The 144,179-nt window shown below is 39.4% G+C and overlaps 5 protein-coding genes and 1 long non-coding RNA gene across 10 annotated transcripts; 5 read left to right on the plus strand and 1 right to left on the minus strand.

Moving 5' to 3' along the window:
- Positions 1-6,137: 6,137 nt before the first annotated feature.
- ddr2l (discoidin domain receptor family, member 2, like) lies at positions 6,138-44,354 on the plus strand. Of its 2 annotated transcripts, none has more exons than XM_026186852.2 (19): positions 6,138-6,509; positions 28,121-28,219; positions 28,398-28,500; positions 28,759-28,828; positions 29,913-30,065; positions 32,267-32,414; positions 32,781-32,886; positions 32,966-33,146; positions 34,137-34,377; positions 34,460-34,537; positions 34,775-34,917; positions 35,407-35,518; positions 35,668-35,784; positions 36,839-37,083; positions 37,168-37,295; positions 37,790-37,987; positions 38,114-38,348; positions 39,745-39,894; positions 40,169-44,354. In XM_026186852.2, the coding sequence occupies exons 2-19, from the start codon at positions 28,159-28,161 to the stop codon at positions 40,301-40,303; spliced, it is 2,604 nt and encodes an 867-aa protein (XP_026042637.1). In that variant the 5' UTR covers positions 6,138-6,509; positions 28,121-28,158; the 3' UTR covers positions 40,304-44,354. The 2 variants fall into 2 exon arrangements, with proteins under 2 accessions (XP_026042637.1, XP_080165580.1); XM_080309454.1 differs by lacking the exon at positions 6,138-6,509 and adding an exon at positions 18,859-19,124.
- Positions 44,355-53,807: 9,453 nt separating this feature from the next.
- lox (lysyl oxidase) lies at positions 53,808-60,517 on the plus strand. Its single transcript, XM_026187607.2, has 7 exons — positions 53,808-54,418; positions 55,034-55,142; positions 56,452-56,583; positions 56,728-56,884; positions 57,788-57,883; positions 58,060-58,175; positions 59,447-60,517. The coding sequence occupies exons 1-7, from the start codon at positions 53,917-53,919 to the stop codon at positions 59,451-59,453; spliced, it is 1,119 nt and encodes a 372-aa protein (XP_026043392.1). The 5' UTR covers positions 53,808-53,916; the 3' UTR covers positions 59,454-60,517.
- A 323-nt stretch (positions 60,518-60,840) lies between these two features.
- Positions 60,841-63,248, plus strand: LOC145432478 (uncharacterized). The gene is made up of 4 exons (XR_013912776.1): positions 60,841-60,927; positions 61,804-61,875; positions 62,451-62,552; positions 62,726-63,248. It is a non-coding gene; the product is annotated as an uncharacterized LOC145432478 (long non-coding RNA).
- Positions 63,249-70,266: 7,018 nt separating this feature from the next.
- sncaip (synuclein, alpha interacting protein) lies at positions 70,267-87,161 on the plus strand. The gene is made up of 12 exons (XM_026188260.2): positions 70,267-70,408; positions 77,336-77,423; positions 78,788-78,860; positions 78,939-79,492; positions 81,205-81,370; positions 81,457-81,728; positions 81,830-82,009; positions 83,210-83,323; positions 83,894-84,019; positions 84,707-84,876; positions 85,498-85,587; positions 86,029-87,161. Exons 2-12 carry the CDS (start codon positions 77,367-77,369, stop codon positions 87,017-87,019), a joined length of 2,793 nt encoding a protein of 930 aa, XP_026044045.1. The 5' UTR covers positions 70,267-70,408; positions 77,336-77,366; the 3' UTR covers positions 87,020-87,161.
- Positions 87,162-101,479: 14,318 nt separating this feature from the next.
- rnf214 (ring finger protein 214) lies at positions 101,480-107,329 on the minus strand. Its single transcript, XM_026188671.2, has 7 exons — positions 107,192-107,329; positions 106,966-107,096; positions 106,267-106,496; positions 105,612-105,745; positions 103,307-103,535; positions 103,005-103,214; positions 101,480-102,672 (listed from the first exon to the last, which is right to left on the minus strand). Exons 2-7 carry the CDS (start codon positions 107,093-107,095, stop codon positions 101,848-101,850), a joined length of 1,758 nt encoding a protein of 585 aa, XP_026044456.2. The 5' UTR covers position 107,096; positions 107,192-107,329; the 3' UTR covers positions 101,480-101,847.
- An 835-nt stretch (positions 107,330-108,164) lies between these two features.
- On the plus strand, positions 108,165-133,401 carry snx2 (sorting nexin 2). Of its 4 annotated transcripts, XM_026187729.2 has the most exons (16): positions 108,165-108,431; positions 112,826-112,925; positions 113,215-113,375; positions 115,175-115,241; positions 115,914-115,957; positions 116,306-116,447; positions 117,510-117,588; positions 120,483-120,558; positions 123,571-123,684; positions 124,379-124,472; positions 124,710-124,915; positions 125,341-125,484; positions 130,311-130,322; positions 132,133-132,213; positions 132,307-132,378; positions 132,975-133,401. In XM_026187729.2, exons 1-16 carry the CDS (start codon positions 108,333-108,335, stop codon positions 133,023-133,025), a joined length of 1,542 nt encoding a protein of 513 aa, XP_026043514.2. In that variant the 5' UTR covers positions 108,165-108,332; the 3' UTR covers positions 133,026-133,401. The 4 variants fall into 4 exon arrangements, with proteins under 4 accessions (XP_026043514.2, XP_026043515.2, XP_080165586.1 ...); XM_026187730.2 differs by lacking the exon at positions 130,311-130,322; XM_080309460.1 differs by lacking the exons at positions 132,133-132,213; positions 132,307-132,378; positions 132,975-133,401 and having other exon boundaries at positions 130,311-130,662.
- Positions 133,402-144,179: the final 10,778 nt, after the last annotated feature.

The raw sequence follows: 144,179 nt of genomic DNA on the forward strand, positions 1-144,179 counted from the left end.
ATTGGGAACTTAAAGACTGGGTTAATGCATTGGCCTCTTAAAGCATTAGACGATGCAAACTTCACTACTGGGATAGCTGCTGCCATCAGGATGTTTCTGGGAAAGTTTATGTGGTTGGTGCATGTCAAAGTTCAGTTCAAATGTATTTATATAACACAGCAATCACTTTAAGGCGCTTTATATTTTAAGGTAGCGACCCTACAATAGTAAAAAGTACACGTAAGTACCATCAACATTTCTCTCATTTAGTGTTTTAATGATATAGATGACCAATTTAAATCGCTGTGTTTGCGCTGATGTGACTGAATTAAAGGAGCAGGGTCTACTTGAGTCCAAATAATTTGAATTTTATCATTAGCGTGAACATATCCACATACACAAATTTGTTCCAGGACTTACAGACAGACAACATTTAGCATAGATTTGTATTTCAAGCTGCTATGATTGGTGGTCTTTTTTATGTAGAAAAAGTACAAAGAGTGAAAACAAAACAAATCGGTGCATTTAAGAAAAAGCAGATTTAGACAAAACATCTTGTATTCCTCCTCTGACGGTGTCTATTTATTCAAACACTTTTAGGTTCATACACCGTTTTACTGAGAAACTGGATTTTTTTACTGTACATTTAACGAGAACATTTGTTCCTCTCAGCATGAATTCTGCCTTTGTGCGAGGACCAGAAACAAGGACAAGAACTGTGTCAGTCGACAGCGAGCTGGACTGTGACCATCTGTTAGATAACCTGACGAGCATGACACCAGCATGTGGTCATACTTAACAAGTTTCTAATGTTGTTGTTAAACAGAGCTCAACTAACTTTGTTTCCTTTTCTTTCTTGTAATGTATTTTTATTCATTGTAGTTCATGTATGAGCAAAAGAACGTTTAAAAAGCGCAAAACTAATTTTGTTCTGTGAAAAATTACCTTCTAATTAAAACTTTTTGTTTTAATTAATTTAATTAATAATTGTTTTATTTCTGATTCTGACCTTTAATGAAGTGATTTGCCTATATAAACTTAACTTTCCCAAGCTGTCGCAATTATAAAGGGACTCATACATTAAAAATAGCTGCTGGAATTTTTTTTGGGCTAACAAGATGGTGATAAGAATAAGATACACAACAAGCCAAAGAGCCAAAATGCAGCAAATATGAATTTGCTTTAGAAAGTACAGGAAACATGCCCATCAGTCTTATCTGTGGAAACTGTGAGTGTTTCCTGTCTGCAGCTGTGTGACCGAGCTGAGGCCATTAGCATGACTTGCACTGGATGGACTCTTAAATTTGAGGGGGAGGAGTAAACTCATGATGAAACAAACAAGTAATGACGATAATGTTTTACTGCATGGAGGACCGAGTTGCTCCTACAGCCAGATTTGGGAAAGTTTACATGCATGAGTCAGAGCAAGTAAATGTTTAGACAGTAAGATGAAGGCGGCTCTGCTAAGTTGTGGTTATTAACAGCTGTTTGGCATTTCCTGCTTGCTGTGGATGACTTACAGGAGTTTCTGTCATCACCTGGACTCCGGTTTCAGTCTGTCTCTTGCCTATGGGTCCAAGAAAATATGAGGAAGCTGTTATTTTGTAACTGTTTTAAAGGGGTAGAGCAGACCAACTACTGATTGGAAGGTTGGTGGTTCGATCCTTGAGTACTCCAGGAGAGTAGAAAAGCTCTATACAAGAATCAGTCCATTTACCACTCTTACAAGTAGATATATGGTAGTGCAAGACAAAACACAATATCAAAATTGCAATATTTTATATGCATATAACATTGCAACAGCAACAAATGTTGGAATTGTAGTTAAACATAAATTCCCATAAAAGAAGCTGCAGAAGCATTGAAATACTGGAAGCTGTTGCCTCACACATCAAATCATGAGAGCATGTCCAAAACAAAATAACAACTTTCTATCAAAAACACAACTGAATGTTTTCCTAATCAAATGTACATTTTTGGACTAGCCCCTGAGAGACCCATTCATTATATATCGGCTTGCATTGAGACAAGAAGTCATAGAAAGACCCTCCATAAATCACACCCTGCTTTAATCTCCTGCACATCATCAGGAAAGTGTTTGCTGGGGTTGTAGATCAAGTGAGCAGTAAAGCCCTTTTCTCATACACTTCTATCTTGTACAGCCGGAAGAGTCATCGATCAGTTGTTGCACCCAAGTCACAAAATCAGTGATTTTTAGTGATATGTTGGATTGAAATTTTTTTTTACTCATAAATAAGAACAAGCAGATTTATGTTGGAAATGAAACATAATTCACATAGACTAGGAAGCTCATGAATGTGAGACTAAGAGGTCCCTCCTTACTCTGCGTGTCATCAGGATGAGCTTCACTATGAGGAAACTGTGAATAATGTGGGGTTTTTGTCACTCATAACAGTGAATACTTCCTCTGAATAAGAATTTACATAGTTACATGGTTTGTTTTGGGTTTTAAGCATTTAAATATGTATTACCTTGTTATTATGAACTGGGTGGAAATATAATCAATTTAATGGTAAAGACCAAAAGAGGGGAGAATTTAGTTTCTAGTTTATTAAGCATTTGATCAGAAAAAAAAAATTCACAGTCATTGTCACACATTGTGACATATTACAGAGACAAAACCATGTCTACATAACAAACTTTTGTTACGTAGACATTACATTTAATATTTAATATATTATATTATAAATGCATGACTGTAAGGTTTAGGTATAAGGTTAAGAGAATTCACCTTAATGTAAGCGAACGTCCCCTGAAGTGACAGAAACAGGATAATGAGTAGGGATGGGTACTGGTGTCGGTTCTGACATAAACGGTAGTAACCAGACCGAAAAGCAGCGCACATTTCGGTGCTTTATTTCGGTGCTTTTTTTTCCTGAGCTGTGATACACTTCTAGCCAATCATTTTACGTTTCCGAGGATAGTAGGCGGGGCCAGGTACGTGCGTTCTTTTAGAGCAGAGCTACAGATTAAAAATGCCCAAGGCGAAGCGGTCAAAAGTCTGGCTGTACTTCACAGCAAAATATGCAAACTCAGCAGCCTGCAACAAGTGCTTTAAGCTGATACTGTGATACTGTCAAAGGAGGTAACACCAAGAATCCGATTAAACAGCTGGCGACGCAGAGTGTTTTTTTTAAAAGCCGAGAAATGCGCCGTATTTGATAGCTTGCTGCGAGACCTCACACCGTGCACGTCGGGTGGGTTGCCAGTTATCGGACCCGGAGCAACATCCCCCAAAAACCCGAAGAATAGAGTGCTGGCCCCTAGCTCTGCCAGTGTAGCAGAAATGATGACGGATGATGATGCAGCAGCAGCCGTTCTTCTCTGCATGAGTAGCTTCATGTTGTTCGTGTGTAATTTACGTTGAGTAGGCTAACCACGTTATTACATTAATGCATGTAAGGTGAACTAGCAAACATCATCATAGCTACATGCAGCTGTCTTCTTGTTTGATGGCAGATACTCCCTTCACCCTGGCCAAAAAGGCTAAAATGACCAAAGAAAAAGTGGGAAACAGTTAAACATGAGAGGTTTTTGGACAAAGTTTGTGTTTTTTTTTAAGCACTGCTTCCAGCCAAGAATCATACCATATATGCCCCATAGCTGCAGAAAAGGCTAACATTGTTATCTTTTTACAAAAAAAACCCAGCTGAACATGAGAGGTTTTTGTACAAAGTTTGTGTTCTCCATTCTTTAAGCACCGGTTCGAGCACCGTTTAAGCACCGGCACCGTTTCAAAAGTACCGATTTGGCACCGGTATCGGATAAAACCTAAACGATACCCATCCCTAATAATGAGTGTGTGGCGGATTCCCCTCTAATTGCCATCTTTGTTGTAGTGTACACAGCTCTTGCGTCACGCCACACTGAGGGAACTCTTGTCAACACCGGGTGACCCACAGGGAGGAAGTGATGTGTGAAGTAATGCAAAACACGAGTTTAAGGAAAATAATGAAAAACAAGCAGCAGCTCCCCCAGCTGGATGTGCTGCTTAAAGAAAGACAAGCAGAGAATAAAACATAACCTACAGAAGATTTTTGTATCCATAAGTTATAAAGACCTAAAAAAAAAAGTTGTATTCTTGAATAAATTACTCAACAAAAAAGCTCAGAATAACATTAAACTATTTGCTGACAATTAAATGTTTATATGGAAGTTTTTTTATGCAAAGATGATGAAAAAACATAATGTCCTAGCTCCCCAGTGTGCTGGATTTAGTGTAAATGATGTCATTTTTTTATGGAAACATGCATCATATACCTGCGAGCACATGATACACAGATTTTTACCAATTATATATTTATTTTCTTTAAGAAACATTTCAACAAAAATCTTTCTAACTGTATTTTTAACTCATTTTTTCCATTGTGTGTTTCTCTTTCCTGCTTCATGATATGTGTGCACATTTGACCTTTTCTGTGTGTATTGTTCAAGATTGAATAGAATATTTGCCAGTGAGAGGCTTCCACTTGTAACAGAGAATTTTAAAAGTTCAGTACGTTTGCTGATGCTGATAAGCAGGTCTCTGCTTCCACCTGCTGGCTAAAAGACACACACACACACACACACACACACACACACACACACACACACACACACACACACACACACACACACACACACACACACACACACACACACACACACAGTGGTTTTAGAATAACTGCATATGTTTGTTAAAATACAGTCCTTATGTAGGATAACAACTTACTATGCAAAGTATGTTTAACATAAAAAAAGATTCAACTTTGTTTTTTAAGTGCTACAAAGTTGTGAGGCACAGGTGGGTCACAGAGTCCACTCAGATATAAAATGCTTCTGTGAACAGAGATGGGGGGCAAGAACGGTCAAGATTCTCACAGCTTCACAGCTTGAGGTATGAACCTGTTGAGGAACCGCAAGGTTTTTGGTTTTGGTTCGTCTTCTATATCTTATCCCTGATGGTAGGAAAACAGGCTTTAATAAGGGTGCGAGGGTGTCCTGGATGATGATGGAAGCCCTGCAGATGTAGTGGTGGTTAAAGATCTCCAGCATGGGAGAGAGGGTGGCAACAATGATCTTTGCTGTTCTCACGAGACTGTCTAGATATTTCTTTTCAGACATTTTAATGCTTTCAAACCACACAGCATTTGAGTTGAGAGTAACAACCTTTCTCATTAAACTGGGAACAGGATCCATGATGATCAAAGTCGATGGTCTTCTGGGCTATGTCATCATCAGCACAGCACAGAAGGTCCTCGGCTGTGCACTCCTGTCCTTACAGGAGCTCTGTAACAGCAAAGCCCACAGTATCCTGAAGGGAACATCCCACGCAGCACATCCCCTGTTTCAGCTCATGAAGGCAGTACAAGACCATAAAAGCCAAAACAGTCAGACTGAAAAAAAGCACACATTCCACGGTTGGTGCAACTATAAATAAAATTATAAAACAACTGAATACAATAAGTAAACAATGGTATGTCCCCTTTCACTAAACCGTTCAATATCGGGCTAATAGCTTATATTAACTTCAAAAATCCAGGTGCATTAGTAAAATGCTCCTGATTAAGAACGACTTCCAAGAATATTAGAGCATATTTGAGACTTTTGAAAGTTTAAAATTGGGGCGTTTATCAGCAAAAGTCTTGCAACTACCAGTCTTAATATTAAATCCAAATGAACAGAAAAGTAAACGTTTTTAAGGTAAAAATTGTTAAATTATTAATTATCCTTTATTTAGTGTAAACTAAAATGTTTTCTTCAAACAGTAAGTCCAGCAATGTTCAAGTAAATGTAACTAGGGGAGAAAACCATGAAGTACTTATAATCTAATGCATGTCATGTGGTAATTTAAGGCAGTTTTTTAACTGGTTGCTGAACTTCATTTGTTTTCAAGCGTTTAAAAACCAATAAATCGAATGAATGGATCTGTAAGGTTTTTAATGTGCGATTGAACAGTGAACTAAGCGTAATTCGGATATTTAGCGACATTTAGTAGCCATTGTGCCGCTAAATATGGCGCTATTCAACAGCAACTAGCTGAAAGTGCAGCTCTGTGTAAGTACTATGATAATAACACGTTGCACTTTACATCACGTTGATGTAAAAGCCCTATCTTCCCTCCGTAGTCCCTTTCATAGGGCTCTTGTGCGCATGTCCTCCAGGCTCAGATGTCAGACACTCAGGGGGCTCATTGCCTTCCTCCTCCTCCTCCTCCTCCTCCGCCTCTTCGGAAACGGGATGTGATGTAAATACACAGAAACTTTTTTTTCTGTCCCTCTCTCCTTGGTGTATGTCTTCTTCTTTCAACAAACTGCTGCGTTAAAAGTAGAATAAGAGCAAAAGAAGTAAAGTAAAAAGTCGCGTAAGTGAAGCATCCGGGAGGTAGTTTTGTTCACCATGATCCTGTGAGCTCCTACGTCTGTCTCCGACAACAAACTCAAGAGAAGCCGGACTGCACTCTGAGAAAAACGAATCGAAGCGGAGAGAGGCTCGCTGCTGGTGTGGACCCGGAGGGAAACTGCGGACAGGTAAAACAGCTGACACTTTCTGTGGGTTTGAAAGGACTGAGAGCGGAGGATCCACGCTGCGGGAAAACTCGTGATGATGAAAGTGCATGATGGTAACAGGGCAGAAATCAGATTCTTTATATTGAGGCCTAGATGAGATGGGACATCATATCTCTTCTTTGTTGTATTGAGAAAGATGCAGGAAAAATAATCAAGACATGATGCAACCAGCTGCAAATAGATATTTACTAATTGACCTACTAATCCTACCGTCCGAACAACAGACATGTCAGAAAACAAAGGTGTGATTAGGTTTACAGAGAGGAGGAGTTTGAAAATTCTGGGAATACTGTAGAAAAATGTGCAGGAAATAAAATAGTCAGTGAATTACTATTAATCTTTTAGGACAAAGGCAAAACTAAACTGTTTAACGTAAAACTTGAAGATGAAAAGTATGATATTGAAAAAGCCCACAAGGTTAGATGTTCAGTTTGTCATGATGTGTTTCAAGTTTCAAGGTATAGAAATGTTTTTTTCCCTAAAAGAGAAGGTGATAGAAGTATAGTTCTGTCCTGTTTCACAATCATCCCTCTTCCAGATTATGTTTAACACCATGCGCTGTAGGGGTGCTCGATTGTTGTCTTCTGATGTGGTTAGATTCATTACATCTTTTTGTGTTGTTGCGATTTCAAATATTCACAATGATTTGACAATAGGTTGCTTCACACAGACTGAAGGAGTTTTAACCTGGATGATGACTGATGACTTCTTTGTGATAGCTTTTTTTAAACAAACTGACCAACTTCATGGCTCACTTGTAGATTCGTGTTTGGACCTCATCTGGTTCTAGATGTTTATAAATTGTACTAGCACACTCTATAGGGGTGAGGGGACCCCAGGGTTAAAATATGTTACTGGTCTAATGCAAAATACCAACCAGTGGTGCAAACAACTTGATGATAGTGAAAAAAATACTAAAAACCTTCTGGCACCAGCCTCCCTGCAGCACCAGTTAACGACTCCTTACCCTTCAGTGAAGTAAATGGTAAAGTTCTATAGGCTGTTGATGGGGATGCACGATTTGTGTTGAATGAAATAAAGTATTGCAGGATGCAGACAAGTGCAGAACAGCTCGCTGTGCATTAGTTTGTGTTTGTATTTCTGTTGATAATATATATGCAGATGCATTACTGAGCTAGAAAAGTCCTTTAATGGCAGAAGCTGTGAAGCCTTTTTTAAAGGAACAATGTGTAACAGGTTTAGCACCAAAGTGAAAAGTTAATCAAAGCCAGGTATTTACACCAAAGTGAGCATAAATCACAGAGCTTAAATACAGGAGTAAATGAGGTCTTCTGTATATTTTACTGTGAACTGCTGTGGTTATGTTGTTATCGTGTAAAGAGAGAGCTCATTATCATGTTTGTGTGCAAAGACATTGCATGTGTTTGCAGTTTACAGTAAGTTAATGTCACCAGTCAGACAGCAGACAGGTACTGTTGCCGTTTAATTTAGAACAGCTTGTTAACTGCTTCAAGTGAGCACACATAGGATTTGCCAATCAGAGAGCAGGACTTTCGGTTGCATTGTGAGAGTCCTGCATGCAGAGGTGCGTCTACAGAACTTTGGTGTAAAAGTTTGTAGTCTGCTGTGTTATTATAAGCTTTGCATGTACAGTGTATTTGCATGCAGGTCCATGTGTGCGTGCTGCTGCTGACCTCTTCACCTGCAGTGGGATCATGTTTGGTTTATTTTCATGTTCAGCACTGAGTCAGCTCACGTTACAAGGATGAACTTATGGCTCACAGCAGCAGACCTTGAAGTGCAAACCCCAGTACGTTTGTTTTCCGTATCGCTATGATCATCATCAAACCTTAATTTCATCTGTGGCTCAAAAGTAAATATATGCAAAAGCAGAATGCAAACACAAATGGACAAATATGACCAAAAACATGCAGGTTGTGGACAAAAATGATGATGATACTACATTTACCAAGTATTTTTGCCACTTAATGTTGAAAATTAATAAATCAAGGTCATGGTGTTCTTATTTACTGCGCTGTTATCTTATTCCTTTAACCAGGAAGAGGTTTTAATATTAAGAATCATGTTTTGTGGGTGTGTTACTGGATCACACAGGCAGCATTAACCCAACATGTTTTTCAATGGCAGTAGGGCAGGAGAAACTGGCGCTTCCAGAGAAAACCACAGGAAGAACATGCATACTGCCCACTCAAAGGCCCTGCCCAGGTTGGTTTGAACCCAGGACCCTGTTGCTGTCAGGCGACAGTCTTAAACACTGAGCCAGTGGTGCCAGGCTCAGCACAGTGGTCAAAAGTCTTCTTGAACAATATTGACACAGTTGTAATGGAAAAAACATGGTTTCCACATCAGTTATGGCTGTAACTTTTTTCCTTACAAATTTTTAAGTTGTTAACAGCTCTCTTTTAGTCATCTGACACATATTTTATATGTTCCCTGCCTGTAAATAATTCCAGGCTTTCATAATATCTAAGCTGTGTTATTGCCGGGGATGTGTTAGTATCTAAACTTAAGAAAGAGACATTTGAGGGTTTAGCAAAAGAACATCTGTTGACAGTTTAGTTTGATGTAGATTTAGAAATTCGATAAGCGTGAGCTTTAGATGCATTTCCCCAGCAGCCGATGTTTGGAATAATAAGAGAGTACAGAATACAAGAAAGAGGAGAGCGGTGCAAGGCTGAAAATCCCCTCCACACCATGCATGAACCGAGTCCAGAAGGATCTGGAGGTAGTTTATGAGATTTTCTTGAGCTCATCAAGATGATGTGTCCCAGTTTTTTGTTTTTGTTTTTTCAGTTTGATTTGTCCCGTTATTAAATTTGCTTTATCTCTCAGTAGTAAAGGAACCTTTCAAAAATGTGTAGATCTGGAACAAGTCCAAAAGTTAATCTGCCCTAAGCTGGGCCAAACCCCACCTCTGAAGAAGAAGAAAGAAATCCATCCATGACTTTTTGAGTAATCCTTCTAACAAACAGGCAAGTAAAAACCTATAGCACCAACCTACTTTGTAGTGGAAAAATATAGCTGTTCAGCTCACAGACACATTGCACAAGTTTCCAAAATTAGTGTCAAAATATTAATGAAGCAACTTTTTCTTTGCATTTTTTTAGGTACACTGATGCTAAAGTCCTAAAATACAGACTATTTATCGATGCCTTCATTTACTGATACTAACTAAACTTTCTATTGTCTGAAATATTCTGCTGAAAAGCTCTCGAAGGGGAGGAAAGTCATAGAATCGGACTCCCTTTAAAAGTCCCCAAATCAGTGTAATGATCAGCAAACCAACAAATAACCAGCAAACTGCAAAGAAGGTGACCACAAACGTTTGACACTAACGTTTAATACACAGCTTGGTTAGTTATGGTACTTAAAGCAAAACTCACTTCATCAGCCTGACTTACAACAAATGTTATAAATTATACAGGCTTAAGTTGAGCCCACTGTGAGAAAGGGATTTAAATACTGCCAGTTTGTGAATATCTATGACTAACAGTAAATAATACAAGTGGTTTATTTGGAAACTACTTATCGACCAACAATGTGACGCAGTCTCTGCTTCCAGCTTCTCTAATGAGAGAACGTGCTGTTTAGATTACAGTGAACTGATATTTTAGGACACTTAGACACAAATGGAGGCACTGTTTTCTGACATTTTGTAGATAAAGCGATTTCTCTAAAAAGTAATTAACAGTGAGAAGTACCCCACCCCCAAACAAAGAACAAGGTTATTTCTATCAGCCTGGAGTTGAGTCAGTGACTATCCGACCCCTGCAGGTATTTAAGTGGCTTCATGTTTATGACGTGAGATGGTAAAAATTTCATTTGTTGTTTCTTGAAGAGACTCTGAGAGCAGCCTGGAGCTACATGGAGAGAGTGATTGCACAAGAGCAGGAGCTCAGTGTTTGGCTCACACTGTGAGAGCTGACACCTCAGCTCACTCACAAAGAAAAGCAATGAAAGACGCTTCACTCTGCTCAACTTGATGATTCTTATACCAACTGTGCAGTATATTACTCTTATTAAAGAAGTATAGGTCATGTTTGAGTGTAGCAGCAGCCGAGAATATAGCAAGCAGGATCCGATCTTGCGCTGCTACTGCTGTCATCATAAGCTCATGATGCCTAAACCTTCACCTTAAATCACATGATACTGAGGTGATTCTTGGGGAGGTGGAAAAAAAGTCAACTGAGACAAAGACCTGCAAAAGTTTTGTAGTCTCCACATGTAAAACTTTATTAACTCTGTTAACTGGGAAAATATTTGGCGAGAGCCAAATTTCTCAAGAAATATTGATGTTGCGGCGTTCTTCACCGATTTAGATTTCTTTTCTAGCAGAAAGGACTCTGCAAATGTTACACTGGCCACGTTCTTTGTGACAGTGAAGTAACAGATAGCAATGTAACCTGGTGCCTCTCCAGTGAGTCTCTCCAACTCCTCCGTCTTGTACTACAGCTGGCGACAGTCTCGGTTTTGCTCTGCAATCTTGGTGAGCTTGGCATAGAGGCATGTCTGTGCAGTGAGACCGTGGCTAGTTGTTTACCAGCAGCTGAACTTTCAAACTTATTTGTTCTCCCTTTGTATACAAAGAAACTGCTTAAATTAGTTGCCAAGTATACTTGGGTGGCTGTTAATATAGTGAAGTGTGGGAAAACACCGAGGGAGCATTGATGCAGAAGTCTGTACCTTAGCTCTGTGTAAAACTGTGACAAACGTCAAATCTAATTGTTTACAGGAAGAAACTGTTTCTTGGGTGTCAAAAAACCCCACCAAAGACAAGCTCATCTTATGAGCGCAATAGTAAACTAACCTTCATTATTCTTTGCTCCATTGTGAGTCAACAAAGGGCACCAAAAAAGAGGAAAAAAGGTACGAAAATGCAGATATTTCCCATGTACAGAGCCTTGTTACAAAGTAAAGATCTTACATCGGTTTGCATTGTTTGAGTGATGAAACCTTGTGTTTTCAGTCAAACGTGAGAAGTTGTTAAGAACATTTAAATAGCAAGTCTGGGTATCTGTTTTGGTCTATCTGTTGGTAATGACCATTTCCCTCTCTTTTCAATTTTTATTTCCCTTTTTTAAAGAAGATATTGGTGCTCAGCCAAAGCGATTCACATTCATGCTAAAAGATGTAGCATGTTTGCTTTTACAGTTTTGCTACAGAGAAAGAATTGATACTGTCTGAGAGTCCCCAGATGGGAAGTGTGTAATTGGACTCTGAGTGGCAACAAGCCACTGGCGGAAAGTGCTAAAGAGAAAGCAGAGAGATGCTGCTCAGACTTTCTTTTATCTGCATATGCACTGATGTCTGTAAACCTTGGCGTGGTAACCTACACCGTCGATGTGTTGATAGAAAGCAGGGGATAGTCACTTTACAGCCAAATAGTCTTTGTTTTAATGCTTTGGCCTCTCTGCACTCTGAGTCTGGCTTTGAGCTGAACGTTAACAAGATGACGTCAAACCATCTTCAAGAATCTCGATGAACGCTCTGGCTTTCCCATAAAGGATCATCAGACTTACAATATGCACGGCATTGGAGTTGCATCTCTTCTAAAATCTATCCAGCTCAATCTGGAGCCAATAAAGCCATCTATCTGTGGGAATCTAGGAAAAAGTAGACCTTTTTTTAGATTGTCTCTCGCATGTTATATATTATATAATGCTATAATATATAATATGATATATCATCCTTCGCCCAACTAAATCTTTCACAAGTTTAGAAAAAGTTATCCAAAGTAATTTAACTTCAGGTCATTAAGTTACCACATAAATTCTTCGACCTTCTCGTCAGGTATTATTACGACATTCACGTAAAGCCTTTTTATAGAAATCCCACCACAGACGCACTGAAAAACACAAACACTTACAGGAAACTTCCACAATAGTTTTTGGAGAAACGTGTGCAGATAGTAGCTGCGGTTGGAGCCGAAGGAACAGATTACAGATAAGTTTAAAGGAGCCCATGTTTAAGTGTATTGAGTTTCCACCAGCCAGGCTGCAGCCAGCAGCTCATTAAACCCTTAAGAAACCACAAGGAGGATCTGTTAGAGTGGATCTGTGCAAGGCACATGAAGAGCAGAAGAAGAACGGCCAACATGGCAGCTGCTGAGAGAAGATGATATTGACTGAAATCGTCCGTGCCTATCACAACTTTATTAAAATTACATTTCTGTAAATTGCCAAAGGGATGCTCTGGTGGTTTGTGCACTGTCTGCTCTGAGATTGAGTCTTATCTGGTTTTAAAATAAGAAAAACAACTTGTCACTGCACTCTCAAATACTCTGTGTAGCTACTCTGCATTATTAGAAGTCTTATAGAAGGACTTTTCAACCGCCGACACTCCCATTCACAGCTTTTGTTCATATTTCTTGCAGTGTGGGATCCATTTCTTGCTCAATCATTTTCAAGTAACTCTCTCATAACAGCCCTTAATGGCTGGTTTAACTGTTGCTGCAAAGTACCCACATAAAAACATTGTTATTTTACAAGCTTCAATTTCCAAATGAACGACTTGCCACTGAAAAGTTTGCTGGAGAATCATGTGAAGTCACTAGTTACTGAATGTGTTTTGCTTCAGCTGTGGTTAATGTAGCGGTCATATTCCCACCCGTTTACTTCCAGTAAGATCATTGACACCTTTGTTAGTCCTGCGGGGTGAGGAAAGGGTGAACAATCCTCAGTGATGTATCACACCCTCCTTATGGTGACTATGAGACTGATTACGATCCGGACAGACCTTTCCTGACTTCCCCTCTTTAGTGATCTTTTAAACTTTCCTGTGTAGCTTTGTTAATTAAATCCAGATAATATGAGGTAAGTGTCCCTTGCATTTTGTCGAGCACACTGATTTTAATTATTTGTAGCATCTTGATTTTTGTAGTTGCATCTATCTGACTGTTGCCACAAACTTGATGAGAATTCTTTCTAAAGTCGCTACAATGTGGCTACAATGTAGCTTGCTATCGCCAGTGTGTGAATGTGTGTGTGTGAATGGGTGAATGACTGAATGTAGTGTAAAGCGCTTTGGGGTCCTATGGACTAGAAAAGCGCTATACAAATGCAGGCCATTTACCATTTACCATTTAATCAATTAGACCAATTGTTGACGACCCACCCTGAGACACCTTTTTGGATTTTGGTTTGGATTCTTGCAGCCGATTTGTGACAAGTGGGTTGGTAATGGTTGATCTAATCTATTAGTCCAATTGATTACCATGCCATAGGCTCCTGTATTGCTCCTTAGTATCAGACAGGTAAATTAGTAGTTTGTTAGTACACTCCATTTTGGTGTATTACATCTTCTGGTAATCAAATTAAAGAATCAATACCTATACTTATGTATAAAAAAATAACTTGTTTTTGTGCATTTTTTTACAATGTACTAAATCAGTGCTGCTGTACTTTTGCTAAAAGTCTATAAGATGAGTTGAACTGCACATTTATGAGTCTGCTGAGTGGATTTGACTAGTTGATTTGCAGAAGGGTTTGGTTTGAATCCAAAGATGCCCTGAATGCACTTTGGGATGTTAGCTGTTGGTTTATAGCTTTTTGGCTCATTAAGAAATTTCTCTCCTGCCCATGCATGCAAGTCAGGCTGGTAAATATGCAGATAAGTATATTCAACAGTTAAGTCACTCTTTTTCAGTTCTCCTGAGTTCTCCTGAGTTTTTATTCAAGTCTTACTAGGGTTTATCCCCATAATAACCACCACCTGCTGACCCATCACTTCTCCAGAAAACAGCATCAACCATTTCTGAAAATCCCCGTCCTGTGTAGTGAGAGATTACGTAGTTTTTAAAGAATGTCTGAAGTCTCTTACGTTCCGTGATAATCATCCATAAGGAGTATAGATTCTCATGAACAACTTGACTCATTGCAGTTTTCCCCTGTTGACTGAACAGTTAAAATGAGTAAGTAAACCTACAGACTTTTTCAAATTGTTTTTTTTTTTTTTGTACTTGCTCACAGCTGGTTTAAAACCTCGGGAACTGGAGCTTGAAGAACACAAGGGAACATTGTCTTGCACTCCATGAGAATAGCTACCTTAATACAAGCAATGTGTCAGTTAAACTGAAGTCAGATCTTAGATAGGCTGCGTTTTTCTTTCTTGTGACACCTTACTTTCTTGGCTTTAAATGCCGTGCTGCTACACATGGATCTCTACAAGTTTGTGACTGGTTATGTGCTGACAACACGGCCTCTTTCTTTTGAAGGGTTAAGTTTGACTTGAATGGTTTATCTGTATTTATCTGAGTTCCTAACCACTTTCATGTGACTGCTAAACCTGGTTTTTAGTGTTAGGGTCAGTAAAAGCAACCGAGGAAGGGCTGTACTGGGTATGTTGAATTTGCTTGTTAGCACAGGCCCCTGGTGAGTTTTTATCACCAGTAATGGATGAAATAAAGCAAATGAATGCCAGATTTACTTCAGCCCTTGAATATGCCAGTTGATCTTTAGCTCATGCAACTCTGTGGTCTGTGTAATCATCTGGTGACAGACTGGGTTTACTCTGCATCTCACCAAGTGCATCCTGGGATGTCTGTAGTCCACGTGTGCTAAACGAGACCTAGTTCTGCCATCCGCCTGGACCGTCACATTAAAGTTAATGTACTCTGTGCTGTAGAAATTTGTGCAAACAGTAAACTGTTGGGTATCAAAAACCAAACAGTGGCCGTTTTTAAAGTGACAGGAGTCGTGAATAATGCTGTTTGATGTCAGAAACAGATTTTAGTTTACAGTTCTTCAGCGTCAACTTGTGTCTGCTCAGTGATAACTTCACTGAGCCTCCTGAGAGAGAGGAGTCGTCTGCTCCCTCCACCTCCAACCACTCCTGACAGAATTATGATACCCTGCATACCTGTGTGTGTATATCTGTGTGTGTACTGCTTGCATGTAGGTGCATGCATGTGTATAAACCTGCAGTGCTTTAAGGATGTATGGTCCTGAGTGTGTTTTAAATGGCTCCAGGTGTGTGCTTGCTTGCATGTGTTTTGTCGTGTCTCCAGGGTTTGTATTCAGACTTAAGCAACAGAGTCTTGAGTGACATTTTGATATCAGAGTAGTTACAAATTCTCCATCTGATTTCCAGAAGAGCAGCACTGAATCAATTAAAAAGAAGATGTGAATGAAGCAACACTTGCAAAACAAAACATTGAAGAGTTTTATGTAATCTTTTACTCAGAACTGCTTCAAGGCCAGTTCTGAGTAATTGTTTGAAAACTGTGATGGTTTACTCACTGAAAGTTTTAGCAGTTACTCAGCCATGCTAGACGAAACAGTTAAAAAGGAAGATGTACTACAAATATTGTCAATAAAATGCGTCTTGCAGAAGGTTTGACTATTTGCCAATCATAGGGCTGCATCTATCGTCAATTTCTTGGTGGATACTACATGTGTTTAAAATACAGTTGGGCTTATTCCCAATACCAGTAAAAGTAACTGTACAGTGTTTTCTATTAGTGGTAAAATAGTTTATCTGTTATTGCAGGTTGTGAGGATTTTGTCTTGCGAGGAGATCTCGAGGCTTGCATGCATGGGCCTTTCTTTTTGGGACTCGTTACCTCTTTGGTTCTCAACCCAGAAGTTAGAAGGAAAATGCCAGATGTCACAAGATGAGTAAAGATAAGAAAAAAGACCCAATTTTGGTCTTTGCTTTCATTTCCTGGCATCAGCTGCACATTTCACACACCTTTTAGCTCTAATTAAAACTATGTGACTCTTGAATGCAAACATTTCCAGAGGTGATGTTAGCAAATCAGTTAAGATCGGGTAAAATATGTCTTTGAAATTTGGAGTTAGCAGGAATTTCCCAGTTTTAGGCTTAGCATGTCCCCCATTCATACTTTTCGGTGTATTTAATTGTGTTTAACTTGGCTTTGGTCTTTGCTGTCAGTTCAAAGCTTTACATGTTAAATCAAGCGCTCCTCACATTCTTCAAATGCCAGCAGCTTTTTCTAAACCAGCTGCTTCTCGGCTCGAGTTCAGACCTCGCAACCATCACCTGCTCCAGGGTTACATTTGCATCTTAAACGTTTTTCTGACTCCCAAGAGCAGTTTCACTCCGTGAGAAAAGTTAATAAAAGAACATAAACATGGACCTCAAAGCGCTGAACAGAGACAGCAGTCTATAGCAGACAACAATAAATGACCACAAAGTTTTGCACAGACTGAACAGGCACTGTTTCTGCTCATAGCTGTGCTTGTGTATGAAATGAACTTAAGAAAGGACTCCACAGATTTTACAGTTGATTTGCACAGCATGGTCAGCACTGTGAAAGCTGTGTATAGCTTCTTTTGTGTGTGTGTGTGTTTTAGCCCAGTTTGAACTTGAAGTCTAGACATCTTGTGACCTGAGTATCACCAAACTTAACTCACACTGCTGTGGATAGAAAATAAAAGCGGCAGATTTTCTGTGAATGTAGCCTAAAGCGAGGGTTTTATGGATGGCCATGAGTCTATGTTTATCACAACCCACAAACAGATGAAAAAACCCTCTTTTGGCTTTCGATATGTCTACAGCGCTATTTGAAGGAAAACACTGGGAAGAAGGATGGCGCAAAATGTTTTGACGGTGAGCACACATCTGAATTTGGCTGCTCTCGGTCGTGTGGTACGGTTTTGATAAGAGAATCTCTTCATGAGTCTAATTATGGAAGTTTTATTTCTCGTCCAATTGCTCTGTTGTTTCTGTTGATAAGCAGCTGGGAGTCTTTACCGTCTAACAACTTGATGGTGTGTTCCATTACAATCTGGACCCAACAGGCCTCTATGATTGTGTGAGCGCAGCCTCATTTATTGTGTTGCATAATCAGGCAGACATTGCTGCAGTGACAGAAAGGCTTTACAGCAGATTTTGATTCATATTGACTTGATAGCATCGCACAGCTGCTACAGATTTGTCAGTTGCACATACATGATGCAAAGCTCCCATTCCAATACATCCCAAAGGTGCTCTGCTGGAGATCTGGTGACTGTGGAGGCCATTTGATTACCAGCTACTACAAATCACTGGTTTATTTCAAGAAACCAGTTTGAGATGATTTAAGCTTTGTGACATGGCACATTATCCTGGCTGAAGCAGCCATCAGAAGAATACTCAGACTGTGGTGTTCATACCATGCTAAAGTGGTACTAAGGGACCCAAAGGATGCTAAAAAATGGAAAGTATCACTCAAACCATTATACTGTTGATGCAGGAGAAGATGAATTCATGCTTTCATGTTGTTTACACCAAATTTTGACCATGTCAGAATGTCGCAGCAAAAATTGAGAAACATCAGACCAGGCAACATTTTTTCCAAACTTCTGTTTAGACCCTGACTGCTATATCAACATGGTATTGGCATTTTAATGGCCAATTAAAAGCTAAAGGAGAAATGCCCTTCAGACATGTCATGAGTTTTAATGTTCCACAGGTAACTTTCCTACTGGCAACTTGTGTTTTGAACGACATGTCAGATTTTTGAATCACCAAGTATCGGTATGAGTATTGGTCTTAAAATCCTATATCAGTATATACATCAGTCTCTACTTCCATTGTTTCTGTTTTTGTGAACCCGTGTGTGCCAAGTGGCACACAGTGTGGTCTTCTGCTAATGTAGCCCATCTGCTTTAAGGTTCAATGTGTTGCACATTCAGAGATACTTTCTTGCATACCTTAGAGATGGTTGTGTGGGAAAATCCCAGTAGATCAGAAGTTTTTGAAATATGCAGCACCAACCAACAACCATGCTGCGTTCAGAGTCTTGCCAAACGTTTTTTTCCTCGGTCTGATACTTGGTTTGAGCTTCAGCAGATCTTAAATGCATTGACTTGGTTCCATGTAATTGGCAAATTAGAAATGTGCATAAGCAAGCAGTTGAACATGGGTACATAATATAGTGCTAGTGAGAATACACAGAAAGATGTTTTTGTTCATTAGAATGGTGATTCGATGGAGAGTGATACAGACCAGCTAACATGGCTCTGGGATTCATAGAAGCAATCACAATTGAAAAAATCATTTTTAATTAACACATTTATGCATTTAAAGGCTTTAAACTACAGAAACTCATCATAAAGACAATTAAAACATTGTGTCCATAGTCCTTGACAAAAGAGTGGGATTGTGGTATCACCTAGAATATGTGTGTGTGTGTGTGTGTGTGTGTTTGATTGGTTTATAATAAAGTCTTGCTCAAAGATCCCTTTTCCCTAAAGTGAAGTCAGGCATAACGACAGATAATTTTAGGTCAGTGTTTGTTACTAATGGTTTCTATTGTGTTCTCGGCGGGTCTGTTCAGTTTTGCTCTCAGTGAACTCTGTCTCATTCACCCCATCAACCAGAGAGAGAGAGAGAGAGAGAGATGTAGATTCCTGTGTGTAGCTGTAAGCGAGAGAGAGAGCCTTGGAGAAAGGCATGTGGATTCCTGTGTGTTTGTGTGAGCGAGAGACACAGAAGGAGAGAAAGACAGAAAGAGAGCGAGAGAGAGAGGTCTGGGTTGCGTTGAATGTTTGGAATGTTGAGGCTTTTGGCTTCAGTTTGTTCTGACGGGAGGAGGGAGGAGAGAGAAATGAGGGACAGAGGGAGAGGAAAAGAAAAATAGGGAGAGAGGAGGTAAGTAAGGGGAATTAGAGAAGGACAATGACGGTTTACTCTGTATAATAAGGAAAATGTACTTGAAGTAAAAGTAAAGGTATGAATGCGTTCTAATGGCCATGCCCATTTATGAACATAATTGTAGTTTGTTAGTATTTTGTGACTATTTTTGGCGGCAGTCAACTTTTTCATACTGGTTTAAACTGATGATCGTTTCTTTTTCCTTTGGGTGGTTCCAGTTACTTTATAAAATCCCATTCCCACGTGGCTGACATTCTAACCTTTTTAAACACCTGTTGGTCACGTTTGCATTAAAAATGTTTACTACTTTTCTGAACTGTGGCTTTAGCAATCATGGTGTAGTGTGTGAACTGTAAATGCCAATGCCCAAAACCACTGGAAATGAGGATAATATTTTTACTTTAGTTACCGTATTTTTTGGACCATAAGGCGCACTGTCGATGAACGGGTCTCTTTTCATACATAAGGATTATATGGATTATAAGGTGCATTAACCCTTTAAAAACGGTCAGAGCGGGCATGCTCCGTTTTGCGTAACTATTTTTAAATCCCGGTAGCACTGCAACCACGTGAGCTAGCGCAATAATTTTTTTTGCATATGAAACCAGAGAAGTTGTACTTACATCTTATGCCATCAGCTTGTCCTAGGTCACAGTTTCCTTCCACATATAGCTTTGCAAAAACTGCATAAAAAGCACTTGCAGCAACAAAAGCATAATATTCCAGAAACACACTTTGCCGATCCGATCAGCTGTTCATAACACTTCCTACGTTGGAACAGACGTCAGCGCGAACTATCGCATGTCCGCCATGACCTGCCCGAAACCGGAAGTGATATCATTTTTGCGGAAATGTAGTTTTTTACCATCAGGGCCTCATGAGCTTATACTGGTGTTTTTAAAAGTTATGTTTGACTTTATGACTTTCTGTGTCGTTTCTGGGATGCTTAGAACTAAAATTGCACTGCTGGAAATAGTTTATTTTGATGCATATGCTGCTTTTTTGCAAATTTGCACTATAATATTTATTTTCGTTTTTCCTGCAGTGTATAAAAATTGGTGTATTTCAAAAATAAAACTATGAAGGCACTCAAAATAAATTTCCTGTGGTGGGAAACTATTTTGTGCAACTTTTTTCTATTTACAGTTTTGAGGGATAAGCCTCTTAAATTTCTCTAACTAGAAATATATGTTAAAAAAACAAAAACGATTTTCAATTTTTTTGTAGTTTATTGCACTTTTTTGCAATTTATGTAATTACTATGCACTTGATGCATTCATATTATTAAAATTTAGGCTGTAATGGTTGTATTGATGTATAGCAACTTGAAATGCTCCCAAAAATGGCACTACAGCATGTAAAAATATAATATAAGTTCTGGCGGACTTGGTTCTATGGTAGATCTTAAAGGGTTAAGCGAAACAAAACAGTCAGTCAAACTCCCACCTCCACTTCTGTACCATTGATTCATTAATGTTGAATTCTCTTGCAGCTGCTCTATTCCCATGTTGTTGCAGTATATTATTGACTAACCTCGTATTGTGGATGGATTATCTCAGTTGTTCTCCTGACTGAAGTTTGGTCCGTTTACAACATCCTGCCATGCAATTGCATTTGTCCCTAAACATCGGGAACCCTCATGTAGGGCTGGGTCATATCATACCATTCACAGTAATACCGGTATAATATTAGGCAATGATAAAAAAATTTAAATATCGCAATAGAATATGGGTAAAAAGTGCATATGCAGTGCCTTTGTTTTCATACGCACATGGCAGAAGAAGCATGGCGACGACGGAGAATGAGAAGGGCGAAAGCGGATCGTTGAATGACAGATGAACCAAAATTGGTTTGTAAAAATGCTGCAACTTCAGTGGTGTGGAACTGATTTGGCTTTCGTCTGTTAACTTTTATCGAGTGGAAAAAAGTTACTATTCATCCTCTAGCTTCACTGTGTTTAACATAGCTGTTTAACATTTTAATTTTTTCAGAAATCTCTGTCAGAACATGCTATATCATGTTTAGGTAGAAACTAGCGAGCTAACTAACTTCTAACTCCGTTAAATTTAATAAATTCTGTTTTCATGGATCCATGGATGTTAAACGTAACTGTTACACCTGGTAAAGCAGCAACGCTGAACATTTTATTACAGATGAAAGTTTTTAACTCTCAGTGATGCCGCAATGTTCGTTTGACTTTGGAACCTGAAGCGCTAGCCGTAATGCTCTGACTATCCATCAAGCGGTGCGGCTTCGTAGCTTACCAAAGTTGTACTAAAACATTTTTTGACAGATTTTTGAGTGCCGTGTACCACATAAGATCGGTTCATGGTCAGTAAGCACAACCAGAATTCATACATAAGGCGCACGGGATTGTAAGGTGCACTGTCGATTTTTGGGAAAATTAAAGGATTTTAACTGCACCTTATAGTGCGAAAAATGCAGTACTTTAAATTAGGGCTGCCACGATTAGTCGACCAGTCACGATTACGTCGACTATCAAAATCGTCGACAACTAATTTAATAGTCGACGCGTCATTTGAAGCTTTGTAAGATCCCAAAAGACGCAGGAATAAGTAGTAGGATTTAAGAGTGTAATAACGGACAGAAATAGAAGATGGCAGCACAGCATGTACAAGGATACCAGCTGCCGTTAAATCCCGAAGAAGAAACTGTGTCCCAGAATTCATAGCGCGGCCCAGCTCAGTTTCCAACAATGGCGGCAGCTAGTTAGTTTTAGTATTACTTGTATTATTCTTTCTCGGTCACAAAATAAATGTTTAACATATTTTCAGGCGAGAATGTAGCTGTGTAAACCTCAAATATCTGCTCAGTTTATCGAGACACCACATATTTTAAAAAGCGCTCCGACGTTTTCGGAGACGTCTGTTACCCACTAGCTCGATAGCCAGCCGGCGTTCAAGGCTAACTAGAGCCCGTGAGAACACCGGACTCCCGGCAAATCGTTTTCAAACCCACCGCCGTCTTTCGCTACTCAGGTTAAACATGATATATAAGTCACTTAGATAACTTACAAATGTTATTGTTTGGCTTTTTTTTGTATTTTATTTGTTCCTGAGTAAATCGGTTTGAGATTAAAGTTATAGTTTCTACGCAGCTGAATAAACGTCAAGCAGACAACTGATTATCAGAAGTGTGAGATGGTCGAGAATATACTCCGGTGTCCTGTTATATTTTAGATAGCAGGGAGCAGACGGCTGAGTTTATTAAACTCCACCGAAACAATCTGCAAATTTCATTAAAATTTAATAAACTATCGTCTTGTCTTTGTGTTTAGTTAGCACATACCTTAAACACTTAAAGCTGTAAGCTAATGGTAGTTATATAAGAGCAGATGCTGCTGGTGCAATAAGCTGTACGTTTTACGTCCAATGGACGCATGATCTGATTAGTCGACTAATTGCAAAAATAATCGGTGACTAGTCGATTATCAAAATAATCGTTTGTGGCAGCCCTACTTTAAATATATTTTTATGCTGAACTTTTGTACTAACAGCAAATAGTCTGAGTACATAGCTATTCTTCTATATATCTATAGTTTATCTGTTACAAAATAACATTGTCTTTTTTCATGTAATGCAAAAGTGCACATAAGCTGGACATGAGCCTGGGCATCCTGCACAATGGTTTCTACACTGGAAACACCCATGTTCAAACAATGGTTTGTCAGAGTGACTGTGACTAAGCAGTGATGTAATCATTTAAAGCACACATAGCTGGGCTAGGCAAAGAATCTCAAAGTGCAAGTTCTGCATAATTGAAACAAAGACAGTTTTGTATGCTTCCATATAATGTGACTCTGATTTTAATAAGATTTAAAGTTATTGATTAAATGCCCCACAGACCAGAGTGCGCTGAACAAAACTAGTCTTTCTGTACTTTTCTTTTATGATAACATACTTGTTTGATGCAAACTATCTTCAGCTATATTGTGTGTTAATTTATTACACAATAATCTCTGTATTGATGCAGAACGGAAATGCCTTTAAAAAATATCAAACTATTTAATGAATCCAGTTTTTTAAATGCGTAAATTTCCTTTCACTAGTTTCGATCATGTTCTTTTTAGGCTTTGTGATGGTGTCAGTTTTGATCTCTGACACTGTTTTCTATTACACTCAGGTGGGTACACAGACCTGCTAAACCCATTTGTGCTTTCTGTCAGTGCTGCAGATTTACAGTTCGGAGGTTTTTGGTCAAAAGAAGGTTGTTATTTCCATCTGCAATAATTTATATTTGGCAGTAAGGCTCTGCTCTGGAAAAGCAGCAGCAAGACCCCTCTACAGAACAGGTCAGGCATCAATAACTTGTGGCTCCTAGAGTTTCCAAAAGAAGAATGGGAAGCAGAATCCAGCCCCTCTCCTGTGGAACCAGCTCCCAGTGTGCACTCAGAGACGCACACCCTCTCTAATGTTAAGAGCGGTTTAAATGTTCTTTTTGGATAATGCTTATAGTTAGGACTGGATCAGGTTACCTTGAGCCATCACTTAGTTGTGCTGCTGTCGGCTCAGACTGCTGGGGGACTTTCCCAGGTTGCACTGAACATTTCTTCTCCTCTCACCTCTTTTCACTGGCATTGCATTTATTGTACAGCTATTGCATGTTACTAACTTTTGCCTGCTCTTTCCTGCAGTGTTTTTCTTTTTTCATTTTGTTTGTTGTGTGTGATCTCTCTATGCTCCTGTTTTTTTCCCGTCTCTTTCCCCTCAAACCCCAGCGGGTCGAGACAGATGGCTGCCCCTCCCCGAGCCTCGTTCTGCCAGAGGTTTCTTCCTCTTTAAAAGGATGTTCATCCACATAGATGATTGTTGTCGGCTCTGCACTCAAATATTATTTGAAATTGAACTGAATCAAACTGAATTTATTTTTTTAAGTCTCTTATCTGTGTAAATTGCTGGACCCACATGTCTTCGTTCACTCAGGTCAGCAGACCAGATACTTTTGCTGATTCTGAAGAGAAAACTCAGACGTGACAGTTGCTTTTTCATTTGTGGCACAATTTGCCACTGCACACCAGGCAGACTTAAATCTCATTTAAAAATACACCTTTGCTCCCTAGCCTTTGTCCCATTGTGAGATACTGACTGTGATTTTAAGTCATCTTTTAATTGTGATGGTTCTTTTGTGTCTCCCTGTTGCTGCTTTAAAAGTAAAAGTGGCGAAAGTATTTTATAGATAGTGAATGTGGTTTGGTATGAATTGAACAGATCATGACATTGAAAGCAGGATGCAGATCTGCATCAACTGTGGACATGCTAGAGCGATTTAGATGAGATTTGCCAATTGGATCCATAGAGCAGTATCAGTAAAGCGATCGGGTAATGTAGGCTGATCCCAGCTGATCTGCTGCGATTTTCTGGACTTTGTAGCCTGCTTGAGCTAACCCTAAACTTGATTTATGCTGCTCTCAGCAGCAGAGAAGTTTGAAAAAAACACAAAAGGCCCTTTGCCAAGTCCACAATTGACCCATTTACTGTATCGCTCTCATGTTGCACACTCATCTAGAACAGTGGTCTAAAGCGAACACAGACCTTTAAAGTAGTTCAGATCTAAACAAAGACGTGGATGATGCATAGACACTGACAAACAATCTCCTGTGTTGTTTAGAGAGCAGGACCTAGTTACATAATGTGCACACTTTGGTAAGGCATGTAATTGCAAGGCTTGATGCCCCAAAGTTGTTTTACGGCGATTTAATTTCCAGAAATCTGGTTTATTTATAGCAAGCCTGAAAAAACTAAATGGTCTGTTTGTCATGGTGGCTCGAGAGGTCAAGAAATACTCCAGGAAGTTATTTATAATTTGCTTATAATGAAGCAGATTTTTTTCATCACTTATTTGTTACAAAAACAGTTCAGTATCAGTCTTCATTAGATTCTTCCAAGGGTTACTTTTTTGTTTCTCTTTGACTTCTCTTTGTCTCTTTTACTGTCTTTTTCTCTCTGTTATTTTCTCTCCCCCCCTCTCTCTCACTCTCTTGTCATGTGATTTTGCTGTAGAGATGAGCAACAGAGCAGGAATCTGAGGTTCAGCCAACGCATTACATAAAGCTCCCTCCTTCTCCCCCAGTCGTTGCTAGAAAACAAACGTGAACCACTTCTTCTTCAGCTCGGCTAAAGTGAATGAACTCACTTCCTGAAGGCAGAGCAGGGAGTTTTTCATTAGGGAAAAAAAGAGAGAGAGAGAGAGAGAGAGGGAGAACGATTGTTTCAGGAACAGACTGGATTCTCTGGTATTTAAGAACAGTCAGTATGTGCAGAAAAACATGCAAGTCTGTCTGAAGCGGGCTGCAATCAGCTGCTGCAGCCTGTTGTGTCTACAGACCGAAACATTCACATCCATGTCAAGATGGCAAGGCTTCCCGTCTTTAACTCCTGTTAGCGCTGGGCTGGATGTTTGCCACAAGGACAGACAGCAAAGGTTTTGATTCATGGTCACTTTCAGATTTTGCCTGTTGAAGTCATCACGACATAAACTGGACGCATCAGACGTGATTCTTCTTTGTGTTTTTCATTTCATTGTAGAGCAGAGGGTCTTGAATCTGAAGCTCCCTGTGGCTTTGACAAAAAAAGGAGAAACTAAACTTAACTACAGTAACTTTTCTATATTTTATAAGTGAGGTCTGGTACCAGAACTGTGCTGCAACCCCATCAAGAGAAGTTTGTGTCTCCCCCTGGTCTCAAGTCAGACAGAGCCACTGTGATTGTTCTGCAGATGGAGTTTACTTTCTTTTTTACTTTTAACCTCCTAAGACCTGAACTCTTTCATGGCATGCATTTTCAGTTTCTCTTGGGACCTGATGAATGTAAAAACAAAGAATTACGAGATTTTTTTTTTTCTTTTTACCTGATTTTTGTTTCTGAGAGAAATTAGACTGACATATGAGGACATTCGCTTTACATTTCGATAGAACAGTGGCAGTATAGTGTCCTCGGAAGTGGATATCAGGCCCTTGTAGAGCAAAATTTAGTATTTTGGTCTAGACCAGCGGTCCCCAACCCCCTGCCCACGGACCGGTACCAGTCCGTGAGTTGTTTGGTACTGGGCCCGCGAGTTCAGGCACAGGTGTAAAATTTAGGGTTTTTATTGGTTTTTAGTGTTCTTTTTTTAATTGTTTTTATAGTTAACTCTGTTTCCCTGGGTCTTTTCCTGTGTGTTATGAATTAATCTTCTTTTTTGGTACCAGTACTGGTTTTATTTTGCTGTATTTATCTGCGACACCTTAAAGGCCGGTGTGTGAAAATAGTGTCGGACATAAACTGGTCCGTGGTGCACCTTTACTGGGTTAGCATCAGGGTCAAATTCCGCTCTGATCCCAAAAGAGTTTAAAAAACCTGGAAGTTCGTGTTTGACTTTAACGCTGTCCTCTCTCTCTTTGCTTCTCCCTTCCACCCATTGTTGTCCTCCCCACCTTGCTCACCTCCCTCCCTCCTCCTCCTCTCTTTGTGTTTCTCTCCTTTTCTTCATTTTCTTATCGGCCCTCGGCCTCAAACCGCTGTCTGCGTTCTTTCTTCCTCTCTTTGTCTTTTTTCCTGTCTATTTTCTTTTTCTGTCCTCCTGTCTCTCTATCACCCCGTCTTTCTCGCCTGCCCAGCTGTTCTGACCCCGAGAACTTTACACAGAGTGAATGTAGAGAACAAGACAATACGAGTAGACAGCGGTTGTAGTTTTTCTATATGTGTCTATGTATTTATGCTTGAAATGCTTTGTGTGCAACAATAGGGGTGTGTTCGTGTGCGTGTGTATGTATGTGTGTGTTCTTTAGTGTTGCGTAACCTCTGTGAGTGGGATGCTGTTTGCGTCCAGTGTTTATAAACTACTCCGCTCCAACAGCAATAACGTTGCGAAATCAAACACACACACACACACACACACACACACACACACACACACAGTCCTCTCGTAAATGACGGTAGGAGTCATTCAGACTCCTCCTCGTCCATCCATCCTGCTGCAGTTGTGTAAAACAGTGACCGCTGGAGACAGTCGACTTCCTACAGCGAAAACAAAGATTTTCTTTGTTTTGTTTGGAGGAAATTGCAGTTTTCAATGTTTTAATGTCAGATAATCAGTTAAATTACTCTTAATGTGCACAATGGAACACCTAAATCTCCAGAGTTCTGCTTGAATGAGGGATTCACGTCTATTCAAGCCTCAAATGAGGGATATGATAGCTGAAAGACTCTTTAGATTTTATAGTAAACCGTAGAATGATTCTTTAAACGTAGATAAATTAGAAACAGATGAAAATATGTTGCTGGATAAAATGGGATTAGAGGGAATAAATCATTTTAAGGAGGGAATAAGGATAGGAGCAGCAAAAATCAACAAAAGTAGAATTCTTCAAATATTCATCATCACACAGGAGACGTAAAAAATTCGTTCATGTACTATGATTGTCAACTGTGGGTGACGATGGCGGGCAAAATCAAAGACTTAAACATCTATTCTAGTTATGTGTTTATAGGACCTTTTTTATTTTACAATGGCAGTAATGGTCTTTGCATATGTGCAAATTGGCATGTCAACTTAAAGACAAAATAATGCTGTATTTTATGGGTCAGTTTACTGAAACTTTCCTCATAATTTTCCTAAAAACATGCAAAAATTGCAAAGATATTTCCCAAAAGAAGTCAACGTGGTGCTGCAGTGGTTAGCGCTTTTCCTGTTTTGGAATGAGTTCTTTACACGCACTCTTGGCTTCCTCCCACTGTCAAAAGACATCCTCGTTAGGTTAGCTGGGTATTCTTAATTGGCTATAGGTGTAAATGGTTGTCTGTCTCGATGTGATTGGCGGCCTGTCCGGGGAATAAGCTCCAGCCCGACTACAACCCTGAATTGGATAAAATGAAGAAAATAGAGGGATGGGTTTCCAAAAAAAATGTTTACTGTAACACTTTATTCCCTTGTTGTCTGAGCCGTCATTCGCTGTCAGCTGCAGATGTTCATGTTGTTTTTTCTGTGTCTCGCAGAGATGTAGCGTGTGTGTTGGTGTGATCGGCGGACCATCATGCACCTCTTCTTGCTGCTGATCCTTCAAGCTACAGCAGCCATCGGACAGATTGATCCCGGTACACAGGCACACACACACAAACCCCACTTTACCCCATCTTGATTTTAAATCTAAATCAGTCCTCTGCAATGAGCCAATTTAAACAGTTACAACTCAATAAAATGTTTCATTTGTAAAGGTCTAAAATCCGTCCTTGCAAAACACATAAAAATAAAATTGTGAATGTGTTTTTCCAGCACACTGTCGCTACCCCTTGGGCATGGAGGATCGACGGATCAAAGATGATGCGCTCAAAGCATCCAGCCAATGGCACGAAACAACAGGACCACAGTACGCCAGGTAGGTGTGGCTTAAAGGTTAAGTCGACTGGTTTTAAAAAAGTGTCTTTTATTGTTTTTAACTCTTGAATAAAGAAAAAAAGAAAAACCTGAAATGGAATTGTGCGATACAAAAATTGATTAAATATGCTTTAGAATGAAGTCAAATAAAAATTAGAAGATTTTAGAACTCCATCTTTTGGTTAAACTTGTGCAAGTGTGGTTTATGTGTTTGTGTGTGTGTGTGTGTGTGTGTGTGTGTGTGTGTGTGTGTGTGCAGGTTGAATCGTGAGGAGGGAGACGGCGCCTGGTGTCCTGCAGCGCTGCCATCAGTCAGTCAGTACCTCGAGGTTTGTGTCTGAAGCGTGCTCAGTCATGTCCGGGTACCTGCATTTGTTATGTGGCGAAGTTCTACTCCATAAGTAAGAAGGTGTCGTGCATGCAGGAGAAAGTGGCGCTGCGCAGTCAGTGTAACATGAGAACGGGTGAAAAGATCACAGTGGATCAGAATCTGAGGTTTCAGAGTGTAACACAATATTTAAGTGCTTTGCAAAGCAGCTAAATTCAGTACATTCTGATTTAAAGGTGAAGTCTGTGTGTGGTCTACAAAGTTATTCTTTGGATAAATCTAGAAGCTCATGTGTTACCCAGAGAAGGCTGTTATTACAAACTGGCATATAAACCTAAATCTGTGTATAACAGCTGACTTGTCGGACGAGTGGAAGACAAAGAAATACTTACCTTCAGAACTGAGCGATCTTTTAATAAAGTTGGTGGTATCGATACTGCGCCACATGTGTGAATGCTGCAGTGTGAAGCTGTAGGTATTTAAATATCAAAGGAGAGAATCTGAGTCACAGTCATCTGTGGACATCAAAGACTGTATGGAAAATCCTCAGTTTCACATGATATTTATGCGATTCAGACATTCTTACACTTCACATCTGTTTAAGTCGCTTTAATATCTGTATATTGACATACGTTTAATATGTTAAAATGAGGAAAGTAATTAAAAAATCTAAAACCTGAAAATAATTTTGTGATGTTGCAGAGGTTTTTGTGTGCACACTGTTGAGTAAAGGCACACAGAGCATCTTTAGTTTTTACAGTTTTCTTTATGGGCCGATTTCTGTAGAAATGCAACAAAAATCCTGAGACGCTGCAAACACTCAGCTCACGATAAAAACCAACTTTGAAGCCTGTTATAGATCTCTGACTTAAATGCATCTCGTATTTGGAAGCTGCATGCCTCTTGACATTAAAATTGCAGGATTAACAACCAGATGTGTGGACGGCTTGCCTCTATACTTTTGGGGTGAACCATTTTCCCACGTTAATGATTCAATATTATCTTTAAATGCAGCCTTTAGTTTTTAGGTTACTCGCATGTTACAAGATTTGACCGAAAGCCTTTTGCTGGAATTTTCTTTTTAGGTGGATCTCGGCAGACTCACCTTTCTGACGGTTATTGGTACTCAGGGACGATATATCAGGAACTCTGGGAATGAGTTTGCCCGAGAGTATCGCGTAAACTACAGCAGGGACGGCAAGCTGTGGAAGTCCTGGAGGAATCGGCAGGGGAACGAGGTGAGTGACCCAAATATCTTACAAAAAGGACTTAATGAGAGGAGAGAGGAAACAGACTGAAAAATGGGACATGAGAAGGGTCTGAGCCGAAGGAAGAATAGGAGGAAATACGTGAGGACTGATGGAGGGAAGACTGGAGAAAGAGGAAGAAAAAAAGAAACGAACAGGATTTTTTTCCTCTCGTTTTTCACTCTAAGCTGCTTCTGGTCATTCATATTCATATCAGAGGAAATTACATTTACACGCCAGCTTCCTGTTGGCATTCGAGATCCCCGCAGCTACGCAACACTGTTAGAACAATTTAAAACACCAGAATCATGTTTTTGATCTGAGGCTCCTCCCTCACATTCACATGGGGAACTTCCCAGAGTCTGTGCAGATTTCTGGTTATTTTGTGCCCAGCAGCACAAAGATTCACATTCCAAATTTCTCAGGGTGCTTTTTTTCACTTTAGGAAATGAAGCCCGGAAACATCCGCTGAGGAGTAACTGATGCATGCCGTCAGCAGAAACTCTCAAGCTTGTCTTCTTTGCTTTGAATGTTCGGCTGCTTATTTCTACACGTGCAGTTGTGCAGGGGCACTGTGTGAGAGAAGTGAATATTAAAAAATATATATATTATTTTCTTGAGAACATAAATTTGGCATCATCCTCACCGTCCTTTTGCATCTATTTGTGATTATTTTTGTGGTTTTTGTCACTTTGTTCGATAATTCTGCTCATTTAGGGTGTGTTTGCGTTTTGTATTTGTTTAGCATAGCTTTTCTTGTCTTTTTAAAGAGATTTTCCTGCATCATTATAATAATGTTGGTCCAGGATCTACGTTGCAACTGACCAATCAGCTTTCAGTTTGCACTGGCCAAGAAGTTAGTTAATTATTTTAAAAGTATCACTAGCAAACTTACATGAGCAAACTAAATTTGGCTAACAGAAGCTAACTTGATAATATTTTTATTCGATTGTATAGATTAATAAAGAAAACAGAGCGTTTCTTATAAACATAGCCTTTTTTTTCTTTTTTACCCCATAATACAAAGCTGTGACATCACAACAATGTGACTGGTCACTTTCAATGTTGATCCTGGACACACATTGTTATGATGATGCAGAAAAAACACCAACACAGGGATATCAGATGCACCAATCGTTGGTCGCTGCCCCTCCCTGATCTTGATTTTGTCGGTGGTCTCTATTGCCAAGCGCTGCTCATAGCAGGTTGTTTGCTCACTGGGGCTCTCTCTCTAATATTGCAGCATATTTAACTCCCTATTGTCAGGCACAAATTTTCCTCTAGACACCATCACAGTGGATTTTAATCAAGCAATCAAAATGTGACTGAAATGCACACCTTCTGGTCTAAATCAAGGGATTTAACAAAAGTAACACAAAACCTATAAAAGTGGCTAGATAGCAACATTTCTATCTCTTTAATTAGCCCATTCTCACTCCCAATGCCTAATATACCGACGATTTGTCAAATCCTGAGGTGTTCCATGGGAATGTGAAAGGTGACCTTCTGCGTTCCTATGCTACGCGCTGGATTGTGGATGAAATCGAATAGAATGAAGCTCCCACGGTAAGACATGTTCCAGCCGTGTATTCCAGCCCTAACCCTAACCTTATCCCTAATCGTAACCGACACCTTAATCGTGTTAAATAGTGTTTTCCAAAGCAATTTAAGTAAAATAAACGTACATGTGTGGATTCGTTCCAACGGTTCTCATTTTCCGAACTCGTAATATAGCGTTGGGTGGCTGAAATCGTAATATACCGACTATTTGTCACCTAGCATAAAATGTTACACTTTGGGAGTGGGAACGTGTTGCTTTAATAGCTTTATTGTTTGTTTGTTTTTCAGCCTAAAAAAAATCCCTCCTTCACTTGCACCAATGTCTCTTTGGGAGGTCCAATGCACACCTTCCAAACACAAGTTCAGCACTTGGAATCAACTCCAGATCTCTTGTCTGGTTCATTTGTCACTGAATAATGAGGGCACAGGCCTCACCTGGCCAGGACACTGTTTGTCAAGCAATTCTCTGAAAATCAATGGACTGTATAAAGATGGCTATAAAGTCAAAACATGTCACATGACAACTTGTAACAACACTATTAACCTACTGATTGAACAGATGTTCCAGGGGTTTAATCTTTCTGTACTCCTGGTGTGATGGTCTTCTTTGTATCCCTGATATCTGTGTACAGATTATTGAGGGAAACAAAGACGCCTACACCTCTGTCATAAAGGACCTCCGCCCTCCGATAGTCACCCGCTACGTCCGGCTGCTCCCCGTGACCAGACTGTCCACCACCGTCTGCATGAGAGTGGAGCTGTACGGCTGTTCATGGGACGGTAGGACACATAAACACACAGTTTCCTTGTTAATGTGCGTTTTCGTCAGCTCAACTGCCATTAGAGACTGTTTACGCTTCCTCAGAGACAAGTAAACCTCTTCATGTCAACATAAAAGCTTTTAATGTCCATAAACAACTGTTTTTCATCCACAAGCAACACTTTTATTTAACAAACACTGCTGTTTATCAGATCCTTATATCGAGCAAAAACAGGAATTTGAATGATGTGAGTGCGATCCTCACACTGTTGTCATGAAGGTTGAAAGTTTGCTGTTCTGAGTGCAGCTGTGGGATCTTATTGTGGTGAGATAACAGTGAAATGGGATGAATTGCACCTTTAACTTTCCACTCCTCCTGGTTTCAGATGGGCTGATATCCTACAGCGCTCCAGAGGGTCAGCGGATGCAACCGCCGGGTTATCCCATCGCCAACCTCAATGACTCCACATATGATGGAGTACACGAAAGGGGGTGGGTCTCTCTTTGCTGCACTCGTACATACATCACATATCAGCGTTTCCTGTTTACTGACTGCTTTGTCATCCGATAGGAAGCTTTTCGGCGGCCTGGGTCAGCTGACGGACGGCGTGATCGGCCAAGATGACTTCACACGGACCCACGAGTACAGCGTGTGGCCTGGCTACGACTACCTGGGCTGGAAAAACGACTCGCTGGAATACGTGGAGATGGAGTTCGTGTTCGACAGGCAGAGAAACTTCACCTCGATGAAGGTTTTCCATTTTTGCTTCCTCTACCTCATCAGTACTATGAACTCACCACAAACTTTGTCATAGCAGTAGTGGTTGACAGCACTTTTACATGTGCTTTTGCAATTACCAGACTTACTCAGAGCCTAGAAATTGCCTCTGGTTCAGATCCAGTGTCGGGTTTCTCTAGTTTGCTCGGCACCATGTCAGCGTCAGCCTAGGCTGATGGCAGGGGACATGTTTAAACATCTTTGTGAGGACAGTAAATTGCATGCTACTATACTTGTGGGGGCCAGCAGTCACTTATGGGGACAAAATGCCCGTCCCCACGAGTTTGAAGGCATTTTGGAGATTCAAAATGTGGTTTTAGTGTCAGTGTTACAATTAGGTTATGGTTAGGTTTAGGCTCAGGGTTAGGCATTCATTTTTGATGGTTAAGCTTAGGGTAAGGGTATGGTTAGGCTAGGGAAAGCATTATGTCAATGAGATGTCCTCACTAACATATGAAAACGTGTGTGTGTGTGTGTGTGTGTGTGTGTGTGTGTGTGTGTGTGTGTGTGTGTGTGTGTGTGTGTGTGTGTGTGTGTAAAAACGTACAAAGTAACTTAACTTTGTACGTTTTCAGGAGCATGCACAGTATTGTCGCATAATAAAAGAGATTGAAAAGTATTTTCTGCCTACCTTTATATCTGGTCAAGCTTTTTAACCAGTTGCTTACAGCTCTCCTTCATCACTGTGTAACTGATTTAACTGCAAACTTACTTTCCATCCAGCATTTGCTCTTCCTGTAATATGGAGCGCAGTCAGCAAGTGCTCCAGCAATGTTCAGTGGAGTCATGTGTTTACTTTTAAGTCACGCATCAGCAGCTGCTAGCATCTCCTCCTACTGTGCCATCATTGCCACTTTGTCTGAGTCCATTATAAATGAGCTTTAGATCCCCGTGGAACTCCCTCACGCTTTACAAACAATAGCAGATGTTCTGCTACTTACTCTTACTTTCATTCTCCATCCAGGTCCACAGCAACAACATGTTCTCCCGCGATGTGAAGATCTTCTCCTCGGTCTCCTGTTGGTTTAAGCCCCACTTTGTATGGGAGGCGGAGCCTGTGGAGTTCAGGACGGTGCTGGATGACCGGAATCCGAGTGCTCGCTACGTCACCGTGGATCTGAACCACCGCACTGCCAAATCCCTCCGCTGCCACTTTTACTTTGCTGACGTCTGGATGATGTTTAGCGAGATTTCCTTTCAGTCAGGTAACAAACACGCACGTGCAAACAAAAGTGCAGAACAGTAAAAGAAGGAAAAATAAGTGACTTCCTGTTTTTTGTTTTTCAGTGGATACCATATTCCTGACCCAAATGACATCTCCTCTACCCACTAAGGACACCATCACAACACCTGCACAGAAGACAGGTGTGACAATTAATTGTTTCACGTTTTAAAGTCGCCACTTCAAAACTGCGACAGATAGAGGGAGCTGTTTTGTCAGTTTGTGCTCAGGTCATTTTTTTTTCCTTTTTCTTAATTTTTGAGGACGTATATCTTTTTTTAGCATTTCTGTCATACTTAGTGGAGCTACCACTAACAAATGTATTTGCAGAAACAAATGATAAAATCTTTGGTATATGGTATTCTAACCTGTCTTCTCAGCCGCTGCTCCATCAGCTAGTGCCACACCAGATGATGGGAAAACACCCATCCTTATTGGCTGCCTGGTAACCATCATCCTTTTGTTGGTCATCATCATCTTCCTCATCCTATGGTGTCAGTACGTCTGCAAGGTATTAGAGAAGGTGAGGATACAAATAAATGAATTACCTTTGTTTTTCTGAGTGGAAGTGGGGGTTTCTTAATAAAGTACCTTTATTTTGTTAACTTCCTGTCATGTCCGTTGGTGTTAAACATGCTGTAATCACTTAATCGCTTTAGGTTTTAAAAAAATGTTCCTGTAAACAGCTGCATTCTCTGCTGAAATGCAAACCGTTTCCTAATAGATGTCCACCAGGAGGTCCCTGGTTCCATTTTATGGTCTTTAAGTCACCTCACACATTTGTTTTGATTTTTCAAAAAGAGGTTAAAAGCTGCAGTTTAGATCCCAAACTCACGTGGGAGATGGGAGGCATTTCTTTTTCTTTTTAGGAAATAAGATTATAGCTTATGTTTGTGGCTAAATCAGGACTATTAAGCATTAAATCAGATTAAAGAACGAATAAGAATGAACTGACTGACTCTTTACAGGCATCTGTGACCCCATGTTTTTTCTTTCTTCCATCCTAATCTAGGGTCCACGTCGGATTCTTGATGAGGAGGTGACGGTCCGGCTGTCGTCCTGCAGTGACACCATCATTTTACAGACTCCACCTGTGCCCCCGCGCTCTGGACGCGCCCCGACTGGTACTCTTCTTTTACTTGTATCGTTTAAAACATGCCTTTGTTTTCCATTATTATTCATGCAGAAAGAATTGGTGAAAGTTAAGGTGTTAAATTTCGTGTTTGTAGGAGAGATATTCTTATCCTTGACTGATTCCTGCTGTTTTCCTCAGGTCCTGTGAACACTGACCCTCACTATGAGAGAATTTTCCTGTTGGACCCTCAGTACCAGAACCCAGCGGTGCTGAGAAACAAACTTCCAGAGCTGTCACAGAGCGCAGAGGCATCTGGTAAACACCTTCAACGATGAAGTCGATGCAGGCGTTCATTTAAGAATTAGTGAAAAAGACACAAGTTGAGAAATAGCAGAAAGTCCTTTGAACGCTGCGTCATGATGTTTGTCTTTGAGTGACCGCTTCATAACCGTGTGTTTAGGCTTGTAGTAGGAATTTGTGTTAAGAATCATTGATGCCTCAGAGATGTTCCAGATCTATCCAATATGACATGATTAATCACAGCTGTAGAGGAAAAAAGGTCGAAAGCCTTTCAATAAGAGAGTCTGCTGCCTCCTGGTGGCGATGTCAGTAATTTCAAACAAACTCTACAAACTTCAAGCATCCATCAAAGTTCTGATCTTCTGTCACTCATTAACAGCTCCTCAACCTGTTTCTCTCCTGTTTATTTACTTCAGAACGTGTTAAATAAGCTCTTTTTTTCTCCTTTTTCTCTCTATTTAAGTTTCCCGGATGAAGTTGAACATGCATGCTCATTCATACTTATTCTGCAGTGCTTCTCTCCTTTTTCTCTCGGCTCTCTACGCCTCTTTTCCAAGTTTCCTCTTCTTCCAGCTCTCCTCCTTGGTAATCCTCTCTATGACCTCCTCCTGCTGACTTCCTGTCATATGACATCAGGATGGCTTCGTGGTAAGAGTTGAAAGGTGTGACTTCATGCAGTTAATCAGATCACATATACTTAAGTGAAATCAAGTGAAGTTTGGAATTTTATTTTATTTTTATTTTTCAATTCTTTTCCTTCTATGAATCATCTTATGACCTCTCATGACCTACTGGAGGGGACCTAACCCTGAGAGGTTGGGATATCCTGGATTGAAAAAACTTCTGTAAAAAACAAATTCAAACTAGTAAAACTTCAGTCAGCAATTAGAATAATGGTACTAGTAAAATGATAAAGATGTACTGCTTTTACTTTAGATAGAAAACTAGAAATTACCAGTAATTTAATGTTTTTACTATAATCTTGTGCTGTTGGTACTTTTCAGTAAGCTTCACTTCATTTTTTATTTATATTAGACATTAATTAAACAAGCGCTTGTCTTTCCAACAGCATGTGGAGGTGGCTATGCTGAGCCAGACATCACCCAGTGCACGCCGCACCAGTGTTTCCATAGCAATGCGCCACACTACGCTGAGACGGACATCGTGCGGCTGCAGGGCGTCACTGGCAGCAACATGTACGCCGTCCCCGCCCTCACCGTGGACTCTCTCACCAGGAAGGACATCTCCGCTGCCGAGTTTCCTCGGCAACAGCTGATCTTCAGGGAGAAGCTGGGGGAGGGGCAGTTTGGCGAGGTGAGCTTGTGGGAGGTTTCGTGGGCTTCAAAGTTATCCTGGAAAAATCTTATTTCATCCCTATTTCATCTTCTTCCCTGGCAGGTCCACCTGTGTGAGGCGGAGGGACTCCCAGAATTTCTTGGGGAAGGCTCGCCCCTCCCTGACCGAGACGGTCACTCTGTGCTTGTGGCTGTTAAACAGCTGAGGGCCGACGCTACCAGCCAAGCCAGGTACTCTTTATGAGTGTGTATATGAATCGCGACAATGTCAAACTATATAAATTTGGAGCTGAGGTGGTTAAAGGTTCATCCCCTGGAGGGCATATATTGGTTAAAATCTGTGTATTCATTGCTTTAATGTGTTCATATGATGAGAATGTTTCACTATTTATACATTAAAAACAAAAATATAGTCCATAACTAGTCAAATGAATAAGGTGCAGGACCGAAAGCTCCAAACTGCATTTCCTGGTTGACTATTTTTTGCAGAGAAAGCCCTCCTACCTACAAATGCAGACCATGTTATTTGAAGTGAGAGCAGTACTTGACTCCGTAGATGAGAATATATTAGGATAAACTGGTGTAAGAGCTTTAAGGGATGTGCAGGATCTATCTGTGCATCAGGCTTCGCTGTAACACTGAGAAATACATACCTGTAGTTGGTTCCTTTGAGTTGAAGAACAGATCTGGAAATGCTTCCTCTCCTTTATCTGTCCGTCGATCAGGAACGACTTCCTGAAGGAAATAAAGATTATGTCTCGTCTGAATGACCCCAACATCATCCGACTGCTGTGTGTGTGTGTGTCGTCCGACCCACTGTGCATGGTTACTGAGTACATGGAGAACGGAGACCTCAACATGTTCCTGTCGCAGCGGGAGATCGAGAGCACTCTTACACATGCCAACAACATCCCTTCAGTCAGGTTAACCATGCACACAGTTCGCACAGGTCATACATGAAAACAATCGAGCGTCAGGTTTCTAAACTATCTTGTTAGTGCACTTTTGATTCTCACCACTTTGAATCGCTTTCTGCTTCTCCACTTCAGCCTGTCTGACCTCCTCCATATGGCGGTGCAGATCTCGTCGGGGATGAAGTACTTGGCATCTCTGAACTTTGTGCACCGTGACCTGGCCACAAGAAACTGCCTGCTGGACCGCCGCCTCACCATCAAGATTGCCGACTTTGGTATGAGCCGAAACCTGTACAGCAGCGACTACTACCGTATCCAGGGCCGGGCGGTGCTGCCTATACGATGGATGGCCTGGGAGAGCATCTTGCTGGTAAGGTTTGGACGAAGGGAGTTGATTTAAGATACGATCTTTATTTTGCTCCTTTTAAACTTTACACCCCTGTCATGTGTTACTTTTTGGTGGAAGTTCTGCGGTTTTTCTGCTGCTGCATTCAAAATCTTCAGATACTTGAATGAATGTTACCCTGATGATACTTTCCTCTGTATTAGAGAGCTGAGAGCTGCTGTCATATGAGATAAGCTGATACGTTTTCACAGGATTCTGTCTGTAAGCACTAATCATGATTCAGTAGCTTGAAGAACCATCTTTAAAGTCATACAGCATTTTTTTGCTGTATGACTTTATTAGTCTAATATAATTGTGCAGGAATTTTAGCCCACTGTTGTAGTTCTTAGGTCTTTTTTTTCCAAACTGGGAAAAAATCTGCTGGTAAATAGGTGGTTAGATATTATTGTATGTTTTTCACATGTTCGTACAGGATATTGTATTTGTTTTAAATGTTATGCACTTGTGTGGTACATGTATTTTGACTTTTGTTGCTATGATGCCAGGTCTCTCTTGGAAATGAGATTTTTAATCTCAATGAGATTTTTTACCTGGATAAATAAAGGACTAATAAATAATAATAATGATGATACTAATAGTAAAACAATTGCTGATTATGCTACTTAGCCTATTTTAACCCCCAATACTTCACACATACTACCAGCCAAGCCAGACTCTATGCAATGCTATAAATAGTCTTTTTCAAATGACTGGTAGTCTATAAATGTCTTTAATATTCAAAAGAAGAAGAGCTAAAAGTTCCAGAAGTTTATATAGGCTTGTAATTGTATTCAAACCCTGGGGACATTTGCCTAGATCAGTTCAGCGACTTATAAAAAACATGTACGTTCCCCTCACATCTTCTTTTTTAAAAATCAACAGCTGAAAGCAGTAAAACAGTTTTCCACAAAACAAATAACAAACTCTTTACAGTTGCTTGTCTTTAAAATTGCTAGATGCATAAATGCAAATGCAAACTGTTTCACTAAAGGAAGTTTAGCTAAGAGTTCTTCAAAAGCTTCCTGCCCTCCAGAGGAAGCACCAGTAGCGGTTTGCACACTAAAACAATGGAACATTTTTTTGCTGCAGTGTTTTCTTTCAATAACTTTCCTGTTCTGCATCATGAATGTGGTTGCATAAGTTTAATGTCTTTTGCAGCTGTAAAGTTAAGCGAAAAAACAATGGATCCAAGCGGATCCAAACCAGGTCTAAAGCAGAAGCTTTTATCATACGTTTTTATCGTATCGTATTTTTTTTGTAAGTCTCACAAAGCATCGCAATCAACATTTCATCAGCAGCTGTCTTCAGAGAGTCACTGAAAATAAGACAAAGTATTTTAAAGTTGGAGTGTTAAACTTTCAGATGTGATTTTTCTCCTCAGGGTAAATTCACCACAGCCAGTGACGTGTGGGCCTTTGGAGTCACCCTGTGGGAGATCTTCACTCTGTGTAAGGAGCAGCCCTACAGCCTGCTGTCTGATGAACAGGTCATAGAGAACACTGGCGAGTTCTTCAGGAACCAGGGCAGACAGGTGAGGCGAAACACAGGACAGAGTCACAGATTATTACCTTCTGTCACTGGATTAAATCATTTTGCCCACCTGAGAGTAAAACTGCAAACATTTAATTTAATTGCAACTGGATCCAAGACAGCTCATAGCAGTCTTTACAAACCTGGAAATCAGGACCCTTGTAAGTGCCTGCAGGATAAATTTGAGGGGCTACTAAACCTAAACCAACATTTGTCTTTTTTAACAAATCACTGGACTCTGTCATCACTCTTAATTCTCCCGTGTCCCTCACTAGATCTTCCTCTATGCCCCTCCACTCTGCCCACCTTCTCTCTTTGAGCTGATGATGCGTTGCTGGAGTCGCGATATCCCTGACCGACCCACCTTCGAGGGACTTTACCAAGCCCTGAAGCCCCACGTCAACCAGTGAGTCAAGGCTGCTGGGATCTGCTGGTTGGGATTTCCGTGGCGGTGGGACTCTTATAAGAAGACAGACTGACACAAAAGCACAGAGGACTGGAATTACAGTGCAGAGGGATTGTTGGTTTGCTTCACGGCACTAGCGACTCCCTTTTCTGAAAGACCAGGTGATGATGGAGGGAGACGTGACTAGTCAGCTCAGAGGAGAAAATATGGCAAGCTTCAGACCTTTTGGTCCATAGTGAACAAACCATTGGCAGTTTCATAGCTTCTTCTGTTTTTTTTACAGCCGCTTTACCCCAAGCCTTTTGACTTGTTTGTGCCAAAAGTTGCCTTAAACCATTTGTTTCCTTCTCTTTGACTTTTAGAGATTACAAAAAACTGGATAGTCCTTGTAGTTTCTCCTTTCCCTGTGGGTTTTTATTATTATTATCATTATTATTATTATTATTATTGTTATTATTATTATTGTAAAGCACTGTGTCTGTGTCTCTCAGTTATTCATGTTCATATATTAATCCACACTGGAGCTAGGGCTATAGGGTCAGATTTTAGTGTAGGATTTTATTTTTTAGATTTATTCTATTTTAAAATGTTGTTGTTTTGTGGAGTTTCACAATCGTTGGTCTTTTTTTTTTGTGGATATGAATGTTGGTCAGCTGAGGTTCACGTCGCGGTGCCAAGAAGCTGAAGAAACCTGTGTGGCTCACAGACTGAAAATCAGTCGGTGGGTATCTGTGGGAAATTCTGAAAAAAAAGAACTTAAAGCCACATGAGAAAAAAACTGAATCATGCCACTTTTGTTCCCTAAGAGACAAAAAAAATGTTGAAATGCAGTTTTAAAATAAAAACAGAATTGTAAGCATCTTTGTGAAGATGGGCATGATGGTCAAAATTTATTTTGATTTTTATTCAAAGTGCTTTGCATATGTAGCAAAATCGGTACCAGAGGGAAAGGTCATGGATGCCTGACCCTCAGATGCTGGTCACAGGGAGATTAACCAAGTGTCGAATATCAAGGTGTCATTTAACCTGTCGGTGTTTGTCTTTGGGGACCTGCAAAATATACATTTTGTGGATAAAAAAATCAAAAAGCATATCTGATTTAAACGTGGGCACCACGTGGTCAGAGTTTAGTGCACACCAGCATGCAAAACATTAAAAAAGCAGGATTTTCACTCAGCACTTGGTTTGTCCTCTCAAAATGAAATTCAGGTTCATTGGTCACACACGTCAGTGACACACAAATGCAAATCTGATAGTTATGAGCCCTGCTTAGGCAGCCCATCTCTGTGGGGAGATTTAAAACAGGTATCCTTTTTGATTTTTGATGGGCATTGTGGAACTTTATGAATGCACCTTGCATATCTCCTTATTTGAACTCACAAAGCTGAAGGTGTTAAGCTCTTCTCTGGCTTCATGTAGTCGGTTTTATTCACAGAAATAAACTGCAGTAATACTTACTGCATTGCTGCACATGTAGATGTCTCACCATTTTATATGTCTAGTCTTCTGTAGTCTGAATTTGCTAGGATTTGAACTCCAGACAAGGCATTTTGTCTTGACTTAATGTACCATCTACATTTGGGGCTGTGAGTTCCCAAACTACTGCGTTACAACAAGGTTCACTGATGAGTGAAAGCTGATAGACTGTGGGCAAATGGAGGCCTTACACCAAGGCTGGATTTCCAACTAGGCAAAGCAGGAAACTGGGAAAAAGCCATTTGTCTGTCACCACTGGTTGTAGCTAAAAAATGTTTTAAGTGCTTCCAACACTGAGCAGGTATTTAACCGAAGAGCGCCCTGCAATCATAGTTCATTTTCTGACCCTGTGTAGTGGAATAACCCTGTGGCAGATTGTACCATTTTAGTTTAGTTTGTCCGTAGCGGAGCCTGTTCCTGAAGTTATATTTAATCAAATGTAGGTGTAAAGACTAAAGTTTCAGCTCAGAGGATCTGATTACACGGTTCATATTCAAAGGCACGCTGGTCAGGAGATCAGTGTTAGCTATCAGTGTATGTTTTACATGGGGGCCACTTAACAGGTTCATGCATCAGAGAAGTCACTGCATCCAATCACTGCAGCACCTTTACTGAAAAAACCATAAAGATTTTTATGTTTAAAAAGCAATGCATTCATTCTGACTTTGTTTTGCATAGCATTCAGATGAGTCTTGTTTACAGAACTAATGCTGGATCGATGCAGACTGTAGACTGGATTTATTGTTCTTCTGTCAGGATGTCTTAGGAGTAATAAACTTTTAACAAAAAAACCCCAAAACAATAAATGTTTCATGTCCAAATGTTTCACGATGATTTCAGCTTCAGCCAAAACTGACAAACGATACGAGCGTTGGAATTTTCATGATTCTGTCTCATCTTCAAAGTGTTGGCATTAACTTTAATCCAAGTATCAGTCCTCACCTTCCTTCTTGCAAGATTAAAAATGTATAACCGATAAGGAAGTTCATGTCGACAGTGCAACGATTTAAGCGAGCAGTTACAGATATAAGGCCATACAGATTCATATAGATAGGTGACCATAGCCAGTGAGTATTTTGCACAACCTGACAAGGGAGGGATGGATCTGACTATGAAACTGAGGGATGGGTCGTAAGGAAGGCCCGTTTGCATAAGCAAAGCATACCCTGCTTTAAGTCCAGTTAACTCTAAATGAACCGTAGTTTACAAAATAAAATTTGTGCTGAATTAGGTCAGACTAGAAACTATTGAATAAGACTATAAACTACCTGGGAAAGTCTTTACTTCACAAATGAAGTTAGCTGAAGAGAGATTCTCATAGACTTCTGTACAATCAGACTTTTTGCCACTAATGGAGTTTCCTCTGGGAAATGGGAGGTTTGAGGTACTTCTGTGTTCTGTGCCTCATTTTTCAGACACAGAGACTCTTTCTGTCTTTTCTACAGTCTGTGGATGGTAGCGGACGGTGCAGCCTTTTGACTAACTAACTCAAGTGATGCTGATAGTGGCTATCATGTTAGTAGTAGCAAGAGCCGCTTTGCCCCCATGCTTCCTGCACCATTCATTTTAACATGACTCAATAAACTTCTGATGTGTCTGTTTTCAGAGTTCTTGTCTAATGTATAAAGGTGGTAAAGCATAATTTAATGTCTTTTTTTTTTTTTACTGTTCAGGTCACTCAGTTAATGTCAGTGTGTATTATTTGTATGCAGTACACATTTGCAGTATTTTAAATCCTCCCTGAGAACAAATCGTATAAAATTAAAAATGGCGCGAACGGAGAAAGACCAAACATGTAGATTTTTGAGTACATTTTTCTGTGTTTTGTTGTTGTTGCAGTAGTGTTTTGTTATCTGTACTGTATCTTACATTTCTTTCAGCGTGTTTGTGCGAGTGTTTAAGAGAAAGTGAGATACTGAGTGAGTCTTTTCAACATTCCCTTGAGCACTGGGAGCTAGTTGAGGTTAAAGTGGTTAACTGGATTTGCTCGGTTGTGCCAAATTATGTTAACTAAGCAAAAGAGGGAGTTGGGTTTTGTTGTTGTTGTTGTTGTTTTCAAGGCAAGAGGAAAGATGGACAGAAGGAAACCACTAAACTCAATCTCCCAGAGTCCTTTGCTACAGTGAGCCTGTGTATTTTGTTTTGGTTCCATTTGAGAAATCTTTTAGTTTGATAGTGTACAGTATAATTGGTCTATAATATCTCAGTGTGTGAATGCAGATTAGGTGTGGTAATTTTTATTAATAATTAATTGTCTATCTGAATTTATAGCTATTTCTGTTTGTTTTCCCTTTTTTTTTTTTTTTTTACACAGGAATTCAGCATTTATGGACATTTTTCTGAACAAGATGTTCTGTTTTGTTTCCCTGTTGTGTTCACAGTAATTTCTCATCCACACTGTTTAATCTTTGCTCCCATCTTCAGTATGTTTCAGACACATATTGTACATAGGCTAGTAGCTGTTTATATTAATATATAGGGAGGAGGAAGCTTGGTGTTCTCTGGTCCCAAGTGGTTTTCACTCTGTACTTTATCTCACTTTGGTTTGTTTTCCTATAATAAACAGTAAATGTGTCAAAGATGGGGTTTTTTCTTTTGTCTTTGTTTGTTTGTTTGTTTGTTTGTTTGTTTCATGAGTAGAGAAAACACTGCAAATTGAAATCTAAGCTTTTCAACAGTTGACGTTACAGTTTTCAGTCTAGACCACATCGATGTTCTGTACAGCAGGGGGCAGCAGAGAGATTTAAAACACACACGTATACAGGACAGCCTATATGTGGAAATGAGTCCTAGAGAAGCTTTGTTGTTCTGAAGGAACACTGAAGGCCTGATTTCTGCACATTTTTATGCCTTTTGTTTCAGGTTTGAATGTTCTGTGAGGATTTACGCCTTTTTGGTTTTTTTTCCAAGAAAAATAAAGGTTAGCATGGATCCAACACAATAACAGGGTCCGTGGTGGGCAGGAACTTTTTTGTGAATTAAGGCACTGGTAATAAAACGTAACAGCCAATGATTAAAAATGACAAATTTCAGGCTCTTTAAGCTCTACTTTGGTCTCAACCTCCTCGGGAAAATATGTCTAGAGTAACCGTGGGTTTACCAAACTATGTGGGTTACATTATTAAGCCAAGATTGTTGCATCACTCGCTCCCTGTTCAATGTAGAATTGAATTAAATCCTTCTCTTTATAAACAAGGTCTTGAATAATCAGGCCTCATCTTGTCTTAAAGACCTTAAGTACTGCATTACTGGGATATTTAAAAGTAGAATGGGAGCTTTCATGCCTCTCATTTGTGGCACTAACTCTCAGTTTGGATTCGGGAGACAAACACCCTCTTTCATAATGTGTTAAAGGTTTTCAGTTGGCTGGACTGCAGGCAGGCCAGTTTAGTACCTGGACTCTTCTACTACTTCTTCTACTATAGGTGCTGTGTGCGGTTTAGTATTGTCATGTTTAAATATGCAAGGACTTCCCTGGAATAAGACATCATCTGGATGGAAACATGTGTTGCTCTAAATCTTGTATATACCTTTCAGCATTGTTGATGCCTTTTAATGTGTGCAAACCACCAGTATAGGCACTAATGCAACCTCATACCATCAGAAATCAAACAGCTTTCCCATTTGGATTTCTCTGACTACAGAAGAGCTTTTCCACTTTGCCTCAGTCCATTTTAATGAGCTTTAATGATCCACCGTTTCTGTTTTCAGATATTGCTTCTTCTTTGCATGATAGCACTTAAATCTGGATTTTAGGACTGGAACAGGGAATTGTGTTCACAGACTCACAGACGATGATTTGTGGAAGTTTTCCTGAGCATGCAGTGATTTCCATGACAGATGCATCCCTGTTTTCAATGCAGTGCCCCCTGCAGTTCTAAAGATTACAAACATCCAATACTGAGTTTTGGCCTTGTCTCTAGCACACAGAGATTTCTCCAGATTCTCTTAAGCTCTTGATGATATTATGTACTGTAGATATTAGATATTCAAAATCAATTTTTTTACAGATTGGTGAACCTCTGCTTATCTTTACTTCTGAGAAACGATGCCTCCCTAAAGATGATCTTTTTTTTTCCTTTTCTAGCCTTCTGATGCCCCATTTGACTTTTTTTTTAAAAAAATAGGGATTGCTGCCATCAAATTAAAAATGACTTGTTTTCGTTTTCCCATTTGAAACATTTGATATGTTTTCCATGTTCAATTGTGAATAAAATATGACTTTATGAGATTTGCAAGTCATCTCATTGTGTTTTTATTTCCATTTTACTCAACATTGCAACTTTTCTGGAATTGGGTTTTGGTCTCTTTTAGTTGAGATGTTTCTTTTGTATCTAGGATTTATCATGCATCATAATCAATCAGTTAGTTTCCGTAGTAACTGCACAAATTCAGTAATGAAAGAGAAGTGTTATAAAACCTTTGCAGGTTGCTCATGAACTCTGCAGGAATCCTGACAATCACAGATTTTGTAACTGTCCTAAATTTGGCAAAGAAGCCAAAGGCAGAGGTTTGCCTGCATGTGTGGGCTCAGTGCCGGCAGATTTCATAAGGGTGGTTCACGGCCAAAAAGCACGGCGCAGGTTTTACTTTGATGGAAGTTTGTTTAAAGTTGCCATGTCTCTCTGTAGGTATGAAGTGTAAATGTCTCTTGGTTGATAAATTGACAGCCTAAAAATGTGCTGTAAGTTTAAAAAGCACTAAAAACCTTCCACACGTGTGAAGGTTTACACAACACTGGGCAAGGTGACAACAGCTTTTATACAAGTGGTATGATGCTAGAGTAGATCCAGCCAAACCCAACCTGACTGTAATTGTTGGTGCTCTGCTCCCTGCTGTCCTTCCAAATATGCGAGTAGGACTGGTCACAGTAGGGACTATTTTTGTCTCTTTAGTGTGAGAGCTGTCACGTACACCAAAAGCTTCATAGAGGACTGAGAATAGCTTGAGCCATTTCATTTTTGAACATTTACTTTCCTTTCACTTTAAAGGCCGTCAGTGACAGAATGACAATTAGCAAGTGGAGTACGCGAACATTTGGAATGGAAATGCCTTTAAGTTTCATTCTATGTCCAAGTCCTGCGTTTGGGTCCGTATCCTGCCACAGTACACACCTTGAAAGGTGCAGCACTGTGTACCTATTTTATATACCTATTTCACCTTGAGACTGCCACCAACATTTTGCAGACTGGCTGAGAAATATACATTTTTCCATAGTGATCTGTGGTTACCAGATGGTCTCCAGGCCTGTATGACTGGAACCTTATGTTACCTGTGCATTTCCATGACTCTGCTACTTTCAGCTGCTCCCTTAATCCCAAGAGCGCAAGCACCTCGGCACAGATTTACACCAGATATACTTCCTGACAAAACCCCAAATGGGATTTGGGTCTCCATCTATGATTGGACCAAACCAAACCTTACAGTTTTAAGGTGAATGTGTAAACCACTACACTATGGAGTCTCTTGCTTCTCCTTACTGATTCTTCTTCCCACCTTTCTTCACCTCATAAGGTTTTCTACTGTGGTGAAGAAAAGGTAACAAGGAAAATGTTGTAGGGAGTAAATGTTTTTTTTAGCTTTTCCACTGAACCCTCAGTCTTTGTTAGGTTGCCATTTAATCTCCGTTCTGTTTCTCAGTTTTCCATTTTTCTGGCTCCCAAATTTTGATTTGCTTCTAAATAAATAGATCCTTTCATATTTACTGCCAGCCATCAGTCCCATCCAAAAACCTTTATATTTAAATTTGCAGATAAATTAATGTAATCTACATCAGTTAAACATAAATAGTTATAAAACCAGAACTCTTCTAACTCTGGTTTTTGCATTATGTTCACTCGTGGAAGAATCTGGATGTCTGTATAAACTCTCACAGCTCCTACAGAGCAAACAGCAGGATGCTATAAGCCAGTCATGAATGAATCGAAGCAACAGCACAATCTTTAATCTTTAACTGAATAAAATATGATACACGGAGGAATGTTAAGCCTTGTGTGCACAGATAAAGGATTCGGGTCATTCATTAAATAATGCCACTGTTGTGTTTTGATGCAGGTAAATGCCCATGTGCCATTTTAAGAACTCGGTTTTAATTCTTATTTTGCCAAAAATAAATATATCTTGAAACCCTAAGAATCCAGAAAATAATAATTGTTTTCAAGTTCAAACATCTGGCTGAATAAAGCCTCATTAGTTTGTGTCGATTAAAGATTTAATGGTCCATGTCAGGAAACAGGGTCCCTGCAGGAGTTATAATAGGAAAGACCACAGAATAAAAAGGATGGAAAGAAGGAACCAGCAAATTGGTCCTAAATGGGCCAAATCACGCACAAGATTGAGGGCTTGGTGTTATTTTTCTCTAACATCACTTCAAAGAATGAAATTATATTATTTAAAATTGATTAGCTTAGGTGCTGAAATGTATGGATGACCATGAACAAAACGTTTTATTTCCTTTCCCTTTGTGAAAGTAAATTACATTTTAGAATGATTTATATTTTAAATGTTTGTTACTTTGGGGAGTGTTAATTGATATTTCCGCCTCTAGAACTGCTCTCAGGGGTTTTGACACAGTTAGTGCTCTGAGGAATTTTACAAAAGCCTTTTGCTTTGCTTTGATTTGTTTTATTTAAATGGAGCTTTTCTAGAGGTCTCTGTTTGAGTGTAACAATCAGATTACTACAAGCGAGCAGGTGGCAGATACTGAACTGTACATGGAGAGCAGAGACCACCAGATGAAAGTACCAATGCCAACAACGTGCAGCCCTGCCCATACAGGGTGATTGACAGGTTCTCTCGTCAAAGTAACTGCACAGAAATGACAACCCCCACGCTCTGCTGTTTATGGGTGCTATCTGTCCCCCAGCTGTTTGACCTCAGGATAGAGGAAGGGGCCAGCTAGTTGATGTGTTTTTCATGAGTTTCTCAGCAACTTTACAAGCAGATCAGCAGCAATGAAGTGAAAGCAATGCTCTGGTTGGATGGATGGATGGATGGATGGATGGATGGATGGATGGGAAGACTAGTTAACTGCCTATATTTTGATTCCAAATTTTTCACCTTTTATATAACATTTTTTGGTTTTGGTAGCATGGTAGCTTTTTCAAATTTCCAAAAATTTCAAAAATTCGTATGGATTAGTTTAAATTAAATAAAATTTAGAGGACAAAGATGGAAATAACTACAGACAAATACAATAAAGATCACAGTGAAAGAGTGTCTGAAGGCCTGACTGATTTACAGCTTCACTTGTTGACTTGTTGCCTTTTAACCATAATCAGTAGACACACACACACACACACACCAGGGAAAACCTGCTGTTTGGTTTCTTGACCTATGGATGGATGGCATGTGCTGGGGCTGGAAATAAAACCCACAAAGCTGCAATTAGACAACCACATTTTTTTTAATTCGTCCAAGTTTAATTTGTCACCAATTATTTGATGACACTTTTGGAACAGCACCATAAGCCACTGACTCAACCAGCTCAACTCGCAGAAAGTCATACTAACACATTAGCAGCTGAAGCCTCCCTTTAAGGGTGAAAAAAACACTTTTTCTTTTAAAAATGATTCATTATGATGTTTTTTTTTTATTTTATTCTGATGATTAAGAGTGATTTTTCAGAAAACAGTCTCTTTTTTTGGTTGTTTAAATATCACATGTTAAATTGTGACACACAAGCTTGTGAATGTATCTGGTGTGATATAATCAGTGTTTTCACACTAAATTGATGTAACTGCAGCTTTGTACTGACCTGGTAAATAAGAATGTTTTTAACCCATTCAGCCATGCACACTGCAGTTTACTGCCACCCAAAGTCTCATGAATATGGTTTCTATTAGAAAAAATACACAAACGAGGGATTGGTAATGATTTTGTACTTCATCTTAAATTGATTCTTTAAAGAAATCTACCATGGGGTGCAAGGCGTGACCTTACTTCTGAAGTGGGTGCCAAAAGACATTTGAGACCCCCTACTGTAGTTTAACACATGGTTAGAATGAAGTGCTGTCACGTGCCTCACGTGTCTAAGTTGTTGAATGCAGGTGTGCCACTGACTAACATCAAACCTTAAACGTGGTTTAAGACGGGGAGCTGACAACACAATCATGTTGTTGTTTTTTTCAATTTCGTGGCTTTATTATGGATCTCTTGTTTCATCCACTGTTTTCTACACATACCAAAGGTGATGATGATGTTTGTAATGATGAAGGTACTGCTATTGTGCCTGGTTTCCATGGGTTGTTATGTGTCCCGTGTGCAGTAGGCACCCTCCAGGTAGCCAGCCCTCATTATGAGGCTGTTTAAAGTGCTCAGATCAGGCCGACACCTGCTTCTCATTGGGAACAGCCTTGTATTGCTGAAAGGGAAGTGCAGTGAGCTGTGATAAAATCCGCCCTCCTTTGATCTTCACACAAATGTTGTAAAAAGCGGCTCTTGTTCAGGCAGTTCACTTTTTCCTTTAGCAGTGAAGGAATCAGTTAAAATTTGTACACGTGTTTGTGGCTGAAGCGGCTACCTGCAGCTACTCACCAAAACACCATGCAAAAGCATTTCTGCTCCAACACAAAACCCCAAAAGGCAACCTGGTGTGCTTCTATGAATTTAAGACAAAAGGAATCAGTATGATTTTCATGCATATCTGGTGTAGATTGATGATTTCTTAGAGAAATATTCTAAGTATTTGTTTTCCTGTGCAGATAAACTCTGCAGCAGACAAGACAAGAACACATTTCACATGTAGTCAAAAATGCATAATTACAACAATATAACAGCAGTATTTACACTGCATCATATTTCTGTTACAAACCACAGATAAATCAAACAAAGTCTACGACCGCTCCAAGTCCTGCAAGCCTCCAAGTCTACGACAAGCAAGTCAGACAAGCAGGCTGCTGCAAGGCCATGAAGCATTTTATTGAGAAGTAAAAGAACTGTAAAATCATTATGGAAACCTACAGGCAGCTGGTAGTTATAAAGTTATGTTTTCACCTTCTAGTCTACTGTGTCTGATATTTGAAGCCAGAAAGAAAATAAGTGGCAACCACAAGAGCTGAATGGGTTGATTTTAGTTGCACAAGCTTGGAGTGCTGCATTTGTACTGCCTGCAACTTTATACATGTCCTGAGGTAATGAGCAAAAAGTACCTGCCTTGTAATATGGGCAGGGCTTGGAGCAAACCTTTGTAGAAAGTAGATGACCCCATCAACCCCATCAACAATGTGAAATTCATAGTGCTTGATAATGAGCTTGTTTAGATTTTTTTTCTCTTTACTTTACCCCACTTCTTTAATTATAATTTATAATCTTTAACTGCATATGGCAAATCCCCAAGCTTTACCATCTGAAGCCCTGAATTAACATTGCTGAACAGGGTTTTCTTCACAAACAAACAAACATGTTGATTGGACAATTTCAGTGCCAGTTTCAGGTATCAGTATTAACAGGAATTAATCAGTTAAAAGGAATAAATTAGGAACTGAGAGAGAAATATACTTAACATTTTGAGTAATGATTAGTCTTGAGACAGTTTCTGGGTACCAACATAATTAAAATCTATATTCCTTCTCTGAGCTTCTTCCAAACAATGACTGCAGAGCTGGTGAGACTCCTGTCATTACAGTAGATGAAGCAGCTGATCATTTGCAGATGCTCCACTGTTCCTCCGGGGAACAATGAACAGGTTCATTATCAAACTGTGGATACCAAAATAAGTACTTTGCACATTAAGCGACATGAAAACAAGGACAACAAACTGTAAACAACATTTTCAAGGTCTCAGACAAGAGCAAGCAGATTTTTTACCATCTCATTAAAGGAAATATACAAGGACCAAGGTAAGGATACAGGTTAGGTTCTCCTTAAAGTGTGTAAAGACCACTCCGGATGGAAACATAACTCACTGACATGTTAAACAGAAAATGTATAGTGTAACCTAAAGCATTTGAAGTGATTTATCTGGATTGGTTTAAAGGGAAGGAGCTGTGGCTCTGTGGGTGGCAGGTTGTGTTTTACTGTGCACTCAGAGGAGGAAACTTCTCAGTTGGTAAGTGCTTCAATTTCAGCTTTTTTTCTAAAGCATCCTGAGCGCTCAGCATGAGAGGAGCTTATTATTTTCCAATAAAGCCAGACAAAACCTGTAGGTGTCGAGTCACTGGAGCACACCTTATTATGATTAAAAATATGTTAAAAAAATATGATATATGTATTTTTAATACAATAAATACCCACAAAATATAAGCCCCTAGTTTTGGGCCACAAATAACTGGAGCATACTGGACTCCTTTTTTACCCTGAGAGGTCTTTTTTCTTCTTTTTAAATGAAGGGTGGACACGCTAAAGCAATAGTGAGTCAGAAATCAGTATCTTTAGATCTCTGAGTAAAGTTGAGCAGCTCTGGCCACAGACATAATTCGACTGAGACAGGACTGCTATGAAGTCAAAGCATCACCCTAATTACGCCTCATCCTGTGAAGAGGAGACAATAGCCTGGAATTTAAAAGTGAAAAAGAAGGAGTTGTTTTTGGTGCCGTCTTTTCTAGTAAAGCTTGATAAGATTTTAGTTTCGAAATGTCTCAAACCAACTCCTTCTGACATGCAGCGGTTTGCTTTCTTTTTTTCTTGTTCATAAACATCAAACTTTCTGAATCACAGTCAAAATTACTTTATGCTTCATGGAGAAATCCATCCACAGCATTGAAATCTGGAATTTAAAGGTTTTCATGCATTGCTGTCATGATCCATTTTAAATCACAAATCTCCCCTGATGATATTTTCCATTTGCCACATTTGGGTAAAGCTGCAGTTTCATGATATCTGGTGCTCCTGAGCTGCATCTGCAGTTTGGGTTTGGCTGGGATATGAACTATAATTGTGAGGCCTGGGGAAAAGCCTCAATGAAAACAAATAGGACAATGTGTAAAACTGCTGGTCGAGCCTTCCACATGTTTAGTGTAAAAATCAGGAGCCTCTTTCAAACATGTAAACCAAGACAATAAACTTCACATTGTGTGTGAAAGAGACAGAGAGCATCTGTATTTTTTTGTAAAGTCTCTAAATGCAGTGCTGTACTTTCAGCAGCACAGAGGCTTGTCATTGGTATCATAACTTCTAAGGTACTGCCTCTGTACCCTTGTAGTTTGTGCCTTACATAGACTGTTCGTGAACCTCTACTAACATTTTTTCATCTTGATGTAATAGCACCAAACTGGACATTTTAAAAAGTCATCAAACTTCAGAACTATTAATAATTCATTGTATGGTAGTCTTCTGACCTTAATAAACACTCAAAGCTTTATTATTTCTGCACTTATGACCAGTTTTAGAAGCAACAATTAATGTAATATGCATGTGTTTAGACTGAGAGACTAAACAGTTGCTACAACAGGGAGAACGGAGGCCTCATGCTGTCAAACCCAAAACCTTCTTGCTGTGAAATGTCAGTGCTAAATTCTTCCTCATACTGCAATTAGGAAAGAAAGATAAACATAACATAAACCTGACAGAATGCATGAAATACATTCAGTCAACTTACAAGAAAATACAGTAAAAGCTTAATATTTTAGAGAAAAATGCATATTTTACCTGATTTCTTTTCATACTTAGCTAAGTTGAAATTGCCTCCTGTTATCACACCTTAAACTCTATCAGACATGGTGTCAATATACAACTTTGGCTACTTTAAAACATAAACTTGCAAAAAGGTACATGTAGTTACAGTGAGGTCCAGTAACTGGCTCCCAGGGTACTTTTGTGAGATTGTACTTGCAGTGGAAGGGCCTGACTTTAACTCTAATTTCTACAGTGCACTTGTGAACTTCGTAAAAAATAATTCCCATTTGATAGCACACAGCTGGAGACTGCTGGGAAACTTACTGGACATCTACAAAACTCAGTTTCAACTGTATGCTTTTTTATTTTTTGAGTTGAAGCGAGAATAAAGAAGTTACAATTACACCAAATGAGAGTCTGAAGCCACATCTGATACTTAAACTTAAACCACCTCTCCCTCTCTCTCTCTCTCTCTCTCTCACACACTCTCTTGCGCTCAAACATTTGAGAGGAAGTCCTTGAATCAGCAGCTGTGTGGCTGGAAAAAGAGCAACTCTCATTAAAAACTCAAGAGATTTGCTATTAATAATGAAGGAGCTCTCCCCCATCGTTTTGCTGATTTCTTTTGCACACATTTGTTTCCTCTGTGCTTTTCTGGATGGAGCTCGCGCCCAGGAAGGTCCTGCTGCTGATTCACTTCGTCGGGGGTTGACATGGCAACATAACGGGCAGGTTTTCAGCATCCTGAGCCGTGGCTCTCAGTACAGGCCCTCCGCAAGGAGGCAAAGCGGATCACCCAGCCAGGGGAACCCCGTGGTTGTCCTCAGCAGTGCTAACGATACAGCCCGGGGCTCCCCGAGGGTCCCTGCGGCCAGCAGCTCGGCGCAATTACGCGCCATGACGCACCAGCGGCGGCAGCGACCTGACTCCGGCGCGGTTGGACGGGAGGACGTGATGGTGGGAGATGATCCCTACAACCCGTACAAGCCTTCCAACTATGACCCTTACTATAACTACTACAACTCGTACTACAGACCTAGACCTCGGGTTCAACCCCGACCCGGTTATGGCACCAGCTACCACCAGAATGGTAAGAAAACTAGCTTGCTTATTCATTAGGACGTCACTGACAAACCATCACAAAACAAGCTGGCATGATTAAAATCAGTAAAATTACACAAACGTAGGTTTTTTTTTTTCATAAGACTGTGAGCTTACCATATATTTAAACACCTCACATCGCTTGTGTTAAGTGTTGGCTCATAACCTCATGTTATTTTGTTTACATGCAGCTTTTTATAGGCTCAGCGTTCATGCTCAACCAATAACCCTTTAAATGTTGACTTGAAATAAGGTAGATTTGGAGTTTCTACAGCCTTCCTCCATATACACAATGCCTGCAGGTGTTTCAGTGTAAAGATCCTGTAACAGCCCATTTCAGCTTTGACTATTTGGCACGACCAGTTTATAAGTTTTTCCTAAGCACATTTATAATATGCCTTAAGGGGCTGATCTTAAAGCTAAATGTTGCTGGCTTTCAACTTAGACCTACATGTTAAACTACACGGTATCTCAGTAGTATACTGAGCCAAGGTGTCACTTTTAAAGTTTAGTTTAAAGGTTTTACTTTCTGATGTCATAATGTCATGTGAGTGAAAGTGGAAAGGGATGAAAACAGTATACATCTGCCGTGTCTTGTTTGCAGGACTCCCTGATCTGGTTCCTGATCCATACTACATCCAGCTCGCTACCTACGTCCAGAGAGTGCCCATGTACAACCTGCGCTGTGCTGCAGAGGAGAACTGCCTTGCCACGTAAGATAACACAGCTGACTGCAGGCCTCGGTTCTGCTGCCTGTTATCAGATATATTTTATTTTCACACTGTGCGTTTTAAAATTCACCAATCAGCTGTAACTTCACTTTGAGTATGAGTGACTGATTGAACGAAAAACTAATGTGTGAATGGACAAAATAGTTTTTTTAGTTTCAGATGTGAAACAGTATAAAAGGAGAGGGACAGATGCCTTCACTAATAACTAGCTGCACAGTCAGACAAATGCTGGTGTCCTTTTTTACTCCCATTGAGATAATTTCTGTGTATGACATAAAAATGTGAAGCTAGGACTGACCAAAGCTCAGGAGCTCAGTGAAGGAAGCTGACAACTTACTGCAGGTTCGTTCAGCAGCGCCCCCTGGTGTGCAGACGTCAGCATATACACACAAGTTTGTTTTTTACATAGTCTCAGAATCAGAGTCAGAATTTATTGCTAAATCTTGAGCAAATTTATAACATTAGGAAATTGCTGCGGTACTTAGTGCGAAACATACTATAAGACACAGACTTAAATAAATATAAAAAGTGCTAAGCAGATATATGTGTGTGTAGATAGATAGATAGATAGATAGATAGATAGATAGATAGATAGATAGATAGATAGATAGATAGATAGATAGATAGATGGATGGATGGATGGATGGATGGATGGATAGATAGATAGATAGATAGATAGATAGATAGATAGATAGGTAGATAGATAGATAGATAGATAGATAGATAGATAGATAGATAGATAGATAGATGGATGGATGGATGGATGGATGGATGGATAGATAGATAGATAGATAGATAGATAGATAGATAGATAGGTAGATAGATAGATAGATAGATAGATAGATAGATAGATAGATAGATAGATAGATAGATAGATAGATAGATAGATAGATAGATAGATAGATAGATAGATAGATAGATAGATAGATAGATAGATAGATAGATAGATAGATATCAACTGATGCTGTGCTTGAGAGTCACCATCTACCGGAACCAAATTCCTTGTATGTATCTGCACATATAAATGGCCACTAAACACGATTCTGATTCTGATGAAGTGCTGTATTTGGGTAACCATCTACCTGTGTCCCAAAAGAATATTATATGATTTATAAGATACATTTAATAACATACTTTACATGGAACATACCTCATCTACTGAAATTCCAAATCATTTCCATTTCAGTGATGGACACAAGACTCAGTGTTTGTGCAGAATTCCCTCTTTTATTCATTCAAACTGAAGACTTGACTTTGAGCTCGTCTCTCGCCATCATCTCTCCTCCTCTAGGTCTTCTCGTTATTCTCAGGATTATGACACCAGAGTTTTACTGAGGTTTCCTCAGAGGGTGAAGAACCAGGGAACGGCCGACTTCCTGCCCAGCAAACCTCGATATGCCTGGGAGTGGCACAGCTGTCATAAGTAGGTTGCCAGATGAAAGGGTTTAACGTGGTTTAGAGATTCACGTTGGTATACATTTATTATCCCAGTATTGTTCCTGGACTTACTTTCCCAGTTATTTGGTAGTTTACTGCCACACTGTGACTTTATTGTGGTGTTATTCAGTCACTTCCACAGCATGGACGAGTTCAGCCTGTACGAGCTGCTGGATTCCCGAACTTATAGTCAAGTGGCTGAGGGTCACAAGGCCAGCTTCTGTCTGGAGGACACCTCCTGTGATCCAGGATACTATCGCCGCTTCGCCTGCACCTCACACACTCAGGTACAAAAACACATTGGGGACAATATGGAAGTAAATTCATTTATATATTGGATTACTTCTATATTACTATTAAGGAGAAAAACACATTAACCTGACTGTAGACGTCATATCTTTTATAAATATGACAGAGTACTGTATAATGAGTACTTTTGATCTTATGAAGCAGTTCTTAGTTTCAGCTAAAGCAACTTTTTTCCTGGTTCCTGAAAGCTGAAAACTCATTGATGCCATTTTTTTTTTTACAAAAAAAAGAAGAAATCAATATTTTAAAAATCTTAATATTAAAAGGAACAAGGAAAAAGTACTCTTGCTTAACAATATGTAGCCTAGTTTAGGGCCTGAAACTAGATGATTTCTGAGCTCACAGACTGTAGACAGCACAGGTTTTTATTCTATAAGAGCCATGTCTCTTACACCATTAATTATATATATTCAGCAATTCATCATTTAGCACATTAATTTTCATTCGGTCTGACTAATAAACTATTTGACAGCTTGAATGCAATTAAGCTACATTGCAAAACAGACTCCAGCAACAGTGGGACGTAGGACAGGACCCCCTGGTGGTGGCTGAAGCAAGTGGAGTTTGAAAGGCAGAATGACGGAAGAAGACTGAGATTTATAGCACATCCAGGGCTGATCGGCTGACATGGGGAGGCAGGATAATAACTGGTCATGATGAAAGAATTAAGTTTGACAGCGTTTAAAAGCAGAAGTGATGCAAAGAATAGATTAGCAATCCAAACACCCACAAATGCAGCCAGATGAATGAATACAGCTATCCCTTATTGACGTTACGCATAAGCCTCAACAAAAATGTCTTAAAATTGTGTTGTGAATGTTTATATTAAGTTCACAGGACTGTGTTAATGTGGAGTTTTTTTCCCTTTGTTTTTCTAATAGGGTTTGAGTCCAGGTTGCTATGACACCTACAATGCTGACATCGACTGTCAGTGGATTGACATCACTGACGTCTCTCCTGGAAAGTACATCCTGAAGGTCTGATTCACATGTCATGGTTTTGACCGTTCTGTGCCTTTTTAAAATACAAAACAATATATTATTGAGTTGTTAAAGATTGAAAATAGTAAAGTTTTGCCAAATGTTGTTGATTTGGTCATATAATTTTCACCTTCTGCACTGATGAGTGTTGTAATACACTCCTTTCCTGTCAGGTGACAGTAAACCCCAGACAGCAAGTTCCAGAGTCCAACTTCAACAACAACATCGCTCGATGCGATGTTCAGTACACCGGCACCTCTGCACATGTGTCCGGATGCACCGTGACAGCGTGAGAAACCTCTACGTTTCCTTTACTGTTAATTCAGGCTGATTTGGTGAAGCTGTGAAATAGAAGAACAGCCATAGAACCATGTGATTACATCACAAGAAATCAGCTGATGCATTTTAACATAAGGACGTCATTGGGTGTTAGCGAGACCTGCTGTGATATTCTGTCTGGAGATGGTGGCACTAACAAAAAGACAGGTGGCCGAGGTGGAGGTGGCAGAACTGAAGATGCTTCACTGGGAGACAGCTGGATGGACGGGATTAGGAATGAGTATATCAGAGGGATAGAGCAGGTTGAGCAATTTGGACACAACGTTAGAGAGGCAAGGCTAAGATGATGTGGACATGTGCAGAAGAGGGATAGCTGATATACTGGAGAGAGGAGCTAAATATAGAGCTGTCAGGGAGGAGGAAAAGTGGAAGACCACTAAGAAGATTCATAATTGTAGTGAAGGAGGATATGTAGAAGAGCAGTGTGGCAGAGGGGGATGCTAGGAAGAGGATGAGATGAAGATTTTTCTGTGGTGACACATTAACTTGAATATCTTTGGACTGTGGGAGGCAACCAAAAATACCTGGAGAGAACCCATGCAGGTACAGGGAGAACATGCAAGCTTCTTACAGAAAGACTCCAGCTGACCAGCATGTTGAAACCAAGAACCCTCTCCCTTTGAAGCGATAGTCCTAACCATTACATCATTGGATTATAGCCTGGTAAAGCCCAGACAGAGAGTGGGTAACTCACTAATCTGTGCTGCTTTGTGAAACAGCTCCTTCTACACCTGAGAAAAGATTCAGTTACAGACATAAATTCTGTACTGATTACTGATTTTTTATTATAGATTTTCCAAAACTAGAAAGTGAAGACTTCCTTTCAGGTATAAAGGTGCAACTGTGTTCTGTGATTGATGATCACATGTAAAAGGTGCAACTGCAGGTTTATTAATCAGCTGATTTGTCTAAGTAGTAAAAAAAAATCAACATTTGTTGTGATTCTTTATGTTGTTTCAACCTGTGGAGTTCCACCTTATTTCCTGACTTTGTTCTGGGGAACACATCCACTTCCTACTGTCTCTACAAGATACCCACAGCTCAGTTTAATATTTCACCGAAGCCAGAATTCTGCATTTTGCTGACAGAAAAGTAAACTTAATTTTACGTCTCTGAGTGAAAATACAGGATGTTTCTTTAGCTTTTATCTAATTTATGAATTCAGAATGACTGGAACCAACTACCTATCAATCATCAGTACCTTTGCTTTGCTTTTTGCAGCTATTGAGGTGAATCCCTGGATATGAGCCTGAAGATGAACATAGAAGACGCATACAGAGCTGCACAGGAGTTAAACTTACAGTTTGTTCGCATGTGAGTCAGATGATTCAAATATACACAATAAAAAATACTCAGGACATGGAAATACCTGAAATAGGGACGATATGCTGATTAATATTTTAGTATTTTTGAGTTACTGGGGTAGATGATCGATTTATGATGGATCCAAACCAGAGATGGAAAATAACTCAGTTTGTGGCTTTCACAGCAGTTCTGATTCATGACATGTGTACTGTATTTCTATATTGAGAGAGACGTTGTACTTTTTGCTTCCATACTACTACATGTATCTGACAGTTGGAGTTACTGGTTTCTTATTTTTTTCTTACTTTGCACATTTAGTTTTTATATCCAACATAAAAGTTTGTTTAAAGAAGCTACTTTTTACCCAAAGGCCATTAGATACACTTTTTTAGCCTAAATAATTTCAGGGCAGGATTGAGTAGGAATTTATTTGCCTTTATATCATGTTTTTTCTTTTAATTTAGTTTTCTCATGACCTCGTGCGCTTTTTCTATTTTAAACTGCAAAAAACTATTTCATGTGAGTGGGGCAAAACAGACACGCATGTTCTCTCTGCGCTTCTATAGACTGCTTCAGTATTAATTTAATGTTTGAAACTTTAAACACATTTCGATGACAGTTTCTTGGCATTTTTAAATATAATGGACATTTCATTTTTTCAGTATCCTGTACGATTTAATATGCTTTTTTGGTGCTATAGACTAGATTTTTGAGTTTTGGTGCTAAAATATATAAAGTTTGCACTTTGTGTTTACGAATTTAAAAAACGAACAAAAAAAAAATCCTGCCTGTAAATCCTTTACAAGTGAGTAAGTGTGTGTGTGTGTTTGTGTGTGTTAACTGTGTAAACACAGTACACAGTGTGTGTGCCTGATGACCTGTAACCACACATACCTGCAGAGCTGTGTATAGGCCAAGCTCATGTCTCATGCTATCATCCTACATTTCTGCTTCATATCACACTAATAAAGTTTGCTTGAATGTGAAGTCATTCGTGTTAACATTTGTCTGTTTTAATGTGAGTTTTCACCGTGTCCACCGGCAGCTGCACTGTAAAAACTGTGATTGGGGTTAATTAGAATCTAATAGGAGAGTAATAGTAATTATTACTCAGTAAAAACGTGTATGAGTAGTTTTAATCAAATCTAAGCAAAATTCAACAATTTTGAGATGTTCAGTTATTTAAATTTACACAGTTTTGTTTGGGGTAAATTCAGCAATGGTTTGTTGAGTAGATTTAAAAAAAATGTTTGAGTACTAAAAAAATTTAAGAAATCTAATAGATTTAACTGATGAAAGCATTTTCATTTTAATCATTGTACACTTCCGCCCATAATCCTTTGTGCCACGTGCAGGACACACGCGCTTCATGAGTGGACGTCTCCATTTTGTCAGAGGTAAGACTTCTTAATTTGTTCAAATATAAGACACGGTTTAAACAATAACGTATATCGGTTTTGAGTAAAGGTTTTAAACAGTATGATACGTCGAAATTTTATTAATAATCATCACTGTAATGATAGTATCGTATTTTTACACAAATGGCAGTTAGTGGACTGCTAGCACAAGGTCACTTTCCAAGCCTTCACGACTGTGTTACTGAACAGCTTTAACTAACCACATGTTTTACCGTATTAAAAAATATCAACGGTATATTCCGATGAGTTTTAACGTCTTTCATCCACGTTTAAAAGTTCATGAAAAGGTTTTGCGGTCAGTTGTGAGTGATTTTGTCAGCCACAGTCAGTTTTTCGAACTCCAGTTTCCAATAATGGCGGCCGCTACTAAGTTTTAAAATTACTCTTAGTAATCTTTCTGGGTCACAAAATAAACTTTTAACATATTTTCAGGCGCGAAAGTAGCTGTGTAAACATCAAATATCTGCTCGGTTTATCAAGATATCGCATGTTTGCAAAAGTGCTTCGACGTTTTCGGAGCATCTGCTACCCACCAGCTCGATAGCAAGCCGGGAGCTCGAGTGTCACTGAAGCCGCTGAGAACGGCACAACTCCCCGCACATCATTTTCAGATCACCGCGGGGTTTCGCTACTCAGTTTAAACGTAATGTATAAGTCACTTAGACAACCTAAAAATGTTATTGTTTGGTTTTTTTCAGTGTTTTATTTGTTCGTGAGTAAATCGGTTTGGCTGAGATTAAAGTTATTAGATTAGATTAGATAAAATAAAACTTTATTAATCCCCCAGGTGGGTTCCTCCTTGGTTTTTACACAGCTGACTAAACGTCAAAAATGATAATGTTGCTTTCCTTTCAGGTAATGGAAGATCCCTCAACTTAAATTCACCTGATCAGCATGGGATTGAAGTTGCAGGCTATCATAGCCAAGGTATTTTCCACAGACATTTCAGCTTGGAATTTTATTTAAAGAATTTTTTTGTCAAATTTCATTTGCATGGTGCACAGCTCCACTAATTTGTTTGCATGTTTTTGTCAGTGCAAGAGGACGCCAGGACGTCACTGATATAATTAACAACACAATTATGGGTTTCATGTTTTGTATTTTAAATACATGTCTATTCTTAGTAAAAAAAACAAACAAAAAACAAACAAAAAAACACAAGTACAGGTATTGCTGGGTTTTTGTTTTGTCCCAAGAAGGAAAAAGCCTTTCTGACGAACATAAACTAAATTAGATAAAAAAACTAAATGACTAAATTAATGTAATTTACTAAAACGACACATTTAAAGATTGAACCTGTCAAGCATGTTGACAATACCTTTGTGTTGACTGTCAGCACCCAGGCATGTGCATTAACATCAGCTAATTATCGCACATAATGCTCCATGTGATGATAATTTGATATTTAACAGTTTTTTTTAATACTGCCAATTCTCACAGTTTTGTCTTAATAAATGGTCACTTATCTGATGGTAATTTTTGGAATTCTTGCTCATTTTCAGTCACCAAGCAATCCTAGCAATAACATAACCAGAAATCTGGTTATTCAGTGCTTGATGGTGTACCTTGGGGAGTCCATTGATCAACTGATCAAAGAGTACAGTGTAAGTGTTGAAGTAGAAACATTATTCTGTTTTTGTTATTCATATGTGTTTGTCAAGTTTCAAATAATTTGAGGCATTATCATGTTTTATTTGTCATTCAGCTACAGGATGTGTCCAGGAAATATTTCATGTGTGCAACTACAGTCAGAAAACCCATGTGTTTGTTGTTTCAGGATGCTGATGAGGATGGTGTGTCACAAGATCTTTTCTGAACAGAGGATGAAAATCTACAAAATCAAGGCTGTTGGATCTGAGGAGGATGACATTGGCATTGTGCTGGAGGGTGTGAGAGTTATGCCTGCTCTGGGCAATTTTCCAAGAGCATGCGCAATGCTGGTTGGATTGACATATGCAGTCGATCTTGCCTATCCCAAAGAGCTAAAATACACCTTGGAAGTATTCCAGAAACTTTTCCTTGAACTGGATTGTGCTAAGCTCTCACCAAAAGTGAACAACCTCAAGAACAAGTTATTGGCTTAAACGAGGACTCTGAAAGAATGAAAGGGAAGTAAGCTCACTGAAAACCTTTGGTTTGTCTTTGTTAGATGCAGCTATCTTTTCAGTTTTTAAGTTAATTTCATCTTATTCATATCTTACCCAAATGACCTGCAATGTGTCAGGCTGTATTTGTGCTCTTCATTTTAATTTTGTTTTTTATTACCTACAAGTTTCTTAGGAATATTCTGTTTGAAAGGCAGCAAATTGGAGGAATCACTAGTGAAGCTTTTCTTTGTTTATAGTGTATGTTACTATAAAACATTGGTTTAAAACAACTTTAAAATTTAACAGAAGTGCAGTCCTGTAGCTGTAGAAATGTTACTTCCTCTTACATGTGTCTTAGATTTTCTCAGGTTAAACATCCAAATTGGGATAAAAGGTTGATTTACATTATTGATATTCCATGTACATGAGCGTAAAAAACCTTTGTTCTACAGTTATATTGAGTGATTCAATTTAACAAAAGATTGACAAACTAAAGTTTTTGTTTGTCAATCATAAATAAGTAACAGAGATAAAGGAAACGGTAAAGGATATTCAAATTTCAGGTTCATGTTGATATTACAGTCTAAAGATTAATTTCTTTTTTACAAAACTGGTTTACATTCATGCAGTTTATGTTGCTGTTGCTCTGTACACAAAGCTGTGTGATAAACTGTTTATGACACTAAAACAAATTTACAGCAGAGGAATGTATTTAGGAGATCAGGAGATTGTTGATGAGAATTCAGTGTATACGAGCAGAAAAATGTTATATTATAAATTACTGTGTTTTATTTTCCACAATAAAACAAATTACTGTTTTGATGTTTTCTTTGTGAAATTGATTCATTTTACTCAGAAAATAAGTAAAATTCATTTCATTTTCTCTTATTATTCAGTCATTATTTTTAAGGTTTATTTGGAAAATTATTGAATCCAATTTGAGTTTTACTGAAAAAACAAGAAGATTTCATTTCTTTGTAATGGATATTTTAGGAAGTTTTTACTAAACCTTTGCCAGATAGTTAGTAAATTCAAAGTAATTTTTCTCAGAGACTTATTTCATATCAATTATTTTTTTTGGTAAAGTTGGGCAATTTCAACCTTCAGTTTGAGATTTTGACCCTAAATCCAACACATATTTACAGTTTAATTCTATTAATATCTACTTTTGTTTTCTATTTGAATTTAATTAACATTTTCTCTACATTTTACATAAATCTTTTGAAATTAAAATCTACTTAATTATTTCAAGTGTCACTTTGTTGCCATAACTTTTTTAAGTAACCTCTAGTCACAGTTTTTACAGTGTGTGGCTCAGGTGGTAGAGCAGGCTGTCAACCAATCAGAAGGTCAATAGATCTTCCTTGGGCAGGTTGCCCCTGATACATCCATCACAGTGTGTATGTCAATGTTAGATAAATGTCCTTAAGTATAGATAAAAGCCCTGTGTGAATGAGACTTGCAGTGCAAAACGCAAAATTAGGTAGAAAGGTGCTACATACCAGTCATTTACCGTTCAAGCCGTAGCCTCTGGGGCTGGAAAACGAAGCAAATGTCCATTTGAGGCTGACTCCAGAAGTGAGTCACTGCTAATAAATCCCCAGGCCAGCATTACAGGATAAAAAATAATGTTATCAGTCTCTTTTGGTCATAGATAGTTTCTTCCATAAGCACTAAGGTACAATCCAGGTACATGCTCCAGCTACGAGTGTAAAATACCAGTATTCCTTAGGTTGCCAAGTATTAATATTAGGCTGCATATTAAAGATGCCATATTATCCACATTTTGAAGCTTTAGCATGACTATTTTTACCACCACAATGTTTTTCTTTGGTTTTGTGTGCTGTTGTTTTTTTTAATCAAAAGCAACCATATTTGAACAAAACGTTAGCAACTAGCAAGCTTGCTTAGGAATCTGCACCCTAAAACTGCACGGGTGATCTTCAAACACACAGATACCCACTAACTAGTGCTAAGCAAAAGAGGAATATAATACAGAAATTTCATGCACCAAAACTGAAGCACAAACTCCTTAAATAAAAAGCCATTCATGTTAGTCAGTTACTTTAAAAATCCGAACATTGCTACAGCTGCCAGTGATAGGACACGTATACACACCCTGTAAAACTGGGCATTTTAACAAAACAGTTTCTGATGATTGATTTACTTTTGTACAATCATTAGTAGCCATTACAGGGACTGCAGCTTTTAACACTTCTCTGTTGCCTTCACTTTTCAGCCACATGATTGCAGCTTGGTTCCATTAAGCACATATTTGTGTAAGTGTGATAAATCTATACAGTACATTGATGCAACTTACTAACCATTGGGTGACATATATAGCAACCATTCACAAGAACAGTCACATTATTATTATTATTATTTATATTACAATAAAAAGACCTACAATATTGAGAATAAGTTTAACATTCAGATGGTCCTCTGTGAGGAAGCCGTTGGTGATGGTGGGAAGGAAGAACTCTCGTTTAACAGATGAAGGGACAGAAATGAGAAAAAAGAAAGCTTAAAGAGACGAGGATGAAATACAAACTATGTGGCACAGTATTACTGGCACGTACTGGAAAGAAGCAGGTATAAAGAGTAATAAAAGTGTAATGAGTATTATCTTCTACTTGGTATTCTTGTCACACCGAGCCTTTACCTGAGGAAAACCTTTTGTGGTTAAACTTATGTCATTGACACCCAAAACAACCTGTCCGGTATTTAGATTGTTTCAAATATTTATCTGGGTAGATTGTCTCCATTTTTAATTATTAATGTTTTTTATTGTTAAATGAAAACAAAAACAAAGAATCTATGGATTATTTCTTTATTAGACATTTTAGCAAATAATAAACAATATAATCACTCATTATTTTTATATATATTATGGTACTATTTAGTGTGAATGCTGACTTATTTATTTATTTATTTATTTGTCATTACTCAGCTTTTTTAGATTTTAAGGATGTTTACTTTCCAAACTTGGAAAATTGTAAGTGCACTTTACCCTTCAGGTGAATGATTCCACCTTTTTCAGCTCATTCAACATTTTTTAACTTAACATTCAGCAATTATTTCATTTCAGCTCAAAACATCTATCAGCATTCAAACTGCAGTTTCTTCAGAAAGTGCATTTTCTAGTTTTTTCACTTTCTTTCCTTCTTTCTTTCCTGTGACACTAGATGTCAGTGTTGAGGTAAAAATGAGCTGCTGATGCCTCGTCTAGTAAAGCAGAGGTTTACAGGCTGTTATTATGGAAACACGGAAACACAACCTAACATTTATATCCCATCTGTGGAGTAGCTTCTGCGACTAAAAGTTATGTAACTGTGTATATGATGTCAAATGGCTCATTTTAGAAGACAGATCCAGGATGCTGACAAAGAAACCACTGAATTTGGAAGTTTGTTTTAAATCATTGCGGTCGGGAAAATAAATTATCTTTCGCTCACTATTTAGCGTAAAAAGGACATTTTTCTTTAGTATATCTAATTTTTCGTGCCAGACAGACCATTTGTGAAGTTGTATTAATATTTGTGTTCAAAATGATAACAGAAAAAGGCTCTTGTTCAGGCTGGGAGAGGGTGAAGAACACTTTAAAATGTTTATGCAAAATTGAAATACTTGGGCTATTTTTTTTAATCTTCATTGTTTCAGCCAAACGTTAAGATTCATGACGTTAAAAATAATTAAAATATAGATTTAAGAATATTAGTTTAACATGAAATGAAACATAACAATAAGAACTGCCCTTATGATTCTATATAATCATATAATTACGATTAGAATGAAAACCCCATTCAGGATTTCAGTGTGGTCTTTATTCTAAGGATAACGGATCCATATAACGGACTTCATTTCCTTCGTCTGCGCTGCTGCCCTCATCGAAGATCGTCTATTGAAACAACGCCTCAGTTACCAGCAGGAAAAAGACACCGAGAGACTGAGCATAAGACAGACTCGGTGCTCCACTTTTTTAATAATAGCTCCGGTTATTAAAATAAGTTCATTATTAGGATACTAAATATTAATAGTCAGAAATGAAAAAAAAAATTAAAGCGGGGTTTACATAGGCAGGTTTGAAAGGTAAGAAAAATATGGTTATTTTAAGAGCATTGGGAACAGTCTGTGTGTTGTGTGAACTTGATGTTTCTCCATTTCTGTAAATGCTAACTTTAACTCATCATTGTCCTTTTCTTTCTTTCTTTCTTTCTTTCTTTCTTTCTTTCTTTCTTTCTTTCTTTCTTTCTTTCTTTCTTTCTTATTTTTCTTGTTGTAAAATACATTTCTATATAATACTATATATATATATACAGAGGTGTGGACTGGAGTCACATGACTTGGACTCGAGTCAGACTCGAGTCATTAATTTTATGACTTTAGACTTGACTTGAAAAAATGTTCTAAGACTTGTGACTTGACTTGGACTTTTACACCAATGACTTGGGACTTGAATTGGACTTGAACCGGTTTACTTGAAAAGACTTGATATTTTACCCCAAATATAAAATTTAACATGCATATTATATAGAGATTGAAAATGTGACGTCATTCACGGGTAGAACCGCAAAGGATTCTGGGAACTCGTGGCAAGCGGTACTAGCGCACGCAGGCTTTCAATTAAAATCAGTCACACAGCGATAAAAAGAAACACAAAAATGTCAAGAAGCTGTTGTATTATTAACTGCAATAGCCGGTCGCATGACAGCCACGGGAAGCCGACGGGTAAAGAGATCGGTTGTTATCGGATTACGTCGTTGAAAAGAAATTGTTCGAGCCATGTTTCCGAAGTAACAAAGAGGTGACGGATGGACGGGATAGCAGCCATTCAAAGATCAAATATAACGTCTCAGAACACTCCAGCTCACAGGTTAGTCTGCTCCAAGCATTTACACGAAGGTCAGTGTTTTTTAGTAGTTAATACGTCATTTTCATAACATAATTGGTGATATAGGTTACAAGCAAGTCTGGGCGCTATGCTCCTTTATTTATTGTGCATAAATAGTAAATTGTCCTGACACAATATTGCGTTTCGCCTCTGTTATTATGGTACATTGACAAAAACATATACTTTTATTCACAGGATAAAACAGGTTTTTTGTATCACTAATTGCCCAGTACGATTACAGCATACAATATTATTGTCACTGCTACATTTCTGTGATGCTACCAGAAATTATTTCCACTACTAATTAATTACCGTTGAGCTCAAAGGTCCTATTAATAAACGGTTAACGAATGTGTATTTATGACGACAATTTGTGAGACTGGTAAACTTATGATACGTACGATGGTCTTTCGTTCTACACGGTGCATTTCAAGGTCCTGCACCCATCCGGCGGTAAACTGTACCTGGGCTTGTTGCAGTGACCTGAAGTTACTAAACTTCATGAGTGTATGCACTCACTCCAAGAAGCGTATAATTATAAATATGCATATAAATATGCTACGATGAGATAGCTGACTTCATCTAACTAGCAAATGTTGTCCAGGCTACGTTGGTGATACAGTTTTTTTTTTAATGTGTATGATATTTTTGTCATGCGATTTTAAAGCTGGTCCTACAACCGCATCCAAGAATAACATGCAGCTTATCTCAGAACTGTCGGTGAAAATTATTCTTGGAGCTAGGTTTAATTGAGCTGCATTTTAAAGAGGTGCAATTTCACAATTTGTGTATATTTTCTAAGTTCACTATTTTGTCATGTGTTGAGAAAAACACAGATTTTAAAATTACATGGTCTAATATTTACATTTAACATATAACTGCAACATTATTTTTTCATTATTTTTTTTTAAAGACTCGAAAGGACTTGAAATTCAAAGTTTCAGACTTGTGACTTGACTCGGACTTTTACACCAGTGACTTGAGACTCGACTCTGACTTGCCTGACATTACTTGAGACTTGACTTGAGACTTGAGGATAAAGACTTGAGACTTACTTGAGACTTGCAAAACAATGACTTGGTCCCACCTCTGTGTGTGTGTGTGTGTGTGTGTGTGTGTATATATATATATATATATATATATATATATATATATATATATATATATATATATATATATATATATATATATATATATATATATATATATATATATATATATATATATATATAAGAAGTGGACACATCTGGTCAGAAAAATCAAATAAAGGTCACATTTCTGCACATTATTCGTCTCCACTTTTATTAATTCAATTCTTGTAACAAAGTTGAAGATTCATTATTACCATTACAACAATTAATAATATTTATTTGATGTACTATCTACAATTTTATCTTCGCATTTCTATAAAGGACTTTTAAACAGTTATCAAAGCCTCTCAGCGCGGCTAATGTAACTCGATATAGGCTTGTCCAGCTCCACTCTTTCTCAGTTACATAGATAGGCATAGCTTTGATTGTTCAAATTGCACTTGTTGGACCTCAAAATGGTCCAAAGGAAAGAAAAACAGCAACAACACACCCCCCCTTCTTCAATTTCAATGTCTATGTTTCTACATGTGAAACACTGAATTAAAGCGTCTGACAATCAACCCTATAATATATTATATATCAGTCTTTTAAGTCTATATTTTGTCTCCAGCTTTTAGCAGTTTCTGTCACTCGGTCCCTTTTGCTTAAAACTCAAAGGCAAACTTCTCTGTTCAAACCCTGACCTAGCCCAGTCATCCTAGGATTGTTCCCCACTTATTTCACTTATTATTTTGTTTATTGATAACATTATTATTATGGTAATTTCGCTGTGCTTTTCATTTTAGTCATGTTGTTTATGTGGGTTTTGTCTTTTGTTCTTGTGTTTTTGGGGGGACTTGGGATCTTAATACGTTTACCTGCTTTACTACCTACTCTACGTTTACTAGAAAACACTTTTTGTAAACTCTTGTTTATAAATAAAAAAATGTTTGACATTATTTTCAATGCTATGAAATTTGTTAGATATTATTTCAAATTCTTTTGAAAATGTGTATTATTCTTGCTTTGCTCCTTAGTGAATAAGCTACCCCCGCTGCACAACAATAGTAAAAGAAAACAAACACAAATTATTTATTTATTTATTTAATTTTTTATTATTTATTTATTTATTTATTTATCTTGCTTTATTTAGCCTAAAAAATCAAAAAGAAAGTGAAGTTTGTCTTTTCTCCACACTACGTGGTCTTGGGAAATTTCCTCAGAGTGAGAGCTCACCCTGTTTCCGGCGCTTTGTGCTGCCCATATGTCAAAGTCTTTGTGCTTTTCAAGACAGAGAGGCGACAGAAGGGAAAAAAACAGCTGGATCCAACAACCATCCAGCTAGCGTTACCACTAGCAGCAACCAGCTCCTTAAACCGGCTAACCCCCCTCGGCTGCCTGACTTCCGAAAGGTACCGTGTCTGAAAACTGTCCGTTAACCGAGAGCTAACGGCTCCTTATTCCGACCGCCTTATCTTTTACCTGAGCTTTCTCTTTGACCCAATTTTCCAACTGCCAGCCTGGCTAGCCTGTTAGCTTCCACATTAGCTTCTTTAGATGCTGATTAGCTAGCTAGCTTAACTGATTAGCCTCCTGCTGCTTGAGCAGGTATCCGAGGATTAAACAAGCTGTCAGTAAGAATCATAGGAGCACACTCGCCTCCCATCCTTTGTTGTCATTTATAAAGCAGAAAGCATAGGGCTCTGTTGGCCTCTTTAAGTCTGCTTCATACTAACTGTCCTTTTAAATAAAGTCAAATGTTTCTCGTATTTTACTTTTATCTGCTTTTAAAGTGTTGCCATACTACATGTACAGTACTTTTAGTCATTTAAAGTACGCAAGTAGTGCTTTCTGATTGGTTTAAATCTTGTCTAGTGCGAAGACAATCTTATTTTCTGAGGTGTTGAAATCTGCAGATCTTTGATAAATTTACTCAGTTTTTACTGGAAAAAATAACTGTTATCTATCAGACTGCTTCCAACTAATATTAAGGCCAGAATAAAGTAAAGTAAAGTAACCACCTGTCAAATCAAACATGCGAGGCTACTTGAAAGTAGCTTTTATTTCTCTGGTGCAAACACTGGTTGAGGAGCTGAATGGCTCCTGTAACCACAGCAGTCCCAGGGGAGCACTGGTTGAAAACTGGCACATAATGCCAATGAGGGTTCTAAGTGCAGAAGCCTCACTTACCGACTGTTTCTGCTGGTGACAGGCAGACAATCAGAAGAAAGTTAGCTTAAAAGTGGAGGATTTTAAGCAGCTTGTTTGAGTGAGAGAAGATGAACTGGATGCCCTGATAAGGATAAATAATGAACTGTGAATGATGCCAAGTCCAAGAATAAAAATAGGGTGCTAATATTAGCTGTTCCTCTTTAATTGGGTAATCTATCATCTATTTTCTATTTTCTACTGCTCATTGTCTCCCCGGGTAGTGTCCATTTAGTCAGTTGTGTCATGGGAGTTATTGTTATATCCTGTGGCTATCATTGCAGTTTCTTTTGTCAGTGTGGGTTTTCTACTGTATGGACATGGATATTATGATTGTAATCCATGTTTTGAATGTCGTTCTGTATGCTGTCATTTAAATTTAACTTGGTGAGCTCTGAAGAAACTCCAGGTCTCGATTCTGTCTGATTTACAGCTTTATCTTGCAACCTGTGTTTGGCAGGGCTCAGCTGACAGTGGCGCTTGAACCCAACTAACCTCACGAGGAGTTCAGGGTTTTAGAGGTGCTGTGTGCATTCCCTGCTCCCAGTGGTCGTTAGATCACTGCTTCCATATCTATTTTTACACCAGTTCAACAAACAAGTCAGAACATGTAAATAAGGGAGACTTTGAGATGACGGAAGGTGGATTTTAGTTTCACTGATTTCCATGGGAAATGCGAAGTAGCATGCAGTAAATTTCTAATTACACTTTGAGGAAAGAATAAACTCCCATCCTTGTTTCTTGTCTTTCTTCCAAAACAACGCTTCATCTCTGATTATTTTTGTGTCTTGCTGTCTGGAAGGATTTGGACTCGTCAGCTGTTCACATAAACAGAGTGAGCAGACGTTGTTCTCCTTCCTTTTCTTTTCTTTAAAAGTTCTATGTTATTTTTGATGTCGGGTTTCGAAGCCTAAACTGTTGTTATCAAGGATATGCAGGCTCGACTCTTTCTCAAAGCTGCAATCAGAGGGTTTTTTATTTTGACCCGTTGACTCCCACGCAGTCTGAAAACAGCTCCAGTCTTACACGGACGCACCAGTTTGTTGCTTTCTGAACATCTTGGACTTCCATGACTGGACGTTTGTTCTTCTCAAAACATAAAGAAATCTCTAAGCGTAGTCTTAATGTGTGGTCAGAAAAACAGACAGATTTCTATTATTGCCTGGAAAATGACCATATGAATTTTAAATTACTTCTTGCTTTATTTTTCTCTGAAAGCAGTGTACAAGGAAAAAAATGTTAGTAATCAAAGATGAGAAAGTTATGTGGTAGAGTAGGGGTTAAAGCTTCTTTAAGGCGAGGTATGGCACAGCGGCACACAGTAACTTATTATATATGTGAGAAAATTGACGATTTTTCAGTTTGGTTCTAAATGCAGATAGCTGTAAGTGATCTCACATCAACAGGCTCCATGATCCCGAAAGAATGGGCCAAAGAAATGAAATGTTCCCTCAGAACATCTGGATCTTATTGTAGGTACACCACCTGATGACGTGAGAGGTCTCACAGTCTGACTCCACTGTAGCCATGGTGTTATTTTAGGTGATCCTCTCATGACTAATACTTCCATCATTGATTAAGCTGCAGATTTCTTGCAAATAATGGGGCTAACGTGCAATCAGTTTTTTTGATTTTCATTCTTTATTTCTAATTTGTGTGTATAGATATTTTTTAACATCAGCACAAATTTAGTCTACAAAGAAATCTTGCTGCTTTTTTTTTACAGCCACCTTTGTAACAATTTGGGATTTATTGTAGCTGTTTTGAAGCCTCTTTCTAAATGTGCATACATTTCATTGGTCTTGTGTGTATAAAATTCCACGTATAGCCAAATAAGATGTTAAATAAACAAACACAAAAAATGTTGACTTTGTTTGAGAATGAGGTAAAGAAAAATAGCTACCCGTCCCACTTGCAAGTAATAAAACACTGAACAAATGGCACGCTGCTTCAGATGAGAAGGATGAAGCTAGAAATCTGCTGTGCTGCTTTAAATCATATTTGTCCAGTTCCAGTTTCTTTATGTAAACTTGGAGGTTTTTTTTCCTCTCATACAAAAGATGGAGTCATGAGTTCTATAGGGTTTCATGTAGTGCAGAGAGCAATGCAGTTATACATGGATACATTTCTATTACTATACAGATAATACCTGATTTTCTTTAACTATTAAGTCAGGGGAAAAATCAATTACTGAAGCTACAGGCATGTCTTGGAGACATGAAGGGCAGTGTGACTTGTAATTTTCACTCTGTTTGGCCCTAAGAAATTCAGAAAGCCTGTGTCTAACCTGATACTCTGGGTGGTATTATTGTGTCCTCCTGTTGTAATGTGAGTCATTTTTGACCATGCGTATGTTCTTTAAATTGCATACTGAAATTGTATATAGCACTGTCATCATTCCTCTATTGCTAAATATTATCAGCTAAATAAAACAGTCTTTTTTTTTCTTTTTCTTTTTTACTTTAAAATTATTCTTAAAACTTTACTTTTTAAGAACATCTATATGAGGTTCAGGTGAACATGAACCATGGGATATAAAGGGGCAGGAACTCAATAATAAGCCAATGAACATTTCAAGAAGTGTATTTATCTCCATCTTTACAATAAAGAGAGATACACCCACTCCCATTCAGCTGAAACTGAACCTCAACAGTATCCATGTGCCACACAACATGGCAACATTGACTTTCTATTGCTGTTTGGCTATTTGTGTGAATGAGCGGGCCACTGGGTGTTTAGTGAAATCTCCTCCTCTGTATAATGTGTCTATCTTTTGATGTCTCATCTTTTCTTCAGCACATCTTACTTTCAATTCTAAGAAGTATATTTTTCACTTTTTGGCAGTTTTTGGTAGTTATTTTGTAAGTGGGAAACGTAGAATTAAAATGGCCTCAAGTGTTATTATAAAAATATGCTACTAGTGTCATGGGCCTGAGTCCATGAATCAGTGATTTTGTGGTAAATGGCCTGTATTTGTATAGCGCTTTTACTAGTCCCCTCTAGGGACCCCAAAGCGCTTTACACACCCAGTCATCCACCCATTCACACACACATTCACACACTGGTGGAGGCAAGCTACAGTTGTAGCCACAGCTGCCCTGGGGCAGACTGACAGAAGTGAGGCTGCCATATCGCGCCCTCGGCCCTTCTGGCCAACACCAGTAGGCAGTAGGTGAAGTGTCTTGTCCAAGGACATAACGACCGAGACTGTCCAAGCCGGGGCTCGAACCGGCAACCTTCCGATTACAAGGCGAACTCCCAACTCTCGAGCCACGATCGCTCGTGTTTGGTGTATTTATTGTTGTTGTTATTATTATTGTTTGTGGGCTGTTTTGGGATGGTTTGTGTTTTGGGGTTTTGGATACTGGGTTTCTGGGTTGGTGCTCCCTCTGTTGGTCCCTGGTGTTAGTGTCCCCTGTCTGATCAGGATAATCAGGTCCAGCTGTGTCTCCCACCTGTGTGTGATTTCCCAGTGTCCCTCTGTGTATTTATAGTGTGTGTCTGCCTCTGTTCCTCGTTGTGTCTCTGCATTACTCTGTGAATCCTCAGCGTGCTCTCTCTGCTGTCCTCCCTTCGTGTTCAGGTTTGCTATTCTATGGTTTAGTTTCTCCCAGTTTAGTTTATCCTTAGTTCTGTTTTGCCATCCCCCACTTTGTGTTCTGTATTCTTAATAAACCACCCTCACATCTTAGTAAGTGCTGCATTCGAGTCCTCCTTTCCACTCATCACAACGGCTGCTGCCCCAGTCGTGACAAATAGAGGTTTAAAGTAATTTACTAAATACCGGAAACTAGTCTGTGAGTTTGGTATCTATGAAGAGCTTTCAAAGCCAGTTTCATCTTTGATCTGATCGTTGTTATGAGCTCTGAACTCAAAAAAGAAATGTAAACACGATCTGATTTTAGCCATAACCATGTTACTCCCTGGTTACTTAGTCCTACCAGCTGGAATAGAACAGGAAATTACACAGAAAACACTGATGATTACAGCATTGGTGAGCAATATTTTATTTATTTTTTTACAAACCATACCAGCTTCATGGTCAGAGCTTGTTCTCTATTTGGCCGGATTTTCAAAGAAAGAGAATGGCACTGATGAATGACAGGAGCTGATGACGTGTCTTCTCTTTCCTTGCAGGATCTTAACTAGAAACAGTGCTGATGTGATTGTTGAGTTTTTCTGTGCTGTCATGTAAATGGAATCTGTTCAATATGTGTTTTCACATTCTCTCTCCCTCTGACAAAATAAGTAATTTGGAAACATCCCTGTGGGCTCTGGAGACTTTTATAGAGTTAGTATGTAAATTGATTAATGAACAAAAGTAATAGTTGGAAACCTCATTAGCCATCTTGGGCCTCAGTCACACCAGCCTAGAGTCCAGTTGACAACCCTATGACCAGTTCCAGAGTGGTTGCTAAAAGTTGCTGTGAAAACTATACTTGACCCAATCAGCCACATTCATGCAGGCCCAATGATTAGTCAGTGATCCCCTGGTAACCACAAGTTGTGAGTGGTTACTGGAGGTTTCATGTAGTCATCAGGTGATATTTATGGGCTCAAATTGTGGTCATAAATATTTTGTACTTGTAATTCAGGATTTGTATGTGTAAAAAAGATTTGTGTGTGTGCAAAAAGTACAAATTTTGACCCTACTTTTCTTCCTTTCATCTGATTGGCCAATGTCATGTCAATCACAAATTTAACTATCCAATCAGAGAACAGATGGGTTTGGCTGTTGGAGGGGTGCTTTATGGAGCTTCAGGTCCTTGAAGAGAATAAATGCCCTTTTACATGCCAGCCCAGCATTTTCCTTCATCACCACGAAGGAAAACAGTCTGTGGTCGTCCGAGTTTGGTGATTTTTGTGCCACAGGTTTACGTGCTTAATACAGGGACTTCCACAGCCTTTTCAACGTATTTTTTTTTCACGTCTGCATGCAAGTCCAACTTTTGTTTTGAATGCGAATAGTCTCATTTGCAGTTCGTCTCACACTTTACAAAGCAATGAATGAAGGCATGCAGCTTACATGTGTTTATCATCCCTGAAATTGTCATGTGGTTATCCTCTACCTATGTTAAGAGGACAGAAAAATGTTGGAAATTTTAGGCATTTTAAAAATGAATTCCTATGTAATCAGAGGCCATGTAAAGCAGAAAAGTTTCCTAATGCGGGAGTAAAATTTTGCATAGCTTCATTAGATAGCCTAAAGTTATTGTACAAAAAAATAGTGAAAACTTTCAGATTTGACAGATTTTTTTTTTCTGTTTCTTGTTTCAGAGTTTGGCTTTTGTTGCCAGGGAGCTTCTTGCTCTTGTGTTTGTTGAGGTTGCGTACTCATGGTACAAGTCACGCTGCTCTGTGATTAGTCCTGATTATCCTGCTGTGTGTTGCCTTTGATCACAACTGCTCAGTCAGATTGTGCAGTTGACAGTTAGGGCTTTAGACAGTTTTAAATGTGCGGCATTACCCAGTAGAAGAGGATTTGATTTGCTTCAAATAATCCCTTTTAGCCCTTTCTTGGTGGGTGAAAGAGAAAATTCTCCTTAAAATAGAAGTGACTTTGTTATTTGTTCTGTGACTTTGTTCCCGGTGCAGAAATTTGTCATATCAGTTAGAAAAAGATCATCAAAAAGCACTTTAACGCACATTTTCAGCCAAACTGTTTCCTGCAGCTACTTCCTGTGTTTTATCCCCACTGATCATATCACTGCAGCAGTAATTCCCAGAGGTTTTTTTTTTTTTCATTTTCATGATTTAAATGCTGCTAAATAAAAAAGCTAGGCAAAGAAAGTTGTGGCTTTTATTGTCCTGATTTGTATAAAATGCAACCCCCCCCCCCCCCCCCCCCCCCGCCAAAAAAAGATAAGCGTGAGGAATAATTACCAGTCAAACCCAAGTCTACTTTTTTTCTTTCTTTACAAATTATTCCCATAAATTTGAAAACTGGACTTTTTTAATTGGCTCAGCTAAACCAAAAACAACAAGTCAAACATTCATCAAACACAGAAACACAAAACTGTCTATTGACTTTGAATGTTGATGCTGATGAGCACAGGGAAACCATTAGTGATATCCTGTTGCTTTGTTAGTGCTTTTAGTCACACATTGACATCTTGCCTTTTTGTCTGCAGCTGGTTGTGAGGCTGATGATGTGGTGTGAAGATGGAGGCTCCTGAATACCTCGACCTGGATGAGATCGACTTCTCTGATGATTCAGTGGTCAGTATGATATGACAAGCTGCCCACAGGGGCGCAACTACCAGCTGCATCTTCATCACCAGTAAAGTTTGATGGGGTTGTACGCAGCTAACAGAATATAAAGCAGTTCAGTCTTTGCGGATCTCTGGAGCTCAAGAAGATGATAGTCACTACCACCCTTCAGTTTACACACAGCTATGTAAATAATGCTAACTTTGCAATAAGCATATTTATGGTTGCTCAGTGCTTAAAAAAGATTATTATTTTGATCAATGATTAGCATGACTGTTGATTCACTTAAAATCATCCGCATTTGGTGAACTTCATAAAAAATGTGTACTTTTGCAGGAACTTAAAAAAACAACACTTTAAATGAAAGGCAAATAGATTAAAAAATGTTGGCAGTGCTGGAGTTCTACAGTAGAGAGTTAAGTTACATGCACACTGGAAGCAATTTGCAGGGACGTGGCATTGAGAGACTGTAAAAAGTGAATGATATTTGGCAACTTCAAACAGCTGTGGGTGAAATGACTAATGACAACATGAAATGGGCAAGAAAACAACAAATTTTCAGGTGAGCAACTCAAGAGACTACCACTGAGAGTGTTAATTGACATATGATGTGCTAGTAAATACATTAGAGGTTCACTTGGGCCTGGATTGTCCACAGATAACCAGACCATGTCTGTGCAGATGGTGCCAGCAGCAGACTCAGGCAGTAACCTCAGATAAAAAGTGATGAAGAGCTGAAGCTGATAACCAACTGACACACCACAGAAAACAGATCAGGTTAAAGTCAGAGATGCTGAGACAAAGCCAGCTGCAGACAGCTGTTAGTGATCATTGCACAGGTTCCACAGGATGTAGGCTTTTAGGGTAGTGGCAAAGGCATGGATCAGGGATGCACTTTCCTCTAAGTTACAGTATAAATCAGCCATACACACTAACCCTAAGGCTAAGTGGCAGGACCTGTTTTATCTAGCTGATAAATAGGAAAATAAAATAAATTAGCCAGCCCATAGCATTGTATCAATTTTGGATGGGTGGGATGATACAGGTGGCCTTGACTGTAGCATCGTGCAGTCAAGGCCACCTTGATTGCACGAGGTGGCCTCGAACTGCTCTCAGTTCTTGGTCGCATTTAGTCAGTGCATTTCTTTATTCCGTTAACTTTCATGACGGAAAGATTTGGACAGATTTTCTTGGCTTTGGGTCTGTGTAGGAAGGAGTTTGAAATTACACAGCTGTAACTGCTTCAAGTTACAATCTGTCAGTACTTAAAGTAATTGGCTAATATCTAAATATAACTTCCTTGCACAGCTGCTGGACTGCTGCGTACAATTTTCTGTCTTTTTTTTTTTTAATCTTTCCTCATCCTCTTACAGTATTCTGTCACGTCTCTGAAGAGCATCCCTGAGCTGTCCAGGAGAAGCGATGGTCAGGCAGAGGAGAGGCAAGGTAACTTAACAATAATATAATTACAGTTTGGCTTGAAACAGTTTAGATCAGATCTCTGATCATCCTGTCCTCCTGCAGCTCCAGCCATCAATTGGAGCCGCAGTGTGTCCTCCCACAGCGGCGGGGGAATCAAACCCACAGGGATTGCTGAGGTTCACAGTAAGTTCCGGCCGGTGAAGAGGGTCTCACCTCTTAAGCACCAACCAGAAACCACTGACGCAGAGACCGATGGTAAAGTCCAAGGTCAGGGGCTGGTTCTGGGGGAGCCAGTTGAGAGTAGTAAGGATGACCCTGACAAACAGACTAATGCCTCCTCTGACGGGCAGGGAGGAAAGGCTAAGAGCCTGGGCAGCAGTGTTGGTGTTGTTGGAGGGAGCAACAACCCCCAGGCTTTGTTTGGGGAACTGGAGCACTATGATCTGGACATGGATGAGATCCTGGATGTGCCTTATATCAAGTCCACTCAGCAGATGTCCACGCTGCCCCGTGTTCCCCACGACAAGCGGTCAGTGACGGGGAGCAACATAGGTGGAGGCACACTGGAGAGGAATCGGGGAGGAGGGCTGAAGAACTCCACTTTAACCCACAATGAGCCTCTGAGCCTGGGCAGCAGTAGTAGCTCACAAACTCAGGTGAGTCAGCCAGCATCTTTTATGCTTCATATTTCTGTTTGTATTTACAGTGCCTCTGTCCAGACCTAAACATATACATAAACAAATAAATATAGCTACTACTTTTGAAATGTGGGTTACAGTTGCTCCTGTACAGTAACATTAACAGATATAGACTAGACTATTCAACAATACAGTATGTTAAGATAAAAGGAATAGCACAATATATACACAAATCACCAAATAATAAATATCTGGGGTTGACAGATGTGAATATAAATAAATATCAAGAAAATTGACAGCAACAGTACTGAGTAAGAAAAGAGTGTGTGCAAAAAGATGTAACTATTGCAGTGTTTACAATGTGTTAGATGGAGGAGTTGTACAGGGAGATGGCCACAGGCAGGAATGATTTCCTGTGTCGTTCAGTGGCACTTTTAGGTAATCTCAGTCTCTCACTGAACGTGCTCCTGTGGCTAGCCAGCATGTCATGGAGTGGGTGGGAGGTATTGTCCAACATTGTCTTTATCTTGGACAAAATTCACTTCCCGACACCACTTTAAGAGAGTCAAGCTCCATACCCTCAACATTACTGGCCTTGTGGATCAGTTTATTGAGTCTGTTGGCATCAGCAATGCTCAACCTGCTGCCCCAGCATGCAACAGCATAGAGGATTGCTCTGGCCACAGCAGACTCATAGAAAATCTTGAAGGACCTCAGCTGCCTCAGATGACACTGGCCCTTCCTGTAAAGTGCAGTGGTGTTTTTAACCCAGTCCAGTTTATTGTCTATGTGTACTCCAAGGTATCTATAGTCAATGTCACAATGTCCACGCTGACCCCGTGGATTTCCTGGTCTTTCCTGGTCCACAATCAAATCCTTGATCTTTGCCACGTTGAGCTGCAGATGATTCTGCTCGCACCACGTGACAAAGGAGTCAACCACAGCCCGGTACTCGGACTCATCACCCCTGCTGATCCAACCACCACAGAGTCATCAGAAAACTTCTGAAGATGGCAGGTCTCTGTGCAGTGGCTGAAGTCTGTGGTGAAGAGGAAGGGGGAGAGGACAGTCCCTTGTGGTGCCCCTGTGTTGCTAATTACCATCACAATGTGGAAGACACACTTACTGTGGTCTTCCTGACAGGTAATCAACGGGACACAGAGAAGCATCCACCTGCATCGCTGTTAGATTATTTTTATTAATCCTTTATTTATCCAGGTAAAAAAATCTCATTGAGATTAAAAATCTCATTTCCAAGAGAGACCTGGCATCATAGCAACAAAAGTCACATACCACATAGGTATATAACATTATCACCCAGGAGAGTCAGCCTGGTGGTGTTGAATGCACCACCAGGCTATTTTTTTGAAGTCAAAAAACACGATCCTCACAGTGCTCTCCTGCTGGCCCAGATGGGTGTAGACACGATTGAGCAGGTAGATGATGGCGTCCTCAGTTCCGAGTCGGGGCTGGTAAGCCAATTGAAGGGGATCCTGATGTGGTCTGACTATGGGTTGGAGCTGGTCCAGGATGAGTCTTTCCAGGGTCTTCATGATATGGGAGGTCAGTGCCACAGGCCTGTAATCCTGGGGGCCACTGGGATGTGGCGTCTTTGGTACAGGGACGAGGCGTGATGTCTTCCACCGCACTGGGACCCTCTGCAGACTCCAATATAACTGTGACTGTAATTTTCTCACTTAAACTAAAAGCTCACTTGGTGTTTTCTGCAGTATTGCGTTCTGTCACCAGTGAAGTGGTCTGACCTGAGGAAGTCCAAATCAATGGATCCAGACCTCCACCACCTCCACCGATCCCCAGGTGGAGGAGGTTACCAGCCAGAGATGTCTTCTGGCCTCCTTAGCTGCTCGTCCTCTCTCTCTTCTTTCTCTGATGCAGGTATTAAATAAATGTACTGTCCTCTGTTCTGTTCTTCCGTGCTAACATATATATATATACATATAAAGACATGACATGATTTTCAGACAAACTGCTGTCTGCACGGGTCTATCCAGACTCTCAGAGCCAGAGACCAAGTGTGGACCCTCCAGGGGGCCCAGGACTAATTTTCCCTCTGCCAGGGGGCAGCGTGAGCAGGCAGGACAGCTCCAAATCCTGGGCTTCTGCATCAGGAGGAGTGGGAGGTGGGTCAAGGGGGTTTGGAGGGAGTGGTGGAGCAGGAGGGGAAGTAGACGAGGAATCCAAGAAGAACCAGAACATCATTAACATCGTTAGAGAAGGACAGATCTCATTGCTGGTGCGTATTTCATCATATTTTGTCATCCTTCTCCTCATCACCCCGTCGTCCTTTACACTTCACAACCTCTGTGTTTTCTCCTCTTTGTCCTCCTTGTGCAGCCTCACCTGGCAGCTGATAATCTGGAGCTGATCAGAGACGAGGATGGAAACAACCTGCTCCACATCTCGGCCTCTCAGGGCCACGCCGACTGTCTGCAGCATCTCACATCTTTGATGGGGGAGGATTGTCTCAATGAGCGCAACAACCAGCAGCTCACCCCCGCTGGTCTGGGGGTCAAGGTGAACTTCAGTGTTAGACTGGGTGTATGTCTCCAAAGTAACATGCTTGTATTCAAGTGCTGGCAGAGATTCTGCTTTAATGACATTGAGAAGACAACTTTGAATTACATCAAGCCAGAGTACTGGCACCCCACTGTGTGGTGTGTTCAGGGTCACCCAGCAGTGTTGGCATTCAGCGGTGTCATCATGCATGTTACACACATTAACTGCAGTATCTTGTTTGTCAGATAAAGTCCAACAAAAGTGTAAGAAATGTGTTTATGCAGCTTCAGCCTTATTTTAGCTATGTATCTACCCTGCATGATGTGAATGTAATGTGCCTGTATACCCTTTAAGTCTTCAAATTCCCACTGTTCATACCTGCAGGTCAAAATATTAGTCCTCCTGAAAGTAGAAAAAAACATCTGTAAGCTAACAAGGGTATGCAGACATTTGATTGGTTACTGACAGCTGGTCAGTGAGGTCATACTGTAATAATAAGATGGAGGTTTTTGATAAAATTAGGTAAACGTTTACTCCAGCTCTATTGGCAGCCGCAGGATGTTAGAAAGAAAGAAGTTAAATGCCGCAAATATGAGCAGGTCCTGCTTTGGCAGCCCTGTAGTGGAAACTAGGCTCTTGATTGGCTGCCAGAAGGGAAGTGTGTTATCTGGAGACAAGCTCTGCAGCTGTTTGCTGATTCCTGATTGGTTGTTATTAACAAGACTGTTGTTTATATGCTTAGATTAACAGGATGACAGATTTCCAGCCACCTGGTCCATGCTGAAGTATGTTAAATGAATGTAGTCGTATTACTCACGTTGCAGGGGCATAAATCTTTTCACTGACTCATTGTGGGAACTTGGCTACTTTTTAGGCCACATATCAGTAGTACATAACAGTTTGGATCTAAAGACACAAATAAGTTCATAGCAATGGTTCCTCTCTGGAAAATATCACAAGAATCATGTTGTGACATTTTAGGAAGCTGTCTTTTCTCACTGTAACACTCTATAAGAAATAAATTGTGCCAGCCCTGTTCTTACTCCTAGAAAAACTCAGCTTATTTTAGGTGAAGTTGTTGCCCGCATGAAGAACATTCGGTAGCTTTTTTTCAAAGAAGCTGGCTGGCTAAATACTGATCTGGTCACATTGCAGTTTGGACATGCACCGGCTGATATGGCTCGAAGTGATTGAAACATGCGTGCGTGTTTGTTGTAGAATGGTCATCTGGAGTGCGTGAGGTGGATGGTAAGTGAGACAGAAGCCATTGCCGAGCTGAGCTGCACCAGAGAACATCCCAGTTTGATCCACTACGCGGCCCGATATGGACAGGTAATACACACACGTGCACATAAACACACACATGCAGGTGATGAGAGCAGTCGATTTTATTTTTTCCACATTACACATTGAGTGTTTTCATTCCCTACAAGTCAGTAGGTGGATATATTGGTAATTTATAATTTGCTTGTGACATCTGTGATTTCCAAGTGTGTGGCACAGCAGTCAATAAACAAATCAGATTGTTTGTCTGTTTACTTAGCGTAAGTTTAATTTGTGTGTTATTTTTAAGTTATCTTTTATTATTACCATGAGGAAAATTCATTCACTTTATTTAACCCATCCTATGAAATAGGAGTAGCGTAAAGCCGCTGTGCAAGGGACGACCATCTTAATAACTTAACCTGGCATGTTTTTGCTGTTGATATTCTAGTGTAAAAGCTAAAATGAAATGCTTGAATCACATGAACTGTTAAACTTTATTATGAGAATTTATTGCTGCTTTTAACTATCATTAACAAATAATGACACATTATCATGGTTACTCTCATTTCACTGATCCAATAAGACGATGAACATTTAGTTATATTGTTTTAATGGATATGCCATCTCTCCCTTCAGGAGAAGGTGTTGCTGTGGTTGCTTCAGTTCATGCAGGAACAGGCTATCTCTCTGGATGAAGTCGACCAGAACGGAAACACTGCAGTCCACATAGCAGCTCAGTATGGTCACCTCAGCTGTATACAGGTAACCTGATGTTTAAGTCTGTGATATAGCTTCAAGATTTACATCACTGGATGTTTTGCTCCCATAAATATACAGCAGGTTCTGCTGTTAGTCCGCCTGCTGTCAGAATCTGTGTGGACTGAATGACTTGAGCTCTAACCTCGACCTGCGGCAGGTGGAGAGTTGGTCATATTGTTTATTGTCTCAGAGCAGCTAATGCTTTGTCTTTATTCATCTGTTTCTCTGGTAATGTGTCATTCACGGGGTTTTTAAAAAGTTCTACTATCTTGAACCTTTTTTTCCTGTTCCTAAATATTGTTTCTTTGCTCGGAGATTTATCACTTTATCACCATCCATCACGCTTCTGTAGAGTAAAAGGTTAAATGCTCGCTGCAACATTCTGGTTAGTTCCTTTTTCTCTTACTTAACCTGACACAACACTGATTTATTACAAGTGTTAGGTTTTACACTTTTCGCTAATTTTCCTGCAATAGAGGCTGAGGGGTATTTTCTCTGTAGGTGGCACACCCTGCTGAAGGAAGGGCGGATATTATTAGTCTTGTCTGCTTCCTGCTGGCTAGCCCAGGCTGACAATCAAAATACTGATAACTAATGATATGGTTTAAATGAGAGAGCTGCTTCTCTGAAACGTCTGAAACTTGTGGGCTAGAGCTCAGAACTGTGAAAGGTTTGTGTTTGTTTATCCAGACTCTGGTGGAGTACGGCTCCAATGTGACATTCCAGAACCAGCAGGGGGAGCGGCCTTCCCAGAGTGCCGAGCGGCAGGGACACACCACTTGCGCCCGCTACCTGGTTGTAGTAGAAACCTGCATGTCGCTGGCCTCGCAGGTTGTTAAGCTCACCAAGCAGCTCAATGAGTAAGTTGATGTGTTTTTGCATAGTTTAGAATTGTAGTATTATCATCCTGTTATCTGAGTCTCAAATATGTCATAACCCCAAAATGTTCAGCTTATCACATTATGAGATGAGAACATCATCACCACTCGTGGTCATTAATAATAATTCTTTGGAAAAGATCCAGCCGTCCATTTTTTTTTAAACTTCTTATTCACTTCAGGGTTGCTGGAAACTATCCAGGGCCATTTTTAAAAATGGCAGTTTGGATTTTTCTCTCATGACTCATCATTGACTGGTTAATCGGTGGCCTGCTGCCTGTCGACGTCACATTTTCACATAGACTCAGCTCACATCGAACCCCAGCTGAGCAAGTACTAAAAAAGTACCTGATACCAGGTACTGCTATCTAATGGAAAAGCCTAAAAACCGAGCTGAGTCAAGCTGAGCCAAGATGAGTGGGTACTAGTAGAAAAGAGCTATTTGTGTCTTTGTGGGATATCTTTTATTAATTATTTGCATCATGAAATCTGTTTGTGTAATTGTTTTGAAACAGACAGCATTCAGACTTCAGTGTTCTTGGAAAAACACAGGAGCTGTCTCAGTGTTAGAGCTGTCATATGTGTTGCATGTTTGTCATGTAGACAGGCGTCAGAGAGAATGGCCTTACAGAAACAGCTGCAGAGACTGATGGAGCCCAACAAGGCAGAGGGGACACCGTCCAGATCACCCAGGTAACAGGCACACACACACACACGCTCGGTGTGTAAAAGCCATACAGATGAAAGTTAATCATATAATAAAAGAAGATGTGGAAGCTAAGATCTGCTTAATGAGTCAGAGCTGGTAAAGTGACAAAGCAGCAGCTTTCTCAGTAGAGCTTGGTGAAGGACCACAATAACTTGAAAAACATAGACATGTGCCTTAGGTCATGCCAAACAAACAGAAATCGTTGCTAATGATTCCAACAGATCTAGCAGGTAACAGCTGAGCAACACACTGCTTAAATAAAAAGGCTGTGTTTTACTGTTGAGTGGTGTGTATGTACTAGGGATGTGAATAAGTAGTTGACTAAGCAGTTTAACACTGCTTTCATCGCTAACCAAAGGTAGAAATACTAAAGCGTTAAAATATGAACATGGAGCATGATCTCTGTCTCCCTGTCTGCGCTGCAGCTCCCATCAACCCTCTGTGGAGGCGTGGCAAGAGATGATGTTGACTGCTGAGGGGACTCCTGGTGACGGTCACTGGTTGGTTCGTCAGGGAGGGGTGGGTCCAGACTCCGTGCTGCGGCAGCTCCTGGGGAAGGACATGTCGGAGACACTCTGTCCTAGAGAGAGACTGCCTCCTGCAGGTGGTATGAGCAGAGAAGGCCCTGGGGCTCCTGGGGGCCGCAGAATTGGGCTGGTGGAGAGGAGAGAGCTCAAACTAGCAAGACTCAAACAGATCATGCAGCGTTCCTTAAGCGAATCCGATTCAGATGGTTATCCACCAGAAGAGGGCAAGAATCAGGGAGCTCCACCCTCAAACACACTACGACCTGATAGGCCATCCCACTTGCCAATCACAGAGGAGGAGCCGGTGTCAAACCACCTCCAACTAATGATGAAAAAGCACCTCCCCTCATCATCATCTTCCACAGTTGAGAGGAAGCTGGCATTTTCTCTCAGTGGATCAAAGTCAGTAGATAGCATTGGCTACAACCCGTCCCCCACCTCCAGTGACCCTGAAGCCACAGATGGCAAAACCCCAGACGTTCCAGGGGACCAGGATGCCACCAATGGCCAGAAAGTCGCAACCAGCCCCAAGAGTGCCCTGAAGTCTCCCTCATCTCGCAGGAAGACATCCCAGAACCTCAAACTGAGGGTTACATTCGATGAGCAGGTGCACAAGAGCTCCAGTCAGGAGGCAGAGCCAACAAAAGTGCATCAAGGGAAGGAGAGGACTCCAACAGGAAGTTCTGAAAGCAAGCGGCCTTTCGGGACGTTCCGCTCCATCATGGAGACACTGAGCGGAAACTCAAACCATAATAACAACAACAGTGGTGGTCAGTCGGGTTCTGCGGTTAAAGTGTCCACCATGCAGAACTCCTCTGGCAGGAAGTCAGAGAGTAAAAGCAGCCCAGGAGGCGGAGCCAAGGGCAAGAGCAAAACCAGTAACGTTTAACCAGCTAGTTCCTACTGAAGGGCAGAAAGCGCATAATGAACAGAAAGCAATCAAGAGCAAACAGCACGAGGCAGAACATGAGAAACGTAAATTAATTTACATAATTTGTGTGAGACATTACAGAAAACTGACCACAAATAGTGACACGGGACATAAAAATGCTTCTTGATAGGCAGACCTTACATGTTTCAGTGGTAATGTCTTAAGACAGGGGTGTCGAACTCCAGGCCTTGAGGGCCGGTGTCCTGCAGGTTTTAGATCTCACCCTGGGTCAGCACACCTGAATCAAATGATTAGTTCATTACCAGGCCTGTGGAGAACTTCAAGACATGTTGAGGAGGTCATTTAGACATTTAAATCAGCTGTGTTGGATCAAGGACACATCTAAAACTTGCAGGACACCAGCCCTCGAGGACTGGAGTTTGACACCTGTCCCTGAAAAGCCTTCAGTTGATCCCAAGTGATCACCACGCAACAGTAAGAGGATTAAGGGGACTAAAAAGAGAGAGCATATTTCTCCCAAATTGGCTCAACTTCATGGGCTCCCTGTTAAATCCAGAATGTATTTTTTTAAATCTTCATCCTTACATAGAAAGTCCAGAATGATCAGGTGCCATCATACCTTAAAGACCTCATAGTAAGGGTTTCAAAAAGCAGAATGAAAGCTGGAGAATTCAGCTATCGGGCTAAAGAATTAGCTCCCAGTTTGGATTCAGGAGACGGACACCCTGAACTGAACTGTCCACTTCTAAAATTTCCTTTGTAATAAAGCTTTTACTTATGGTTGGATGAGGTGACCCTGAAACATCCTTTTATGCTGCTATAGGTTCAGGCTGCACTTCCCATGATGCACTGAGCTCTTCTACTTGACTTCTTTTTATTCTTATATGTGCAACTGTTGCTCTCTTGTTGTTTGTAGTCTCTCTGTGTCCATCTTTACTCTCTTCCCTTTTGCTCCACCCTCCACCCAGTCACACTAAATGCAGCCCAACCCTAACAGCTGGAGGTCTCGTCCTGTTAAAAAGGAGTTCATTCTCCCCGTTGTCACCAAGTACTCCTTATAGGTGATTGTGTGATTGTTGCAGTTCTCTCTCTAATAATGATGTAACTTACAATAAAAAGCGCCTTTTAGATGACTGTTGTTTTGAACAGACACTGTACAAAGATATAAACAACTTATAAAAACAACAACTAGCTAGAATGTAACTGAAGTTTCTCATGTTCATTGTCTCAGATGTTTAGCTTTTGATTTGACAAAACAAACTGTTTCATGTCTTAAGTTCTCTGAAGGATTTGTTTTATTTGATGGGCTGATGATGATGATGATGATGCTGTGGTAGCTGATGTCCTACGGAAACCTCACTTCTCCATATTTCAGCTTTTCATGCATTTATTTTTTTTTTGTTTTATTTTGTTGCACAAAAAGTGTCAACATTTTCTAAATGGAGGTTTGGAGTTCCTGTTTCTCTGCCGCTGTTACTGTGCTCTGATCAACACTAAAGACGAACTTAGGAATATTAGTATTTATGTTTACACACAGTTATATGATTACATTTTTTTTATGTGGCTATAATCATGCACATTTCTAACGTGCAGCAGCACAACAACAAATTTTTAAAAACCACTGTATATATTAGTATTTAATTATGTGGTTTTGTTTGTTTTACATTATATTCAACTTTTTAATTTTGATTTTATCGTCTATGGCATGAAGTAGAAATTAGTAGTTTGATGTGTTTTTGAGACTGGGAGGTTTAAAGATGCACCTTCTACAGCAGCTGATAAACTGGCTGAGCATATGAACGATGAAGTGGGAAAAGAAAACGTTTAACCTTTTTCCTTCTTTTTCTTTTTTTTTTTCTTTTTTCTTTTTTTTTTTTTTTTTACATCTTTTGTGAGATTGAAGTTTTACAAACTTTCTCAAAGCTTGAAACATGAAGACTGAGGCTGTAATCTGATGCTCCTATCCATTTTTTTTTCAATACTGCAACATTTTCTGGTTCAGTGTTTAAAATAGGAAACTTTATTTATCACGAGCCACATTTCCACCTTAATTTATCAGAACTCTTGCTTATATGTCTAAACTTTTCAAGTTTCCACCACGCTCTGGAAATATTTGGCAAATACAAGCCAGTCATTTATAAAATCATTGACTTACTATTAGCAGACCCACATTGTCGGGTTAATATTTAAAAAAAAAAAAAATCAAAAACATAACAATATATAGATTAAAAAGTGAGCGTATAGTCGAACAATCAACAACACTCAGGACTGTAACCCCACCTTAAAAGATTAAGCCCTGCCCACTTCTGCTTCCACCTCGCCATACACGTGCCTGCAGAACACACTGTAGATGATTCTCAGTGGTTCGATGTAGCTGGCTGGAACCACTGACCATGTACTACCATGACTAATCCCTTATGCAATTACAGATTGTGCTCTTTATGTCTGTGAAGGTTCTCAGTCATCCAGGTCATCGTAGTCCTTTAATGTTTGTGCTCTGTAGTTGAGAAACGTCCATTTGTGTTCTGCAGAAACCTCAGCTTTGTTTTTAAGTTTTAAACGGTCTCCCTGAAACTACATTTTGTAGAATAACTGACAAGGTGTTTATCTCCCAGGAACATTACTGCATTAAAAATGTTGCAGCTCTAAGTCGCAGCATATATCAAAGATAACAATATGAAGCAGGACTAAATGAACTCAGTAAATGAGGCATTCCTAAGCTTTGGGACGTTTTGTGGTGCTTTCTTGTAATCCAAAAATGATTTGTAATTTTCTTAACATTTAATGTTTGACACAGCCTCTAGAGCCTCACTAGCGCCCTCTAAAGGCTTTTGTTTTTCTTGCTGTCCGATTGCATGAAAAGCAGAACAGATTACAGCCCCAGTTTTTTAAAAGCTGTGGGAAAAACTGGATCACGTCTGTTATGTTTTAAACACATGTTTATGTTCATTCAATTACTGTTACTGATGTTTCACAGTGGTTTGGACTTTATTCTCTAGTTTTTAATTCACATTCCTGTATATTTTTTGCAGTTTGAGTCAGTATCATTCTGCACTGCAGTTTCAGATGGTTTACAGTCACCTTTTTGCAGTTTTCTATTCCTCTGGCTTTGCACACTCGCTGTGTGTGGTGGGCTGCAGTAGTTGGTGGGTATCTGAGGCAGTGGGGCTCAGGAGGATTTACCCGCATCTAGTCCTGATCTGTTAAAGGAACAGTCCAACATTTTAGTTTGTCATCTCTGTGCACTTTGCCTCTGATTGGATGATTAAGTCTGGGGACTATGCGTACAGAGTCTCTTCACTTCATGTTTTTTTTTTTTTCCCCCATTTAATATTTATCTGAATTGATATTTCCCAAATATCTCACTCTTCACTGTTTAATTGCTAAATTTACAGTTAAGTGTAAAGGAGGTGTGACAAGATTAAAACTTTACTCTTACTCAGGACATAAAGGTTCCCATGCTTGCTTCACACCCCTTCCAGTGAGCACACTGGAAAAGACAAGGTGTCATTCGGCTTTAAAAAAAACAGTCAGATTTGGGACCTGTTATGCATTTACTTCTTTTCTGTCGTATACATACTATTACAGTGGTGGATGCTTACATTAAACAGAGTTTCAAGTAATTAAGTCAGTGTATGTACAAGTAATCCCTGAAACCCAGGCTTTAGACTCCCCTAAACACCCCATTGTCCTACAGGGTTGTTTTTCCTATTGTTGGGACGTCAGACACAGCAGATCCCTAATTCAGTCATTTCGACAGCTGCACCAACCTGCTGATCATACCTTCAGGTTTTCAGAAAGTTGCCTCAAAGGAGCTAAAGCAGCTGGGGAAAATATGGCCTTTTATATTTAAAGGTCTGTAATCATTCCCAAAGATTCAACATAACGTTCATGCTTTCCTGCCAAATTATAATTAGTAATTTGATACTAATTATAAGAAAATAATTTGTTTTGTTTTTATACAGTAACTTTAGCATAACTGAAGTCGTGCAAAATTTTACCATAATACTGTGAAAACTCTGAATTACAGGCCTCTAAAGCATACAGGGTTGGTGCTTTTTAAATTGCCTTATTTGTCCTTCATCACTTCAGGAGTACAGCAGATGGACACATGAAATTTTCAGGACTGAAACACAATCTTGAACTTTGTTAAAAACTGCAACCAAATTTTAAATCGGTTTTAAACCAACTCGAAGTGTCACAGTTTTTTTCTGAGGATGAGGAATTGTTTTAATTTTAATTAATTTTTCATCTGAAATTTCGTGCAGCCAGCTGCTGAACCTGAGAGTCACCTGTAAAGTCTGCTTAGAAGGTCTGTGAGAAAAAAAATCATAGTATGAAGGCGCAGTGAATGAATCATGTCTTCATTGTGAAATGCCAAAGTTATTGTATATAAACTAAGCTGATTCTGGCATTTTTAATGTGGAATTACCAGATTAAATACTCAAATTTTATTTAATTTTTTTAGGTCATTTTGAATTTCAGACTTTTAAAAGTACAAACAAAAATCAATTTCCTTTAACAAAAATTTCCTGGGAAAATATGAACAGGCTGCAGGCCTTTAGGACCGTTATACCTGGAGCAGGTTGCAGGGAAATGTTTCAGCTTCCATTGCCTCAAAATATTGCTCGTTGCCAAACAATCAGTGTTCTCTTGGCGGGGCCGGCTGTGTTAAAGATTGTCTTTGAAATGAAGTTGTTTTTATCTGGAGCATTTTCTTTGTAGGCACTCCCTCAGGACAAGAAACGGGAGACAAACTGAACTTTTGTGCTTCTAATGAACTCTTTAGAAGCACGGTTACTGTTGCTGCATCGACTTGGATGTTTCCTCTCAATGCAAAGAAAGAAAAACAATAAAAAGAGACGCAGTATCAGTGAATGTGGAAGTGGAAGTGTCTGACCTGAGTTTAGATTTTTTTTTTTACTAACCAATGTGTACAGAGACGGACGTCTTCTGTCCTGCTATTTAAATTGTTGTGAAGGCTGAAGACGAACTGAAATAAACTTTATTTCTGGACTTCCAGGTGGTGTCGGGTCTAATTGTTCACAATGGTGGGATGAATAATGTTCCTCTTTTTTGATCCCCGTTATCAGAGCAATATTTCATAAATATTACCTTCCCTGTATCATAGTGACACCTGAACTCTTATGTAGATATTAACTTACTGCTTCATTTAACAGTCATTAACTGGCTTTTTCATGTTTTATCAAATGACTAAAGAAAAGGGATACGTTTATGCCAGAAACCTTTTTCAATTCCTTAAGTCGCTTCTCTTAAACTGTAGATTTACTTAAAACTAAAATCACTTCCTGTCTTTCATATCACTGATTCTGTTTTCTAATAAGTGTAGAACCCCAGTTCCACATAGCTGGGGTGCTGCGTAATAGATGTGCAAATCTTGTAAACTAAACTTTATTCACAATAGAACACAGAAAACATATCAGATGTTCAACCTGAGACATTTTACTGTTTCATGAAAAATTCTAGCTCATTTTGGATTTGATGGCAGCAGCACATCTTTAAAAAGTTGAAATAGGGCAACAAATGCCTGGAAAAGTAAGTGGTGCTAAAACAAAACAGCTGAAGGAACGTTTTATTTCTACTTAGGTTAATTGGCAACAGGTTAGTAAGGTGATTGGGAATAAAAAGAGCGTCTTAGACAGGAAGAGTTTCACCAATCTGGAATTCACCGTGTGCAAGGGACACGACCAAAACTATATTGGAGGCGCTGCATTAAAAATGAGCGTGGTTCTGTCATGAAATCGCACCATGGGCTCAGGAAAGCTTCTAGAAATGATTGTCTGTGGACACAGTTTGCTGTGCCCTTCAGTGCAAATGTGAAAACGCTGCTTCTACTCTGGGTCAAAGGTCATTTAAAATGGAGTGAGAACAACCAGCAAACTGTTCTGTGGTCAGGTGGATTGAAATCTGAAATTGTTTTTGGAAAACACAGTTGCCGTATCCTCAAGACAAAAAGGAGAAAGACCATCTGGCTTGTTCTCAACACTCTCAGTTCAAACTCCTGTATCTCTGATGGTATGGAGGTACATTAGTGTCTATAGAGTTAGCTGTTTGCACATCTGAAAGGCAATAATGAAAGGTATACACAGGTTTTAGAGGAATATTTGCTCCAGACATTTACAAGCTGTTGTTAAAGTGTTGAGGTCAGAAAGCCCTGGTAAACATGAATTTTGTGATGTGGTACTTCCATCAAATCAAACTTACTTTTTTGTCTCAAATCTGTTTGTTTTTTCTCAGTTTAAGCATTTGATATGTTTACTTCAGAGCTTTGCTGAGAAGTCCTGACTTTAAGATTCTGGAGAATAAACTTTGTTCAGCCTTATTTTGATGGTCTCTGTTAATCTGACAAATAAAACTTCCCAAGTTTTGCAGCCTTCTTCTTCTTCTTCTCGAACAATAAATGAAGCCGTCACTGAGCCGTCCTCCAGCACCGTCAGAGGTCCTCTGCAGGTCCCAGGACCCCACTTTTGACCACGGCTGACCAAGATGGATGTCATGTGTGAATTGTGCTCACTGGTAATTTAATGGACAATACATAACAAAGCGTATATTTATTTCTGCGCGCTTCAGCAGCATCAAAAACAGTCACTTAACAGGGCAGGATTTATGGTGTTTGGGTAGCAAATTGGTCTTTGATGGTTCCCACGCAGGGTCAGCTGCTTCCCCACGGAGCCTAATGGGGTTTGCTCTAATAGCGTCCCTCAATCATCGCAGTGAATATGAAACATGAGCTCACCGGCTGACAATTAGCAAAACAACAAGGAGAGATGAGAGGGTGTGATATGTGAGGAATGCAGGATTTATTGGGATTTTTTTTCCCAAACACTCCTCGCCTGTTCATGCAACAAAAAATGAAAGCTATTTGTTTTCCTTTTTCCCCCCACCCTCTACTCTTTCTCTTCACTCCTTTTCTTCGAGGGGTTGGAGTGGGGTGGGGGGATGAAGTTAAACTGATAAATTAGACCTCATTTATTGGACAACAGTTTGAGTCAATACCCAGGGGCCTCCGCTGTGCAGTGTGGACGAGGTTCCAGAACCACTAATTGGATCACTCCGTGTGGATGGAAGGGGAGGGGTTGGGGGTGTTTGGGTGAGAGGGGGGGTTTAAGGGGTGGGCGGGACAGGCGGTGCATTTGGCCAACACTGACGCCTTCACACACACAGACGCACACACACAGAGTAGCAGTTGTCTTGCGGTGGACGTCCACGGCACACGCCACGAAAACAGACGAGACAAGCGCTTGATTTGACAGCCGGGGCGGAGGGCCGGAGAGGGTGGGGGGCTGCAGGAGTCATGTATAGATTTTTGTGTCTGTTGTTTTGGCTTATTTGTGTGCTTCTTTTACTCAGTCAATCAAATTTAATTGACACCGCTGGGCTATGGTCGGGGGCCCCGTGGCATGCTGGGATGACAGGCCTTTAATGCCAAAGAGAAGAGAGGAGGTTCTTCTGCCTGTGAAGGATGGAGGGAATGCGAGGGGGTGAGGGTGAGGAAGACGAGGGCAGAGGGTGACAATTCCTCAGCCCATCAACAGCATTAATTGATGTAACGACAGCGATGATGGATTCTAATAAATACAACCTTTAAGAAAAAAGGTAATTAGATGGCGTCCTGTGCAAAGCGCCAAGCGCTGATTCCAGACTGGCTGATAAACACCATTCGTCTTCCACAGCGGCCTTCAGACGGACACGAGGCATCATTTACATGCAGATCAAACTCAGCATTTGCATTTTAGCTTAAATGAGAACACAACAGAGCATCATGTTGCTTTGTAGCCTTACCAACAGCCAAACTTGGCCTTAACAAATGTGAAACTGTTGGTATCAAAAAGTGCAGATTTGATATTTCTCATGTTAGATTACAAGAGTTCTGCATAAGCCTGAAAGTGGCCAAGACAGGACCCAGTTAACCCAAAAGGTGCTGGGCAGGAGATCTGCTGTCATGTTTTTTATATTGCATTATAGCTATGACTAATGTTGCTGTTAGCCTTAGTTTTTCCGTCGCTTCGTGTTATATAATATAATAATAAGGTCCATCTGTACAGCACATTTCACAACCTGCATTACAAAGTGCTTCACAGAAACTATGACTAAAAGAGGAAATTGTAAATCAGACAATAACGACGTGAGCTTCTTTTGGCAGGTCATTCCACAACTGAGGAGTCCTAAACACTCGATCATCTTTTGTCCTTAAGTGTGATGTCAGACCAGTTAACAGGTTTCTGCCTGAGGATCTGAGGCTGTGAATTGGTTGGTACAGGAGAAGCAGTTCTAATATATATCCTGAGACAAGACTATTAAAAGGCTTTAAGAGTCATAAGTGAAATCTTAAAATCGATTATGACCGGCCAGTGTAAAGGCATTAAAACTGGTGTAATAAGCCTTGCTGCAGCATTTTGTACAATCTGAAGTCGATTTAATGTGTTCTGATTTATAGCCATTAGAGTAAGAGGACACGAAAGCATGAATGATGGCCTGAGTGTCATTAAAACTTAATTTTGAAAGGATTCTTACAATATTCCTGAGGTGGTAGCACAGCTGGGTGAGATGAGATTAGGATCCAAAATCACCACCAGGGTTTCTAACAGCTGATTTTACATGTGTGGATAAAAGGCAGAGAGAAGATTTATTGATTCTTGGGTTCTTCTTGTGTTTTCCTTTTTTCACTGTGCTGTCTGTCTCGCTAGGCTTGGGCCCTCTTTCAGTTTACTTCCTGTTTTACTTTGAAGGCTAGACCCTTTTGTGCCTTTCTGTGGTTTGATTTGATTTCCCCCCCTTTGTTCTTTTCCCACCCTCTGTTATACCTGATTTAGTTCACCTGTTCATACCTGTTTCCCTCCTCGTGCATATTTAGTCACTGTGCATGCACTCAATTCTTTTTTTTAATGCAGTGTTTTCTGATGCTGGTTCTTTTTGCTTGGATTTGTCATATTTTCCCATTTTTGAGTTTTTTTCCCCTCTGCCTTCATTGTGTGGTATTTATTTTAAGTTAGTTTTTCACACTCCCAGGAATTCTGAGCTACTTTTCTGTTTTTTTTTCTTTTCTTTTCATGACCACAACAAAGTTATTCATATGTGTATATTTAGCTCATGTTTGTTGCCTTTTCTTCAAAGGTTTTCCATCAATATATGGAGCTCAAGTGTTCCCTGGTGTTCTCGGGTCCTTTTTTCCCCCTTGTCTTTATCCGCGTGTCCTTATAAGGCTTTTTAGAGGCTGGTTGACACTTCACCCCTGTCAGGACTATAGCCTTCCATTCACCATCCAACCTCAAACAACTCAAATGCCTTTTCATCAACTGGCAACTTTAGGAGTTGAAAGATTAAGCCAGCATGGATGTGCCAAACACTAGAGTTCCAATAATAGCCTCAAAAGGGAGTTAATCTTCACAGCATTAGCACAGCATTACAAAGCGTGCTTAGCTCCTGGTACAACAATCTAACACAGACAGAATTTGTGCTCTTGCTGCCTTTTCAAGCATTTTAATCACATTATGCTGACATAAAATATGCCTTTTCAGGCAGTAAAAAGCTTTAAAAAGCTTATGATTTACTTTTAGTGAGGTAAATGCTACTATTTTATTTATTTTTCTTCACTGATTACTTGAAATGTGGCTAATGCACTTGTTTATGGTAGCAGTTTGCTAAGTAAGCTTGTTAGCATTAGCTGATTAACTCTCATCCACATATGGTTGCACAAAATCCAACATGGAAGCGTCCAAAATGCCAAACCAATGGCTCACAATGCTAGTCTATCTTGTATATGCACTCTGTGCTTTCCATCCATGTGTTTTGTATTAAGTGTGATCTTACACTGTTATGACGCCCATTAGAGTTGCTTCAGGTTTTTATCTAAAAGTGGAACGAGCAACCAAATGAATCTTTGCATGTAGGGCAGAAAAACATGTTTCAGTCTTAATGCATCACATTGAAACACATGAAATGCACAGACAGATGAATGACAGGACCCAAACCAGAGATGAGCCTGAAGCTTGGTGTGACAGGAAGTGGTTCAACAACAGGTGCATTTAGTTCAGGTCAAACTTTCGTTGTTCTAGGTGTGCACGGACACAGACAGAGCCTTTACTTAGATTTTGCCTTTTAATAACACGTTGTTTCATCTGAGCAGTGTTATTAGAATATGATAATATTGATGGCATACAAGGTCTGGTGTGTGGTGGATCAGTCAGCTTGGTACAAGCTGCTGCAACCAGAAACAAATCTGTGTACCTAATGTAAAAATTAAAAAGATCAAATTCACTTTTAAAAAATGTAAATAGTGACCTGCTTAGTTTTATTGCGTTTCACTTATTTATGTTCCTCAAATCATTTTACTGTCACCTTTATGTCTTTGGACATGTGATCTACAGTGTGATAGTTCAGCCTGTTAGTGGAGTTCAGGGTTTATATTGTGAGCGCAGCATTTATGATTCAGCTTTGATATTGGCAGATGCAAAAAAAACATCATCATTCAGAGAGATAACGGGACTCCCAGCTGAGAGTTGCCATATGTTATAGTTAAATTACAACAAGGCTTTAAACTGAGGAAGTTACAAGAGCTCAAAGAAAGAAAAGACAGAAGTCTTCATCACAAAATGACAGGAGAAAATGATTCTTGCAGGTCTATCAGTATTTTCTTTCCTCATTGTTTGCATTTTTATGTGCTTTTTATTAATCATGGGATCTATTACATTTTTTAAATGCAATTTAATATAAAAATTAAACAATCTGAGTTTTAAAGGTTAAGGAAACCAAAACAGGTGGTTTTAGACCTTTTTCTGTTCCTTTATTTAAGTCTTGAGCTTTCTTAAAAATGATTTTAGAAGGAAAACTTCTAATTGTAGTTATCACTGCTGATGTTCATGGATATCAGCCTTTTTGACTGATATCAACACATAAATAATGTTTACTGGTGTCAGTAGCTAATGTTTAAGGATGAATGTGATGAAGTGCTGAAAGCCTCTGAACCAGTTCAGATATTTTCCAGTGATTATAATTAACCTGGCACAAACATGGACGTGAATTACAGCAAACAAAAGAAACTACCAGGAAGAAAAAATAGCGGGCAAGTTATTATTTCAATTTTAATTTCAATTTTTAACTCCAACACATCTTTGATTGTATTTCATTTATATATATTTTTTTCTTCTGTATATTACTCATCGTTTTTTAATCTTATATTTTATCTGGAAAACGAGTGAACCGAGGCTCGGGTCAGCTGACATGCAGTCCCCCTGCACGGCCAGCTGGGGGCAGCATTGCAGAGTTTAAGCCGCTGCAGAAGCAAACTGACCCTCAGCAGCAGTTTCGCTCTTCAGCAGCCGTTTGGCATTTACCTCCTCTCTCACGCAGTCGATTTTGTTGATTCTGAGCATGAAAACAGCAGCGGCACCTTGTTAAAGTGTTTGTTCGGCCTGCAGACTGTTTGTCCCCGGAGAACCGGCTCGCTGGGAGCAAGTATCCCGAATAACCTGCAGTAAACCGGTGTCTTATTTTAATCTTTTTTTGCCTCTATAATTGACAGTGGGCTCAGTTTCCTTCCCTGTGCACAAACAGTTTGTGACCCCGGAGACGACGAGGCGATCGTTGATGATGTTCTGTAAAATGTCAGAAACACGCGAGTGTTACACCCAAAGAGATGATTGATTTCCCCCCACCTCCCAATTTCTAAAATGTTGTGGAAGCGGGAAGCTTTCAGCTGAGAGGTTCTTTAATAAACAGCTGCTTTTCCCTCCGCACACAGACGTGAAATAGCCACAGAGGGAACATCTCGTTAACATTTATCTGTTTTAACACGAGAGAGCATCCGAGTATTTCTGTTCTCTGAAGACAGAATCTCAAATGTCACATCAGCATCGCGTGCGCGCGCACAGACACACACGAGAACTGTGTGATAAAAATCTCAGAGCTTTAAAATTGTATGTGCACTACTAAAATACACTTTCCCCTGATGTTTCTAGAATAAAACGCGATGGAAACTCCAAATATGAACCTCCATACTAATTTTTCATTATTAAGATTAGGATAATGAATTTACATGATCCAAGCATTTACAACAGTCAGTTGAGTCTCTAAGTATTTGGACATGACCCTGTTTTTTTTTTTGTTTTTGTTTTTTAAAATGATTTATTTATTTATTTATTACTAGCTTTACTGCAGGACCTTCAGCAGCTGGTTGATTTGATGTGTGCTTTCAGTTTTGTCTTCAGTCACTGAAACTTAAGCTCTACTGTGAAATCTCTTGCCATTTATTTGCCTTGGGAATATCTTGGCTTGCTTTTATAGTATGATTTGCCTCATTAGCTAATGGCACTGTGAACCTCCATTCATTCGATTTTTCCAGCATTTGACTGACTGCATGAATCCTAGTAGAGCGTATAATTAACATAAACAGAAGAGTTATGGCTGTCCTGTTGTTTCATTTCACATAACTGCTGTTTCCTATCATGATGACGTCTGCAGTGCATGGGGCGAAGGCATGCTGACTGGACTGTGCAGGAGCCAGGCTGGGACTGGCATTTCAGGACTACAGCATATAAATGATTGGCTTCAATGAGACAAGAAGGGTCCAATCTATGGAGGTTTATTTGTAGCTCTTTATCCAACCAGCCACACCACTGATTGTTTTAAACTTTGCTTTGATCTGGGTCTAGAAAGAGTAAGGCGAGCTGCCATTTGTTTTCTGTTACTCCTAGGAGGTAAGCGCTTGTATGATGCTTTATTAATGTTGGGTCAGCTGGCTGGAATTGATAGTTCCTTTGTTTTCTAGAGATCTTGACAGAAAAGAGTCAACTGTTCTTCTTTAGGTTCTTGATGACGTTTCACCTCTCAGACAGTCATTGCTCTCATCTGAGATGCTTCTTTGGTTCTAAAAACAGAATGTGGAGAGTTACAGATGTTTAACCCCTAGTGGGGGTTTGTCTCCTTGGACATTCATGGGTGTCATTGACCCACAACTGATCCAGTCATAATAGTAGTAGCAGGGTGTGTGTGTGTACATGTTTAGACGTCTTTGCAAGGAAAGAAAATTGGGATGCTACTATACTTGTGGGGACCAACAGCCACTTAAAAAATGCCTGTCCCCACGAGTTTGAAGGCATTTTTGAGGTTCAAAATGTGGTTTTAGTGTCAGGGTTACAATTAGGTTATGGTCAGGTTTAGGCTGAGGGTTAGGATTAGGCATTCATGTTTGATGGTTAGGGTAAGCGGCTAGGGAAAGCATTGTCAGTGAGGTGTCCTCACTAAGATATGAAAACGAATGTCTGTGTCATTTATCTATTTTACTTTATGTGGCATGTTGTGAGAGTAAAACATGAACTTGAAGAGCCTGCTGTTCATTCATGTGATTCGAATCATGTGACTAAACCTTTCATCATCCCAACGCTGCAACAAAAATCATGATGTCGTTCTATCGAGACTTAAATCAGTTGTTTCAAAAAGTAACATAAAATAATGTTGGTTAGCTACACTGGAGTCAACAACAATTTCCTCAAAACAAGTTCACCTCTTTTAAGAAAATAACACTAAGGGCTCAATTATAGAAAAGCTTGACTTGATACAAATGATTTTTTTTGTTTTTGCTGTAAAATGGATCCAAAAAAAACCCAACCCTCCAGCAGCTGGTTTTTAGTAGTGTGTTTTATGGCTCAGTTTTCCTTTAAATACTTGCCGTGGATCACAGCGTGGACTCTCACACTGTAAAAACTTCAGTCCGAGAGGATTCAGTCTGTCATGTACTCAGACCCAAACCTCTGATCGCTCATTCTCACTCACTCCGTTATCTCTTCCTGAATGAAATAATAGTCAAATAAAACTCTCTCATTTTGCTGAGGGGTCCTCCGGGAGCCTCTTAGGGACCCTCGAGAGTCCCCAGACCACAGTTTGGGAGCAGTCGGTCGGGTCCGAGTTTACAGGCTGCGGTAATGATGCTTGTTTGTCCAGTGGTCTGTAAATCACACCAAAATTAGAGTTGTCACAGGATTCACTGGAGACACAGCAGACCATCACTAATACCTCTGCACCGTGGAGACACTCTATAACACCGAAACAAAAACACGCACACTCTAAAACCAGCCTGCAGAGGAGATAAAAGTAGTTTTAAACTGATACAGACCATCTTTAATAGGAGCCTCTGGAGTTATGACTGTGAACTGCAGACCCACAAAGGGACCATTTAAAATAGTGATACTAGTGATAATAGTAATTTCTTAATTTATTACTGTTTATTTATGTTTGTGATCAGTGTTGGACAAGTTACTTTGAAAAAGTAATTAGTTATAGTTACTTCTTCAAAAAAGTAATTAACGGAGTTAAAATATTGCAAAATTATACGTGGGGCAAATTATTGACAGCTGCCCAATTCACAAAGATTGTTGTTACATTAACTTTATGCTGACCCAATGTTGATGATGGTGTGATGAAAAGAAAAAAGATCTCAAATTAATTCTTCCTTATTTATTTATTTATTTATTTATTTAGACCTACAGATCAGTGTGATTCAGAGTTGTAGGCAGTTGTATTTTTCATCCTGTGGCAGAATAACATTACAGACACTGAGAAGACTAACTTGATTTTTAAGGCTTTGTAGTCAAACTCGTTTCTGTAACCCAAACTTCAGTGTTTAAAAATTCACCCAGTTAAATCCAGTGTATTAGCAGTCAAAACACTACAGATTACTCAGCTACATGCTAAACATTGCCAAAAAAATCCAGACAACTAATTAAACACTGAATATATCATAACACTATAATAACATAACTAATATTTGGAACGACACTGATGAGAGTCACAGCTGACTGTCATCTCTGTCACTTTGCTGGACAGAAGGGGCAGGAGTTGTTCTTGCTGGACTGCAGCCACACCTGGATACAGTCTTTGTGGATGGTGTGAGAGCAGCTCAGTGGGTGGCGGCTTTCTGGGTCCACATGGTTCTGGCACATCAGGCAGAGTTTACGGGGCCCGGCAGCGTGTCCACTTGGTGCTGCTCTCTGAATGGGATTCATTGGCCTCTGGATGGGGCCTGGGGGAGTGGGCCGGCTAATGGGCCCCAGGGCTGACCTCTCGTTTTGGGCCAGCCTGAAGCCAACCTGCTCGATGACTTCCTCCATGGACATGCCGGCCAAGGTACCACGAGAGCTTTTTACCTGCTGGAGCAGAGACGTCAGCTGAGCCCTGTTGCATTGTGGGAACCTCGCACCGAGCTTCTCCAGGACTTTGTCCAGTTTGCCTGCCGGTGCAGAGGAAGCTGCAGTAGTAGCTACAGCGTGGGGTGGTGGGGAAGGAGCTACAGGGTGGGTGGCCTGAAAGGGGGGAGAGGGGGACAGACTAGGAGGAGGAGTCACCCTCACTGGGCCTCTGATGTGAGGCAGAAGCTGAGGGGGAGGCTGGAACTGAGGTGGAGGTTGATCCTGCAATGATGGGGAGGGTTGGAAGTATTGCGGGGGTGGGGGGTGGTGGTAAGGGGCACGGTACTGGGGATGGTGCGGGTGAGGGTGATGGTGCTGCTGCTGCTGTTGGTAATACTGTGGGTGCCTCTGCTGTTGGAGGGGTCGATGAGCTGGGTTTGAAAGAGGCGGGGCCATGATGTGTGGCTGAACCAGTGACTGCATCACCTGATCGAATCGCAGCTCAGCCTGTTCGAGAAAACGCGTAGTTACTAACAGAGCTGATGACAAGCAGTCGTCTATGAAGGAGCATATGTAGCATTTATCAGTATCTTTCACAAAGGAATAGAGAAATCTGATAACATAGATGGGAGAGTGGGATGGACATGAAAACACAAGGTGAAGATATGTCTAAACCCTTTCTATCATGATGAAACAGAAATAAAGATTTAAAAAGGTGAACAAATATGGGAACTAATACAAAGTAAAGTAAATAAAGAGGGAAATTAGAGCCTCAAGTTGATACAATGTGGTACATTTAGTAGTATATTTATTTCACTGAATTCGCTTGAGTCTCTCACCATGGGAACCTGCGGTAAAGAAGGCACATTGATCCTAGGGAGGGACTCTAACTCTCGCCCCTGGTGAAGCTGCTGCAGAACCTCCTGGAAGCGGCTTTGGAGCTCAGCCTGGTTCCTCTTGACCAACGCTTCTTTCTTCTCCCACTTCTGTCTCTCATGAGAATACTGCTGTGGGAACTCCACCCTGAGTGCGTTCAGGTATTGCCCCACCTAGGACATAATCAGTCTCATGATTATCATTACTTATATAAATAAGGTGCCTGACAGATTATGATCTGTTTATCTAGAACTGGGGTCTAAACCTCTTTCAGCCAGGCCTCAATGCGAGCCATGGCTACGTCTCTCTGCTTCTCCACAGCTGCAATCTCGTCCTGCAAGGCCCGAAGCTGAGCTTCCTGTGCTTCCTTCCTCACTCGCTCCATCTCCTGCCTCAGCTCCTCCAGCTCTTCCTGCCACCTCCGTTGTTCCTCGCTTTGCTCCTCTGTAAGCGCTGTCAGCTTTTTTTCACCCTCCTCCAGCTCTGTGGCCAGCCTGATTGCCAGAGGAAGATGAAAAGAGAAGAGCAGAGTTAGCAAGCAGAAAATTATTTTGTAACAAATTCCTCTTTTTAAAATTTAAATATATTCTAGTTTCTTTAATTTTCTGTCAAAAGGAATTAAGGCATTATCTTAGGTTTTATAAAAGTGTGACTTTAGCTGCAATTTTAGAACCTCATTTTAGCCTACCGATATTGCCATATCACAGATATATCACTGTAATCATATGTTGTCCTCTCAACCTTGAGGTCGAGGTCACTCCAACTCGTCCAACATTTTAAGTAGATGCACCTATGGTATCAATTTTAAGCTTGTATGTTATCTTGTTCTCGAGGCAAACTTAGGTGTTCAGGTCTAACATCATCTTAACTACAGTGGGGCAAAAAAGTATTTAGTCAGCCACCGATTGTGCAAGTTCCCCCACTTAAAATGATGACAGAGGTCAGTAATTTGCACCAGAGGTACACTTCAACTGTGAGAGACAGAATGTGAAAAAAAAAAATCCATGAATTCACATGGTAGGATTTGTAAAGAATTTATTCGTAAATTAGGGTGGAAAATAAGTATTTGGTCACCTCAAACAAGGAAAATCTCTGGCTCTCACAGACCTGTAACGTCTTCTGTAAGAAGCTTTTCTGTCCCCCACTCGTTACCTGTATGAATGGCACCTGTTTGAACTCATCATCTGTATAAAAGACACCTGTCCACAGCCTCAAACAGTCAGACTCCAAACCCCGCCATGGCCAAGACCAAAGAGCTTTCGAAGGACACCAGGAAAAGTATTGTAGACCTGCACCAGACTGGGAAGAGTGAATCTACAATAGGCAAGCAGCTTGGTGTGAAAAAAATCAACTGTGGGAGCAATCATCAGAAAATGGAAGACATACAAGACCACTGATAATCTCCCACGATCTGGGGCTCCACGCAAGATCTCATCCCGTGGGGTCAAAATGATCATGAGAACGGTGAGCAAAGATCCCAGAACCACACGGGGGGACCTGGTGAATGACCTGCAGAGAGCTGGGACCAAAGTAACAAAGGTCACCATCAGTAACACACTACAACGGCAGGGAATCAAATCCCGCAGTGCCAGACGTGTTCCGCTGCTGAAGCCAGTGCATGTCCAGGCCCGTCTGAAGTTTGCCAGAGAGCACATGGATGATACAGCAGAGGATTGGGAGAATGTCATGTGGTCAGATGAAACCAAAGTAGAACTTTTTGGTATAAACTCAACTCGTCGTGTTTGGAGGAAGAAGAATACTGAGTTGCATCCCAAGAACACCATACCTACTGTGAAGCATGGGGGTGGAAACATCATGCTATGGGGCTGTTTTTCTGCCAAGGGGATAGGACGACTGATCCGTGTTAAGGACAGAATGAATGGGGCCATGTATCGTGAGATTTTGAGCCAAAACCTCCTTCCATCAGTGAGAACTTTGAAGATGAAACGAGGCTGGGTCTTCCAACATGACAATGATCCAAAACACACCGCCCGGGCAACAAAGGAGTGGCTCCGTAAGAAGCATTTGAAAGTCCTGGAGTGGCCTAGCCAGTCTCCAGACCTCAACCCCATAGAAAATCTGTGGCGGGAGTTGAAAGTCCGTGTTGCTCGGCGACAGCCCCAAAACATCACTGCTCTCGAGAAGATCTGCATGGAGGAATGGGCCAAAATACCAGCTACTGTGTGTGCAAACCTGGTAAAGACCTATAGTAAACGTTTGACCTCTGTTATTGCCAACAAAGGTTATGTTACAAAGTATTGAGTTGTATTTCTGTTATTGACCAAATACTTATTTTCCACCCTGATTTACGAATAAATTCTTTACAAATCCTACCATGTGAATTCATGGATTTTTTTTTCACATTCTGTCTCTCACAGTTGAAGTGTACCTCTGGTGCAAATTACTGACCTCTGTCATCATTTTAAGTGGGGGAACTTGCACAATCGGTGGCTGACTAAATACTTTTTTGCCCCACTGTATAGGCATCTTTAATGTACAGTCTATGATCACAATGCAGCGATACAAAGTGAACAGAATTTGTTTTGTTGGGAATATGGTTTAAGTCTTACCTGTTCTTCTCCTCCTCTGCTCTGTTTTTCTCAGTGGTCATCTCTGCTTTCTTGGCTAAGAAGTTCTTCCTGGTGGCTTTGGAGTTGTTCAGCTGCAGTTTCACTCGCAGAGACTCCAGTTTGTCCAGTAGACCCTTAATGCACGCGCGCGCACACACACACACACACACACACACACACACACACACACACACAGTGGTCAATCCCACAAGAGATTCAGAACCATAAACACATGCATGCATTGCATAGCTGTGTGTGTGTGGGTTGATATCTGATATCCTCGTGTTGGTGTTGTTCCAGGATCAACATTGCAAGTGACCAGTCAGAATGTTGTGACATCATACTTTTGCGACTTCGGGAAAAACCGGCGTAAAACAAAAAACTGTACTAAAGCTGCGTGAAACCGCCTCTGTCCGCCGATCAACGGACCCTGACCCTAACCGTAACCCTTTAATAAACAGTAAGCAGAATTGATATTGTCCTTGCAACATTGGAATTTCATAAATGCACGAATGGCTTGGCGCGCAAAAGAATAACGTCACAACAATGTGATTGGTCACTTGCAATGTTGAACCTGGAACAACATTTTCATGATGGTCTGGGAACAACACCAACACGAGGATATCAGATCATCCGTGTGTGTGTGGTGTCTCACCTGGTGTTGCCGAGTGGCCTCCTCCTTTCTTTTCTGCAGCTGTTGTTTGTACTTCTCGTGTTCCACCTCTTCCTGATCCTGTTTTTTCAATAGTTTGTCGTACTGCTCCATCAGGGTGGAGGTGTACTGAAACACGGCCGCCACGTGACTCTCCCAGTCGGGCTCTGTGCTGACACTGGACTCTGCTGTCATGCTGTCTGTCTGCACAGCCTGAGCTCTGTGTTTCAGATCTACAAAAGACAACAAGGAAACAACTTATTAGGTACAGAAGTAGTTATGGTAACAGTGAGACTTTAAGGAGTTTAAAAAGCAGTTTATGGTTTCTAAAATCTATTGCATTTTTGTAAATTGCCAAACTGCCACGCCACACTTAACAGACCTGGTATAGCAACTAAACAGCCTGTGAAATACAGTTTCTGTTTAATAAAATGTTTTGTCTACAAGTAAAAACACAGTGAATTTACAGCTTAAAACTAGATTTCACATTCATAAATCACCATTTCCAGCTACAAAACTCTTTAACGGCGAGTTCACTGCACTTTCTCTTATCTGGACCACATTATTTGAGTCTATCAAAGACCACTATGTGCAGACTTCTCAAATTCCCCTTTCATCTAGAAAACACGACACCAGATGTTGTTAAGCTCCACCGGGTATTCTTCACTGTTCAGCTGTCATTGTAAAATTCCGGCGCTTTACCTGTCACTCCCATTTTGGCGAAATCCAGTTCAAGGCCAAGGTCCAAGTCCGGGTCTCCATCCTGTATTACATGATGGTCTTCCGCTTTATCGTCTGAACCCTCAATAGCCGTTTCCGCGCTAGCATCCATGCTAAAAGAAGTACAAAAACGAAACTTAGTCTTTTGGATTCGCTTTTCTAACTTGACACAAACGTTACGTGTTCTGTAAACACCGAGCGAACTTACAACAACGTAGTGAGCTCCACAAAGGCTCTTTAAAATAAAACTTCGGCGATATCAGCTGCCGTTAAGATCCTGTTTACACCTGGCGCCAGCTACGAATGTGTGCACCCCTAAATGTAATCCGGCTGAAACACTTCAACTGTCCAGGGGTTCCAAAACAAAGATCTTCTATGTAGGTAGATAATTAGGTAGAAATATTTATTTATTTATTTATTTATTTATTTATTTGCACAGGGACATATAGAAAAACTACAACTACATAGATACGACAGGAGTAGCAGAATTGAAATGTAAAGCTGGTGACTTTGTAAGGAATAAATTCATAATAATTAGAACTGTTATTTGCTACATTGTTATTTTTAAAATATAAGAAAATACAATATTGTTTAAGTAACAAAAATACATTTAAAAAAGGAATAAATCACTAGATGGATGTTTATTGGATATTGGATGTTTTTTTTAAAGAATAAAGTCGCAAATTATTTCTTTATTTTTCCCCTGACTAGTTGATGTAATTAAGTATTTATCTGTACACTCTAAAATTTTGATTTTCATATATCTAGCAGTACCTCTGCGCACATACAATGGTTATAATAGTGCATAATTATTTTATATAAAACCATTTATAAAAGCAGTTCATTTCTTTTTAATTGCATTTTGCTAAATGACCTTTAAAGAAAAAATACCATAAATGACTAAATCACATCTGTAGTTTTCTACTGTTAGCTTATATATTTCAGTTTAATTCGGTTTTTCTTTCTTCTTTAAATGAACTAAAATCCGTCCATTTTAAATATTTACTTTTTCTACTTATTATAATTTTCAATATAGTATTTACAATAAAAAAATTAAATAATGATACAAATAAACTTCAAAGAAAAGGTATTTTTCTTTCAATTTATGTTTCGTATTTTCGCAGAGAGGTTCCACAAACTCGTGGCGGAGTGAGTCCTCTTCTCTTTCCGCGCTGGCTCCCATAGGGATTCCTTTTATTGGTCACATGACAAACTGGGAAAACCTCCTGACTCCCCGCTCCTCCTCCTCCTCTCGCCCTGTCAGTCGACTGTTTTAGGGCTGTGTGTGTGTCTGTTAGCTAGCTGCTAGCCATCATCACCACAATAAACTGCAGAAACAGAAGACGGATATGGCAGATACAGCCAGGGACGCTCCACCGGAGCAGACCGACTTCCATGAGCTGGAGGACGGGGAGGAACTGTTCCCGGAGCCGGCCACAATACAGGAGGTGAGGAGGAGGTGATGAGGGGAGGCCGAAGGGGAGCTGTGGCAGGCAGGGCGTGATGCCTCCAGCTGACAACAGATGGAAACTTAGAGGAGGGGCAGCAGGCAGGCTGGACACCTTAAAATCGCTTAATTTTTGAATGAAGTTTGGCGTGTGTGGAGGCTTCTATTGCATATATTTTTGCACTGTCATCATTCACGAAAACGGCTAAAAATGCGAGGTGTTGATACACCAAACGGTGGCCTTCTAAGCCACTGTTACAGGAGCCGATAAGGTCTATTTGGGCTGAGAAAAAGCGCAATGGAGGTGTGTTTTCTTGCAGTCAGGTGACAGTCACACAGGTGTAAATGATACATTCAAGGCGGATTGGAAAAAACGGAAAAACAATAGTTTAGCAGATTAAAGTTTCTTTGTTTCTTTATGTTTGTGTATCTGAGCTGATTAAAGACAGTGGTTAAAGTTTGAAATTATTATTTGTCAAAATTATGTAAATATACTGGTGAAAGCAGCCCAAATATCAAGGTCAAAATGTTGAGTAATAATATGTAAAACGGCAGTTTTACTAATGCTGAACTAGTTTGTTGTAAAGGGCTTGGCTTTGATAAGATTTAGATGGCATTAGTGGTCATTATTCCAGCCTTTTGTTTGATCAGTGGAATATCCAGAGAGTAATTACTGTCAAATATTTGTTGTCTGCAGCTTCTTAGACTTAAAGGTTGGATACAGTACTTTGTGACACATGACAGCAAGCTGAACATTTCTGTGTTTTGGTGTTGACTAGATTTGTTTGAAAACGGAATCTTTTTTTTTTTCGTATTAGTGTTAAAATGTTTGTTTTTAAAGGGAGCTCAACAAAGCTGCAGCACAAACATTTGTAATGGCATTAAAAGCATAGACTGTAAATGAAAGATGGCATCATGTGAGCCCTCGCCATTTTGAAGCCTCACTTTTTGCATTTTGGCCACAACCATGTCAGGTTTTTGGAGGCACAAGTGGACGTATTTGGATGAGAGGGTGACATGCAAGATGTATGAAGAGTGAACAGTATGAAGCTTGGTTAGCTTAAAGTATTTTTAAAAACAAACTGAAGCAAAAGCTTCCTGTGTGTGCCACACAGCAGACCATATTATGTTTCAGATAATTGCAAGAGGTCACCAGCATCAACTTGATCGGGAGGTCCAGTTCAGTTAGCTAAAGCTTTTTGTGTCAATGAAAGTGGCCGTGCCCTTATTAACTTCATGATCATGGGAGAAAAAAAAGTTGGGTATTGACAAGCGCCAAGTGGCCCTTTGAGGAATTATAGATTTTTGCACCTCCTGTTCCCAGAGGTTGCTGCATGCATGAGAGAGCTTTTTTGTTCAGCTTTTACATTTGTTGATGTGTTCTTTATACCATCTTTGTCCTTTCTGACCATTTTTGACCAACCCGAATCACTGTGGTGCGTGTTTCAGCCTAAATAGAAACAGGCAGGTGCAGAAAAACGAATGAAGGAGCAATTTATATTCTCTTGTTCTATGATTAAGAGGTAAATAAAACAAATTACAAACCATGTTAAAGAATTTGCATATAGAAAAACAGGAGCTTTTCATAGTGTTGGAACCTCAAATCAGAAACAAAGTTACCAGCCTGCAGCAGGAAAGTGCAAACACACACACACACAGGTTCTCTTAAACGGGCCTCTTTTTGTCATGTCAACACTCTGGTTTTTCTTCCCGGTGATGATTGCCTTTCTTGAGTGTCACAACAGCACTCGTGTGTGTGTGTGTGTGTGTGTGTGTGTGTGTGTGTGTGTGTGTGTGTGTGTGTGTGTGTGTGTGTGTGTGATGCACTTCTGCACTTCCCCATCTTAGCAGCCTGGGTACAGTTTCATGGCCCACATGTTTCTTCAGAAGGACTAGTAAACTGACAGAGTGACCACTAACGTTTTAACTCCTCCTCTTTCCCGCTTTTGTTTTTGGTTTGCAGGAAGGTGAAGCATATTCTCTCTTGTGTGTTTCTGATCATAATCCACTATGTATTTCCTCCTATTATCATTTCCCCCTTCCTTAAACGACTGCGATCCAGTCTGACAGTTCTTCAGAAAACCCACCCCTGGTCACACTTGGTTTTAGTTTTAGAAAGATGTTGATTGAAACAATAATTTTCATGTTTTTGTGCTGCAGGTTTTGCTGTTCTATTTTCTTGTAGTTTCTAGTAAATTGAGGCCCTTTAACGATTACATTTGAGTCATATTTTTTGTAAGTTTCGCATTTGATTTTGATTCAGGGTCCAGATCAGCGGTTAGTTTTGTTTTCATCAGTTTCCTGTGATTTTCCTCAAAGTTTGTTTAAAGCCTCACAGTTTTGTTGGAACTGTGCAAGTTTGAAACACTAGTTGTTGAATGGAAGCAGCTGCTCTGCTGTGTTTGTGTGCGTGCGGTGTTTCCTCTGACCCCTCTTTGCTTGCTGAGTAAGGAGGGAGGAAGCTCCTCGTTATCATCACTCATTTCCTCCTCCTGCCTCCACACTCAACTCTTTCTGTCCTCTCAGCTAAAAACTCTCCTTCGTTCGTTCTTCCCACTTCTCTCTTTCTGGGAGTCCAGCTGAGTTCTGTTTGTACAGGTGTGGTTCATTCAGTATTTTACTACCACACTGACCAGAGAAAGCTCCATCTGCCACCCTAATAACCGGCCAATCAGAACAGCCCTCACAGAGACAGCTCGATGTTGTTGCCCACATTGGCATTTGATTAAACTACCAATCCAACTTTGTGGGGGGCCTGGAGCCTATCCCAGCTACCACGGGCCGAGAGGCGAGGTAGACCCTCGAGGGGGAGTCGAACTCTGGATCTTCTTGTTGTGAGGCAACAGTGAATCAGTTAAACCTAATTAATCGGAACCTTTTCTCTAGTCATGTCATCAGCGTGTTAGAGATCAGGCGTTAAACTTGGAAACCTGCACATAAAATAATCTCCACTCCTAAAGCAATAAAGTTGCGACACACTCTACACAAGTGATTCATAAACTGTCAACTGCTCTGTGCAGTTGACAGTTTATGCTGGGAAGGAGTGTGTTTAGGTCACTGAGAATCACTTTCTTCTTCCCTGAAAAAGCAACGGAAGTGTCAGAAGACTGCATATGAATATGTAGAGTCTGTAGTCAGGATTGTTGGTGTCTTCTTCTTGTCTGAACAATCACGTTTGAGCACACTCTGGTTGCGTGCAGGTAAATGGTTCTTGAGTAGAACAATGATGACCACATAAAGAAATGACCGCCAGTCAGTTCATCACTGTGAAGAATAGAGCTTATTAATTTGACACTGCTATCAAATCAGTACTCAGTATTTGCAGAATCCAAGATATCAGATTCAGTGATGGTGTAGCCCATTTCTCTGAAGTCCTTGTGATGTCTGTAGTGAGGCATGAGTCATTTCTAATCTTTGAAGTCTCTTGTTTCTCTGGAGGAGGCAGCCTGTTCAGCCTTTGTTGGTGCTGCTGATCGATCAGTTTTACCTTCAGTGTTTGTGGAGCAGCTGGCCCAGGCAGGAAGTCCTGTGGTTCAGCAGGATGGATGACACACACTGCTGGAACCTTTCTTTTTTCTCTTTTTTTTCTTTGCCTTGCTTCTTCTGTAGAATATGTTGAGTCTGCACAGCTTCTGTGCAGATGTGGCAGCTGCTCTCCTTCCACTTTTCTTCCGCGCTGGCAGGAAAGAACTTAAATTTGAGTCAGTCTGCTGTGACGTGAAAATGACACTCAGGCTCTGTGGAGTTCAGAAGTTTGCTGGAAGTGAAACAACGTGGAGTAAAGTGCAAACTCCAGCTTCAGTTTTAAGAGGAATTCAGTGGTTTCTGCTACACAGATGTAGGCTGTTGAAATTTCTGCTGTGCCTGCATTAGTCACCTTTTAACAGATACATATTAACCCATTAGAGCCCAGACCCATTTTTATTGTCAGGAAAAAACTTCGGGACAGTCAAAGTTGGAACTTTAACAGGAACTTTCCTCCATGTGTGAAGAGGCGATGACACACGTGTGACCCTGGGTTCTTATGAGTTAATATGAAGTCTGATTGTAGAAGCGGAGATTTAGAAGAAAACAGACAAAACAGTTTTGTTATGCTACTTCGAGACATTTTAAACTACTTTTTTTTTTTTATTAAAGTCTTTGCAATACAGAAAGCTCTCCAGACTTGGATATTAATAAAGTATTTATTTAACTGAAATATCAATGATAGATTCTCAGTCTACCAAAATCAATAGGTGATGAAAGGAAGCAAGGCATGAAATGGTAAATAATTCAAATCTCTGCACGTCATTGTGCACAGAATTAGTACATGATATAATTTATCATCAGGTCAAAGCTCCTTTGTTCCTTGTTGCACAAGATCTCACACTTTTTTGCATCTGTGTTAATGTGCAGTCCCAACCAGCCAGTTTAGCTGCTGAGGACATCAGCACCAACTCAAATGGACCCAAGCAAGACTCGCTCTTTGATGACGATCCAGAGGATCTGTTTGCAGGTAGGAATCCACAAACTCACTTTCACATTAAAATTAAACTCCAGTGACTACAAAGAGAAGGACAGAAATCTATGCAAAAAGGACCTCACTGTTCACCGTCTGTGACCTCAATAAAGTTGTTCCCGATGAGCTTTTGATGAGCTGGATTCCCGTCTTGCTGAATACAGAATGATATTCATTTAGTAAATTATGGTTCCATTAGAGTCAAAACAGATGAGTCATTGGAAGTATGAAGCCTGAATCACACAGAGTCTCAGTGACTTCCTGTTGTGTCTCTGTGGTGTTATAGAAGCGACAGAGGAGGTTTCGTTGGACAGTCCAGAGAGAGACGTTCTGCTGTCCGATGGCCCATCGCCCGCCATCACCCCCATCACCCCTCCCACGTCCGTCATCACCCCTCGCATTGGCCACACCCACGACGACATGTTCACACACTCCTCATTTGATGAGGTAACGGCACTCAAAACTGGCTTTTAATACTCTGATAGCAGTTCCTCTAAAGTCTTTCTTAAACAAAGTGCTTGTGTATTTGTGTATTTTCAAATTGGAGCAAAGATTTAGTTCCTACATTTTATTTTAATTTAGATTAATTTCAGTCTCATGAGTTTGAGCCTTAAAAGAACAAAAACATCTGTGACATAATTTTATTCTATTCTTCTTCTTCTATTATTGTGACATATTTATATTCTATTTTCTTCTTCTTATAAATTTGTTTATTTGTTCTAGAGCAAATGCATTTTCTGAAAGGCTCATTTTAATGCATTTTTTATCATCAAATTATAAAGGCCCGCAGGTCGTTTAACTTCTTGAATGTTTCTTTGTTATCTCAACAAAGGATTTCCAAATTGTGTGTAATAACTACCAGATTTAATAACTGTTTTATGGCAAGAGGCAGGTATACTCTCAGTGGGTTGGTAGACTGTCAGAGGTTTAGCACAGATTTAAATTATTTTACTTTGACAAATTTAAATTGCATCTTTTTGGCATATCGAGATGACTATAAGTGCTGGAGAAATCCATATAAATATTGTGATATGTGGTGTAGCGCCTGACTAGTTTCGCAGGTTAATGTGACACTGAATATGGTGTTCCTCAAGGAAGTATTCTCGGCCCTTTTCTCTTTTCATTGTATGTGTTCAGCAACATTATTACGTATAATATTGTCAGATATTTCTGCTGCTTGTATACGTAAAAATGTTTTAGAACGTCATGAACATAAAGAGAGGTCTTACATGTGGAATTAAAATACCAGAAAGACAGAGACTGAAGCAGCTGCTCTGTCTGAAGGCACAAGGTCCAGATCTGGTAACAATTTTAGACTCTGACCTGAATTTTATTAGACATTTTAATACGGTGACAAAAATGACTTCGAAACATGAGACAATTTTTAACTCCAGTGTTGCTGAAATGCTGACGCATACTTTTACAAGTGACTTAGGTTACTGCAGCTCACTTTGTACTTGACACCTTAAGAATGCTGACAGTTGGCGTTAATTCAAAATCCTGCTATACTTCGAACTCCAATTACTCGCTTATAAAGCCTTCAATGAAGTAGTAGCTTCCTTTGTCAGCAGTTGCCTTTCAGTTTATGTACCAACAATGCCTCTTTGATTATACTGCCTTACTCTTGAATTTAATGGCACTGAAGTGTGGAATGGCCTCCTTGTTGTATTTTAATTGCATTTTGAGCAGTATTAGAAGTTTGAATGGTGAGGATTTTAATGTTTTATTGTATTGTTATTTTCTTTATCTGTAAACCACTTGGGTTACTTTGCATGAAAGGTGCTAAAAATTAAAATTGGAATCATTGTTTCAAAACTTACATTTATTGGTCAGCTTGCATTCCTTCTGTTTTGGAAGGTGTAGTACTTTTTTTCATCCTTTCTTAAAGAAAACCTGCATTTATTTAGAAAAAGTATTTGGCAGAAAGTAAAGAAATCCCTGCTGAATGGGGAATTGTTCACACATATACTTCTGAGTGTTGAGTGGAGTCTAAAAAATAAATAAATCAGAAATGTTGTTTTGAAAAAGTCTCAGATTACACTTTATAACTTTCGATTTGATTCACATTTCTATTGTAATATTATCGGTTAGTAGCTAAAGGACATCAGTTGCTAAATATACAAAGTGCATTTTTTTCCCTGTTGTCTTCATTAAATATTCATCTTGCTGTTGTGCTGATGTCAGACACTAACACAATTTCCCTGGAGGAATAAAATTGGGAAACGTTTTGCTCCTATTTTCTGTAGATTGAAGAAGAGGAGGGCGGAGATTCTTTTGACATTCACATATCGGTGTCTGACCCAGAGAAAGTTGGTGAGTACATGGCTTCACATCATAACATATCCACGCAAAGATCTCCGAGATGCTTCCCAGAGCCAGAAATGCAACTGATTTTAGTGGCAGCATTACGAGACGGTTCTCTCACTCACTAAGCCTACATTTCCCATCAGCCCCCTGTTACTCTGCATTTCCTCTCGTCCGTTTCACATCAGCTTCTTCTGTTTTCATCAGCTTCCACCACAAATTGAGAGATGAAGAAAAATGCAGAGGAGACACCAACAGTCTGCTTAATCACAATCTTGGTCATCATGCAGGAAATTATTACACTAAGCATTAGCACTGGAGCTTTGCAGCCCTGCTAGATCCCTGAACAAACTCTGTCATTAGTTATTCAACAGGCACAGTCCCTTTAAATAAATATAAAGGTCAAACAAGGAACATTAAACAGTAAATTGCTGATGCTTGTCTATCACCGCAAGGAAACACATGAAACCAGTTTAACTAGTCTGGCACCTGATCAATGTATTCCTGTTACATCAGTCAGATATTTGTCTTGGTGTATAATTACTTCTTTAACAGTGACTGTGTGTGTGTGTGTGTGTGTGTGTGTGTGTGTGTGTGTGTGTTTCACTGGTTTGTGTAAATACTAGTGATGTAATTAGAGTAATTATTTTAGTGTGAATCAGCTTTCTGTGTGTGTTCCAGGTGATGGGATGAATGCATATATGGCCTACAAAGTGACGACCAAGGTGAGATTTTTATACAACATATTCATATAATGTTGATTTTTGTTTAACATTTATTTTTGTCATTTTATATTTCTAACATAAAGGTGGTATAGCAAGGGGGACTTATCATTCTCTTTTTAAACATTGCTTTAATGTTCAGTTATCTTTAGCTAGGAGAAAAACATTTTACTAATCAAAAAATCAAATTTTTTAGTTATATTTTTACAAAAAGTATTCATTAAATTAACTCTTCCTAAAAGCAGCGATGGCTGAAAGCTTTAGAGGCCTGCCAAACTTATATTTCAGATGTTGTTTTCTTCTACTCATAATTTATCGTTCTCTGTCTTTCCTTTTATGTCGCTCCTTCAGACCTCCATATCCTTGTTTAAGCGAAATGAGTTTGCTGTAAAAAGGCGTTTCAGTGACTTTCTGGGTCTGCACAGTAAACTGGCCTCCAAGTACCTGCACATAGGCTACATCGTCCCCCCTGCACCGGAGAAAAGCATCGTAGGTGAGTAAATGCAGCGCGACATGCTGCACCTGCTCGACTCCTGGGCAGATTTCAGTATCTGCAAAAAAAATAAAAAAATCTCTTCATTAATTTCATTTTAACTGCAGTCTAAGACCTGCACAGATGAAGCAAATCAGTCATTAGTCACAACACTGGGACGTGATACTCATCCCTCAGCCTCACTAAGAACAGAGCATTTGGGTCCTCCTCACCAACCATTTACAGTGAAGTCCACAAATGTTTGAAAAGTGTAACAATTTTAACTTATTATGTGAAAAGAAACCAATCTATGATTTATTGAATTTACCTTGAACCCCTGAAAATACAGAACTGTCTATGTATACGAATGTCTGAAATTCCAACCCCGTGACTTCAAGTTGAAGGTCTGCTCTTTAACCGCGTCTGGATTGGTTCATTTCAAATCTATTTTGGCAATTTACAATTATGACGCTGTCCAAAGTGTCTATACTTAACAATGCTTTTCTGTCACACCTGTCAGAGGGTTTGTATCAAGATAATGTGGGCTGCCCAGAGTTAAACTGCACTGAGATAAAGCCCCAAATTAACTGTCAGGGAATGCCCTGTGAACTGAACCCTGAACCACTAGACACACAAATGTGTCTGTGCTCCCTGGAGCATGATTATCTGTATTAAAAATATCCTTAAATACATCTAGCTAGCCAACCATTTAATTTAGCAAAGGACAGTAGATCTGTATAATGAGCACATGAAAGAGCATGTGGTCCATAACACTGCTATTAATATATAAAGATATTACTTTAAATAAATAGTAATTTATTGTCATAATGTTATTAATATATAAAGTTTAATATGTATAATGTTTACAGGAAATTTCATGTATTAATGCAAAATATTCACTTACGTGGTTTTAATTTTTAATTAATACACTGAAAAACAATATTAATGTCGGAGAGGAAAAGACTACAAGCATGAGGAGGCTGTGAGAAAACTGACAACATATGCATGCATGTGTTCATGTAAATATCCCGTCCTTAACCTGTTTGTTATTCAGTTATGTTAATGAGCTTCTCCTCTTTGCAGGGATGACAAAGGTGAAGGTGGGGAAGGAGGACCAGTCATCCAACGAGTTTGTAGAGAAGAGAAGGTCGGCACTCGAGAGGTATGAAAGATTGTCCTCAGACATTTAACGTGAAAAATGAGTGTTTGTGTGTGATGAGTGACCTGCTAGCGAGCATTTTCTGGTTTATTATCTATAGAAATCAGATTACTGGGAAATATGAATCATCACAGCCCACATTTGCATTGTATCATTATCATGCGGTGATGATGTAACGTTGGGAGCAGTTTTAGATCAATTATCTCTGATGGTCTCAAACACTAATGGAGGTCTAAAAATGCACATCAGCTGCTAAACACTGTTTGTTTTCCTTTTTTTGTGTTTTTTAATGTGTTAGAAAGTCAAGAATATTTGAGGATAAATATAGATTAAATTATTAGACAACCTGACCTGACTTTTTTTCAGAACGTCATGCAGTGTGACTACCTGACAATGAATCCACATTTTTGCATAGATTTGGCCTCTTAAAGATATGCAGGCCTAAACCTTTGATCAGCCTGTTTCAGTTTAAGGGTTATTTTCAATAAATTGCATGCTCAAAAAATGTTTTGTCACACTCCCGTTTCTTCTTGTTGCATGTTGGAGCTCTACTTGGAATCTTGTTACAACCCAACCATGCAAAATATGACTTTTTTCCATTATTCAAGTGGTCTTAAACATTTGATCAGGACTGTATCAGAAATATCCAGTTAATTCAATACATTTGCAACTTTTTTGTGGATGCTTTTAGTCTCTTTCTGGATATTTTGTATTTGTGGTAGATGTGCTAAATTTTTATTTATATCAGAGTTATTGTTATGTACAGCTGCACAGTTTGTTTTCTGTCATTGTTCACCCAGAATGATGATGAAATAGGTATTTAATTATAATCTGTGTGGTGTTTCAAAAGTCTAAAAATGTGAGAGAAACAGAGCTACCTTAAACAGGGGATTACAAATATAAAGAAATGACTTGGAAATGTAAAAAAAAAAGAACTGAAGAGCTGTTGTATCAAACGTGGAATTCAGGCCTTTTTCACAGGAGACTTTTAATTTGCCTGAACCTTAAGCTGCTAAACTGAATGTAGCTGTTAGTGTTTTCAGACTGTAAATAAATGATGGTTAAACCACAAATATCAGGTGCATCATTATCAAAACCTCCATCTTTGTGTTTGTGTCTGTTTGTGTGTGTTATGTTGAATGCTGAGCAGTAAGGTGGAGGGAGGACGGGTGGGGCGGGGCTGACATTCTGCTGCCATTTACTGATGCTGTTTGATTGACAGGAAGGTCAGCCAGTGACAGCTGATGGAGCTCAGAGCTGCTGCTCAGAACTCCACCCTGATGGACGGACACACACACACACACACACACACACACACACACACACACACACACACACACACAGTTAATAAGATCACATTAATAGAATTTTGTAAAGTTAAAAACAAGTATACGTTGTTTGAAAAACACTTTTTTCCCCTCCAAAAGCAAATGCTGTGCAAACACCAAACCAACAATGGGAGAAGGTGGAGGGGTGTCTCCAGAATATAGAAATGTAAACTTTTGGAGGATTAAACAGTCCGATGGCAGAATAGAAGCCATCGTCGATGTGCTGAAAATGTTAAATACCTCTCTTTGTGGAATAAATTTAGCTCATTAAATCATGCACTCGTGTTGCTTTCAGAGCCCAAAGATTAGCACCCTGTGAGGGCTGCTGCCCGTCTAGAGCTCACTGCGTTCTCAGGCAGTTACCTTTGCTAGTCTCACATGGGCTCAGTTGGACATGACATGGACTTTGTACTGTGGTGCCGAAAAAGTAAAGCCTGTTTAGCATTATTGGATCAGACATTTCTCAAGGTCAGGTGTGGCATCAGTTAATAAGAGAGTCGAGAAGTGTAACAAATAGATGAAAAGATGGTCTACGTGAGAAACCAGAATGGGTGGCAGGCCCGTCTCAAGCTACCAGTAATGACAAGGACACTAGCAAAAGTAGAGAAAATCCTGTCAGGAGGGATAAGAGTCTGTGCCCACCACCTGCAGAACCGTTCCCCTTATGGGGGGTTTTCTTGTTGCCTCTCTGGCACACCTGTTGTCACTATCATTTGCAACAAATGAGGGGCAGATTGATATCTCTTAAGTTTAACTGACTTTAAGTTTGCAGCCACACTTTAAAGATGACTAAAGAAGAGCCATAATTACTAAAATCATTTATTTTTCTCTGGCGGCTGCAGCTTCTCTCACACAACAGGGAAGATTCACTTCCCAGAACAAACCCACTCAGTGAGTTGGTGTACTGTGACATTGTTGAATAAAGCTCCGGAGACTGCTGAGGTGTTCATTCTTAATTTAAAAATTTCTTGCCTTTTCTTGCTGCTGTTGCTCTTCCTCTCTCGCCTGCTTTCTCCCTAAACATGCACCACTGTTCCCTGACATGAGTTTGTCACTGGTCTGATTGACTCCCTGCAGTTTGATGCTTTTCTTTTTAACTTGTTACCTTTTTAGGAATGGTGATTTGTAGTAAAAGTCTGATACTGTGACAACCCCGACTTATAATATAAATTTTAAGACAATATTCCAAAATCCAGACTGAAATGCAAACGTTGCAAGCTTGATGGTCCTGCCAGTTCTTGACCTATAAGCTGCCCATGATTTAGAGTTGTAATATCAGGAGCATCATCAAATATAAGTATTTCACAGCACTGGTCAGATCAGAAAATGTGTAAAACTCCAGTGGTCTGTTTTGGATTCATTGCATAAGGCAGTGCTTTTCTTTAATTAGAGCTCCTTGAATGGCACGTATAAAAACAGAGCTGAGAATTGCAAAATAATGAGTTTAAACACCAGCCAGTCGTGTCAAAGAAGAAGCTGATTACTCAATGTCATCTGGGATGGCACCGGAAACTAAACTTCATAAAAAGAAAAGTTTATCTTCTGATTCATATTTCTTCTTGTTTTCAGATATTTGATGAGAACGGTGAAGCATCCCATCCTGCTGAAGGATCCTGACGTTCTGCAATTCCTGGAGAGCTCGGAGGTAAATAAGAAAAATTACACCTTTTGCTTGGAGATGTTGGACTCATCAGCGTCAGTCAGTGCAGGCAGGACTTCCGACAAACCTCAGCAAACTTGTTCATTATCATCACATCCCTGCGCTTCCACTTTTCCCTACTGAACTGATGTAGTTTTAACAGCAGCACTTCCTGCAGCCCAGTGTCTTTTGAATGTAGCGGTGGGCACCAGTCTGCATCATTATTTAGAAACTGCTTCAACGCTCCACTGCAGAAAATCAACACAACCTGCAAACCTGGAGTCAGACCTCTCTGTTCTATTTCTGGAGTTTAATTTTTACTTTAACGCTAAAAACTGAGTTAAAACTCTGAGCAGCACGTTCAGTTATAACATGCCGTTTGTTTGCGGTGAAACTTTTGAATCAGGTGAGCTGAAAAATCTATTTATTTCCCCACACAAGTGTTTGTCCATTTATTTTCCAGACAAACAAGAGATGGTATTTCATGCATTAAAAACGGCGAGCACTTCCACACTAAACCTTAATTGAGAGAAAACCTTTAGTGCAGCAAACTCTATGAGTAGCTGGAGCTGAGTATCGATATCCAGTGCTTAAGGATTTCTATGATGCATCACGCTAAAGCTGGAGACTGCAGAATAGTAAACATAGACTGTATAGAAAAGATGGTTTTAGCCACCGTGATGTCACTAACTCGTTAATGAAGTCTCGTTTTGAAGTCTTGATTTTAATTCAAGTTTATCTCACACTAAGGTTACCTGCACAGTGCATTACACAGACACAGATGTCTGCTAATTAGTGCCAAGTACATAATAGAATACTTTCACTCAACAAAATCCACCAACAGCACAAACACTGTACAGAGGTCCAGTTCACTCTCATTGGCTGAAGTCTAGTGGATTGCTAGCTACGCAGTTGATACAGATTTGATATTCAAACAGGCCTTAATAAAATTTAAAGGCATAAGTAAAAGCGAGAAAAACCATATACCTTTTAAAGCTGTCGCAAATGAAGTAAAAGGGAGCAGCCACAGCTTTATAAAGACTAAAACCAAAAGATGTGCCAGACTGTGAAGCTTCTCAGTTGCTTTTGAATCCAGTCTCAAGTGACGATTAGAGGAATGAGCTGAATGATTTCACTGTTAGAATCTGGGCATCGCCCCCTGCTGGACATTAAAAACAGTGCAAGTTATACAGGCAATGACAGCTGCCTATTTGTTCTTTTTTTTTCACTGACACTGGATTATCCACTAAAATCTCTTAACACAACTGCTGTGTGCTCATACACCTCATAGAACAGAGTTAAGTGTATAAGAAGTGGTTGATAAAGATGAACCAACAGGAACAATGAAATAAATAAACTAGAAATAGATTCAGCTAAATGTGTCAAATTAGCTGACATGTTATATCTGTCTGGACTGCTGTTGCATCTACAGTTGTACCAGCAACAACTGCTAATGAGCCTCACATCCATAAGAGACTATCTACTATTACACTGCAGGGAAACTAAGATGTCCTAACCCAACAACTGCTGTACCAATCTGATTTGAAAAACTCTTTCAGCATCAATAATCAAACAAATTAAACCGTGCATAATTTGGATGCATATGGTATTATTTATATAGTTTCATTTGCTATAATTGATATATTTTTTGCATATTTAACTGGGCCATCTGCACTGTTTCGACCGATCATGGTGGGCCGCCTTGTTATTGAGCCACCACAATTTGCCTAACAAGTTCCCCATAAAGGTTGTTTATCTGAATGTCCATAGGCCTGCTAGAAACAGAGCTACAGGATGACCATAGTTGAAAGATCAGGGTACTATTTTGATTCAGCCTGTGAGAACTAATGGCATCTATGTAAATGTCATCTTTCTTTAATCATACCTGAAGGTAGATTGCCCTAACAGAGCAAAAAACAAATAAAACCCTTTAAAAAAAGGCAAAAAACAGGTCCTCACTTTTCCAATCTCTTCACATCTTTTTCCCAACCAGTGGCAAAATGTCCCAACCAGGTCAAAGCCCAGAGCCGCTGCTGTGAACAGAGCTTTCCAAAAACTGCCTCGGGGCTTAACAGCCTGCGGCGTTTTCTGTTTCCTTGTTTTATTGTCCACTCCGACAAATCCTCGGCAACATCGGATTCAAACTATCCTACCCCCGCCCCGCTCCCTCCTCTCCTCCCCTGCTACCCACCTGACTGTTGGTGGGATTGTGTTGTGATACAGCTGCAGTCGTTGGGTCCAGAATAAATGGCTTTGTGTCACAGATTTAACAGGTGAATTGCTCGGACGCTTGACCGAGCGTGTCGGTCCGTCTGGCCCGCTTAATGAAACACAACCAGAGGAGGGAGAGGTGGAGGGAGGGGGTGAATGGCACCGAGCTGCAATTGAAAGCTATTTTCACCTCCCACCTCAACTCATTTACCCTCGTCCCCCCCTTAACTGAGGGCCCCGGGGACGCCGCCGTCCTCCGGCTGCTGCCGCTCCTGCTAAATGAGATTGGAGTGGGGGGGGAGTAAGCCGTCACAGGAAAACCCTGTATGTCTGGAAAAAGTAAACTTTTCCAGAATGAAGAAAAATGAGGCTGTTTTCAAATGGGTGTCCCAGCTTTTTCATTCTGATGCAAAGGATTCTGTGATGGTTTTTGTAGCCGTAAAAGACGATCAGCACATAAAGAAGCTGCATTAAACCTGTTTGTAGCTAAAATGTGGTAGACAAGACAATCAGAGAGGAAAGGAGAAAAGACCAGAGATGTTTGGAGACGGAACCGGAACGAGAAACAATAGGAATTGAAAAGTAGCAGGGGAAAAAACTCAAGGAACAAAGTGATCAGGAAGGTGGAAACAATCTAAATCAAAGAGACGGCTATTAAACGCAACACATGCAGTAAGGATGAGACTAACGAAAAGCAGGAATAAGCTGAAATGTATGAAGAAATGAGCCAAATAAATATAAAGGTAATGAGAACCTGAGCTTGTTTGTTTGTTTGTTTGTTTGTTTGTTTGTATGCTTGTTGTGTAGTTGCCGCGGGCTGTAAGCACTCAGGCTCTGAGCAGCGCCGGACTTCTGCGAATGGTCAACAAGGCGGCAGATGCAGTCAACAAGATGACCATCAAGATGAACGAGTCCGATGCTGTGAGTGACGAATAGAGAGGAAGGGGCGAAGGAGGAAAGGAGGAGGGATGAATAGAGAGACTGAAGGATGTACAGAAAGATGGGAGAATATAAGGAAGACAGAAAAGAGAGGAAAAAGATAAGGAAGGAAGGAAAGAAGAAACTCGACTGGGGGAATAAGGACTAATAAAGAGTGTGGAGAGGTACTACTGAAAATGAGGAATGAAAAAAGATTAAGAAGGGTGAAATGAGAAGGAGGGAAGATGGGATGGAAACAAGAAAATAAGGAAGACTAAAATGGGAAGTGAAATGCATTTTAAAATATAAGGTGTGGGTAGAAATGAATAGGGAAAAGATGGAGGAGGGAGAAAGAAGGAAGTATAAACAGATGGTAGTGAGCCAGTAACTTAAGGAGGGACAGGAAGGACAAAAAGACAGAAGATTGGGAAAAATAAAGTAAGGAAACTCAAAAGAAATCTGGAAGTGGGGCGGAGCTGGGGGAAGGAAAGAATGAATGTAAAGCAAAGCAGGAAAATTAAATAAGGAGGGAAAGAAACAGCTGGATGAGCAAAGAATTGGAAATGGAGGCAGAGGTGAAAGTGACAAGAAAAGGGAAATAAAGTAGGAAAGATAACAGTAAGGAATGAAAATCAGATGGGAACACTGGATAAATGAAGACTGTTTTGATGGCTGGGTGTGTCTGTGTTTGTGTCAGTGGTTTGAGGAGAAGCAGCAGCATTTTGAGAATCTGGACGTTCAGTTGAGGAAACTTCACACCAGCGTGGAGTCTCTGGTCTGTCACAGGAAAGGTACGCTTAGTGTTTACCAAAACAAATGTGTTCTCTTTGACACTGTCTTCTTTGTTTTCCGTATGTAGACAGAGGCTGAAAACTGTATTAAGCCCAACAAAAGAAAACACCTGAAAGTTTTTAACATAGAAGTTAAAAATAAAAGTTCTGATAAAATGTCCGAACTCTTCCTCTGCTTGTGAGTAGAGACCCTGTAAAGTGGCTGACTCTTAAAGTCCTCCTCTCGCTCCCCTCCAGAGCTATCCGTGAACACGGCGCAGTTTGCCAAGTCGGCGGCCATGTTGGGGAACAGCGAGGACCACACAGCTCTGTCTCGGGCTCTGTCCCAGCTGGCTGAGGTGGAGGAGAAGATCGATCAGCTGCACCAGGACCAGGCCAACGCTGACTTCTACCTTTTCTCCGAGCTGCTGGGTGACTACGTCCGCCTGCTCACCGCCGTGAAGGTACCACTCACGACTGCTGAAGGTTCCCACTACAAACGAATGAGAGGTTAATCCGGACGTGCTGGAGCTAAGAAGCGTAGAACTACATCTGAGCTACATCTGAGCGACCAGATGTAGCTCAAGACTGTATGTCTGATAAATGGAGGATAAAACGATAGAAAGTGACATTTTTGTTTGTTTGTTTTTTAGCTTATTTTCTTCAATAAGATTTTCATTTTTTCATCGTTACAAATAAGAATGTGTTCTTAATGGCTGCATAAAGGTTACATCACTGCGCCATCTTGTGGTACAAGTAGGTTTTAGACTAATTCACATTACAGACTTGTTGGTCACAGCAGTTGTTTCTTCATGTTCTTTTGAGAGCTTTTGTTCATTTTTGATGGTTTTAAGAACAGAAATTACAATAAGTGTGTGTGTTTGCTCAGGGTGTGTTTGATCACCGTATGAAGACGTGGCAGAAGTGGCAGGACAGTCAGATGTTGCTGCAGAAGAAACGGGAAGCTGAAGCCAAACTGCAGTTCACCAACAAACCAGACAAACTGCAGCAGGCCAAAGACGAGATCAAAGAGGTAAGACGGTCGTTTTGTGAAACATCATCACCAAAAATAACATTTACTATGATAGAAATGACAAAATATCCCATTAGAACACATGGGATCATCCCATTTTTGATATTTTTGCTCATCTGGTCATCAAAACTGTTGCTTTTTTTTTTTTTGATGCAATGATTTTCAGACTTTTTGCCCATCACAAATGGGAATTCAGTTTGAAAGCACACCCACACCCACACCGTGTCATCTGACATCTTTGTTTTGCCACACAAAGGCACTTTTTACAGCCCAACAATTTGTGCATTAGTGTCACAACTCTACTTTACATATTAGAACTTTCAGCAAATAATCTGAATTTGGTTACAATATTAGAAAAGTAAGACATTTCATTGTGTTTGGGGGGTTAAAGAAGCACCATCCACCTGTTGCAGACTGTGTTTTGGGGAATCTTACAATTTATGCAATTTTATGTGGCTTTTTTATTTCTTTTAAATCAACCCGTTTTGTTCACTTTTTTTTCTGTCACTTTTCCAAATGCTTAATCGGCGTCCAGCTGTTGGTCTTGCTGCTTTTGGATCAGACGCAGCAATCACTTGAAGCCAAATTTCAGAGGAAATCCTTGATTTCCAAATTCCTCTGTCTTACCTGGCACCACCTTATCATTAGCCAGCTTCTCCCAAAAGATAATACACCTGGTCCTGAAGCTATAAGACTGACAGCTTTTATGATGCTGTTAGCTCTATTTTCTGTAGTTGGTGGGCTGCCTGCACAGGAGCGTCGTTTTAACATCCTCGCTGTCAGTCAAGGCCTCTGATGCGTCACCCTCTGATAATTCCGTCTAGTTTCCAAAATGAAAACACGACACACATAATTTTTTAAAATTTTATTTATATTGCTCGCTTTTTTTTTTTTTTTTTCTCTGATCTCAAATTGCCATCTTTATTCCACCTGGACCAAATTCCCGTCTAATTACTTTCTAAGGTTGGGTTTTTACTCTGAATCCCTTCCGAGTATGATTAAAAACATATGGTGTCGTTCAGGAGCGACTCTCCTCTCTCTGTGGTTTTGTTTCTGATGGGATGCCCGGTCAGGTCGAATAAATGCACCTTCACGGTTCATTCATGTGAAAATATTTTGTTCTTTTCGTCCGCAGACTTCACTTGAACTCGGTACGACAAACAAGAGCAGAAGAGAACAGAAAAGTACTTTATTAGAGCGTCTGTTGAAGCTGTCACCACACAAATTCATCCTCCGTGCTGTCTGTCAGGATTCAGCTCACACACACACACAAACAGAGACGGTCAGGGGGGGGGGGTCTGCGCATTAGAGCCGAGCAGCTGTCAGATGTGGGGTTTTGGGTGGAGAAAGGGGGGGTTTTTTGGGTGAGGTGGGGGAGGCTGTCAGAAGCTGCAGACGAGGACAGATCACAGTAGAGTTACAACCAACATTTATTTGGAGCCGACGAGAGTTTTGCCGCCTGTCAGGAGTCGGGTTTTGGTTCACGCTTTGACAACAGCCAACAGAAAACACACACGAGCTTTTTCTAAAGTCCAGAAAAAGAGTTTTACAGCACGCTGCTGCTGCTGAACCGCTGCTGCTCAACCACCGCTGCACACATCATGTTAAATGTTGACTACGCTCTGCTGGATTTTAGGTAAATCTGTTTTATCCAATCCCAGCGCTTCATTTAAAGAGAACTTAAAATCAGGGATGTCCTTCTTTTTTTTTTTTTTTTAAATGGTAAATGTTGTTTTTGGGGTTTTTTTTTTAAGTTTCTATTAGTTTTTGGTAATTTGTGTGTTTTTCTGTGCCCGTGCTTGCAGCATTAGTGATGTGGAAGAAACATTTCTGAAAGATTACATAAGGAAGGAAGTTGACTGTGGAGCTTAATGGGTCTCTGCTTTACTGCCATCCGTTAAAAACAACAGCTGTCGTGAACAGTCAACACAAAGTGAATCATATTGGGTTTTTTTTAATATAATGTCAGAGTGAAAGGAAGTTGTTTTTTTTAAAGCTATGACGGAGCTGAACCTCCATATTCCAGATCAAGATGAATAATCACACAAAAAGAAATGCAGTATATCAGAGGTTATGGTTTAATAGCTCATGACTGGGTCTTTATATCCATACCTGAATGCTGTTTGACCTAAACAGAGTCTGACAAAAGTTGCCCCCATGTGTGTGATTTTGACCTAGATTTCTTACTGCACTTCTACTTCCTCTCATTCCTTCAGCGGTTTTTTTTTTATATTCCAATTGGCTTCTTTATTCTAACACACAGAATTAACTTCAAACCTGAATGTCATCATAAGTTTAAGTTTGCCTTTAAACAGCTTTGCCTGGAAAAAGGATGCACAGTGGATGTAGCAATAAAAGCTTTCTTGTACATTTATGGCCACATTAACAGTGTGCTATGATACAAGAGTCTATTTAATGTCAGTATGACTCAGTAGATGAAAATCAACTATGAAAATTATGTATAATTGGTGTTATTTTGGGCTGTAGTTTCCTCTGTCACAGAGATGTGGACTAGTCTTTGGTGAACAGTCAGATTTTTAACCCACACTGCCCCCTGTGGGCAACACACTGAAATAACTATCAGAGTCTGTGAATCGGAGTCTGAGTTTTTTTTCTAAAATAATCTAAATAATCTTTTTTTTGCGCCAACACATTTTTTTTCCCCACACTCAATTATTATTGTATAACACAAATGATCATTTCTGAGTCATTTTATTCCCATTTTTTAAAAAAGCTTTTATTCTTTCTAATTAATTTCTTTTTTTTTTTTTAAGAGTTGCATGAATGGTTTGATCATTTTTATGCTTAACAACATTTCATCCTTATTATTGAAAGGTAAAGAAAAAAAGAGCATGAAGGGAATTTTTTGGGACACACAATTACTATTAATTAACCCCAAATAATTAATTAGTTCATTTCCAAATTAACAGGATATTTTAACAGACTTTTAAATTTTTCGATTAAGGGCTTTCTTCAGTTTAGGAAACTTGACGTTGTTTTATAAGAAACAAGTCTTCCTCCTGTGTGATGTTTAACACATTACAGCTAAAACAAAAATATAATATATATAGATTCTTTTTTTTTTTTTTTTTTTGGTGGTGATTTCCTTTCTTCACTAGATGAGATCAGAAGGTTCGTATTTAGAAACCATTCTCGGTGAAAGACGCTCACTCTTCATCTTTTCCAGCCGCGGTACGACAGCCTTTTAAGGAACTCACTTGTTCTGCTTGTGTTTGCACTACAGGGTCCAGAGGGACTTGGGTCTAAATTAAGTTCTGTAGGATGGTTTTACTCTTTTAAAAATGCCCCTTCTGAGGTTGTGGTGCTGACTGATTGTTTTGTTTTTCCCCAGTTTTATATCAGATTATTTTTGGTTTGTTTTTTGAGTAACTACAGTTAAGGAATAAAGTAACCAGATTACATAAATAGTGGAGACAAAATACTTCCTCTCTGTACTCTCATGTCTATACCTGTCTGCAGACATCTTCACCAAGTCCATCTACACAAACCCATGTACATTAAAGATGATATGCATTTAATTGAACACTTATTTTTCTTGTAAAACAGAGAAAAATAGCAAGGAAACCATTCCTCCCAACAACCTAAAATCCCAGACTTCATCTTTATTTCTACGAACGTGTTATTTATATAGAGAGATATCTTTTATACTAATTTAGTTTGCATACAAAATAATTAGGATGGGCCTTTCAAGAGCACAAACTTTCTAGATGGAGAGGCTACATGTTTTTCTTATTTTCTGAGACATATATGCTGTTACAGTGGTGCATACTCAAGTTTCAAATGAGGTCAGTATATGTGCAAAATCCCTGTGAGCCAAAAGCTCAGGCTTCAGACCGCTCGAATCTGTCTTGGCTCTTAATGGTGTCAGTGAGCGCAGATATCCCATATACGGTCATCTCGGGCACAAAGAGCCCTCACCAACCTGCTGTTCAGACCTTTGGTTTGTTTGGGGCATTCGTTCAAAAGTTGGTTTAAAGGAAGGGTGTCCTTAAAGGGGAGGGCCCAAAACTTGTTTCAGATAGTTAGCGGGTACACTGGAACACAAATGCACCCCCCAAGATGAAGATTATTTTAAACTATGAGTCATGAAAAGCTAATCTGGAAGAAGCCAAAAATGTCTTCAGGAAATTTTAAACCTTTTTGTCATCATGTTTACTACTGATCTTTTATGATGATGTCATTTTGGCCATTTGCCTGCTGGAGCAGTACAACAAAAACTGGCAAAAAAGACATCACAGGTATTCAAAGCATTTAAAAGAAAAACATTTAGGCTGTTAGTGAATGTCTGGTGGATGGACAATCAAGCTGTTTTGTATTAGATTAGAAATATTTTATACACTGATTACATTTTTAAAATTACATGTTAATTAGTGAACTTTTTGCTCCTCCTTCCAGTCTTTATGCTAAGTTAGGCTAACATCACTCCATAGTGAACACACAGATTTATGTTTTAGAGCCATCTGAATATTTCAGTCCATAAAATACTTCAGATTTTCCAGTGAATGTGTCACATTAGATAAAATCACGAGCGAGACGTATGAAAATACAGTAACATGATCAAAGTGTTGAATTAAATCTGCAACTATCTAACTAGACATAAGCTGATAAATTATGTAAAGACATGCTCAGCATTTTTATTTTGTGTTGGAGGGAGGATTTCCTTTCCTTTCAGTGCCTGCATTTCTCCTCTGTGTTTTTGCTCATGTCTCTGGATCTTCCTCTATGATTTTGGAAGCTCTGAGCATTTTTTTTCCCTGCCTCTTAACTTTTGTTGCATTTTTCCTGCCATGCCTTCCTGCAACCAGGAGATTGAGGAGGTAGGACCTGCCCTGTCTGTCTGTCCATCCATCTCTGTGTTCACCTGCCCGACCGCCTGCTTCACACCTTTGAGTTGCTTCTCTTTGCTGTTTAGTTCTCATATTTATCAGTATTCATTTGTGGCATATTGTCATGTTACCCTTTTTTTCTGTTTTGCTGTTATGGCCCGTCACATGAATCAGACCGTCAATCTGAAGAGTTTTCTTACAGCCATCAGGTTTTGAACCAGTTTAAAGTTTCTCTCTTTGGGACCAAATGTTGACTCAAAACTTTCAGTGAATGGACAAACTCTTTCATGTGACATCGAGTAGTCTAGTGATACCCAACCAGACACGCTTGTACCACAGATCAGGTTCGCTTTGGTGATTTGAGCCATCTGCAGCTATTGAGACTGAGAATGCCCAACTTAAGTGTGGATTAAATGTTAAGCATACAGGAAAAAATGGTAGCTAAATCAAATAAAAAGCCAAACGTACCTTATTAATTGCTCAAATAAACAATGCTAGCTGGACCAAAGTGCCTTATTTATATGAAAGCAAGCTATGAATTACAGACTGACTGTTCAGTTGTCTGAAAAATATCATCGAAATCTAGCTTTTATATAATTAGTGGTGTTAGTATTCGGTTCAAATTGAATTAAATGAGAATATTTGCGACCTTATCAAAGGGGTACATCCGGCAGGAAGGTTGGGAATCGCTGATCTAATCAAAGTCTTTATAAGCATCCTCATAGCTTACATCATAGTTTTTCTTGTTTAGTTTAGTTTAGTTTTTTTTTTTTTATCCATGACCACATAACACATAATAATTTAGTTAAGTTTCATTGTTGTTTTATCCTTTTTAAAGACTTACTGAACTACAACTGTCTGTTAATTAAATATTAGTAACCTTAATAAAAAAAACATGTAAAGTATAAAAGTCAGCTCTGCTGAGTCAGTTCTTAACAGGGAAATGTGATTTAGGTCTAAGCTCTTTACGAAAACAAATAAAATGCTAAAGTCGTCTTTATGAGCACCGGATCAAAGATCAGGATGAAAAATAAAAGTATGACATTAATTTGTTTCCTGTATTAGCTTAAAAATATATTAAAAATATATATTTTCACAGTCAGTCGTTCATTTAAACATTATTTTGTGTTCTTAATTCCTTTTTTTTAACACAAAGGAAACTAGTTTGTATAGAACACTTTAGGTTATGTACGACTAAATAGTTCTTCCTGTTATATTTAGGGCGCAGAAATGTTGGCATGAAAAATATCGTGTAGATGAACCTGTTACTGACATAATCAGTGTTCAGGTATTTGCAATGTGTCAAATATGCTCACAACATTTCCTGTGATAGATCCCATTCTAAATCATAGATCCCATTCTAAATCAAGTCCCAGTTGGATTTACTTCAGAACATTGTTTCTGTTCCAGCTTTTCCAGCAGGAGTTTTAATAGACAAAGTGGGCATTTTCAAATTTCATGCTTAAGATACATACAAGTTACAGGTGCACATAAGTCAAATCTGATTTTTTTTGGTTAAAATATGTCTTTGTAAACTTCAAACTATCAGTAACAACATCAGTAATTACTGATTGGTATTGTCATATTGTTTTTTTTCTTATTTAAACTGGCATGTGAAATCAGTCATCTAGAACAATCCTAATTATGATGCAGTTTTTAAAGCTGCACTTTTGCAGAAAGGCATTAAACACTTAATAATAACCAGCAATGTTTCTAAAATATGACAATGAAATTTAGAATTACAGAAATATTCTAAATGTAGTTTTCTCTTTTCCCTTTTTTGTATGTATGTGTGTTTCAGCTGGAAGGGAAGGTCCAGCAGGGCGAGAGAGATTTTGAGCAGATTTCCAAAACCATCCGCAAAGAAGTCAGCAGGTTTGAGGTGCGTGGGTGAATGTGAATATGAATCGGTGAACTGTTAAATGATGAAATGAGGTGGGCAAATAAATATACTTTTTATGTCATTTTCTAACAGAAAGAGAGAGTGAAGGACTTTAAAACAATCATTATCAAATACCTGGAGTCTCTGGTTCAGACACAACAGCAGGTAAACAAAACTGTTAGTGACATTTTTCATCACAACTAAAATACTCTCGAAACGCTCTTTTAAATATAAACTTTAAATTAAAAAAAAACTTTTGTGTTAAACTTTGTAAATATCATTTATTGATATGAAAATTAAAAAATGTTTAATTTTCATTTGAGCAAGATACATATTTTTTGTGTAAAAACTGTCTGAAAATTGCACTTTTTCAGAAAAGGTAATTACATATTTAGAATATAAGATAAAATAAATTGCATATCTGAGTACTGAGGACTGATGTCAAGCTATAAATTTTGGTGTCTTTTATTTGACAAAGAAAGATTAAAAACACGGATTCTAATTTAGAATATAAATAGTTATATGCTTTATACAAATATTTAGCACTTGTCTCCATTTTAATTGTTATTTTGGGAACAGTTATGCAGTTAAAAGTAAGGAAATTACAACCCAAAACCAAAACAACAAAACTGGCACCTACAGGCTTCCATATAGTGTGGATGGAACGAACAAAACAAGTTTTCCATAAAAATGAAAGAAAATGCCTTGTGTTTGTGTTTGTCTCCTAACTGAATATTTCTTCACTTTTTTTCCTCTTTCAGCTGATAAAATACTGGGAGGCTTTCTTACCTGAAGCCAAGGCAATCTCATAGAATCCGATCTACTCACAGACAGTCCTGACTGGCTCTTGTCAAACTACACTACCCATAATGCACATGTCCTCCTGGGTCCTTCCTGCTCCTCCTTATTAAGCTCAGAGTAAAGAAGAGAAGTGAGGCAGCAAATCAGCTGAAATCTGATAAAGTTCACAATGTTTAACTCCTGCCCCCCCCAACCCCCCCGCCCCCCGCTGTGCTGCGTTCATGTCACGACTGAGGCTTTGGAACATTTAGAATAATACCTTAGGAATGCTGATACACCAAAACTGATTTCTGAGTTCCCTTATTCATTTTTATGAAGTCTAAAATCTGCAGGGAGCAATTCTTTGGGTTGAAAAGTCGTATTTTCGTAATAATGTGAACGCAGCACGGGTTATGGCCCTGGTGAATTTTCTTTTCTTTTTTTTTTCTGTTTTTAAAAATTCTGGTTGATTTTGTTTCTTTCCTTGTTGTGCATGAGGAAAAAGGTGATTGCAGAAAGCTATTTAAGGGCTTTTTACACAATAATGATCAATATTCAAACTTTTGACTAAAGAAAATTTTTGTTTTTGTTTTTCTCCATAAGCTTAGCATTTGAAGGCATGTTTCCACCTTAAAAATGTGGAACGTAATTCACATATATTTGAGATTTGAACTGATAAAACAAGATATTCCCTTAAATAAATAAATAAATAAATAAATGAAAAATAAATTGGTAATTTTGAAAAAAGGAATTCATAAGAACAGTTTCTTTGAAGAAAGCGTTTTGATCCTCTCAACCGAAATATTGTGTCTTTAGTTAAATGAAGATATTTACTTTTCATTTCTTTTCTGATTTTCTTCTACCCACGAGTGCTGGCAGTTAAGGATGTTAGGATTTCTGCACCTCCAACTTTAATCTGCCATTCCCAGTGACCTGTGGGGAAAAACAAACAGGACCCCTATGCCCAGCTTACCTTATCGCCAGTTAAATTTCATCCAGTTTAAGTCACCAGTTTATTTTACTGAAGGAAGTTTTTGCCTATTTTTTTTTTTTAAACAGTTCAAACTGCTGAGTCAGAATATGCGCTTTTATTTTGAAGTTTGGATCATGAGCTGTGAAACCGATCCAGAGTATGTGATCAAGGACGACCGACTGCATCGTGTTTGTGTATTGTGTCTTGTTACCTCCTGCCACCTGTTCTTTCACTTCCTCTCATTCCTTTCAGAACAAGAGCCTGTGTTTTTGTTGCTGTATGATCGTAAGTGAAGGCAACATTTTCTGTTTCTGTCCTCTCTGAGCCAACAAGAGCAGAGAAGGAAGACTCTCACATGCTGGTTTGGTTCATTGCTGTTCTCGAGAAATTATGGATGGAAGTTTCTGAACAAAAACTTTTAGACAGTTTTTTGGGCAGTTAGTTTGAAACCCTTTTGAATATGAATAGAACTTAATACGCTTCAGTGGACACTGTGACATAAAAAAAAACATTTTCTTCTTTTAATATTTTCCACCTTTAAATGACAAATTTACCAAATTTCTTGGCCAAAATATAAGTCTAAATAAGTCAAAATTTCAGATTATCTGAAAATTTCAACTTACTAAGTCAAACTTCTGAGAAAATTTGTTTTCTTTTGCTTCTCCCAATTCTAATGTGAATCTACAAGAGCTGCAATATCGAATGAAACATTAGTAGCCATAAAAAAATGTGAATGTTGATTTTCTTACGACTTGAAATCATTATACGAATAAACGATAATGCGAGAATGCCCCTCTGTGGCAGATTTTCTCTATCTCTGTGAAATCATGCTTAATATACACTTAATTACTACCTTATGAAGCTTCAGTGTGAACTGGGCCTTGGTGGTTTTCTTCCTGCTGCTCATGTTCAGCGCAGAGAGGAGACTTTAAGGTTTTGAGTTTTAAATTAACAAGAACTGATTAAATCAATCAGAAACTGCTTGTTAGTATTTCTGAGTTTTGGAAGCTTGTGGTGTTCCAAGCTCTTCATTACAGATGAAGGATTTCCTTCAGGGAATGATAATAAATCTGGAGTTCGGAGCGTCTGAGTAGTTTCAGGCTTGGTGGAGGTGAGACTTTGTCAGCTGACTGAGTAGGTGTCCGTCCAGAGATCAGCCTCAGACTGTGAGATTAATTTTTTACTCTTTGTTAATTAAGGTGACGACTTAAAAATCCTGCAGAATATGACCTTGATTTTATTTTTTGTTGAATTCAAAGAACACTTTGCTATCCAACGTCTGTCATAAAATCTACAAATCAGATATTTTAGCTTATTTGATACAAGCAGAACGTAAAACTGGAATTACTTTTGATTTTGACTTTTCTTTTGGTGCTCAGCCCACATTACTCGTCAGTCTTAAATTCTACAAAACTATGTTGATTGTTGTGTTTTTGTTCATGTTTTGTTCCTCATTTCCTGCCACCAAATGATGTGCAATGGTTGAGAACTTTTTATTTGATTTTAGTTTTTGTTTAGTTTTTTTTTTCACTGATGATGAAATGCTTTATCTGCTGAGATTTTTTTTTTAAAGCCATTTTGGTTTTGATGTGACATTCCTGAAGTGTGACAGAGCAGACGTTTGAGTACAATAAAGGAATGTATCTCATCCATGGTTGGACTGGGTTTCAATTATTTATCTTCTGACTGGTTAAGCATCAGTTTATCTTCATTTTTAAAGTAAACCTAAGCTTTAACCTATTGTAAGGCTTGTAAAAGCTTACTGCTGTGAATGTATAACAAAAAGTATAGGTCAGATAATAAACTGAGGTTAATTGATTCAGTAAGATTATTATATATTATTAAATTACAGTAAGATTATCATTATTATGAGCTTTTGTTTTTCATGTGTTTTTTCCTAAAGACTTTAGATAAGTATATTTACATCAAACTCAAAGAGGTCATTCAAACCAAGATTGAAGTTGCTCAGTTTTCACAGCATATTCTATACATACATACACATATTCATATTCTATACATCCAAATACTGTAAATACTGTACTGTAAATCAAAACTGCAGTTAGTGTGCATTAAATATATGAAAATGTAAGTCTCATATTTTGTAACTTTAAATCAAGGTTAGTTGAATACCCTGTTATATACCTCGACCACTGCTTCTCACTCCAAATTCTCTTTCACATACATGGTTCTCAGTGTGTTTTGTCAGAGAACAACATCTGGAAACACAACAAGTTTCCAGATAAATATTTTGCCAAATATTCATCAAATGTTTGCTAAATGTAATTAAATATAGTTTTTATTGCATATAACATAGTTTATTGAATGAAAGAACGTGTTTTTTATTCTAGTGTTTAAATCCTATAATACTGTGACAAAAATATCCGTACCTCTTGTAAGTGGGCATAGTTACTTAACAGGTGAGCTATACTAACTAGATTGTTGTGAGTGTAAGGTATTTAGGTACGATATCACATGAAGAAAAATGTAGTAGACTAAAGTAAAAGAGTACTAACAAAGAGTAAATGTTGTAATGCATAAAGTAAGAAATGTCACAATGTAAAAACTAGATTTATTTATTTTTTAGAAAGTTAAACTTCACACATTCACAAATACTAATAAATTGGAAGGTTATCGGATGATGATATAAGACTTTTTTTCTGTCTTTTTTTTTTCTTTACTTGTTATATTGAAAATCAAGTTACCATAAATAGTTTCCTGTCTAATAAAGGGCTAATTTAACAAAAACCCAATGTCAGTGCTAATCAGGAGTCATTAATTATTACTGGAGGTTCGTCTACTGCGGCCTTTTTCTAGATTAACATTTACACCGTTCTCAGACACAAATGACTAAAGTACTAAAAAAGTGCTAAATTAAATTGTTGCCATTATCTTTATGAAGCTCATTAACACTGTGGTAGCAAAAGGTGATTCCAGTGATTTTGGATCGTGTCCTTGCCTACATTCAGTCAGTCCTCAGCTGTCCTCTGTTACATGTGTTTCTCTCCTCCGGCTCTGTTTTTTCATCCAAACCGTTGTTTTTCCTCAGAAGCTCGAAGTGATAATCAGGATGCCAAGACTGAAAACGATTCACACAGCCTGTCAGGAGGCTTCACGCCAGCTCTGCTTATACAGAACAGACTGAGCACAGAGGGAGAGTGATATCAGAAAGTGGGCTGTGCGGTACTTTGCATCGTGGCTGTGACAGGATTGACTAGCTGTCATATTCAGCTTTCAGGTTTTGGCAGAGGGCAAACAAATTCACACTTGACTATATTAAGAGACACCATAGCAAATATTTACACCCACTCTAAGTGAGTGTAAGTGGTGTTTTCATTCATTTCAGCTTTTGTTTGACATAAGTTTATCTTTTAAAAAGAATTACCAGCTGTGATAACATGGTTGGCTGTGTTATCACCTTTTGATTGTGTGTGTGTGTGAGTGAGTGATAGCAAAAGACGCCTACTGCAGTATGAACTGCCTCATTCTTGAAGCCAGAAGTGATTACATCTGAACAGGACGGTGAAGTAACACCCGTGCATCTTGCTTGGTTACATTTAATTGCACTATATAGACAAAAGGACTGGGCCATCTATGCATTACTCCTACAGAACCTGCTCAGCCATGGAAACCCATGCCATGAAGCTCCTGATGCACAGTCTTTGTACTGATGTTAATGCAAAAGTAGTTTGGAAATCTGCAGTTACTGAGCCAGCTGAGCATCGGTGACACTACGAACCCCAGCGCTAACTTTGCGTGGTCTGCCCTTTGCTGTGGCTGCCAAACACTTCCAATGCTCACTGATAACTAGGGGTGGGGGAAAAAATCGATACTGTGTAGTATCGTGATATTTTGTTTGCTAATAATGTATCGATACAGGGACAGCAGAAATCGATATTTTGTTGCAAAAAAGTTTTTGTGGACTGGAACGTGCTCTGACTTCAGAGCATGGTGATCAGCTCCTTTTTCTGAGCAAGAATCCTGACACTGTCCAAATGTGTTTAACTTTTTTTATGGCAGCAATAAACATGACAGTTTACTTATTTTAATTTAAGACATGTTTTATTTTAATTAAGTTTAAAACTTTTTTATTTAATGTAAAATTATATTTTGTTTTAATTTACTTTCAAATTCTTCAGTTGCTGAAGAAGGTTTCATAAATTGCATAGTTCATAATAGCTATAATTGTGCCAGATGGTTGCATTCAGTTAAGTTGGACTAGACTGTAATACAAACCGTTCAGTTTGTCAACAATAAAACTGACTGAAATGAGAGAAAGACTGAGTGTGAGACTTTGTTATTAGATAAAATGAATATTAATAAAGTTTAACTTTATGTACAGAATCTGAATATCGCAAAATATTTTTAAAAATTGCAATAATATCGTATTGTGCGTTAAGTATTGTGATAATATCGTATCGTGGGATGTATGGTGATTCCCACCTCTACTGATAACACATTTGATCATGGATATCTAGAAGGAAGAAATTTCATGAACTGACTTGTTCCAACTGTGGCATCCCATGGTCAAATTTAGTGAACTCTTTAAAATGACCCATTGTTTTACAAATGTTTATAAAAGCAGACTGTATGGCTATGTGCCCAACCTTATACACTCATGAAAGAAAGGAAACCGAAAACATGTGAAGTGAAAGCTTAAGAGACAGATGAGATACTTCAGATTAAATTATAAATCAAGAGACACAGTGCTTTTGTTGATACAGTGTATCTACTAATCAGAGCAAAATAAAAGATGTTTAAAATGTCACCATCAAAAATTAATCTCAGACTTCTTACGTGGATTGTCTATAGCTGACCCCAGAGCAAGATGTCTGTTTCCATACACATGACATGTAATTTGGGACTTTTAATGATTTCTTTTAACTGTTTTTTCCCCCAGGGTGGAATGATTACACGACATATATCTTTAATAAACCAGGTGTATGTCTGAATTTATTTTAGATTTTCTCTAATCCGCACATTCATCCATTCCAAACCCGTTTTGATTTGTGTTGGGCTCATTGTTCTTCTGGACATTTTAAATAAAGTATCAGTATCACTAGCAGAAGAACATGAAGCTACCACCACCATACTCAAAAGCTGGTTCACTGTTCTTAGGTTTTAACATTCTGAATATTGGTGAATCCAGTGAGTGTAGTCAAACAAATCCTTTTTATGCTGGCAAAGAGAAACTACCTTGTAGTCTATAATGATCACTGATGAGATGTAAATAGCTCTTGGCTTTGTCAAGTTGAAAGACTTTGTAGAAGCTTAAACAAAAATCCAAAGATTTAAATGAATGGATGTGTATATTTGAGCCTGTATGTATTAAGAAAAATTCTAAACCAATTCAAATTTAGGTACCCAACTAGTATTTTTGTTGTTGTTTTTTTAAAGTTGGTAAAGATGCTGTATAGTAATTTGACCACAACTGTATTTGCATTAAAATGCCCCCAAAGGTAAAAACAAACACAGTAAAACATTCCTGATGATTCCTTAATGAGCTTAATTAGTGGAGATGCGACCTACCTATACTTACTTGTTTCAGCATTCAGTGGTTTCTTCATGTAGCTACACCCTTAATAATGCAAAACTCTAAACCTTGATGACAATTTTACTGGATATGCTAGTGTGATGAAAACGTGGGCACTTTTACATGGGAGTCTACTGGGATTGATGTGATTTTGGAGGCAGTATGTAGTGGTGATTTGTGGTTGTCACTCAGCGGTGTCACGTCAAGTTTGGCTGCAGTAAAACCAGTGGAACCACTGCTGTGTGATTTCCCTCTGAGCTCTTCTCTCAGGTTGAGAATAATGCAGGTAAACCTGCATGCTTAACCTTCCCACTATCAATTTGTCTGAAGAGTAATGGTTCATCCAGTTTTCCAGCTTCACCTCCACCTCTAGAAATTTCACCCCGACTCCAGAATAATGCGTCTGCATCTGTTTTCCTTGCTCACGCTAACCTCTCGCTCTCACATGACTCTAGAATAATGTAGATGTATTTCTTTTCACACTCCCCGCCGCGACCCCCATCGCTATCAATCTGGCCTTAGAATAATGTAGGCACATCTGTTGTGCTCACCCTCCTAACCCCTCAATTTCCCCACCACTTCAGGATAATGTAGGTGCATCTATTATCTCCGCTCACACCAGCGCTGCTGTCTACGACCCGTTTTCAGAATAATGTAACTGCATTTACAAAGAATGGGCCTCCCCTCCTAACTTCGCATGTTATCTAACAGGGTTAGGAAATAAATAAAAGGCCGTGTATGTAAACCTACAAGTGCAACTTTAAAACTGTGCAGGGGAATTTATTTTTTCAGCTAATCAGCTGCACTAAATCGTCACAGCATCGCAGGTTTCCATATTCTCTCCTGTGCCAACTCCAGCTGCCCCCCCAGGGACAACAACACAGACGAGGTGCAAGGAGGGAAGAGAATGGAACAAAAAGCACTCAGAAGCAGATAAGAGTGTTGTTGCGGCCTCACCCCCGCCTTTTATTTATCATATCTCCAAATAGCGGTGTAGCTGTTGTGCTGTGGTCAGGATACAGTGACCTTAGTTGATCAACTACCCCCCTCAGCAGCCTGATAAGAGGGCTAATATAACAGCGAGCTTGTGGGGAAGGCTGTACTGTAATTATTTCTGCGCTGTCAGAGAGGGAACGGACCGAGGCCCTCGTGCCGATTCAAATCTGAGGGGAAACTAAAAAAGAAGCGGAGGAGGTGGTGGAAGGAAGGAAGGGCCACAACAACAACACCAGCGAGACAAATATCAGCCAGGCGCCGCGACACGCTTGAAATTGGACCAGTTTGTCATGCACAGAACTGCCACACACACACACACACACACACACACACACACACACACACACACACACACACACACACACACACACACACACACACACACATATCTGTGAGACCATATAGGACTTAATTCAAACTTTACTGGTAACACAGAAACCACTCACAGTTAGATGGGGGAGAAATGTAGAATTTCAGTCCTCACTTGGATGTTGAAAGCACAGATATAGCCTACTTTATACAAACTCTTTGATTCACATGGGTCCAGACCCACATGGGGCTAAGAAACTATGTTTCAGTAAAAAAAAAAAAAATTATTAAAAGAAAATGGCAATTGAGCGGTTGTTGGATTTGTATATATGGATATTTCCAACTTGGAAAGTTTATATTTGTCAACTAAATATTATTTACTCTTTTACTTTTCACATATTCTTTAACTCTTTAAGACCTACCATAGAACTAAGTCCACCAGAGCTTATATTATATTTTTACATGTTGTAAAGCCATTTTTGGGAGCATTTCAAGTTGCTATACATCAATACAACCATTATAGCCCAAATTCTAATAATATGTCTGCATTAAGTGCACAGTAATTACATAAATTGCAAAAAAGTGCAATAAACTACAAAAAAAATTGAAAATCATTTTTTGTTTTTTTAACATATATTTCTAGTTAGAGAAATTTAAGAGGCTTATCTCTCAAAACTGTAAATACAAAAAAAGTTGCACAAAATAGTTTCCCACCACAGGAAATTTATTTTGAGTGTCTTCATAGTTTTATTTCTGAAATACACCAATTTTTATACACTGCAGGAAAAACGAAAATAAATGTTATAATGCAAATTTGCAAAAAAGCAGCATATGCATCAAAATAAACTATTTCCAGCAGTGCAATATGAGTCCTAAGCATCCCAGAAACGACACAGAAAGTCATAAAGTCAAAGATAACTTTTAAAAACACCAGTCTAGGCTCATGAGGCCCTGATGTTTTTTGTTTTTTTTATGAGTCCCTGATGGTAAAAAACTACATATCCGCGAAAATGACGTCACTTCCGGTTTCGGGCAAGTAATGGCAGACGTGCGAAAGTTCGCGCTGACGTCTGTTCCAATGTAGGAAGTGTTATGAACAGCTGACCGGATCGGCAAAGCGTGTTTCTGGAATTTTATGTTTTTGTTGCTGCAAGTGGTTTTTATGCAGTTTTTGCAAAGCTATATGTGGAAGGAAAGCGTGACCTAGGACAAGCTGATGGCATAAGATGTAAGTACAACTCCTCCGGTTTCATATGCAAAAAAAATTATTGCGCTAGCTCACGTGGTTGCAGTGCTACCAGGATTTAAAAATAGTTATGCAAAACAGAGCCCCACTCTGACCGGTTTTAAAGGGTTAAGGATATGTTCAATCGATTACAATCTATTATGTTGAAACAAAATAAAGTAGTTGTGCTTTCTCTCGAAGTGCCACCCTCTGTGAGGCTCAACGCTTAAGTTGTACCTCAGAATAGTCTACCGAGGTTACTTTGGAGTCATCCAGCTGGTCTTGAAACTAAGAGGCAGCATATTTTAAAGAAGAAAGAGCTAAAGACACTGAATGGATTTCTGTATTCCCATGAGACAATTTACTAATCTCACTAACTGTTGCAGTCGCACTTTATCTTCCTAAGGTCTCTTAAAATCACAAAAATTCAAGTTAAATTTCTGATATAAATCTTTTGTAAGGACTTGTGGCCTTGCAACTGAGGTCCAGCAGTGTGTTGTTGAGTAAAAAAAAAGCAAAAAAAAAAGCAAGGTTCCAGTTTATCAAGAGGCAGAAATGAAGGAGCAGGAGTGCAGGAGGACAAAGAGATGATAAAAATATACATGTACAAATGTTAAATGCTACCAGGATACCCAAAGAGGTGTTTGGGATTTTGAAAGTAAAAGTAACTTATAGGTGTACTACAGTAGTATGTGGCTGGTCTCTGGTCACATACATAAACACTGTCTTGGCCCCTGTATTCAAGATGGCAAGAGAGACATGGCGGCTTGTACAAACTGGAACCTGCTTTGATGTATTTTTAAAGGACTGATTCCAAGTTTATGTGAATGCATCACTGACCTGGAAGATCGATGAGTACAGCTGTTTTTTTCCCCCAAAGTTTTATCCAAATTACTCAATCAAGTAGGCATACTGTATGTCCCAATGAGTTTTGGGTTTAAAATCAGCTTTATTATATGGCAGAAAAAGATATTTTAGAAATCACCAACTGTCAAACTCTGAACTGGCCTGTGTAAATTCTCCTTAAAACTTTAATTATTGTGAGCTTGATGTCTCATAATATGTGGTGTTACGTGTCACCGCAAATCAGCTTCAGTGAACTGGACCTCTCAACTGTGTTTGTGGTATTGTCGACTGTTTTCAAAGAATAACAATAATTAAAAGAATTAAGTTTGTGCTCTAGTTTTGGCTGATGGAGCCTCTTACTTAACACTCATTACGAGCCATGTGTCTGTGCTTTGCACCTGTGTAGTCTATGGGTGTAGCGGCCTAATCAAGCCTACTAACATTAGCCTCTCATCAAAATATGGTAACTTCTGGTGGGAGAAAACAGGATGGTATTGACCTCAAGGTTAAGGTGTGCTTGTAAAACCTACACATCAGAGGGGGGTGGTACCCTAGCTCCTTCCATCTTTTAAATATAGTCTATGGAAATTCTCAATTATTCAAGTACAGGTGGAGATGGAAAAAATAGGAAAATGCTGGAATCTCTTTGCATTCTTGCTCTTTTCTTTGTTTTCTCCCTCATGTTTTTTTATTCTCTTGACAACAGTCTTGCATGTATATCTGTCTCTCTCTGAGCACTCTCTGTATTCACACACTCGTCGTGCGTATGTCGATCAGCTGATGGTAAGTGCTTCAAGACTTTGACAACATTTCTCTGCTCTTTGTCCTACTCCATCCGTCATATATAATTTAACTTGACACTTAAAACCTGATCAGAACTAATAATAATCAGACATTTCAATAAAAAGGATGTAATTAGTGTTTTTCTAGCTCCAGGGTGAATTATGAACAAATTTCTCAAACTGAAACTCAGCCAAGTTTATTTGACCTTGAAAACAACAAGCCCAAAGCCACTTTGTAGAGACTGCAGCATATAATTGTTAACAAACCAAAAAAAGAGTGTCAATTGTGGCTTTTATTGTGAAGCTGGGAGGATGTATGGGCTAGCGTCGCTCTGTGATAGATGACACGATACCCAGCTTTCCTGATTTCGCAAATTTCTATGAAATGTGTCCTGAGTTCATGAAGGCGAGCAGATAAGAGACTGGAAGAGGTTCGCCGGCCAATAGAATTCATCCATTTCTGCCTCTTATCTGCTGATAGTGGAGGACCCTCTCTCCCCTCCTTTGCACTCCTTCCCTCCTCTC

This window comes from Astatotilapia calliptera, chromosome 12 (genome assembly GCF_964374335.1).
Source record: "Astatotilapia calliptera chromosome 12, fAstCal68.1, whole genome shotgun sequence".
Lineage (NCBI taxonomy): Eukaryota > Metazoa > Chordata > Actinopteri > Cichliformes > Cichlidae > Astatotilapia > Astatotilapia calliptera.

Excerpts from the sequence above, each read along its gene's own strand:
- snx2 (XM_080309460.1), top strand. The coding sequence starts at position 108,333 with ATGGCAGATACAGCCAGGGACGCTCCACCGGAGCAGACCGACTTCCAT. Across the intron at positions 124,473-124,709 it reads TCTGGTCTGTCACAGGAAAG|AGCTATCCGTGAACACGGCG; the intron begins GTACGCTTAGTG and ends GCTCCCCTCCAG. Across the intron at positions 125,485-130,310 it reads CCAAAGACGAGATCAAAGAG|GAGATTGAGGAGGTAGGACC; the intron begins GTAAGACGGTCG and ends TCCTGCAACCAG.
- sncaip (XM_026188260.2), top strand. The coding sequence starts at position 77,367 with ATGGAGGCTCCTGAATACCTCGACCTGGATGAGATCGACTTCTCTGAT. Across the intron at positions 78,861-78,938 it reads TCAGGCAGAGGAGAGGCAAG|CTCCAGCCATCAATTGGAGC; the intron begins GTAACTTAACAA and ends GTCCTCCTGCAG. Across the intron at positions 84,877-85,497 it reads CTCACCAAGCAGCTCAATGA|ACAGGCGTCAGAGAGAATGG; the intron begins GTAAGTTGATGT and ends TTTGTCATGTAG.
- rnf214 (XM_026188671.2), bottom strand. The coding sequence starts at position 107,095 with ATGGATGCTAGCGCGGAAACGGCTATTGAGGGTTCAGACGATAAAGCG. Across the intron at positions 106,497-106,965 it reads CGCCAAAATGGGAGTGACAG|ATCTGAAACACAGAGCTCAG; the intron begins GTAAAGCGCCGG and ends TGTCTTTTGTAG. Across the intron at positions 105,746-106,266 it reads AGGCCACTCGGCAACACCAG|GGTCTACTGGACAAACTGGA; the intron begins GTGAGACACCAC and ends GCGTGCATTAAG.
- lox (XM_026187607.2), top strand. The coding sequence starts at position 53,917 with ATGAAGGAGCTCTCCCCCATCGTTTTGCTGATTTCTTTTGCACACATT. Across the intron at positions 54,419-55,033 it reads CACCAGCTACCACCAGAATG|GACTCCCTGATCTGGTTCCT; the intron begins GTAAGAAAACTA and ends TCTTGTTTGCAG. Across the intron at positions 57,884-58,059 it reads CTGGAAAGTACATCCTGAAG|GTGACAGTAAACCCCAGACA; the intron begins GTCTGATTCACA and ends CTTTCCTGTCAG.
- ddr2l (XM_026186852.2), top strand. The coding sequence starts at position 28,159 with ATGCACCTCTTCTTGCTGCTGATCCTTCAAGCTACAGCAGCCATCGGA. Across the intron at positions 34,538-34,774 it reads AACACCTGCACAGAAGACAG|CCGCTGCTCCATCAGCTAGT; the intron begins GTGTGACAATTA and ends CTGTCTTCTCAG. Across the intron at positions 39,895-40,168 it reads TCAGGAACCAGGGCAGACAG|ATCTTCCTCTATGCCCCTCC; the intron begins GTGAGGCGAAAC and ends GTCCCTCACTAG.